The following is a 137,354-nucleotide window of genomic DNA, read 5'->3' as shown; positions in this document are numbered from 1 at the left end:
CTCTCTCTCTCTCTCTCTCTCTCACACACACACACACACACACACACAATCTGCTGAAACCATTTAGTGTTGCTTGTGTATACATAGTTTCAGGGTTGACCATTTCATATTGGTTAAGTTAATTAAGGGGTTCATCCCTGGGAAAGACTAATTCTCCCTCTCTCAGCCGTCATTAGTGGCCAGCAGTTCTTTGTCTAGAGGTGGGACTCCTGGTGGTTGTCCCCCCTTCCACATTAGCAGGTACTAGTGTTGTCATTGTTCAGATCTTGTTTAGGCAGCCATATTGCTGAGGTACCATGGGTGGTTTCCCTGTCTTTTCTAGGAGACACATTCTCACACTGGACTTCCTGTTCCTCTGGTTCTTTCCGCCCCTTTTCGGAGACGTTTCCTGAACCTTAGGTGCAGGAAGTGTATTGTCGGTGTATCCATTGGGGCTGGGCACATCAGCCTTGGTTGATCTTTGCGTTGTGACCAATTGTGGTTTTCTGGAGCATAAAATTTCTTTAAGAAAAAAATATCAAGAGATTGCCAGTCATGGTGGTGTACACCTCTATAACACCAGCACCCAGGAAGCAGAGGCAGGAGGATCTCTGTGAGTTCAAGGCCAGCCTGGTTTACAGAGTGAGTTCTAAGCTAGTCAGAGATACATAATGAGACCTGTCTCAAAAATGGAAAGTTGAACTGTGCCCAAAATAGTAGATCTGGGTGTGGCTTAGTGGAAGGCGCCTGCTGACCTGCATGGGCCATCCTGGGTTCAGTCCTCACAAAGGAAACAACACAATGAGAATAAGGCACTCCTTATGCACCCTCAGGCAGCTGGAGTGATCGGTCAATCCGTGGCTTCCCATTCAGCACAGTGCTAATGCTGCCTTTTGCCTAGTGTTGACCAAACTCATGTAACCATAATACCTTTTCCAGAGACCTCCAAAAACACCGCCTTTGATCATGTAGCAAGGGGCTATGCTCAGCCCAATGATGCAGACAGGAACCACCCTAGGCTCCCTGCCTCCAGGAACTCCCAGCCTGAGACAGCAGCAGGAGAGGAGGAAGCATCCAGACAGGCCACTGCTAAGGAGGAACTGGGTGTGTGCTGGCATGGAGGGAGAACACTGGCATGCCCGTGGGCCCTAGGCAGCGGAAGATACAACCACGAGCCACATGAAGTAAACCACCTACCTGACCCAAGAGAGGAAGAGAGCAGGCAGGGAGGAGACAGGTGAGAGAGTAGCATGGGTGGGGGGAGGGTGTTAGTCATCAGGCATGGGGGTGGGTGTGCCACCTGGAGTTCCCGGAAACTGCAAGTCTGTGAGCCATAGTCGGGATGACTAGAGGTAGGGCTGGGTTTTCATCAGCTCTTGGAACTCGCGTCTCGGACCCGTTTGCTGAGGTGTCTGTGGTCAAGGCTTTTCTCCACTCTCACTCTGTGGGTTTGGAAGAGTGCACCGAGCTGGCCTGGATGGACTGAGATCTGTGGGGTGGGTGTGTCAGGCCCGCCCAGGAGCAGGTCCTACCGGCACAGCTCAGCCGGCGCAGAGTGTCAGAGTGTCAGCCGAAGCAGTCTTGGGGCAGCGGCAGAGGAAGAGCGGCAGAACAGAGGTATGGGGGTACGACAAGCGGGGACTCACCAGAAGTGGGGGACATTGGTGAGGATGGAGAATACGGATGGGCCGTAGGCTTTGAGGAACCCTTTTGGATAAGGCAAGAGGACAAAAGGAGCTGCCCTCCCCCCTTCCGGGGGACAGATCTTTCCACAGGGGGCCTGAAGAGGCAGCCAACATGCCTGGCACACCCTAAGGCCTGAAGCCCCACTGTGAACCACCTTAGGGTCCTCCCCTAAATCGTTAGGCTCCTGCTTTCATGCTGACCCTGAGCTCCCTGAGGAGAGCTCTCTGAGATCTGCTCCCCTCACACCCACTCATCCTGCAGGACCGAGTCCTAACCTGGAAGACACTGAGCTGAACGGATTGAAGTTTGCTAAAGATCTGGCCGGGAAAGACAGCCCTCCCCGGTCAACAGGGTGTGTTTTATTAGGTTATTTGATGCTGGGATAGAATGACTATAAGCTAAGCACTTGTCCTACCACTGAGTGCCCCCAGTCCCCCGCTTTTGAGATGTAGCCCAGGCTGGCCTCAAAATCTAAACGTAGCTGAGGAGGTCCTTGAACTCCTGATTCCTCTCCCTCTGGAGTCTGGGATTCCAGGCACGGACCACCACAGCAGGTTTCAGCAAGTGCTGGGGTTGAACCCAGAGCATGCTAGGTAAATACCCCACCAACTGAGGAGCTGCATCCCCGCTCTCCTGACTGACCCTTTTGGGGAATGAAGTCTCATGCTTTCTTTTTGTCTGTGTGTTTGTTTTTTCAAGACAGTGTTTCTCTGTGTAACAGTCCTAGCTGTCCTGCAACTAGTTCTCGTAGACCAGGCTGGCTTTGAACTCACAGAGATCCACCTGCCTCTGCCTCCCACATGCTGGAATTAAAGGCGTGCGCCACCACTGCCCAGCCCGAAGTCTCACGCTTTCTAGGATGGTCTTCAACTCCTAACCTCAGATGATCCATCCCTACCCTATCAGCTTTCCGGATAGTTTCAACTACATGAGTGTGCCACGATGCTCAGATCTACTTCATCTATTTTTTTGTTGTGCCCGAGGTTAAGCCCGGGACCTTGTGAATGCCAGTAACCTTTCTGCCACCGAGCTACCCCCAGCCCTCCCAGGTCTGTCTTAATGGGTCGTGAGGAAGCGCTGCCCCTACCTGACATGCTGAAATGGAAGGGTGCTGGGCCGTCTGGTCTCTCTGTCCCCACGGCTTTGACAGACTATGGCTCATGAGTAGCACAAAGCGGGAGGAAATGTGCTCTTGTGGAGAACCTGTGGAAGGCTGTCTGGGACCTTTGCCATCCTCGTGCAGGCCACTGCCTGCCTACTGCCTACGGTTTTAAGGGGCTCAGTGACAAGAAAGGGACTCAAAGACTCCCAGAACTCTTTGTTTATGATAAGCTGAAGTCACAGCCCTGGGGGAAATGGAGGCAAGGAATGTGACCGTGGTCCTCACCTCTCAAACAACCAGAGACACCAGAGGCCAGCTCGGTCTGTGCCATTGGCTCTCCCCACCCCCTCCCCCAGTACGTGCCCAATAATAATAATAATAATAATAATAATAATAATAATAAAACCAAGGAGGAGACAGCAGAAGAGGGGAGAGCTGATGAGGATATTGGCATAGCTAGGAGGCAAAGTGCTTGTCTAGTGTGCACTAGGCCCTGGGTTCATCCCCAGCATCAGAAACAAAGGGCGTGGGCCTCTGAGGCCAGTGGTGTGATGGAGGTTCAGGGTAAGGTCATCCAGCCTAAAAGGCTCCGGGAGCTTACTCAGAAGAGGCAGGACCTGTCAGGCCTGAAGCGAGGATAAGACGTACACAGGGCAGAGATCAGCACGGTGCCAGTCTACGGCAGTGACTTTGGGGGGTTGGAACTTTCTTTCCTGTTTTTCCAGCTTTGGGAGGTAGGGTGGAGGGACAGGTAGGTAAGCTGTCATCTACACATCGGGGAAACCAATTACTGGACTCTGGGTCACCTGTGACTTCTGGCTTTCCCAGAAAAGCCTTGTGAAGGCTGATCATAGTCCCAGCATTCTGGTGCCTGAGGCTGAAGAATTGTAGTGAATTCCAAGTCAACCAGAGATATGTTGTGAGATCCTATCTCAAGGAGAAAGGAAGAAAGGAGGGAGAAGAGGGAAAAGGGAAACCCCACTGAAAGGGACTAGACAGGTATGGGAAGGGAAATTGCGGCCTGGCGCCTTTAATTCCAGCGCTCAGGAAGCAAAGGCAGGCAGATCTCTGTGAGTTCGAGGCCAGCCTGGTCTACAAGAGCTAGTTCCCGGACAGGCTCTGAAAGCTATAGAGAAACCCTGTCTCGAAAAACCAAAAAAAAAAAAAAAAAAAAAAAAAAAAAAAAAAAAAAAAAAAAGAAGGGAAATTGCTGCCCCAAAAGGGAGACTGAAGCTGAGGACCATGTTAGAAGGGCAGGGAGAGAAAGACTAGGGGAGAGAGGACAAGCAGGGCTGTCTTGAGCAGGGAGAAGACAGGACCCCAGTGACGGGGCAGGATTCCTGGGCCTGCAACCAACGAATGGCTACTGGGCCACTGGAGGCCTCTTCTCTCTTTCTGGTGACCCCAGACTCTATCTTCTTCTAGGCTGGGTGACCTCACTCTGAACTCTCCAAACCATTGCCCTTGCCCTCAGTCTTAGGTGAAGCTGACCGGCAGCTTTAAACTGTGCACAGGAAGGCCAGAACACACCTTTTGCTTTAGTTTTGTTTTGACAGCAAGTCTTACCGTGTAATTCTGCTGCCCTGAACTCACTACACAGAAAAGTATGCACACCCCGGCAGACAGGGTTTTCTTGCTTGATCTGAACCTGGTTATGCAGACCAGGCCTGGGACCTGTGGTGACCTTCCTGCTTTCTGCCGCCCAAGTGCTGGCATCACAGGTATAAACCAGCACACCTGAGACCCGCGGAGAACTAACAAGTCTAAGATAGGATTCTCGGCAAACCCAGGGGCCCTGTGGGGAGCTTAGTGACTGCACATGATGTCACCCTTGCACCCAGGCCTGTCAGGGGTGAGGTGCACCTGCTTGAACAGAAGCAGAGGAAGTGTCAAAGGGGCAATTTAGACACTTAGGGAGAGGAGTGCTATTTCCTGTGTTTGGGCTGGGAAATGACCTGAGGTTGCCCCAGAGGTAATTGTCGGCACAAAGACCTGAATTTTGGCCCCCTGGAGAAGGCAGAAAGATGTGAATTGGTGACAGGAGTCACCGAGCAAGCTGTCTGTGGTACATGGGAGAGAGGCAAGGTGGGGGAGCAGAGTGCCGGTGGTGGGCAGACTCTTCCTGTCACGGCTGAGCTTGCCGGCTGCAGCGACCTTCCGCATCGCATTGTTGGCTACTGGCTGGGGAGGATGGCCCCCTCAGGCAGAGCAGGGGGGCCGCGTGGAGGGCTGATCATGAGCTAGCCTCCTGCCCACTTTACTCTTGGCTTTTACTTCCTGCCTGTGACAGAAAAAAGCCCTGCCCCTCGCCCTTATCTCAGCTAAGAGCAGCACCCAGCCCAGCTCAGAGGGCAATGGAACAGGTTCCAGAGGTCCTGAGGAGGTAAGGAACAAGGGCCCCAGAAAGACGGGGACACCTCAAGCCACTGGCCTGCCCTGATTTGAGCTGAGTGAGGGTGGAAGGCATGGTGCCCCTGGTTCCTCTATGTTGACTGTGGTTTCTCTGGTGCTCCATGCCTGTAGGCAGAGATATTTTTTTGCATATATCCATATGAGCATGTGCTTATGAAGAAAACTGGCTCTCTGTGCTCGTTAAAGATTTTCCCTAAGGCAGGGGCCAGGACTCCTCTTTCTTCTCTGGCCCACGTGGCTCTGCAAGTGTAACAGCCTGTACACAGACACTGATTTGGATGCTAATGTATGCATGCCTCTGTGTGTCTGTGTATGAAAATGTGTGTCATGGTGTGCCTATGTGACATCAGTGAGTGTCCGTGTCACCAAGCTGTGCAGGCCTCCATGGCCCCCTTCTAGCTGGAGAAATGAAACATCACTCTTCTTTTTGGAGGTAATTGCTACTTAGGGTTTTCTTCCATCTCCGCCTCCCCCTAGCCTGGCCTCTTCTTCAAGGCAGAATTGGGGAGAGGGTCTTGCTACTTCTCCCCCACACCTACACCCCTCTTTCCACACTCCTCTTTGGCAGTTTTCCCCATCTTTGCCATCCGGCCTGGCACTGGGCCCATACAGCTCCTGAGCCAGGAGCCTGGGCAGAGCTCAGGGAAGGAGGGGAGCAGGGTAAGGGGCCAGGCAGGGGCTTTAGCAGCTTGGCCTTTCTGTCTGTTGGAAGGGAGCTTTTTCACAGAGTCTCCACCATAAAGAAACCCAAGAACTTCTCTTTGGAATAGGGTAATGAGACCATGGCCGTTTCCTTTTTTTAAAGGATCCCTTTAAGTAGCAGTTCAAAGATTCTTTCACATTTTGATCTACTTAAGCTTTATAACTTGTTTTAACAGACAGACTTGAAATTCCCAGAAAAGAATGTATTCCTGCACTCAGTATCTAGAATGTTCTTCCTAATTGTAGGAGTCCTTGATTTTACAAGTAAAATGGTAAGATTTTGGTTACAAAATGATAGTTCTTGCTGTTTTGCTTACAAACTGTTACTGAATTTTTGAAATGTTTTCATTTTTGTTAATTTTGTAGTGGTTTATTTTATTTTGAGTGCGTTGTTGTTTTGCCCACATGTATGTCTGTATGAGGGTGTCAGATCACCCAGAACTGGAGTTATAGACAATTTTAGCTGCCATGTGGGTGCTGAGAATTGAACCTTGATCCCCTGAAAGAGCAGCCAATGCTCTTAACCACTAAGCCATCTCTCCAGCCCCACGAATTTTTGAAATGATATATATGCTGGTGTCTGTCTATATGTGGGTACGTGCAGGGGCCTGAGGGGACCAGAGGTGTTAGAGTCCCTGGAGCTGGAGTTCCAGGTTGAGTCACCCGACAATGAGAGCTTGGAAGTGAACCCTGGTCCCCCACAAGAGCAGTCCATCTCCCCAGGTCCCTTAACGAAACTGTAATGTAAGTGTTTTCCGTAAGGCCGGTGCAGAGAGCTGGTGTCCTGTGAGTCAGTAAAGAGTGGAGGCAGAAGCGTGGTAAACAATTTGGTGGTTATAGAAGCACCAAGAATAAGCTAATTGTGGGATGGAAGCCATTTTCCTTCCAGGTGGCCAAAGAGATTCACTCAGGGAACCTAGGTGCAGCGCTGAAGTGTGTGTTTAAGAATGTGATCCTCACCCTAGGGCTTTGGCATCTAGTTGAGGAGGGGGGATAAATACACAAATCAGCAGGTGGGTTAAAAGCACTTAAAAGCAGCCAGCTAAAAGGCTTTTCTCTTTCGGAGACCAGGTGTCCCTTTTGGCTCAGGCTGGCCCTCGCTCCTGGGCTCCTCCTGTCTCAGCCTCCTGAGTAGCTGGGACTTCAGGAATGCACCACTGCTCCTTGCTTAAGTGCTTCAGTACTCGGGGGAAGATTGTAAAGAGGCATATCTGTGTGTGAAAGAGATGGGTGTGTGCAGCCAGTGTGCTGAGAGGATTCAAAAGGAAGTGGGTATTAAAACGAATACCAATCGGACAAATGAGGAAATGATATGTTACCCATGGGCATAGATTTCATACGGGCAATTATAAAAGACCAGGTAGTCTATGCAGCACCCATCCACAAACCCTCCTTCATTCTTGTTGGGAGCTGCAATGTACGGTTTTGGACTTTGGAGCTGGGCGGTCCAAGATTTGGGTCCTGCCTTTATTCCTCGGAGACCAGCTTTTGTTTTCTTTCCTATAACAATGAAGACAAACACCTACCTCAAAGAACTGTGGGGAGGACTAGAGACAACATGCTTAGCCTGGCTGCTGGAGTGGCTGATTTCTTCCCACTCCACCTGTACTGGTGTAGATGCTGAGCTGGCAAAGATGTCAGCCTCCTTCTGAAGCCCCTCCCGCTCAGAGCCTAAGGAGAGGGACTAAGAACTAGCTGTCACCGTGCATGTAGGGACAGCTGAGATGTCTGTGGACCCCGGGTAGCACAAAGGAAGGGACTTGACCACAGCTGCCCTGCAGAGGAAGACAGAGCCACGAAAGAGGTCACACGGCCTCGTGTAAAATGACCAGGTTTATTGGATAGCAAAGGAGAGGAAGAACATTTTAGGCTGAAGAAATGCCAGCTGCCAAGGCAGAGGCCTGCAAACACAATGTATGTGCAGGATTTGCTGGCTCGCCGTAAGTGGGGCAGAGCGACACGGTCCTTTGCTGTTCAGCGTGCTCACATCTGACTTGGTGCTAGTATCAGTATCTGTGGGGTACTAGTTTCTCAGACCCCGTCGGCTGCCAACGTTTTTGGAAGCATAAATCCTTTTTGTCCTATATACCTCAAAGTACCTGTCTCTAAGCTCAGGTCAGGTACTACATGCCTGTAACCCCAGCACCTGGGAGATGAAAACTGGAGGAGAAGGAGTTCAAAGCCACCCTCAGCTACTTAGTCTTAGCACAGTCTAGGTCACCTGAGACCCTGTGTCCTCCCCTTCTTCCCCCAAACCACCTATCTCTAGGTTGCTTATAACCCATGTAATACAATATAAATAGATTTTTATTGTTGTTTTTGTTCCACTTTCTCTTTGAGTATGTGTGTGTGTGTGTGCACTGAACCCTTCTGCGTTTGTGTTTTGAAAAAGGGAAAAGGGTTTCCCTATATAATCCCATATATTATATGTTATATAAGCCTTGTCTCATTTCCTTATCTCGGCCCAGGCTATTGTCCTGCCTCAGCCTCTGGAATTACAGGCCTGTGCCCCACACCCTACTTAAAAAAAAAAAAAAAAAAAAAAAGTTTAAAGAATATTTTTATTTTGTATGAATGGATGTTTGGGCTGCATGTATGTCTGTGTACCACATGTGTACAGTGCCCATGGAAGCCAGAGAAAGTGTTTGATATCTTGAAACTGGAGTTACATTCGTGAGCTGCATGTGGGTGCTGGGAATTAAACCCAGGTCCTCTTGAATAGCACCAAATTCTTTTTTTTTTTTTTTTTTTTTTTTTTTGGTTTTTCGAGACAGGGTTTTTCTGTGACTTTTGGTGCCTGTCCCGGAACTAGCTCTTGTAGACCAGCCTGGCCTCGAACTCCCAGAGATCCACCTGCCTCTGCCTCCCGAGTGCTGGGATTAAAGGCGTGAGCCACCATCGCCCAGCTCTTTTTTTTTTTTTAAAGATCTTTGTTGTTTTGTTTTCGACAGGGTCTCTCTATGTAGTTCTGGCTGTCGTGAAACTTACTGTGTAGATGGGACTGGCCTTGAACTCACTGCTGTAGGGTCTTCCTCTAGAGCCCAGGGTGACCTTGAATTTGGGATCTTCCTGCTCTTTGAGAGCTCTGAGTACCACCATCCCAGACCAGGGCTTCCACGCTGCACTTTTTGAGGGACTAATGACATGGGAAAAGTCGTATAAATATTCAAGACAGAAGCTGTTTTTGAGATGAGGTCCTGCTGTGTTTCCACGGCTGTTTTTAACCTCCTGTGTTCAAGCGGCAATCCTGCCTCAGCATCCCTAGCAGCTAGATGCGATCTGTTTGGCTGGTTTGAGACCAAGTTTCACTTGGTAACCTAGGCTGAACTCTTGGCAGTCTTCCTAAACACGGGGATTACGAGTGTGAGAAAGATGGCCTTGAACTCCCGTTCCTCCTGGCTCGGTCTTCCGTGCACTAGATTGCAGGTGTGTACCACCACATGTGGGTGTACTTAGAGTTTATAAGGCCCTGGGTTCCACCCCTTACCATCACACGCTACAGTATGGCTGCATGCATGGAAGGATAGATGGAAGAATGAGCAGATCTTGGAAACAGGATGCTACGTGAAATAAACCAGACACTGGGCAAACACTGTATCACTCTACTCCCCTGAGGTATCTAGAACAGACAATTCAGGGACATAAAGTAGGAAAGAGGATACCAGAGACCGGGGAAGGGGTGAGGCAGGGAGTATTGCTTTATGAGTATAGCACTGTTGGACATAATAAAAAAGATTCATTTCTGGAAATGATTTGTGGTAAGACATATATTAACGGCATGATGTTATACCCTCTTTAAAATGATGTTAAGGGGTAGCGAACTGCTCAGCAAGTACTCAGGGTACTTGCTGCTCTTCCAGAGGTCCCAACTTTTGCTCCCAGCACAACTGCCTGTAACTTCAGCCCCAGGAGATCCTGGATTCTGGCCTCCTCGGTCACTGCACTCATATGCAGGCCCCCCCCACCACACACAAATACACATAATTAAAACAGTAATAACAAGGACTTGGAGAGCCAGGTGGTGCATGCCTTTAATCCTAGTACGTGGGAGGCAGAGGGGCAGGAGGATCTCTGTGAGTTCGAGGTCAACTTGGTCTACATAGTGAGTTCCAGACCAGATGGGGTTAAAGAGAGATTCTGTCCCAGGACAGCCAGAGCTACACAGAGAAATCCTGTATAAAACCAAACCAAACCCCAGAGAGATAGCTCAGAGGTTGAAAGCACTTGTCGCTTTTGTAGAGGACTGTGGTTTAGTTACCACCACCCACATGGCTGCTCACAGCCTCTGCCACTCCAGGTCTAGAAGAAATTCTAGCCTCCAAAGGCACCAGGCACGCACATGATTCACATCCATGCATTCAAGCAGAGTGCTCATAATCATAAATTTTTTAAAAAAATAACTATTTTTAAATGAAATAAATGATGTTAGAGTCGGGCGCAGTGGGAGACGCCTGCGTTCCCAGCTGAGGCAGAACACTTCAACCCTGGAACTCAGGCCAGACGGGAGGGCAGCATAGTCAGACTGTGACTCCAGGAAGAGAGTCAAATAAAGCGTAAAAAGTGAAACTGGAGCTAAGTATGGTGGCACACATCTGTAACCCTAGCACTTGGAAGTTTGGGGCAAGAAGCTCAAGAGTTCAAGGCCAGCCTCAACTTCACATCAAGTTTAATGCCAGCTTAGGCTACATGAGACCCCGTCTCAAAAAAAAAAAAAAAAAAAAAAAAAAAAGGTAAAGATCAAGTTATATTTATTCTAACACACACACCTGTGTATGAGGCAGGGATGGGGAGGTGGTTCCTGTGGCCTCTTGCTTATGAGGGAGGTGGGGCCCTAAGGCCCTATCTTGTCCATTATCTACCTCTCGGCTCTCCGTGGTGCACCAATTGGTTCTCTGGTAGGGAGTGTACCATGGCTTAGTAAGGAGGGCTCACAGTTCTTGGGGCTGCAGTTCTGGACCTGTGGGTTGTGTCTCCTTTGGGGGTAACATATTGTATCCTGCATATGAGATATTTACATTCATAGCAGTAGCAAAATTACAGTTATCAAGTAGCAACGAAATAATGTTATGGCTGGGGGTCACCACAAATGAGGAACTGTATTAAAGGGTTGCAGCATTAGGAAGGCTAAGAACCACTGCCTTGGAGCCTTCCCCCACCTTTCTGACGGGAACGCTAAAGTGCTCTTAATGTGCCTCTGACAAGGGGTGCTGGCAACTGCCTTGCAGTACACGGGTACATTCTTATTCTCATTTTGTAGATGAAGAAATGCAACGCTAGGTCAGTCAAACTGAATCCAGCTGGTCTCTCTGACCAAAGCCAGCCCACAAGGGACAGGTGAATACGATGGACAGGACTGGGATTGTGCTGGACTTTCTGAACTTTATCCCTAGATAGCAGGGCACCAACCCAGCCCCCAGCCCAGAGGAAGTGCGCAGCAGCCCTTCTCCCACTGGTCAGACCTATTCGTGCTGTTTGTTGGTAGTCTTCCTCTAATGGACCGTGAAGTAGGTGGGTGGGACAAGGCCTTTGTTTTGTTGTTCGCTGCTGGAGTTTGCTGGAACCTTCTAAGGATTCCGTAAGCATTTAAGGGCAGGAGGGAAGGCAGGTCCTAAGAACAGCGATGGAAGCATTTTCGTCTTACTTAATGTCCAAACAACATCTTGAAGTAGAAGGCACTCAGACTCCTTCACAATGCACCCAGATAAGGAAAGTGAAATTCAGAGAGAATGACGTCTCTGGGGTCACAAAGCAAGGCAAGTGACAAAGCCAGCACTCCAAGCATAGCCTGTCTGGGATCGGCGACTGCAGGATCTGGGCAGGACACTGACACACAGGGGCGCTATAAAGTCATTCTGGCAGAAGGGTGGAGAAGGTGGAGCGAAGAGCCCTGAGGCTGAGAAAGGACCCCGGGGGCCAGTTGTGTTAGCTAAGCTTTTAGAGGATGGTTCTATTTCTACTAACTTTATTTTTGCCTTGCCTTCCTATTCCAGGTCTCCACAGCTGAAGTTGTGGCACCAAAGGCTTCCAGCCTTGGCCAATCATCTGCCCCTGAGGTCATAGCCTCCACTCCCATGTCTTGCCTCTGCTTGCTTTGGGACAGACTCTACATAGCCACCAGGCTACCACCCTGGAGGTGAAAGCCATGCTCGTACCTTAGCATTCCCCATGATGCCTCAGCCTAGTTTCTCTTCCCACTTGGACACGATGTTTGCCAATTCTTCAGTCAATGCCTCTTCTACCAACAGCCCTGTGCCCCAGTGCCGTGACTATCGGGGCACACATCGTCTGCATATGGTGGTCTACAGCCTAGTGTTGGCGACTGGTCTCCCTCTCAACGCTCTGGCTCTATGGGTCTTCCTGCGTGTGCTGCGCATAAACTCGGTGGTGAGCGTGTACATGTGTAACCTGGCAGCCAGCGACCTGCTCTTCACCCTGTCACTGCCCCTGCGCCTCTCCTACTATGCACGGCACCACTGGCCCTTCCCGGACTTCCTGTGCCAGACGTCGGGCGCCATCTTCCAGATGAACATGTACGGCAGCTGTATCTTTCTGATGCTCATCAACGTGGACCGTTATGCGGCCATCGTGCACCCGCTGCGACTGCGCCACCTGCGGCGACCCCACGTGGCGCGGCGGGTCTGCCTAGGCGTCTGGGCGCTCATCCTGCTGTGCGCCGTGCCCGCCGCCCGCGTGCACAGTCCGTCCACCTGCAGGTACGAGAACAGCACCGTGAGCCTGTGCTTCGAGAGTTTCAGCGATCAGCTGTGGAAGGGCGGGCTGCTGCCGCTTCTGCTGCTGGCTGAGACCCTGGGTTTTCTGCTGCCCTTAGCGGCTGTCGTCTATTCGTCTGGCCGGGTCTTCTGGACGCTGGCGAGGCCCGACGCCACTCAAAGCCATCGGCGTCAGAAGACGGTGCGCCTCCTGCTGATCAACCTCATCATCTTCCTGCTGTGCTTCGTACCCTACAACGCCACGCTGGCTGTGTATGGGTTGTTGCGAGCCAACCTGGTGGAATCCAGCCTTGAGGCCCGCGATCAGGTGCGCGGTGTGCTGATGGTAATGGTGCTGCTGGCCGGCGCCAACTGCGTACTGGATCCGCTGGTGTACTACTTCAGTGCCGAGGGTTTCCGAAACACACTTCGCAGCCTGGGCACCGCGCTCCAGACGAGGCCTCTGGCTACCAATGGGGCTCGAGGCGTGCTCACTGAACCACCCTCAGAAACCACCCAAAACACCGGGCAGGACGCCACCAGTCAGGGGTTACTCCAGCCTGGAAATCTGGAAACACACATCACCCAGAGCCCCCAGGATTCAGCCCTCTGAAAGGACACAGCGTCACAGTGTACTCTTGGGCGTCCTTTAGGGTGTACATTTCAGGGAGGTGGGCTGGAGACTTGGACTTTGAAGCAACTGCAGTCCTAGTGTGCAGAAGGAGATAAGTGTGTAAGCAAAAGCAGGAAAGCCAGAGTGTTGCTGGTGACAGCGTTAGCTCTGGTTTTTCTTCAGAGGAAGTCTGCTCCAGTAAGTAGGAAGCCATGTGGTGAATATGCCCATGGCTAAGACCTGATACATGGAAGAGAAGCTGGATCTCCTGGATTTAGGTCATCAGTCTGAGAACCGAAGATTCCCTGACCTTGGTGAATCAACTACACAGAAATTCATCTGTCACCTTCAAATACAAAACTCAGGGTTGGTGGTGGAACCTAGAACCCACTGCCTGCACATGCTGGGCCACCTCATTCCCACTGAACCCCATCCCAGCCCCCCCTGCTGACTTCTGTGCTGATGTGAGGGCCATGGACGCCACGCCACCTGCCCTCATGTTCACTTGGCTTCCCTGTGCAGGTGGTTTATCTGATACGCACTGACCTCTTTTGTGACTTGTAACAGTTTAGACTTGACACCCAGTATGAGGTGGGGGGGGCAGAGCAGAGCTACGGGTTGAATCCCTCTCAAATCCTGACTCTTCGTCCTTTTCTCGGCACATTTTCTCCTTTTGCCACTCTCTGGGCCTTTTCCATTCTGTGCCTTTAGTATTCAGCCTCATTCCCCTCTCTCTCCCCCTCCCCATAGACTGTGCTGCTGACCTTGAACTTGGTAGTAGTAGAGGCTGGCCTTGAATTTTTTTTTTCTTTCGAGACAGGGGTTCTCTCTGTTGCCCTGGCTATCCTGGAACTCAATCTGTAGACCGGGTTGGCCTTGAACTCACAGACATCTGCTTGCCTCTGTCACTGAAGTGCTGGATTTAAGTGTGTGCCACTAAAACCGGCTTTGGCCTTATTTTTTTTTTTTTGGTCTTTTTTATTCGTTTGTTTTTGTTTTTGAGACAGGGTATCTTTGTGTAGCACTGGCTGTCCTGGAACTCACTCTGCAGATCAGGCTGGCCTCAAACTCACAGAGATCTGCCTGCCTCTGCATCCTTGAATTAATGGCATGCATCACCACTGCCAGACTTGGCCTTAAACTCTTGATCCTCCTGCTTCAGCGCTCAGGGCTGGTATTATACGTATGTACACCATGCTCAGCTGCAGTCAATATTTTATGGAATTTTTATTTGAGGAAGGCTCTCTCTACACAATCCCCACTCTTTTTCACCCCCTCCTCACTTATTCTCTCCATACCCTGTCCTCCTCTCTTTCCCTCCCTCCCCCTCTTCCTTGCCCCTTCATCTTCCCTCCTTCTCTTCTTTTCTCCCCTCCCTCTGCTCTCCTCTCCTCTCCTCAAGTCTCTCCTTCTCTCATTCCTCTCTCCCTCCCTGAGTCTTAACATTTTTGAAATCAAGCATCAGTCCTCAAACTGTTGGGTCTCCAATCCCTTTATGCAAAAATTGAGAGACCTGAGAGCTTTTGTTTTTTCTTTTTTCTTATGTTTTTGAAACATGTTAAATGTATTAAACAATACAGAGGCACATACTCCATTTAGCTAAGAGCAGTGATGTCATCACATTTCATAAACCTTCTGGAAGCTTCAGTATATACTGGGGTGAGAACCAGCATGAGAAGGACAGCGGACGTGTTAGTGTTACGAACATAGTTTTGACCTCAAGGACTTCCTCAGAAAGCTCTGGATCACACTTTGACATCACTTGCTCTGAAGTATTAGAGTTTACGCCTAACTTCCTCTAGGTTGTTTTTTTTGACTCTGGGATGAGGGCATTGATCAGCTCATTGCTAATTGTGGTTCTTAAGAAGGTGGGGAGTGGGGGTTGGAGGTCGGGTGTACAGCCAGACACACAAATGCAGGGCCAGGGTGGAGCATTTCTGAGGAAGGAAAAGAAATAGTGTTGGCAGGAGAGAAGACTGTACAAGGAAGTAAGGAGGACAGGAACACAGGAAGAGCTTCTCAGCAAGCAGAGCCTGCCTTCATGGTTTTCTTCCCTCTTTACCCAAGTAGCAGTTGGGTTACTGGGAAGGTTGCAGAGTTGGTTCTGCGACAGTTTTAGAGCCTGACATTGAGAACTGTGGTCATGTATGTGTCTTTTACGCACCGGGGCCCTGTGTCTCCCACTACAGAGAGATTTCCCAAGTGCTTCTGTTTCAGTTACCATTTGGGCCTTTTGTGTCTTTACAAGGACTTCGGTTGGTGATTCACAGGGGTAAGATGACCTCTGGTGGCCAAACCAGGGAACTAACCTCGCTTCCTCAATGATAGGCTAGTATCAATCCAGATGGATGGGAGTCCCACCAGGCCCTTACCACCAGCTGCTCTACAGAGGCCTGCTGTTAACATCTGTCCCTCGCTCCTCTGGATTCAAGGTCTGTGCTCTTCCTGAGAGGATAATATAAGCAGTATCAGCCCTGCTCGGCTGAATCTCGGAAACTGCTACCCAAACAGAGTTAAACAGAATCATCAAAAGTCTTGGGGGTAAGGGTGTGGAGTCTGTGGATGTAAGCTCAATTGGTAGGGTGCTTGCCTCTTGCCTTGCATGCACGAAATTCCAGGTTTGAAACTCAGCACCACATAAACCTAGCCTGCTGTTGTATGTTTGTAATTCCAGTACCCAAGGAGTGGGGTCCTGGTGGCACATCTCTTTAATCCCAGCACTGGGGCAGCAGAGATGGGCACCTCTCTGTGAGTTTCGGGCCAGCCTCATCTACATAAAGAGAGTTCCAGGCAGTCAGGGCTACATAAAGACCCTGTCTGAAAGAGAGGAAGAAAGAATGAAAAAAGAACGAAGAACGAAGTGGAGACAGGATGCTCAGGAGCTCTAGGTTGTTTTCAGCTCTGGGATACATAAGACTGTCTCAAAACAAACAAACAAAAAACCCCACAAAGTTTCCAGCTGCGCTGTGGGGGCCTATGCCTCTGGGTCTGAGTCTGGTGTGCATGCCTATAACCCCAGCTCTGTGGATACTTAGGCTGGAGAAGCATGCATTTGAGGTCAGCACCTGTAAGTCGCTAGGTGTGATCTCTAGCACTATAAAGCTAAATCAAGAACAAATACATTGACAATATGAGTACTTTCATATTCAGGTATTGAGCAGACTCTAGAGTAATTAAAACAGCATGCATCACCCCATGGACCATGTAACTTATTCCAGTGTTTGTATGCATTCCCTCTCTTCCTCTATCTCCCAGGTAGAATGTAAGCTCCCTGGCCGGGGAGCAAGGATTGGGTTGGTTGGTTCATTGATGTATTCATTGGCATCTAGAACAGTGCCTGGTACAGAGGAAGCACTCAATAAAGACTCACTGAATGACCAGTCGGACCTTGTGACGTCCTTGGCCATCTACAGATGAGCAGTAACTCTAATGGAAGACGGGAGGTAAAGGAAAGCAGGGAAGGTACTGGTGGTTAACTGGGGGCTGGGGGTGGGGGGCTGAAAGGTGACATACTTTTTTTGTTTGTTTGTTTTGTTTTTTGTTTTTTGAGACCGGCTTCTCTCGATAGCTTTGAAGCCTGTCCTAGTACTCACTCTGTAGCCCGAGCTGGCCCCTAACTCACAGAGATCTGCTTGCATCGGCCTTCTGAGTGCTGGGATTAAAGGTGTGCACCACCACTGCCCGCCTGGCGAGAACTGTAGGGAAATCAGGCAGGGAGACTGAAAAAGAGAGCAAGCTGTGGGAAGGGCTGCAGTACGGGGAAGTGTGATCAGGTCCCTGGAAGAAGTAAACGGAAGCAGGTTGTCTCTAGCCTGGAACCTATGGTGTCAGATCCAGAACTGTCCCTACACATTTCACCACCGTGAGAACAGAGGCAAGACTAGATAAAAGAGGTATTGTAGCCGGTGGTGGTGCTGCACACCTTTAATCTCAGCACTCAGGATGCAGAGGCAGGGGGATCTCTGCCAGTTTGAGGCCAGCCTGGTCTACAGAGAGTTCCGGGACAAGACAGGGTAACACATAGAAACCCTGTCTTAAAATAAAAAGGTATTGTAGGCAGAGGGAATGAATGACACCGGATAAGTAACAGGCTGTGGAGACTGAAGAAAGCCCAGGTGGCTGCCGTCAGTGTCCCCGATCCCCACCCCACTCCTATCAGCAGGCATGCTCTGGGCCTGCCCCATTTAACATCAAACGGCATTCCAGGGAGAAAGAAGAGAAAAACTTCCCAGAAAATAAGAACAATCGTCAGGTATGTTGGTACAGGCTTGTAATCTTAGCTACTCAGGAGGTTGAGGCAGGGGGATCTTTTGTTCAAGGCCAGCCTGGGCAAGTGAGTGAGACCCTGTCTCAAAATAAACAGAGGGCTAAAGATATTTTGTTTCCAAGCATGTGTAGTGTAAAGACTTGAGTTCAACCTCCAGTATGGAAAAAAGAACGAATTAAAGGGTAGAAACAAAGTATCCCTGCTCCCTCCCCACAAAATAAACTGTTATTCTGATGACAGAAGTGACGACAGACACCCGAGGCTCCAAACTACTCTGGAACCTGTGGTAGAAGAATTTAGAATTCAAGGCCAGCCTGGACAAAAAAGAAAAGATCCAAATTGGGCATTGGGGTGCAGGCCTTTAATCCCAGCATTCAAGAGGCAGAAGCAGGCAATCTCTGAGTTTGAGGCCAGTCTGGTCTACAGAGTGAGTTCCAGGACAGCTAGGCTGCACAGAAAAACCTTGTGTTGAAAAACAAACAAGAAAAAAGGAAGGAAAGAAGGAAGGAAGGAAGAAAGAAAGAAAAGACCCTGTCTCTCAATAAATATATAAGCAAATAAATATTCTGTACACCAGGATTTCAATATAATGTTTATATATAATGCCTCTAATATTTCTTTTTCTTTTTTTTTTTGGTTTTTCGAGACAGGGTTTCTCTGTAGCTTTGGTGCCTGTCCTGGAACTAGCTCTTGTAGACCAGGCTGGCCTCGAACTCCCAGAGATCCGCCTGCCTCTGCCTCCCGAGTGCTGGGATTAAAGGCATGCACCACCACTGCCCAGCTTAATATTTCTTTTTCTTTTCTTTTCTCCTTCCTTCCTTCCTTCCTTCCTTCCTTCCTTCCTTCCTTCCTTCCTTCCTTCCTTTTTTTGAGACAAGATCTCAGATCTCTCTACTTAGCCCTGGCTATCCTGGTACTCACTATGTGTCCAGGCTGGCCTCTGGCTCACAGAGATTCACCTGCCTCTGCCTCTGGAGTGCTGGGATTACAGCTGAGTGCCACTGCACACCTGCCTTGCTTTTTTGAGACAGGCTCTCGCCTGTCCCAGAATGCCTTTGAGCTCTCAATATTCCTGTCTCAGTTTCTGAAGTGTTAAGATCATGTATGCGCTCCACTGTGCTTTTATTTTGTCAAGAAAGGGTTTCTCTTTGCAGTTGTCCTGGAACTCACTCTGTAGACCAGGATGACCTTGAATTCACAAAGCTCCTTGCCTTGTCTCCACCACTGCCCCACCCTGTGTTTCTAGGGTGCCTCATCTTATTTAGTTAGTATAATGGCCTCTGAGTTATGAATATGATTGGCCCGTTTCACAGAGGAAATGGAGAACCTGAGGTCTGAAGGTCACACAACCAGGAAGTCGCTCAGTTTCCCAAACTCTCACTCTACTTCCAAACTTAGGAAAATTGCCACCCCCTCCCTCAATCACGCAACCAGTGACATTCCCAGCTGCTTTCCCTCCAGCCACCTAATTCCTTCCTGGCCCATAATACTTATCTCTATTATATCTTGTTGTGTAGCAGTTTTCTCTGAGACTGAAACCTTCCACCTTGTGGGGAAACTCCTTAAGCAGGAAAGTCAACAGCACAAAAGAGTTTCAGGAAGTCCCTAAAACTGATCAGATTCACAAGGCCCCTCACAGTCACAGTAAGCAATAAAAGCTGAGAGGGACTAAGGGGAGCCAAGTTCTAAAGACCCTCAGACCAGGCTAGCTGCCTGAAAGAAACAGAAATCAGCTGAAGAGGCTTAGACCAACTGAGTCACTTGAAGGGATACTCTCCAAGCTGCTGAGCCACCTGCAGGCTGTGCAGTGGGCTCCAGGTCCCCAGCTTTGTGAGCTGTCACCCACGCTGGGGTGGGCTTTGGTGATGCAGCTCTCTTTGAGTCACATCTGCTGCTCTAAGTAACCTCTCACCCCTATTCCTATAAGTAACCCCAATAAAACTCAGAGGTTCACCAAGTTGGACTTTGGTGGCATCCACACTTTGTTCTGTCCTGGGCTCCTTATCTGGGGTGAGTAGATGTGTGTGTTGCATCTCCCTGGGAAGTTCTGTCGTGCTTCATCTTCGGTCTCCTTACCTCCTCTTTCCTCCCTCCTCTCACGAACCACCTAGCTGTCCCACCTGCATTGCTCTTCCCAGATCTTTCTCCCCACCCTGGACCATTTCCCAGCTCCCCTGATGCCTCCCTTTACGCTTGCCTTGGACCCGTGCACTACACACTGTGTGGCTGAGTGAGGGCTGAGACCTGGACCCAACACATCCCCGCCGCAGTAGCTGGTCTTCGTCAGTGGTGCACAGAATGGCCTAGACTTCCTACAGTTGACCGTGATGCTCTCCCCAAGGCTGAGATACACTCATTTCTATGACAGTCAGTACTCTTACATCCCCCAGCAGGAGGGGATAATTCCTCGGTTCTTAAGTTCCTCTAGGTCCGTCTCCTCTAGCGGATGGCCGGGAGAGTTGGGATGCAGGTAGCAGTCTTGAGAAACAGTTCAGGAGACTCAGGATGGAGGTGAGCATCCCAAACGATGGAAGAGCTGCTTCCGTTTTGGCCCCTCACTGTCTCCCAGAAAAGGCCTGCAAGGGTTGCGAACTGGAGTTCCATGAGGACTGGGAGAGGAGAGAGAGGTAAACCTCACATGGGCCTTCCTTCTCTTTCAGCAGGCCCTGGAGACAGACCAGAAGCTAAGACAGTTGTTCCACGCTGCTTTCCAGAACTCTTCAAGAACTGGAAAGAAAAGTTTCTCCTGCTGGGTTTCGAGAAAACCAAAGGCTTCCAGGACTTTGGAATCAAACAAACCTGGCTAGCAATGTCAGCTGTCACTTCTTAGCAATGTGACATTGACCAGTTAACCTCTGTGAGCCTCTGTTTCCAGCCCTGTGAAATGGGGCTCATAGTATCTACTTATTGGGTGTTTGAGGACCAATGCAATTTGAGAGGCTCCTTCAAGCATCAGGTTCTTCGGTAGGGTTTTGGGGTTGCTGGCGGGACTCTTCTGAAAGCCAGCAAGGAGACCAGGTGCATCGTCCAGATGAGCCCTGCTACTGAACAGAACTAGAGGCAGGGGAACGAGCGATAGGCAGGCTGGGCACGTTTCCATGGTGCTGGGTCAAGCAGGCAGCCTTGGGGCAGCGACTGGCCCATTGCCCTCTGGGGGCACTCTCTCCCCATGAGGCTGATGTCCAATCCTATGGACTAATATGGAGGTGGAGAAGTGCATGAAAGGCAGAGAAGGGAGAGGAGAAAGAAGAGTCAACGGTGGAGAAAGGGCTGGGGAGAAGGCTGGAGGGGAAGTAAGGGCCAAGCAGGCACAGGGTGGGGCTGGGAGAGGGGCCCGTGGCCCTGAGGGCAGCGCCAGCCCTGGAGGGAAAGCTCCGACCCAGGGAGGGAGGAGGGACAGGGAGGGAGACCAGCAGCGCTGACACAGCCTCGATGTGTGGAACGGACTGGGGTTTGGCCCACAGGTCAGGCGTCTGGCAGTATTATGGGATGGAGAGGCCTTAGGAGACAGGGAGAGTATTATGGGCTGGAACAGCCTTAGGAGACTGGGGAATATTATGGGCTGGTGAGGCCCGGCTCCAACTGGAGGCGGGAGGAAGGGGTGCGGGGCGGGAAGGGGGGGTGGTGGTGGAAGGGAGTATTATGGGCTGGAGGCCTCCTGCGACCAGAGGCAAGAGTATTATGGGCTGGCAAGGCCTTCGGTGGCCAGAGGGGGGAGCAGCGGGGGATGGCACCGGCTGCATGTGACTGAGGGGGGGCCAAGTTGGGGGGTGATGAGTGGGGGTGGGGGAGCTTATTATGGGATAGCTCTTTGTACCTACTGCGGGGACTGCTTCTCCAGAAGATATTATGGGATGTCGTGTGTGGGAGGGGGAGGGGGGCTGGGGGATTATTATGGGATGGTGGTGCAGAATTGGGAGGGCCTGAGGAGCTCTTCTCCAACCCCCCCCCCCCCGCCAGTTCACCCCTTACTCTCTCACCGATGGTTCTAAGGTCAGCCTCCCTCCAAGAGCCCAATGGGAACACCTGAAATTCATCTCTCTACACACTTCACCCACACACACCAACAGCCACTCCCCCCCTCCATACTGGGCACCTCAGCCCATCCTAGGCATCTCCCCTGTCTAGCAGCCACCTCCGGACTGTGGAGGGGAAAATGTAACTCCTGGATAATGGGGAGAAAGCCTCATAGCAAGGTTATGGTGGCCAGTGGTTCCCACCTGCATGTCACCTTTGACCCCCAAATTCTCATGCCACTCTCCTTCCTTTCCTCCCTCGGGTCCACGAAGTGGGGGCCCTTGGGTCTCCCCTCCCCCGCCCCTCCATTTCCTCTCCACCTCCCTCCACAGCCGTAACCAGTAAAACAGGCGGCCGGCTATTATGGGATGGCTGCTCCCAGCAGCTCTGCAGGGAGGGGGCGGTCACCGCGGAATGTCTCTTGTGGGTGGCTATTATGGGATGGCCGCCTCTCTTCGGGGAGGGGTGGGGGCTAGGGAGGGGAAGTATTATGGGATGGACCTAGCACAGCTGGGTGGGGCTGTCCTGGGTAGGTAAAGCTCTGGGGAGGGCAGGGAGGGGGGGGAGGAAAGGAAGGAAGAGGGAGGGAAGAAGCTGGGGAGGGTGGGGTGAGCCCTGGAGCCAGACCTGAGGCCTGGCAGGAGTAACTGGATAGAGAGGTTTCTTTGGTGACTGCTGTTGGAAGAGGCCCCAGGGGCAGGCTCCATCGAGCCAAAGCCTAGGACACCTGGGTCCTCTTCACATCTTGGGGGTTGCGGAGTACAGGGTATGCAGGGTAGAGCTGGAAGAGCTCCCTGCTACGTGGCTCAAGCACTCCCTTCCACCTGTGCCGCCTATAGCCTGGGGACTATGTCTTCTACAGGAGGTTGAACACAGAAATGTGAACGTCGAAAACGTAGAGGCTGGGTGGGCTCCTGAAGGACAAATGTCCCTCCACAAGCCCCGTACGGGCTGCATCCTGTCTAGCTGTCTAGTCTTCCCAAATTCTCATTCTGCCAGGGCAGAACACTAGCCCCTGGGATCTCTGGGCAGAGGTGTGAGGAGAGGACTGTGTGCTAAACGCTCCAGGATACCCTCCTCAGGGTGTTATTCCGGGTTCTTGTATACCATAGGGTGGAAACAATTCTAGATAACTGGCTGGAGAGGCTGCCCCATTGGGTGCATTCATTAGGAGATTATACCATCCTTAGTCTCTGTGGGCCAATCATGTTAGTGGCTTATTTATAATTGATCAAGGAGGTGAGGATGGGGCAGAGCAGGGAGGGGAGGCACAGAAGCAGGAGGACCACAGCAGCAGCACAAAAACATACCCTACACCTCTCTGGCATTCAAAAGACAGGGAATGGAGGTGGAGATTTGGTTCAGCAGTTAAACTACTCTTGCTGGTGACCCGGGTTCGGTTCCCAGCACCCCCAAGGTGGCTCAACTGCCCATAACTCCAGTTCCAGGGGCTATGACACTCTCTTCTGTTCTCTTCACACACTGGGCATGCACATGGTGCACATATGTACATACATGCGCACAAACACTCATGCACATAAAATAAAAATCTAAAAAGAAAGATTCAACTAAAAGATAGGGAGGGGTTTGCATCTTCTTGTGATGGTGTCAGGGAGAGGTGGGGAGTGAGAGAAGCAAAAGGGTAAGTGGGTAGAATCTGCAGGGGCAGCATGGGTGTAGCTGATGAACGATACCAATAGTTAAATCATAGGCAAGAGTCTGTGACTACCTACTTGTAAACCCTCCCTGGTTTATATTCCCCCATATATGGTGATGTGGCGTACATAGGAGAGGTAGGATCTGAGGATTGGAGATATTTATCACACAGCTGAATTTGTGGCCCAGAGACATGGTAGATGGAAGGAAACCAGGGTTAAAAGAGGGCCTAACAGGTATCCAGCAGCGCTGTGTAGGAAGGAACAGCTTTCCTGAAGGGAGGGATACATACGTTACAGTGTCTTAAAAGAGCCATATCCTACCAGTGTTAGCGCACACCTTTAATCCTAGCACTCAGGAGTGCAGAGGCAGCGGATTTCTTGAGCTCTAAGTTCGAAGCCAGCCTGGTCTACAGAGCCAGTTCCAGGGCAGCTAGAGCTACACAGATAAACCCTGCCTCAAAAAACAAAAATAAAACCCAAAAACCAGGGACTGGAGAGATGGTTCAGAGGTTAAGAGCACTGACTGCTCTTCCAAAGGTCCTGAGTTCAATTCCCAGTGATCACATGGTGGCTCACAACCATCTATAATGAGATCTTGTTCCCTCTTCTGGCATATACATGCAGGCAGAACACTGCATGCATAATAAGTAAGTAAGTAAATAAATAAATAAATAAATGGAAGCCTGTGGAGGGAACGGCCAGTGCACCACGGTAAACACAGCCAGAGGGTGGTCCAGAGAGTTCAGGTAAGTTTTGGAAAAAGAAAACATGAACTTCAAAGATGATGTTGGGAGCTTTTGGCAAAAACTTAAGGAGGTTTGCTTGCTTGTTTTTTTTTTTAATATTTATTTATTTATCATGTATACAATATTCTGTCTGTATGCCTGAAGGCCAGAAGAGGGCGCCAGACCTCTTTTACAGATGGTTGTGAGCCACCATGTGGTTGCTGGGAATTGAACTCAGGACCTTTGGAAGAGCAAGCAATGCTCTTAACCACTGAGCCATCTCTCCAGCCCTGCTTGCTTGTTTTGAGACAAGATCTCACCATGTCTCTCTCTGGCTGGCTCAGAATTTACTGTGTAGACCAGGCTGGCCTCAAACTCGGGGATCCACCTGTGTCTTGAGTGCTGGGGTTTCTACCATCATGCCCTGTCAGACTCTAGTCTTGAGGTGAGAAAATACTTAAATGTGGAATGCTCATGGTTGTGCTCACAGGATCTGATGGAAAGAAGGTAGCACTGGTAGTCTGGGAGCAAGGAGATGCATTTGTCAGAGCAGAGCCTTCCCCGCTCACTTCTCCAGCACTCACTAATCCAGTCCTTTGAATTTCACAGTGTTATCTGTTGGGGCCCCTTTTCTAGGGAGTGAGATGAGCCACACAAGGAGAGATAGCATGAGGGCCTGCCAGCTCACTTCGGATCAGGAAAGCCTCTTCCTGTGCGAAGTTCCGGTTCCTTTTCAACCTGTCCAGCTTCCACAGATCTTTGGTCTTCCTGAAACAGGCAGATCAGAGCCCAGGAAGACAGCTTCGCTCCAGCTATAGGGAAAGAGGCAGCTAGGCAGCGGAGCTGGGATTTTGGTTTTTCTCTGACAGCCATAGTTTCTGGAACCCAGAAAGAGGGAAAAGTGGTTGTCCTGGAACTCAGAGACTAACTAGCTTCTGCTTTCCAAGTGCTGGTCTTAGAAACACCCTCTACCACGCCATGTCTGTCTGTCTGTCTCTCTGTGTATGTGTGTATGTATGTATTTAATTCTGTGTGTGAAGTGGAGGATCGGGTCCGAACAAAATGAGGATGGAAGCAATTGGTGGTATTATGAGGCTTCAGGATATACAATTGGGGAGTGACTGAAAAAAACGTAGGATACTGAACATCAACAGAATTTAGTATTCAAGAATCAAGGTAGGGGCTGGAGAAGTGGTTCAGGGGTTAAGAGCACTGGCTGCTCTTTCAGAGGTCTTGGGTTCCATTCCAAGCATCCACATGGTGCTTTACAACCACCTGTAACTCCAGTTCCAAAGGATCTGGTGCCCTTCTGTGGCCTCCATGGGTGCAAGGCACTAACATATGTGCAGGTAAAAATACCTGCACATAGGGGCATGTGTGCAGGTAAAAATACTCCCACACATATAAAAAAAAAGCTTTGTGTAGTGGTCCATGCCTATAATCCCTATAATCCTAGGATTTGGGAAACAGAGCAGGAGGGTGGTGTGATTCGAGACTATAAAGAGAGAACCTATCTCAAAAGAAAAATAAAAGGCAGTTGGGTATGGGTCAAACACCTTTCGTCCTAGCACTCAGGAGCAGAGGCAGGCAGATCTCTGAGTTCAAAACCAACCTGGTCTACAGAATGAGTTCCAGGACAGCTTGGGCTACACAGAGAAACCCTGTCTTGGAAAACAAACAAACCGGTTTAATGGGTTTGAAAGATGGCTCAGAGGTTAAGAGCACATGATATTCTTGCAGAGGACCCAGGTTCAATTCCCAGCACCCACCTCAGGCAACTTATTACTGTCTGTGACTCCAGCTCTAGGGCATCTGATAATACCCTTCAACCTCTGCCTCACACACACACACACAACTAATAACTAAAAACAAAAACAAAGGAACTCCAAGCAAACAAGTAGACGAATGAGGGTAGCACGTGTGCCACACAGTGATGTGCTTCAGGAAACATATGATAACATTATGGCATTACAGCATTGGGAGCATGGATGAATGCCACTTACCAATCAAAACCCTTTAGCAAGTGGGACCAGCCTGGCCTCTCCTCTTTCCTCTTGCGCTATGAATCAAACTGGGGGCCTTGCACGTCCTAGGCAAGCCTTTTCCCAGCGAGTGACAGCCCCAGCTCTAGCTGATATCTTTGCTGCTGTTTTGAGACAGTTGCCAATTTAGCTCAGAATGGCTGCAGACTCAGGATCTTCTTGCCTCTGCCTCAAGAGTGCACGGTTCGAAGGCATTCATCATCAGGCTCGGCAGATTGTTTTGACAAACCTTCTCTTGTAAATCCTCTAGATTAGTGGTTCTCAACCTGTGGGTAGCAACCCCTTTGGGGAGTCTGAATGACCCTTTCGCAGGGGTTGCCTAAGACCATCGGAAAACACAGATATTTACAGTATGACTCATAACTGTAGTAAAATTACAGTTATGAAGTAGCAACGAAATTAATTTTATGGTTGGGGGTCACCACAGCATGAGGAACTGTATTAAAGTGGAAGGTTGGGAACCACTGCCCTGGAGGGGCCATCTCCCTAGACCTATATGGGGATGTGATCTCTCTCCTGAGGGCAGTTAGGATTTGTTCAATTCTCTATGACAGGACATTGGGAAATGCAGATCAGCAGTAATTCTTTGGCCAAATATTTTTATATTGTATCATGGTCTCTTTGGTAGTTTAATGCTTCTTTTTTTATTTAATTTTATTTTATGTGCCTTGGTGTGAGGGTGTTGGGTACCCTGGAACTGGAATTACAGACAGTTGTGAGCTGCCGTGTGGGTGCTGGGAATTGAATCTGAGATCTCTGGAAGAGCAGCCAGTGCTCTTAACCCCTGAGCTATCTCTCCAACCCCTAATGCTTCTTTTAAAATTATTTATTTATTGGTGCCTTGTTAGTGCAGTTGGTTAAAGCATGGGTGTTGATAATAATTTTTTTTGATACTTGTTTTTACTGAAGCCCAGGCTGGCCTTGAGCTCATATGTAGGAGAGTGTGGCCTTTAACTCTTAATCATCTTGCCTTCTGCATGCTGGGATTACAGGCATGTGACACCATCCCCAGCTGTTTATGTTTCTTGCAGGAAGGCACCTGTGTCTTTGTCTTTCTCAGTCATACCAGCTCTGTGCCTTGCTAGGTACTCTGTCCAAGGTATGTTTGAATGGATGACCATGAGGGATGGGAGTTGAGAGAGAGCAAGGTACTATGGAGCATCCTCAGTTCATGTGGGTATGATGGCATATCCACCCATAGAGGCTGCCTGGGCTTGAGAGATGCCGTGGAGACTGCTGGAATGTTGAGAAATAGTTTTTGGATGGGGGTTTATAATTAGTATGAGATGTTCTGGGTCAGTTAAAGTTCATGCAAGTTTTTCATCTAGTCAGCATATTCTTTATTTGATTTTACACAAAATTTCAGAGCTGGAGGTAAGCATCTAGAATATACCTGGATTTTGATTGGCTTGGATGGGGCTCTAGATTGGCTCTGTGTTCCTGAGAGTCTGGAAATGGTGAGCTAGGGAGCCCCAGGTCCTGATGGTTGGGAGACTTCTGGCCAGAATACTCCTTTTGCCCAGAAAGGGAATAAGGTGTGTACTAATAGGGGCGGGGACAGGGCAGTTAGAAGTTTGCCACACCCTCTCTGCTCTTGGGTGTTGGAAGAGACTGACAACTTCTAGAGATGAGGAAGGTTGTGAATATTATGGGATGTCTGGCCAGAAGACCTGCGTGAGATGGTGGAGTACAGCAGAAGTATTATGGGATGTGGCACTGGGTTGTGTTGGGAGTATTATGGTATCATGGGCTTCTTGCAATTATGGGATGTCTGAGTAGATGGAGTAAATGATGGGATGGTTCCCCACTGTTGGGGGGAGGAGATTTAGATGTCCATTTTGTGGGGGTGACTGACAGTAGAGCTGCTGGTCATTAGTGAGTATCTCTTTGATAGGGAGGAGTATGATTTATGGGCCATGGAGCAAGGAAGAGACCAGCAAGGCTGGGGTATGAGCATCTAGAATCTAGACCCTGGTGTGCAGACTGAGGGCAGCTCTAGGGGGTTGGCTATTATGGCATATCAGTATAGAAAGTGGGAGCCATTATTACGGGATGTGTGTGGGAGGAGGCCGAGTGTCCGTTGTTGTAGTGTGGGGTGGGTGAGTTTCTGACAATCATGGGATATCAAACTGGGGGTGGATGAAGGGTGGTTATTATGGGATGTTAGTGGGGGATGGGGTTGAGTATTATGGGATATGAGGCTGAAGTACTGGGAGGGGTGCTTATTATGGGATGGCCAAGGGGAGGGAGGGGTAACGAGTTATTATGGGATGTTAGCAGTAGGGCCAAGAGTGAAGAAGTTGGCAAAGAGTGGTTATTATGGGATATCTGAGGTGGGGAGCAGGTTTAGTTTGTAAAAGGTCTGCAATATATGTCAGTAGCCCCCGGGCATATATATGCATGGAGTGTTGGGGGCGGGGTGTGTGTATGTGGGGTGTCCGTGTGTATTATGGGATGGCCAGGAGGTGGGCGGTTGCCCGGGTGACGCGCGCGCGCGCTCGACGGGGGCGTGGCCAATGGTTGCCTGAGCGACGAGGGGGCGGGGGTTGCCCGGGAGACCTAGGGAGGAGGGTGGCGGTAGTGGAGGGGGGGGTTGGAGTTGGTTGAGGTTATTATGGGCTGTCCGGGGGGGGCGGGGCCTGTGCGGTGGGATTTCCCGGCCGGTGTTTCGGGCCCTTTAAGAGGCGACGCCGGAGCCGGAGCCATTTTCCCCCCTTCGGCCGCGGCGAGGAGGAGCCGGAGCGGGAGTGACACCGGCGAGACCCAGCGCGACCTGAGGCGGCTCTAGGGTGAGGAGAGCGCGAGGCTCTGGGAGAGACGTCTCTCACAGCCCGACATCATCCTGGGGGTCGTTCCTTCACCTGTCCCTTCCTCAGGCGTCCCGGGGCCCGTGGGCCGTCCTCCGGCCAGGGAGCCGACCCTGTTCCTCCTCTCCTGAGGCGTCCGGGTTGCCCTCAGGCGTCGCCCTGCCCTGAGGGAGTCGTGCTCCCCGCGCCCCTCTCCCGGGCTCGGCCTCCCACAATGCCGGGCGCCCGCCCCTCGCCCTTTCCTCACTAGCCCCCCGGGACACGTGGCCCGGCCCCCTTCTCGGTGGGAGCTCGCTTTCCGCCGGCGTCCCGACTCCTGGGGACCCCGGAGCGCCCGAGCCTCCACGCCCCCTGGTCCCCGCTGTTCCGGAAGAGAACCTGAGTTGTCCCAGAGGACAGCCTTTGGAGAGCTGCCCTGTCTGGGGACTGGCCCCTCCCCGGACTCAGAGAGGCGCCCCCCCACTCCCAAGTGACCTTGTGTCCCCGAGCGCCGGCCGCCTCCCCTGACCCCCGCTGCGCCTCGCCGCTCGGACCCCCTCCCCAGTCACTCCTGGCTTAGTCTTGCCCAGCTTGTCCCCCTCCCCGCCTTGCACCAGCCTGACCTCGGGGGCATCGCTCCCTCTTCTTGGGGGCTTCTGCTGGGGAGCTTGCTCACAGGCTGTCCCCGAGGAGTGTGGAACTAAGTTAAGCCTGAGTGGTTCGGGTGCTCGGCTAGGGTGGCAGGGCCAGGGGGGCGGAAAGAGCGGGTGGGGGAGGGGGACTGCGCGTCACTCACTGTTCTCCCCCCTCCCCCGCACAGTGACTCGGGCCAGTGTAGAGGGCCCCAGGCCGCAGGCAGGAGCAGCTGGGCCAATTCCCTGGCCGGGGAGCGGAAGGGGATGGCGTCGGGCCTGGGCTCCCCGTCCCCCTGCTCAGCGGGCAGTGAGGAGGAGGATATGGATGCACTTCTGAACAACAGCCTGCCCCCACCCCATCCAGGTAACATCTTCCCAGAGGGCCCAGGGCAGGAAGGAGGTGTTTGATCTTTCTAGAGATTTCAGTGAGGCTGAGTGCGTTGCTTGTCTCTTGTGTGCAGAGCCGAGGGTGGAGGGCATCCGAAGGGAGTGGTTCTCTTCTGCGGAGCTCTTGTGTGTGTGTTGGGGGGGGGTGCGTTGGGGGGGGTCGAAGCCATGTGCCTCTTGGGCACCGCGGACCCAGATGTAAGCTGGCTGTGTTCAAGGCTGTCTGGAATACTCCGCAGTTCCCAGTTGAGGGAGCTCTCTGGGTTAGCAGGCAGTACCTGGTGCAGGTTCTTAGGAATGCAGGTGGCTGGGACTCTTGGAGACTCTGCTGGTGACATGGGGTGCGTTAAGATTTCTGCCAGGCGCCTGTGATCCCGCGGTTGTTCTCGAGAAAAGAAAGTGGGGAGTGTTGGTTGTTCTCTGTCCGAGTATTTTTAGCTTGTAATCAGTTACCGGTTTTCTGCGCTGTTTCAAGAGTGTGAAGTTTGAATCTCGCTCCTTATCGGATCTAGAGAACTTTGAGCTAGGCAGATTATTGGAATTTTTTAAGTGGGGAAAGGATGGGGAGGGTTAAGGGAGAATGCAGTAGACTAGTGAGGAGAGGCAGAGAGAAGGGACTCCTTTTCCCTGGTGTGGACATAAGCCTGGCTTCTTCCCCAGAGGCTTCGGCCACTCTGAGGTAGTTTGGGGTCTGGCTTTGTGGTGTGAGGTGTTTGTGTGGGTGTGTTAGGGTTTGCACTATCAGTGTTTTGGGGTGGCTCCCTGGACTGGCCAAACCCGTATAGTTATAACTAGCCTGCCTGAGTGCCTGTCCTCAAGTGGTGGTTGATGTCATGCTTTTAAGTGGATGTCTTCCACTTGTCTCCTTATTCAGAGCCCCTTAGTTAAGATACCTATTGTTTTATTTGACTCTCTGTTCACTTAAAAAATTAAAATTTAAATTAAAAAAAAAAAGCAAGCCTCTCCCCACTAGTACCATTTCTTTATACACACAGCTGCATCATTCTCGAGTCTGGTGGTCCTGGTTTGTTGTTGTTGTTGTTTCTGACTTTCTCAGTGTGACAGTCCTGACATCTGCTCTGTGGACCAGGCTGGTCTCGAACTCTCAGATCCACCTGCCCCTGTCTCCCGAGTGCTGGGGTTAAAGACATTCACCGCCACAGTCTGGCCTGTTTTTTTGTTTTTTGTTTTTTTTTTTTTTTTGGTTTTTCGAGACAGGGTTTCTCTGTGGTTTTGGAGCCTGTCCTGGAACTAGCTCTGTAGACCAGGCTGGTCTCGAACTCACAGATCCACCTGCCTCTGCCTCCCAAGTGCTGGGATTAAAGGCGTGCGCCACCACCGCCCGGCTGTTTTTGTTTTTTTTATGACATGGTTTCCACTTGTGCCTTTTCCTTAGATCCAACTGGAATTTGAGGTTTCTAGAAGAAATGCTTTTCAAATTTGCCTTTTCCTTTATTTTTCTTTCAAGACAGGGTCTCACTATGTGTAGCTCTGGCTGTCCTGGAATTCACTTTGTAGGTTGGGCTGGCCTCGAACTCAAAGAGATCAACCTCTCTCTGCCTCATGAGTACTGAGATTAAAGGTGTTTGCCATCACTGCCCAGCAAATTTGACATTTTCTAACTTGGAATTCTTCACTTCAGTCTGAGACCATTTAAGAGAGCTGTTTTTTTTTTTTTTTTTTTAATATTTCGAGACAGGGTTTCTCTGTAGCTTTGGAGCCTGTCCTGGAACTAGCTCTTGTAGACCAGTCTGTCCTCGAACTCACAGAGATCGCCTGTCTCTGCCTCCTGAGTGCTGGGATTAAAGGCCTGCGCCACCACTCTCAGCAAGAGCTGATGGTCTTCATATCTTTGGCCACTGGGATAAGGGACTTAGATTTGCATCACATCGCTGAGGCATAATAAGGCTGCAGATTTCTGCGTCTTTCTGGGATGGTGGTGGGAAGGAGGAGGCCTATTCTTTGTGAGGGCGGGATGAGTAGTGCTATCCCACCAGTGTTGGTCCCCAAATTAGTCTTCTGTTATCCCACTGGTCTAGGGCCTCCCTCCCAAGTCTAGTGTGAGCACTGCAGGCTCTCAGTGTGAACTCTGCCCCAATATGTAGCATGACCCAGTTTTTCCACTTGACACACCCAATCTGCCCCTTTCCCAAATCTCCCTCAATCTCACACAGCGTGTTGCTTATCATTTCGGCGTGTGATTTGCCTGAGGAGTTTGAGGGTTGTGTATGGATGGAAAGGTATCTGCTCAGCTTCCATGAATTTGTCCTTGTCTCCCTTTTCTATAGACAAAGGTAAAGAAGGGAAATGTGGCTGATAGAGGGTAGTGTAAGGGTTATGGGGGAGAAGCCTCTAAGACAATGATTTGGGAGTGAGAGGGACCTTCTAAGCGGACTTGACCCTGGAATGAGTGCAGACCGGAGGCTTGTGGTGCTTGGTGCAGCCTCAGGATGTGCCTTACTCCAGAAGGGCAGAGCCAGGATCATTTTAGGGCTACTTCTGGGGCTCATGAGCTAAGAGTATGTGTGGGATTAAAGGGAACATTTTTTTTTTTTTTTTTTTTGCCGCTGTTCTCTTGGTCCTACTACTTTTTTGGGGTTTGAACATGATTTCCATATATTGGATAGGATTTTTGTTGGGGATCTGAACTTTGAGACTGGTTGTAGACTTCACTCCTCAAGCTAAAGCTTTTAGGTACCTTCAAGGGAAGAAAGTCATATAGCTTGATAGCCTCCACTGAGTCCTTGTTATTTCTTAGTTGTAACGTCTTAAAAAAAATTATGATTGAGTACAGTCCTTCCAATAGTATCCCTCTTCATTGGTTTGCTTGCCTGGAGCTTTAGGGTGAACACTTACAAACTGTGCCGTGCTTGAGTAGGTATTAGAGATCATTGGCTTTGGACCTAGGGCCAGGTAATAATTTGAGAAGTTTTCTTTGAGGGTACTCTTTGCTCTGTGTACTTCTGTCGGCTCCACCCCCTCCCTGCCACTTCCTGTCTGTCCTATGTTGGCACTAGGTGCCCTGGGCTGGCTTCTGCGGTCAGGAGCCATTTTCCTTCTCTTCAGTGGGTAAGGCACTCCCTTCTCTCTCCTCTCTTTCCTACTCCCCCCTTCTTGGGCGGGGGTGGCTTGGGAAGAGAGCGAAAAGAGGGAGGAGGGAACTGGTAGCTGATGTACATGTCTGGTACAAAGAATGCTACCTCCTGGCCGTCTCCCTCTGTGCCCCTTTCTACCTATCCTTGCCCAGGAGCCCCTGTGTTACCCAGGCTTTGTGTGTGCTTCTAGCCAGGGAAGGAGGTGGAGCCAGATGGGAGGGGGGTTGGGAAGGGGAGATGGTGACAGCTGGGCTGATTCCGGGGGCCCCTAGGGAGAAGAGTAGCCTGACCCAGGAGAAAGCTGGGAAGAAACAGTAGGACTAGAGATAGAGAAAGGAAACTGGGAGTGGGTATGAAGTTGAACTGGAAACTGAATCTGGACTGGGGAGATTCTGGTGGTTCTGAGCAGTGATAATCTCAAAGGGGTTTGGTAAGGGTGTGATTTCTCAGACCCTGAACCTGGTATTTGATCTGGGGTGAGGTGGTGAGAACTGAGTTTATGTTCAGTGCCTCTGGTTAGTCTTCCCTTGCCTCTGTTGTATGGGCCGTTTGGCCACTTTGTGGGAGACCTGGATCCAGTTCTGTAGGCAGTTCTGTGGTGAGGAGCGGAGATAGGGGCCTGGACAGCTGCCGAGGTGGGCCTGCTCTAGCCCTGGCAGGTTTGTTTCAGGGCTAGCCAGCTCTCTCTGTCTCTGTGCTGGTTGTCAGCTCCCTTCTGTGTAGTGTAGTAGTTCTCTTTAGGAGAGTCTGGGATGAGAAACGGGCAGAGACAGTCTAACCCTCTGAATTAGATCCTTAACCTTCTGCCGTTGCTCTTTTCCCCGCCTGCCCCACTTTGCCAAATGCATGTAGAAAATGAAGAAGACCCAGAAGAAGACTTGTCAGAAGCGGAGACTCCAAAGCTTAAGAAGAAGAAAAAGCCTAAGAAACCTCGAGACCCTAAAATCCCTAAGAGCAAGCGCCAAAAGAAGGAGGTAAGTGGGTGACTGAGTGTTCTGGGGAGTGAGAGGAAGGAAGAAGGAGGCCCGTTGTGGGCCTGAGGGTGTTTCTCCTTCTGGAGCTGTGGGTCAGGTTCTGGGATGAGCTGCAGGACTATCCTGAGGTCAGCATGTGTGTAGCATGTGTGTCTGTCTCCCTCTCCCCCTTCCTTGCTCCAGCGTTTACTCTTATGCCAGCAGCTGGGGGACAGCTCTGGGGAAGGGCCAGAGTTTGTGGAGGAGGAGGAGGAGGTGGCTCTGCGATCAGACAGTGAGGGCAGCGACTACACTCCTGGCAAGAAGAAGAAGAAGAAGCTCGGACCTAAGAAAGAAAAGAAGAGCAAGTCCAAGCGGAAGGAGGAGGAAGAAGAAGAGGATGATGACGATGACTCAAAGGTGCCAAGACTGCTGTCCTGTCCTCTTTCCTACTAGTGCCTGTCCCTTGTTCCCAGATCCTGCCCTCAGAACACAGTCTCCCCATGTGGTTGTGATTATTTCATCCTAGCCCTCTTTTGCCCTGCTCTTGCAAGCCGTAGTTTCACCTCACATTCTCTTAACAAGTGTGGACAGCAGTAGGAGGCAGGTCCTTGACTGTGTTCTCTCTGCAGGAACCGAAATCATCTGCCCAGCTTTTGGAAGACTGGGGCATGGAAGACATTGACCATGTTTTCTCAGAGGAAGATTACCGTACCCTCACCAACTACAAGGCCTTCAGCCAGTTTGTCCGGTAAGTCAGGAGGATCTTAGGGAATGGAAAGGGAGAAGATTCCTTTTAGAATTTCTTTTTGTTTCCTTTTCTCTTTTATTTTTATACATGGCCATCTTTCTTACTCTTGTCCATCTTATTCTTGTTCATTTCTTTACCAGACCCCTAATTGCTGCTAAAAATCCCAAGATTGCTGTCTCTAAGATGATGATGGTCTTGGGTGCAAAGTGGAGGGAGTTCAGTACCAACAACCCCTTCAAAGGCAGCTCTGGAGCTTCAGTGGCTGCTGCAGCTGCAGCAGCTGTGGCTGTGGTGGAAAGCATGGTGACGGCTACTGAAGTTGCACCTCCCCCTCCGCCTGTGGAGGTGCCTATTCGCAAGGCCAAGACCAAGGAGGGCAAAGGTGAAATGGAATTTAATGAAGAGTCCAGGGTGGGCTTGGGAAACAAAAGACAGCATAGGAATGCTGTATTGCCCCTAAGGTAGGCAGGCGGCAAGAGGCAGGAGTAAGCCTCAGATTTAGAAGATAAGGTAGAGTAGAGCAAGCTTAGGTAAAGACTTTTTTCTCTCATCACTTGCCTTACGATGCACATTTGGCTGTATCTTGACTGTAGGTCCTAATGCTCGGAGGAAGCCCAAAGGCAGCCCTCGAGTGCCTGATGCCAAGAAGCCTAAACCCAAGAAGGTAGCTCCTCTGAAAATCAAGTTGGGAGGTTTCGGCTCCAAGCGTAAGAGATCCTCGGTGAGCACCTGATCCATCCCACTGGGGAAGGAGGGAGTTGTGTGGTGGAAAGGATGTTGCTTTCTGTCTGGTACGTAAGAATAGGGGGTTTACTGCCTTAGACAGGTGTGACTAGGCTCCTTCTGTACAGTTCTTTTTTTTTTTTTTTTTTCCTAGACAGGATTTCTCTGTGGTTTTGGAGCCTGTCCTGGAACTAGCTCTTGTAGACCAGGCTGGTCTCGAATTCACAGAGATCCGCCTGCCTCTGCCTCCCAAGTGCTGGGATTAAAGGCGTGCGCCACCACCGCCCGGCCTTCTGTTCTTGCTGGGGTTCTTTCCATTCTTTCCTGGGCTTGGACTTTTAACTTTATTCTTTTCTCATTTTTTTCAGAGTGAGGATGATGATTTAGATGTGGAATCTGACTTCGATGATGCCAGCATCAATAGCTACTCTGTTTCGGATGGTTCTACCAGCCGCAGCAGTCGGAGCCGCAAGAAACTCCGGACCACTAAAAAGAAAAAGAAAGGTGTGTTTCTTTTCTGTACTTATGTGAGATGGGACAAGGTGGGAATGAATGGCCATGGAAGAATCTCCCTTAGGAGATCAGGGTTGGGGGGAGGTGGTTTTGTTCTAATAATTGGGCTTTCCCTCTTCCTTGCCCAGGCGAGGAGGAGGTGACTGCTGTGGATGGTTATGAGACAGACCACCAGGACTATTGCGAGGTGTGCCAGCAAGGCGGTGAGATCATCCTGTGTGATACCTGCCCCCGAGCCTACCATATGGTGTGCCTGGACCCAGACATGGAGAAGGCCCCCGAGGGCAAGTGGAGCTGCCCACATTGTGTGAGTACCTGGCTGCTGTGGCCCCTGGGTACCCATAAGGAAAAGGGTGGGGTGATAAGCTTCTTTGAGCCTAAGTAGAAATAGAAATGGCAGTGTCCTTGGCTTTGGGAAACATCTAAAGGAACAATGGAGTAGGTTCTGGCTTGGGGAGGGGGTGGGGGTGGTAATAATCTGATCTCTGGTTTTTTATTGCAGGAGAAGGAGGGCATCCAGTGGGAAGCTAAGGAGGACAATTCTGAGGGTGAGGAGATTCTTGAGGAAGTTGGAGGAGACCCAGAAGAGGAAGATGACCACCATATGGAGTTCTGTCGAGTCTGCAAAGATGGCGGGGAGCTGCTGTGCTGTGACACCTGCCCTTCTTCCTACCATATCCACTGCCTGAACCCCCCACTGCCAGAGATCCCAAATGGCGAATGGCTCTGTCCCCGTTGCACTGTAAGTGACTTCAGTGAAGGTGGGATGTGGGAGCAGTATCATATATCTCACAAGGGTTTGTTCTCTATAGGCATTGTGAGGCTGAGGTTGGGGAGAGGTTATTGGAGACCTGCTACACATTTTCTAGCTGAGGCAGGAATTTCTTTTCTCAGTTAGTCTTGGGACCCCATTTCCTGTGAAATTAACTGAAGAAAGAGATAGTGTCTTGGTTGATAGTTACAGTAATCATTCCTGTTTTCTTTTTTTCTTTTTTTGTTTTGTTTTTGTGGTGTTTTGAAGTGATGTCTTATATAGTCCAAGCTGGCCTTGAACTCATTATGTGTAGCTCAAGCTGGCCTTGGATTCGTGGTGTCTCTGAGTGCTGGGATGATAGGTATGAACCCTACATGGGATCCTGTCTTTAAAAACTTTAATTTTGGGAGCTGGAGAGAATGATAAAGAGCACTGATACTCTTGCAGGACCCTGTTTTGTTTATTGTTGTTTTGAGAAGGGGTTTTTATATGTCTTGCCTGTCCTGGAACTTAACTCTGGAGACTTGGCTGGCCTTGAACTCAGATCTGCCTGCCACTGCCTCTTGCCTGCCTGCTGCACTGAAGTTTCTTCCCCTTCCCCTCAGTCCTTTGTTCCTCTTTAATAGGATTGTGTCTACTGTTGTGTCCTCTGTACATACAGGATTTTATGTACCTCTAAGTTTAGGATTCAAAGATTAGAGAAAACTTGTTTTTCTAAGACTGACTTAATTTGCCTATATGATTGCCATTTTTACCCATTTTCCTGTAAATGACATAACTTTATTCTTTATAGCTAAAAGAATGGCATTGTATAAATGATGCTACATTTTCTTCATTCTTCTGTTGATGAGAACCTAGTTTGGCCCCATAACTTGGCTCTGGTACACAAGTGCTGCATTAAACTTTTATTTTTGAGACAAGGACCTCATTATGTATCCCAAGCTGGCCTTGAACTCATACTGTCCTACCTCATTTTCCTGAGTATCAGGAGTAAAGCTCAGATTACTATGCCCAGCTTCATTTCAGTCCTAATGTCTTACCTCAGTTCTTGATGACATAGACTGTTCGAGAGCCCATTTACTGCATTTAGGTTGCTTAAGATGGAGAATTGCTCGACTCTAGTTCTGTGACTTTTCTCTGCCCAGCTATTCTGGGTTATTGTTTAAAGTATGGTTTCTTGGCCTTTTTTTGGTTGGTTGGTTGGTTTTGGATTTTTTGGTTTTTTTGTTTGTTTGTTTTTGTTTTTGTTTTTTTGAGACAGAGTTTCTCTTTGTAACAGCCCTGGCTATTCTGGAACTCATTCTGTAGACCAGGCTGGCCTCGAATTTAAAAATTGGCCTGCCTCTTCCCCTCAAGTGCTAGGGTTAAAGCCATAAGCTGCCACCACCAGGCCCTTGGCTTTTTATTATTTATTTGTTTGTTTATTTATTTTTAAGGCTTTGTGATATCCAGAAAGAGAGAGAAAATTCTAGAGTTTTTTACCTAGGGAGGGTCATGGGTTTAGAGTTTATTTGAAATGAGGTCTTAATGACTTATTGACAAGATTAAAGTTGTGGGATTGACTGCTAATTTGTTTTTAATTATTTAGAAAGTTTTTTTGGTTAGGGTCCCACTTTATAGCCCTGGCTGACCTGAAGCCCACTGTAAAACAGATAAACTGATCTTCAATGAACAGAGATCTACCTACCTCTGCCTTCCCAGTGCTGGTATAAAGGACTTAGGTCACCAGACTCCCTATAGTTTTTAATTTTTATTTTCTGGGTGTAATAGTACAATCCTTTAATTCTAGCAGAGACAGTCAGAACTCTGAGTTTAAGGTCAGTCTGGTCTATATATTGAATTTGAGGCCAGCTAGGGCTCTACAGTTAAGAATTATCTGAAAAGAAAAAAAACTGTGTGTGTGTGTATGCCATGTGACAGAAGAGGGCGTCAGATCCCCTGGAACTGAAGTTACAAGTGATTGTTAGCCACACGTGAATGCTGGGAATCAAATCTGGTTCCTCTGGAAGACCAGTAAGTTTAATCTCTCCAAATGCTGGCCATTTGAACTCATGTTCTCATGCTTGTGCAGCAAGTGCTCTTACCCATCCACCCATAAACATTAATGTTTATTAATTCTTGGGGAATTTCATACATCTCTCTGTGGTTTTTAAGTGAGATAAAGTGGTCTCTTTTTCAGTGTCCAGCTCTTAAGGGCAAAGTGCAGAAGATCCTAATTTGGAAGTGGGGCCAGCCACCATCTCCCACTCCGGTGCCTCGGCCTCCAGATGCTGATCCTAATACTCCCTCTCCCAAACCTTTGGAGGGGCGGCCAGAAAGGCAGTTCTTTGTGAAATGGCAAGGCATGTCTTACTGGCACTGTTCCTGGGTATCAGAACTGCAGGTAAGCCTGGGACAGGCCGTCTGTGTGGGGTGACACTGCAGAAGTAGTGAGAAAACAGCTTTAATAGGAGACTAGATAGAGCTGCAGGATGGTTTCCTTTGTCTTTCTGCTCCCAGCTGGAGCTGCACTGTCAGGTGATGTTCCGAAACTATCAGCGGAAGAATGATATGGATGAGCCACCTTCTGGGGACTTTGGTGGAGATGAAGAAAAGAGCCGAAAGCGAAAGAACAAGGACCCTAAGTTTGCAGAGATGGAAGAGCGCTTCTATCGCTATGGAATAAAACCGGAATGGATGATGATCCACCGAATCCTCAACCACAGGTACTACTTTGGCTCCACGGAGGTAGTGTGCCCATGGAGGAGTGGCTCTTACTAAAGGGCCCTGACTTAAGCTCAGGAGACATTCTATAATTCATTCCTGGAATTTGGCCTATAGGGAGAGTATAAATTAGCGATTAGTGGTACAAAGACAGATATCATTGAGGCTCCGAGGACCTATAGATTCTGCACATTTAGAATGATTTTGCCAGTGTTTTAAGAGCTGACTGAAGAGGTGAGGAAAGTTGCTTTCTGGCTCTGAGGAGTTTTTCTTTATTGACCTTGTAGTGTGGACAAGAAGGGTCATGTTCACTACTTAATCAAGTGGCGAGACTTACCCTATGACCAGGCATCTTGGGAGAGTGAGGATGTGGAGATACAGGACTATGACCTGTTCAAGCAGAGCTACTGGAATCACAGGTAGGTGATTGGAGAGAAGAGTAGAGCTGCTCTCCTGCAAGGACCCCTAGGCAGCTGTGGTATGTTCTTATTCCCAGGGAGTTAATGAGGGGTGAGGAAGGACGGCCGGGAAAGAAGCTCAAGAAGGTAAAGCTTCGGAAATTGGAGAGGCCTCCGGAGACTCCAACTGTTGATGTGAGTTGGGGTGGAAGAGGAAGGGCATCATTTGTTGGGTGGCAGAAGTCTTGCCAGCTATAGTCTCGTGGTCTGCAGATGGCTCTAGCTCTGGTGTTCTAGAGGCTTCATATCCTGCCTCTGCACAGCTCTATAAACCAGAATACGCTGGGATTTCTTTCTTCACCATCAGAAAAAAAAACCCACAAAAGGGATATTGTGTGTGAGGGCAAATATTATCTAGGGAGTGATCTTATACTCAAGGGTTTATTTATTTGAGGCAGGTGGATCTCTGAGTTCGAGACCAGCCTGGTCTACAGAGCTAGTTCCAGGACAGGCTCCAAAGCCACAGAGAAACCCTGTCTCGAAAAACCAAAAAAAAAAGGGGGGGGGGGTTTATTTATTTGAGAAAGGCAGGGTCTCTTATAGCTGAGGCTGGCCTTGGATCTTCCTGTTTCCACCTTCCAAGTTCTTTGATTGCAGATGTGTACAGCCATCACACCTACTTATCTGGCAGATCTAATGGAATTAGTGTATGGGTAGTGAGTTTTTGATACTAGTATTTTTTAATAATTTATTCTTAATAGCATTGGTGTTTGGCCTGCATGTAAGTCTGTGTGAGGGTGTCAGATCTTGGAGTTACAGTTGTGAGCTGCCATGTGGGTGCTGGGAGTTGAACCAGGGTCCTGGAGGAGCAACCAGTGCTCTTAACTGCTGACCCATATCTCCAGCCCTGGTTTTCATATTGAACTCAGGGTTTCTCTGTAGCTTTGGAGCCTGTCCTGGAACTAGCACTTGTAGACCAGGCTGGCCTTGAACTCACAGAGATCCACCTACCTCTGCCTTCTGAGTGCTGGGATTTAAAAGCATGCGCCACCACCATTTGGCTTGAACCCAATTCTTATGTCTCAGCCTCCGAAGTACTAGAATAGAGGCAGGTGCTACCATTCCTGGCTTCATTAAGGGTTTTTGTTGCTGTTGTTGTTTTTCTTTTAGCTCTTGGGGAAAAAATATCTAGGGATTCCAGGTAAAGGAGGAAGTAGCTGCTGTCTTATGGGAAAAGGGGAATTCTTTACCAGCTCTTGTCTTCTCTCTCGTCCTGCAGCCGACAGTGAAGTATGAGCGACAGCCGGAGTACCTGGATGCCACAGGTGGAACCCTGCACCCCTACCAAATGGAAGGCTTAAACTGGCTCCGCTTCTCATGGGCTCAGGGCACTGATACCATCTTGGCTGATGAGATGGGCCTTGGGAAGACTGTGCAGACAGCAGTCTTTCTCTACTCCCTCTACAAGGAGGTGAGGACTGCAGAGATGTTAGTTTTTAGTGCGGGGATTTTGTGGCTGTATTCTTTTCTTGTACTTTGAGGAGAGAGAGGAAAGGAAGAAGAGAGTTTGACTTTGAGCACTGCTCAGGGATAAGAAGATATAGGTCTGCAATGGAAAATTTTTTCCTTAACATTTTTTAAAAAAAATTTATTTGCGTGGGTGTTGTACCTTTAGTATATCTGTGCTGGAGAGATGGTTCATCTGTTAAGAGCACTGCCTGCTCTTCCAAAGGTCCTGAGTTCAATTCCCAGCAACATCATGATGGCTTACAACCATCTGTAATAAGATCTGGTGCCCTCTTGAGGAAGAGACCTGGTCAGTCGTCCTCATCAACTTAGACCATGAAACCCAATATGGACAAGTTCAGCATTGCCAGGGCATGAATTTTATTTCACTCATTCATGTCTGTACACCTGTGTGCAGTGCCTGTGGAGGCCAGAAGAGGATTGTCAGATCTCTTAAAGCTGGAGTTACAGACTGTGAGCCATCACAGTCTGAACAGGGGTCCTTTGCAAGAGCAGCCAGTATTCTTTTTTTTTTTTTTTAATTTTTTAGATTTATTTATTATGTCTACAACATTCTGTCTCCATGTATGCCCACACGCCAGAGGAGAGAGCCAGATCTCATTACAGATGGTTGTGAGCCACCATGTGGTTGCTGGGAATTGAACTCAGGACCTCTGGAAGAGCAGCTAGTGCTCTTAACCACTGAGCCATCTCTCCAGCCCCAGCAGCCAGTATTCTTAACCAGTGAACCATCTCTCTAGATCCTACAGTGGAAATATTATGGGAATGGAGCCATGGTAGACTTAGTATGTCTGCTGTCCTGGGGAATGGGGAATGCATGCGTTTTGAGGTAAACAGAATTGTGGTTGGACTTAGTGGTAGGGAAAGTCTTGGTGGAAGAGTGTGACTTTGTCAAGGTGAGCCATTGCTTTTTGGAAAAGAGGATCAGATTTCTTTTGTAATGAGAATGATGGGTGGGGGCAGTGGTGCAGGTGTCTGGCCTCAGTTTCACTGAGGGTCAGGGAGAGATGTGAGTCTGGGGTTTAGGATGATGGTTCTCTTAGTTCTGATTCTGCCTGCTTTCTTCCTCCTAGGGTCATTCCAAAGGCCCCTTCTTAGTTAGTGCTCCTCTTTCTACCATCATCAACTGGGAGCGAGAGTTTGAGATGTGGGCTCCTGATATGTACGTGGTAACCTATGTGGGTGACAAGGACAGCCGTGCTATCATCAGGGAGAATGAATTTTCCTTTGAAGACAATGCCATTCGTGGTGGCAAGAAGGCCTCCCGAATGAAGGTATTTTAGTGGGGGAGGAAGAGGGTACTGTGTGAGAGGGATTCGGTGCTTTGGGCTTAGTTTGCTGCCTCACCTGATCTCTGGGTAAGGCAAAAAAGGATAGCTCTGGGACCAGGGAAAGTTCATCTGTCTCTGGATGTGCTGATACTGGAGGAGTGGACAGTAATGAATAACCAACTCATCTTTTGCAGAAAGAAGCATCTGTGAAATTTCATGTTTTACTGACCTCCTATGAATTGATCACCATTGATATGGCCATCTTAGGTTCTATTGATTGGGCCTGCCTCATTGTGGATGAAGCCCATCGTCTGAAGAATAATCAATCTAAGGTAAGTAGGGAGGGAGGTGATAGTCTCCAGATTTAGTCTTTGGGAGCATCATCTCTTTGAACAAAACCTAAGTAAAGAAGAAAGAAAAAATGGTCTTTGTTTCCTTCCTTACCTGTGGTAGCACTTCTGTGGCCAGGCCTTTAAGAATGTGGCTGGCCATGGGCTGAGAGACTCATTTCACCGAACAGTAAGACAGCTTGGGATTTTGTCGAGGTATATTGGTACCCTGATTTCTTGATTTCACCTCTCTTCACCAGTTCTTCCGAGTTTTGAATGGTTACTCACTACAGCACAAGCTGTTGCTAACTGGGACTCCATTACAAAACAATCTGGAGGAATTGTTTCATCTGCTCAACTTTCTCACCCCTGAGAGATTCCAGTAAGTGTGTTTATCATAGTCAGTCCATGATTCTGCTTTAATTCTTCTTGGTGCCCATCTCCTATTATTTTCTTTTTTTTTCTCCTATTATTTTCATTTCTTCGTTTCTCTCTCACCGATAACTATTTTTTTTCTGAAGCAATTTGGAAGGCTTCTTGGAGGAGTTTGCTGACATTGCTAAAGAGGACCAGATTAAAAAACTACATGACATGCTGGGGCCTCACATGTTGCGTCGGCTCAAAGCTGACGTATTCAAGAATATGCCATCCAAGACAGAACTGATTGTGCGCGTGGAGCTGAGCCCTATGCAGAAGTGAGTGTGAAGTGTGGAAGCCCAAATTCAGTCTTGTAATCCAGTTAGACGCTGCCATTTTGCCAAGGGTTTCTCCCATGTAGCCTCTAGACATCTTGTGACAGGAGCAAGCAGGGCCTGAAGAAACCTGATTCCTGGGAGCTGGCATTTGTAGTTCTTAGTTATACCTTCCTGTGTCTAACATGACGATGGTGTGGCTAGTGCTAGTTAGCTTAGCCCTGTAGGGAGGAGTGCCGAAAGATAAGCTCAGGCTGTTGGGTTGCATCAGTCATTAAAAGCCTTGAGTCCAACCTGTCCTTGCATCTTGTTCATATAGAAAGTACTACAAGTATATTCTCACGCGGAATTTTGAAGCACTTAATGCTCGAGGCGGTGGCAACCAGGTTTCCTTACTGAATGTGGTAATGGATCTTAAGAAGTGCTGCAACCACCCTTACCTCTTCCCTGTGGCGGCAATGGTAAGATGAACCACCTCTTTGTTTTCCCTCAATTGCTAACTCCTCCTTGTGAGCTTTCTTTCAATATACTTTCCTTTGCTTCTGTCACCAGGAAGCCCCTAAGATGCCTAATGGCATGTATGATGGTAGTGCCCTAATCAGAGCGTCTGGGAAATTGTTGCTGCTACAGAAGATGCTTAAGAACCTTAAGGAGGGAGGGCATCGTGTACTCATCTTTTCCCAGGTATGTGGGCCCAACTAGAACTGCAGAGACAGTGGTGGGACAGCCCTAGTGACTGAGAAGAGGGATTATCACCTACCAGCTCTATAATTAATTCAGCTGTTCCTTTTACAGATGACCAAGATGTTGGACTTGTTAGAGGATTTTTTAGAACATGAAGGTTATAAATATGAACGCATTGATGGTGGGATCACTGGGAATATGCGTCAGGAGGCTATTGATCGCTTCAATGGTGAGAGAGGAATGGCTTATTTCCAGGCAATCATTTTCTTTTCTTTTTCTTTGCCTCCCTTCTTCCTTCCTTCCTAACTTCCTTTCTTTTTTATTTTTTGGCTTTTTTAAAAAATATTTATTTATTATGTATACAATATTCTGTCTGTGTGTATGCCTGCAGGCCAGAAGAAGGCCCCAGACCCCATTACAGATGGTTGTGAGCCACCATGTGGTTGCTGGGAATTGAACTCAGGACCTTTGGAAGAGCAGGCAATGCTCTTAACCTCTGAGGCATCTCTCCAGCCCCCTTTTTTTGACTTTTTGAGACAGGGTTTCTCTGTAGCTTTGGAGCCTGTCCTGAAACTAGCTCTTGTAGACCAGGCTGGCCTTGACCTCACAGAGATCTGCCTGCCTCTGCCTCCCAAGTGCTGGGAATAAAGGCATGTGCCACCATATATGTCTGCTGGGTGGTGGTGGCACATGCCTTTAATTCCAGCACCTGGAAGGCAGATCTCTTGAGTACCAGGCCAGGTGGTTTACATAGTGAGTTTCAGAACAACTAGATTATGTCGAGAAATCCTTTCTCTCAGAACCTCCCAAAAAAGCAAAGAGATTACTTTTTGTGTGTGAGTGTTTTGCCTGCATGTAAGTATGTACACCATGTGTGTGCCTAGGTACTGGAGTTACAGACAGTTGTGAGCAACCATCTAGGTGCTGGGAATTGAACCCAAGTCCTCTCTCTGTAAGAGCAACAGAGTCTTACTATGTGTCCTTTGCTGGTCTGAAACTCTGTAGACCAGGCTGGACTCAAATGCAGAGATGAACTTGCCTTTAACTAAGTGCTAGGATTAAAGGCATGTACCCCATCCAGTCTCAATCATTTTTCTTTTATCTCTGGAGTGATCACATTATTTTCTGTAATTTGTACATGCATGCATGTGCGCTTACAACTGCGTCTGCACACTTGTGTACCATGGCACAGATGTGGGAGTACAGGAAAACTTACAGGAATTGGTTCTCTCCTTCTACCATATGAGTCCTTGGAATTGAACACAGATATCAAAACATCTTTGCCTGCTGAGCCATCTCACTGGCCCCCCACTGTTTTGTTTTAAAAAGATTTTATTTTGTGTGTGGGTGTTTTATCTGCATGTATGTCTCTGTACCACAGATATGTAGTACCTATAGAGGCCAGAAGAAGGCATTGGATCCCCTTGAACTGAAGTTATAGCTGTTTGTGAACTGCCATGTGGATGCTGGGAATGAACCCAGATCCTCTGGAAGAACAGCCAGTTCTCTTAACTGTGGAGCCAGCTTATTCTTGTGCACCTGATTTCTCAGTAGTTCTTTTGGGTCTTGGTCAATTGATATGGAGGAGGAAAGCTTTTGAAGAAAGAATTGGATTAGCTCTAAGAGATTTTTCTTTTTTTTTTTTTTTTTTTGTTTTTGTTTTTTTGTTTTTTGTTTTTTGAGACAGGGTTTCTCTGGTTTTGGAGCCTGTCCTGGAACTAGCTCTTGTAGACCAGGCTGGTCTTGAACTCACATAGATCTGCCTGCCTCTGCCTCCCGAGTGCTGGGATTAAAGGCGTGCGCCACCACGCCCGGCTTAAGAGATTTTTCTTACCTTCCCCTTGGAGTCTTTTCTCTGATATTAATTATATCCCAAGACTGAAAGAAGGGATAGATTAGTTTTATTTTTCAATTTATTTTTATTTATGTATATGTTTATGTGCCTACTTGTCTGTATGTGTAGCGTGTATGTACAGGTGCCTGGAGTTATGAGCTGAATGTGTAGCGTGTATGTACAGGTGCCTGGAGTTAAGAACTGAACCTAGGTCCTCTGTGAGAGCAGAGAGTGCTCTTTATCTCTAGCCCCAAGGGTCAGATTTGTTGAAGCTCAAATATGTGGTAGACTTGTCTGTCTCAGTAGATGCAACTACCCCTTCCCCAAACTTTAATTTTTATTTTTTATTTTTTGAGATAGGGTCTTTGGCTGTCCTGGTTATTTAAAATATTTTAGACTTAAAAGTTGTAAAACAATACAGAATTAACCTGCTGTTCTTAATAATAACAACTTCCAGTGCTTGGTGGCATATGCATGTAATCTTAACACTTGATAAAGAGCATTGGCTGTTCTTCCAGAAGACCTGGGTTTGATTTCTCAGCACCCATGTGGCAGCTCACAACTCTAACTCCAGTTCTGGGCATTCAGCATCCTTTTGTGGTTTCTCCAGGCAGTGCACATATGCTGTATACAGACATACAAAGGGAAAACATGCATATAAAAAAATAGCTGGGCAATGGGGTGCACCCTTTAATCCTAGTACTCAGGAGGCAGAGACAGGCAGATCTGGACAGGCAGTTCGAGGCCAGCCTGGTCTACGAGCGCTAGTTCTAGGACAGGCTGCAAAGCCACAGAGAAACCTTGCCTCAAAAACCAAAAGTAAACAAACAAGTACATAAATAAATAAATAATGGTAAAAATATTTAAAAATATTTCAAGGATATCTGGGCTACATGTAGTACATAAGCCCTGTCTAGAAGTGGGGGAAAAGGGCCAGTGAGATGGCTAACAGGCGAAGGTACTTGCTACCAAGCATGTCTCTCTGATTTCTATCCTGGTACCCACATGGTAGAAAGAACCAACTTCTGCAAGATGTCCTCTGACTATACATATGTGCACATGCATGTATATATACAAAATAAGTGTAATTTAAAAATACTTTTATAAAAGGCCGGTGAGATGATTCAGTAGGTAAAGGTGCCAAGCTTGTTTACCTGAGTTTCTTTATCTAGGAGTCACATAGTGGAAGGGGAAGACTAGCTTTGTCCTCTGACCTCCGTGTAGGTGCTGAAGAGCACACTCACATATACTGGCACACAAATGCACACAAAAAAAGAGGTGGGAGGGGTTGTCTGGGGATACAACTCAATTGTTAGAGTGTTTGCCTAACCTTCATGAGGCCCTGGATTCCATTCCCAGCACTACTTAAAGTATAGTGACACTTAACTGTAATCTCAGCATTGGGAAGCAGAGGCAGGTGGAGACAGGAAGTTCAGTTATCCTCAGCTGTCTAGAGAGTTCAAGACCAGTCTGATCTACATGAGACTCTGTCTCAAAAAACAAATGAAAAAACCCCAAAAACTCAACAAAACAAAAGTCAAAGAATTTATGTGACCATGGTAGGAAATTAACATTGAGTCATACTGTCAAAGAACTGTAGATCCTGAGTGTCACCATTTTTCTCTTAATGTTCTTTTTCTGTTTGAGGATCCAGTCCCAGGTGCACACTGAGATCCAAGGGTAGATCCTACTCTTTTTTTTTTTTTTTTTTTTGGAGATTTATTTATTTATTATATATACAGTATTCTGCCTGCATGTATGCCTACAGACCAGAGAGGGCACCAGATCTCATTATAGATGGTTGTGAGCCACCATGTGGTTACTGGGAATTGAACTCAGGACCTCTGGAAGAGCAGCCAGTGCTCTTAACCTCTGAGCCATCTCTCCAGCCCCTAGATCCTACTCTTTACACCATGGTTAGATAGGAAACTTCTTAACTGACATTTCATCTCCCACCCCTTTCTTTATGTGCTTGGATTTCTGGTCAGTTATTTCTTTTTTGCTCCCTTCTCTGTCTCCTTCTCTGCCTCTTCTCACTCCTCTTCCAGTAAATCTCCTGTGTGAGCCCTGTTGTATGGTGTTACTCCTTTCCAGCTGATTTTAAATAAATTACAGCAGATACTTTTTATGCTAATGTCATTTTGATGCTGATTTCAGTATCCTTCAGGGTACCTTGTTTATGACAATCGTTTGGTGTTTTTTACAGGCTGTTTCTTACTTTCCTTCTCTGCTTATTTGTTGTAATTCAGGAGAGAACTCATAGTGTTTTCTGTTTCTTAGCACCGGGTGCTCAACAGTTCTGCTTCTTGCTTTCCACTCGAGCTGGAGGCCTTGGGATCAATCTGGCCACTGCTGACACAGTTATCATATATGATTCTGACTGGAACCCCCATAATGACATTCAGGTGAGCAGAGAAACTCTAGGAGGTCCCAGCAGCCCCTACCTACCCTCCAGGAAATGTTCTGTTATTTGAAATTTAATACTTGACTTTGATGAGAAGTGGTATCTGGAGGGAGAGGTGCAAAAAGAAATGTTGTGTGAAGACTAGCTTCAGCTTCTGACTAGTTTTGTCTCTGATTTCTGTGAAAGACGGTAGGACATAAGATTGCTGGTTTTGTTTGATCAAATCCAGGCCTTTAGTAGAGCCCACCGTATTGGGCAAAATAAGAAGGTGATGATCTACCGCTTTGTGACTCGTGCTTCAGTGGAGGAGCGCATCACGCAGGTGGCAAAGAAGAAGATGATGCTGACACATTTAGTGGTGCGGCCTGGGCTAGGCTCCAAGACTGGCTCAATGTCCAAACAGGAGCTTGATGACATCCTCAAATTTGGCACTGAGGAACTATTCAAGGATGAAGCCACAGACGGAGGTGAGCTGATCAGAATTTTAAATTTTAAGTGGAACTTGGCTTCCTAGAGGGTAGAGAAGTACTTTTGATAGCAAGGGTCCCATGGGAACTGTAGTAGCATTTCATTTGTATTATAATAACTAAAGTTTGCCTGAGGATCAGAAAAGTAAAACAGCTACACTGGCCAGTCTTACAGGCAGCAATGACATACACCTTTAATCCCAGTAACCACACTAGTTGCCATAGAAACCAGGCAGTAGTGGTGCATGCCCTTAATTCCAGAACTAGAGAGGATTGCAAAATGGGAGGAGACAGTTCTCAGTCTCAGTCTCATTCTGAGAACCATGAAGGCAGGATTGCCATTTCAGACTGAAGTAGAGGTAAGAGCCAGTGTCTGACTTTTACTTTTCTGGTCTTCAGGTTGAACCCCAATTTTTGTCTCTGGTTTTTTTATTAATCATGCCACAGGGAACTGGTTTTTCTTTTCTCTCTCTCTTTTCCTTCCTTTCTTTCTTTCTTGCTTGCTTGCTTGTTTGCTTCTTTCCTTCCTTTTTTCTTTTGGTTTTTCAAAATAGGGTTTCTTTGTGTAGCTTTGCGGCGTGTCCTGGAACTCACTTTGTAGACCAGGCTGGCTTTGAATTCACAGAGATCTGCTTGCCTCTGCCTCCCGAATGTTGGGGTTAAAGGCGTACACCACCACAGCCTGGCTGGGAGCTGTTTTTCTTCTGCAGCAGCTGAACTGACTTTAGGGTTGTGGCCCCCTGGTTCTTCATAGGAGGAGACAACAAAGAGGGAGAAGATAGCAGTGTTATCCATTATGATGATAAGGCCATTGAACGACTACTGGATCGCAACCAGGATGAGACTGAAGACACAGAATTGCAGGGCATGAATGAATATTTGAGTTCATTTAAAGTGGCCCAGTATGTGGTACGGGAAGAAGAAATGGGGGTGAGTATGAGTCCAAGGCAATGCTGTTCTTGGTTATTGGTCTAAAAATTGGAATTGAGATCAAGATGGTACTTGAAACAACAGAAAAGAATGTAACATGCTCGGTTTCCATGATCATCTTTGCCTTGACTGTCAGGAGTTCCACAGTTGGATTTCACATAGCCATTATGTACTCTCCTAGAGTCTTACTTTTATGTAACTTACTAATTCTCCACATAAATCTTCGTATGCTACCTTGGAAAAAGCAGATGAGATACATACTTTATTAGGTAGCTGTTTTCTCAAAGTAAGAATTCTTTCGTTTTTCTTTTTTCCTCCTTGGTCTTACACTAAGAAGTAAAAACTCCCAAAAGAGAATGTGTAGAGTTTTTGTAATATATTTCATCCTTTAAGTAATTTTAAAATGCTGATTTCTTTGCTGGTTCTCTTTAAACCACTTGGCTCAGGGTTAAGTTGGCATGGATTTTTGATGTCTTTACCATGCTTTCTCATCAGAATAACGCTCTTGCTGCATTCTGGTAGTATAGCGGTTTTCCCCTTTGTTTTTAAACAAAGTCTTGCTGTTTGTTCCTCATCCATACACCTCCCAGTTGCTACAATTACAGGCTTGGGTGTTATTTTAGCTGAAACCTAGACTGACTTTGAACTCTATAGCTTAAACTGATTTTGAATTCCTGATCCTCCTGCATCTACCTCCCAGGAGCTGGCATTATAGGCCTGTGCTGGCTACCATATCATGTCTGATTATCTGGCAGAATTTTTATTATTAATAATATTTTGTGTATGTGTTGTTTATTTTATCTTAGAGGCAGGGTCTTGGGTATCCTGACTGGCCTGAACTTCCTGTGTACTGAAAATAACCTGCCTCCATGCATGGGCCACCAGGCCTTGTGTGTGTGGTGATGGAGAGTGAACCCAAAGCTTCTTGCATACTAGGCTAGCCTTCTGTCCATCTGACTCATAGCCCTACCCCTGTCTATCTTGATTAGCAGGATTGTTGTGGGTTTTTTTTTTTTAGTGATTTTTATAGAACTAAGATCAGTTCTGCCTGATGTTAGTTTTGGGTTGTTCACCCCCCCAACCCCTGAGACAGGCTTTCTCTGTAACAAACAGCCCTGGCTATTCTTGGAGCCTTTCCTGGAACTCTGTAGACCAGGCTGGCCTCAAACTTACAGAGATCCACCTGCCTCTGCCTTCCAAGTGCTGGGATTAAAGGTGTGTGCCACTACTTCCCAGTTTTACTATGGCTATTTTTTTTCCGAGACAGGATCTCCCTGTGTAGCCCAGCCTGGTCTTGAACTCATGGCCTTTTTACCTTAGCCTCCCAAATGTAAGATTACACATGTTAACCACAATATCTGTCTTTCTCTGGTTTTTAAGACAGGGTCCCATATATCTCAGGCTATCCTGGAACTCATTATGTAGTCAAGGATGACCTTGAGCTTCAGATCCTCCTGCCTCTACCTTCTAAGTGCTGGGATGATGGACCTGTGCCAGGTGTGCAACTGCTGTGTCCTGTTCACGTGGTGCTGGGGTTGACTATGACCTCTGCCCTCATGAGAAAGCACTGCGCACTGTGCTTTCTTTCCAGCTTGTTCTCGGGATATTGCTTCTAGTCATGGTTTATGTGTAACCGGTGGGGAAATTTTATTTTTTGGGGGGGGGGGTTTCGAGACAGGGTTTCTCTGTGGTTTTGGAGCCTGTCCTGGAACTAGCTCTTGTAGACCAGGCTGGTCTCGAACTCCCAGAGATCTGCCTGCCTCTGCCTCCCAAGTGCTGGGATTAAAGGCGTGCGCGCCACCACCACCCGGCCTGGCGGGGAAATTTTATATAAATCAGCAGTAAATTCAACCAAAAACTGCTTTTCGATAGGAAATCTTACTCCTTTCAGTAGCAGAGTGAAATTGCCTAGCAGAGCACATGTTAGGGGGTGACCTATGCAAGTATATGCAAGGATACTTATATAAATATATGCAAGTATATGTGTTCTGTTCATTTTTTTCTTTTTTTGTTTTTGTTTTTTTGTTGTTTTGGAGACAGGGTCCCATTATGTAGCTCTGGCCTGGAATTCACAGAGTGCCTGCCTTTGCCTCCAAGTGTTGGGGTTAAAGGCATCAACTATCACACCTGGATATTTCTTTTTAGACTGTTTTGGTGGGGTTGTTGAAGATGGAACCTGGGGCTAAGCAGTTAATCTGCTACTGAGTTATATACCATACTAAAAGAATTTTTGTTTTCTTTTAGTATGTTTAAAAGATTTATTTATTCATTATGTATTCAGTGTTCTGTCTTTATATATGCCTGCAGGCCAGAAGAGGGTGCCAGATCTCATTACAGATGATTGTGAGCCACTATGTGGTTGCTGGGAATTGAACTCAGGACCTTTTGAAGAACAGCCGGTGCTCTTAACTGCTGAGCCATTTCTCCAGTCCCTTCTTTTAAATTTTTTATTATGTATATTCATTATACATAGTACTATGTACTTTAAAAATATTTCTGGGGACAGGGTTGTTTGTTTTTGTTGAGACAGGGTTTCACTGTAGCCCTAGCTGTCCTAGAACTCATACTGGCTGTAGACCAGGCTGGCCTCAAACTCATAAAGATCTGCCTGTCTCTGCCTCCCTAATGCTGGAATTAAAGGTGTACACTACCACTGTTCTCCTGGGGCAGGGTCTTGTGTAGCCCAAGATAGAATTTAGGCAGCCAGGGATGATGTTGAACTTCTGACCCCTTTGCCTCTGCCTCCCAAATGCTGGAATTATAGGCATCTGTCATCAAACCTGGTTGTATATGGTGCTGAGAATTGAGTCTAAGAATTGGTGCATACAAGGCAAGCAGTTTACCAACCAAGCCATATCCCTAGCCCCTCTATAAATTGTTGCCCAAACTGGCCTTGAACTTTTGGTTCTCTTGCCTCAGCTTCTGTATTGGCTAAGACTTGTACCATTAGGCATAAAATTTTATTTTAACAGCCAGGCCTCATTATATAGCCCACTCTGACCTGGAATTCAATTCCGGGCTGGCCGCAGGCTCAATTCTTCTGCCTCAGATTCCTGAGTGCTGAGATTATAGGTGTGTGGTGATCAATTTAATACATAAATATTATTGCTGGGCTGTGGTGGCACATGCCATTAACCCCTTGCATTCAAAAGGCAGAAACAAACATCTCTTCAGTTCAAGGCCATTCTGGTCTAGTAGGGAATTGGCATCTCAGCACTACAAACTTAGAGTGTATCTCAAAAGTCAGATTGGAAGGGAAGAGGAGTTTAAGAAAGCTTATTTTGTCTTCCACATTTCAGCAGCTTTAGTGGATAGTAGGTACTGTTGCTTATGGGCAATGGGTCTATCCTAGCAGGGTGGCTGCACTGAGGAAACTGCTCGAGGGCAGGGAAAAGCAGAAAGGTGGGCGGTGGTGGCACACACCTTTAATCCCAGCACTCAGGAGGCGGAGGTAGGTGGGTCCTGTGAGTTTGAGGACAGCCTGGTCTACAAGAGCTAGTTCCAGGACAGTCAGGACTGTTTCGCAGAGAAACCCTGTCTCGAAAAACCAAAAAGAAGAAAAAGGGGGGATCCAAAAGAGAAAAGGCTGCTGTCTTAATGTCTCATTCAAGTACATGCTTTCAGTGATTTGACTTCTTCCCATTAGGTCTCTATTCCATGGGGATTCCACCACTTTTCAGTCACACCATGGACTGCTTATCCAAGCCATTGAGCAACGTGGCTCAAATTTTAAAAGAAAAAAATATCTCTTCCACCCTGTCCTATCTAGTTCTCTTCTGGGACAATTGTTTTCACTTTGGCTGCGCGTGTGTGCATGCGTGCATGTTGTATACATATATATATACACACATGTACATATGGGTGTGTGTTGTGTTTTTTATGCATACATATATGTACATAAGGGTATGTGTGTGTGCATACATATGTACATATGTGTGTGTGTGTGTGTCTATCTGTCTTACCCAGGGTGACCATGAACTTCATCTTTCTAAATTACAGGTGTGAACTGCCATACTTGGGGGGAAAGGGTGTCTGTCTTTCTGTTGTGGAATTATATAAGAAATAGTGGAGGGAGTGCTTAGAGAGATGGTTCAGCAGTTAAGAGCACAGATTGTTCTTTGGAATTTGATTCCTTATACACACATCAGCTTGCAAACATCTGTAGCTCTAGTTCCAGAGGCTCTGATGCTGTCTTCTAGTCTCCTTGGGTTCCAGGTGTGATTGTGGCATACAGACTTACATGCAGGCAAAGGATATACATAAAATTAAAATTCTGAAAATAAAAATTTTAAAGGCAGTTATGATTTTGGGGTATTTCAGTTTTATATTCTTAGATTTTGTTTTCTTTCATTAGGGATGACCATCCTATTCTTTTTTTTTTTTTCAAGATTTATTTATTTATTATATGTACAGCATTCCTTCCATGTGTGCCCGCATTTCCAGAAGGGGGCACCAGGTCTCATTATAGATGGCTGTGAGCCACCATGTGGTTGCTGGGAATTGAATTCAGGACCTCTGGAAGAACAGTCAGTGCTCTTAACCACTGAGCAATCTTTCCAGCCCCAGACCATCCTATTCTATAATTTAGTTGCATAGGGATTTAGGTTATTTCTTTGTACATTTATATGAGAGAAAGAGAGAGAGAGTTTGTGTGTGTGTGTGTGTGTGTGTGTGTGTGTGTGTGTGTGTGTGTAGGACAGAGACAAGTTGCAAGAGTTGGTTCTCTCCTTCCATATGCGTCCCAGGCTCAACTCTGACATTTAGGTTATTTGTACTTAGGCTATGAATAATGGTTTTACTCTGTCTTGAGGGACTTGGATTTTGCTTTTTTCTTTGAGACATGGTCTCATATATTCCAAGCTGGCTTTGAATTCACTATGTAGTTGAAGTTGATCTTGAACTCTGATTTCTCGAAGGCTAGTATTAGAGGCACATGCTGCTCTGCATGACTTGTGCATTACTGGGGTCACACCTAGGGCCTTGTGTTTGCTAAGCAAGTATCCTCAGCCCAGGATTTGTATTTAATCAGTATTTCTGAAGTGTCTAAGAAGGGGGAAAGAATCTGTAACTTGGGTAATAAGATGTAGAGAGCCAAGCTGGGCAGTTGTGGCACAAGCCTTTAATCCCCAGCACTCAGGAGGTAGAGGTACATAGATGACTATGAGTGCAAGGCCAGCCAGGACTACACAGAGAAACCCTGCTCAAAGAACAAAACAAAAAAAACAAAAACAATCTGGCGAGCTTTTGAAGGTACTTAAGCGTGTTTCTGTATATATGCATGTGAGGAAGTGTGTGCATGACTTTGGTTTTTTTTTTGTTTTGTTTTTTTTTAAATTTCTCAAACAGTTGATACTTTTTTATGTGGTTAATTAAGACCAGATTGTTTTCTGGTCTGTTTGTGCCTTGAAGATCTCTTGCAGTGTTTGGAAGCCTCCATCCTGCCAGCTAAGGTGTAACCTTCCTCTCTTTGTTCTCCTGCTTTTGGATGTTGCCAGTAGGAAGGGATAGAAGCTGCACAGTGTCTTTTGTCTCCTCAGAATAGTTTTCCTTCTCACATTTTTCTTTAATCAGGCTAACTGCTAATCTACATATAACCTTTGAGGAGCTCTCTCCTGTCTGTTAAATTTCTTCCAAGTTTTTAGGTCCAAGCAGGCACACCGAGGGTTTACAAATCCAGCCATGCAAAGGAGCTATCAGAATGGGAACTGTGAGGACCAGGGGTAGCTGGTGGTGCTGACTTCAGCACCCCTGAGTCCTGGCCCTCCCTGTGCCCCAGGAGGAAGAGGAGGTAGAACGGGAAATCATAAAACAGGAAGAAAGTGTGGATCCTGACTACTGGGAGAAGTTGCTGCGGCACCATTATGAGCAGCAGCAAGAAGATCTAGCCCGAAATCTGGGCAAAGGAAAAAGAATCCGTAAACAGGTCAACTACAATGATGGCTCACAGGAGGACCGAGGTGTGTGTGGCCGGCCCCGCCCCCCACCCACGGGCCGTTCTACTAGAGCAGTGGGCCCCGCTCATCTGCCCTCTCTCCCTCCAGATTGGCAGGACGACCAGTCCGACAACCAGTCCGATTACTCAGTGGCCTCAGAGGAAGGTGATGAAGACTTTGATGAACGATCAGAAGGTGAGAGTGGTGCCATCTTGCCAGTTCTGTAGCTGTTGCAGTGTTACTGTCGTCAGTGTCACTCATCCATCGTTTCTGCTTACAGCTCCCCGTAGGCCCAGTCGCAAGGGCCTGCGGAATGATAAAGATAAACCATTACCTCCTCTGCTGGCTCGTGTTGGTGGAAATATTGAAGTAAGTACCGTAGATCCTTTAGTGAGATGAAAGGGGGCGAGAGAATGTCATTCAGTGGGTCTTTGGTGGGAAGAGACTTGCTTTCTCTTATAGTGGTTCTTTTTCCTTAGGTACTTGGTTTTAATGCTCGTCAGCGAAAAGCATTTCTTAATGCAATTATGCGATATGGCATGCCACCTCAGGATGCTTTTACCACTCAGTGGCTTGTGAGAGATCTTCGAGGCAAGTCAGAGAAAGAATTTAAGTAAGTTGAGGGCTGGCATACCAGGTGGAGCCAGAGCCTAGCCCATGTTATGCAAGGAAAGGGGTGTTGCTAGGTGAAGCTGTTATTCATCAGAGTTGTGTTCCTGGCTTCCCTAAAAGAGACTTTGGGTTATAATGTGGATCTGGAGATCAGCATTCCAGGGCATTCCAGGGTCTTACCTTGAGATGGAGCCATGTTTATGGCCCCCCAGTGTCTGACGGGCTCTCTGTTTGACTTCCTACAGGGCTTACGTGTCACTCTTCATGCGGCATTTATGTGAGCCTGGGGCAGATGGGGCGGAAACCTTTGCCGATGGCGTCCCCCGTGAAGGCCTGTCTCGGCAGCACGTCCTTACTAGAATTGGCGTCATGTCCTTGATTCGCAAGAAGGTGAGTGCCAAGCCTGTTACCGTTTTTAAGGATTTCTAGAGAAATCAGGGGCCAATAGGAAAGCAATCTGCAACTGGAAGGAATCTTTAACTTGCCATCCTTTGCTATAGGTGCAGGAGTTTGAACATGTGAATGGGCGCTGGAGCATGCCTGAACTGGCTGAAGTAGAGGAAAACAAGAAAATGTCGCAGCCAGGGTCACCCTCTCCAAAGACTCCTACACCTTCCACACCAGGGGACACACAACCCAATACTCCTGCACCTGCGCCACCTGCTGGTAAGTCGGCCTGTTATGTCATTTCTATTCTTTTTTAAAAACTTTGTCCTGTGCCTTTTTCTGCTCCCCTGTGCTCAGTCTTAACGGGGTAGTCTGGCCGGACACACAGCATTCCCCTCTCAGTTTAGGAGGGCGTCCTAAGAGTAGGGCTGGCTCTTAAAGGCACGAGAGGACAATTTAGAAAGAGACAAACAGCCTGACCTCTGATTCTGAGAACTCCCTAATTGACTGTCTTCTATTGGTCTGCAGAGGACGGGATAAAAATAGAGGAAAATAGCCTTAAGGAAGAAGAGAACGCAGAAGGAGAAAAGGAGGCGAAGTCTACAGCCCCTGAGGTGACTGTGGAGGTGAGAGACGGGGTGACTGAATGCTCTGCTAACGTCAGATGGCTCTTGAGATTCAGGCCCATTTGCTTCACCTTCCGTCTTCTGTTTCTTTGAAGTGTGCACAGCCTGCTGCCCCTGCCCTTGCCGCTGCCCCTGCCTCCGCCTCCGAGGATGATAAGGCTCCTGCTGAGCCTCTTGAGGGAGAGGAGAAAGTGGAGAAGGCAGAGGTGAAGGAGAGAACAGAGGAGCCTATGGAAACGGAGCCCAAAGGTATACATATTTATATATATGTTTACAAGCACTCCAGGTTGCTGTGTAGTTCTAGACTTTTCTAAGTTTTTGGAGTATCAGGGAGAAGTGATAGACCTGGGACCCTTGACCCTTGCTTCTAAATTATCCCCAGCCTCTGACATCTTTGAAACTCTACTTATAGCAGTATAGATGTGTAACACTGTCCAAGTTTTATGGGGGCCAGAGTGGAGTTGTCTTTCTTTAGGGTGTTCTCAGTGCCTTCTTCTTTAGGCTCTGCGGAGGCGGAGAAGGTGGAGGAAAAGTCTGCAATAGACCTGACCCCTATCGTGGTGGAAGACAAAGGTCAGTGTGTAGAGAAGCTGATTTTTTTTCTTACGATTTATTTTTTTATTATGTTTATAGTGTTTATTTATTATGTATACAGTTCTGCCTGCATATATGGCTGCAGGCCAGAAGAGGGCACCAGATCTCACTATAGGTGGTTTGGAGCCACCATGTGTTTGCTGGGAATTGAACTCAGGACCTCTGGAAGAGCAGCCAGTGCTTTTAACCTTTGAGCCATTTTAACCTCTGAGAAGCTGATTATTACTTGGACTAAATTTGTACTAAAACCAGAAACAAAATCCTATAACCCACCCTCACCTCATTACCTATTACTATAGACATTTTATTCTAAGATAAACGACTTGTTAGAGAACTGGCTGGTGACACTTCTTCTGGGTCTGGGAAACCTGAATGTGGAGGTAGAAGTAGACAGATACAGCATACAAGGGCTGTAGTCCTGACATTTGCCTTTGTGGTATCCTGTAGAAGAGAAGAAAGAGGAAGAAGAGAAAAAGGAGGTAATGCTTCAGAATGGAGAAACCCCCAAGGATCTCAGTGATGAGAAGCAGAAGAAAAATGTCAAACAGCGCTTCATGTTCAACATTGCAGATGGGGGTTTTACTGGTATGGGAACGGGGACCTGAGGTGAAGTCGGGCTTCTTGCCAGAACTCAGTGTGTGGTGGGGCCATGCTATGAACCCCTCTTGGTTCTGTGTTGGGGAGCTAGAACTGGATGGATGGGGGAGGACAGGACAAGAATAACTGTTTGTTTGCTTGTTTGCTTTTGTCTTTGGGTTTTTTGGAACAGGGTCTCACTATGTAGCCCTGGCTGCCCTGGGACTTAGTATATGGACGATAGTGCGCTCCACCTTTCTGGCACACCTCAGTGGTTTTAATTCTCACGGGTGTTTGCCTTCTTCTCCACTCTCTAACCTTCCTCTCAATTCCTTCTCAGAGTTGCACTCGCTTTGGCAGAATGAGGAGCGTGCAGCCACAGTCACTAAGAAGACCTATGAAATCTGGCACCGCCGACATGACTACTGGCTTCTAGCTGGCATTATAAAGTATCCTTGCCTGAGTCAAGACTGTGTCTAGGTGCAGGGATCTTTTTTTTTTTTTTTTTTTTTTTTTTTTTTTTTGAGGCAGGGTTTCTCTGTAGCTTTGGTGCCTGTCCCGGAACTAGCTCTTGTAGACCAGGCTGGCCTCGAACTCAGAGATCCGCCTGCCTCTGCCTCCCAAGTGCTGGGATTAAAGGCGTGTGCCACCACCGCCCGGCTTAGGTGCAGGGATCTTAAAGCTTTAGCTTGAGGCTCTTATTTCCTTTGTTTTTCCTGAGCACTTTTCCACTAGCCATGGCTATGCCCGATGGCAGGATATCCAGAATGACCCACGGTATGCCATCCTCAATGAGCCTTTCAAGGGTGAAATGAACCGTGGCAATTTTCTAGAGATCAAGAATAAATTTCTAGCTCGAAGATTCAAGGTGAGCAGGATGGGACAAATGAGACTGAAGGTTCTGTAAGGTCCATTCATTCAACCACTTGTGCCAACCCCGCCCCAGGATACTTATTTTTATGTTATGTGTATGCATATTTTGTATGCACATGTTTGTGTACTGTTTCTGTGCCTGATGTCTACAGAGGTCAGAAGAGGGCATCAAATCCCCTGGGATTGATAGAAGGTAGTGACCACCCTGTGCTTGCTGGTAACTGCACTGGGTTTTCTGCAGGAGCAGCCAGTGCTTTTAACCTGGCCGTCTTCCCAGCCCTATAGTTTGTCTTTTTTTTTTTTTTTAATATATATATATATTTATTTATTTATTATGTATACAATATTCTGTGTGTATGCCTGCAGGCCAGAAGAGGGCACTAGACCTCCTTACAGATGGTTGTGAGCCACCATGTGGTTGCTGGGAATTGAACTCAGGACCTTTGGAAGAGCAGTCAGTGCTCTTAACCTCTGAGCCATCTCTCCAGCCCTATAGTTTGTCTTTTTGTAGTCATAACTTGACATAGGAATCAAGATATATAGACTTGGAGGCTGAGTAAGACATGCAGGTCTCTGTGAGTTTGATACCAACCTAGTCAACATAGCGAGCTTTATCCAGGCCAACCAATGTTACACAGACCCTGCCTCAAACAAAAAACAACAAAGGAGACATATACAGAATTGAAGTTATTGATCTGTACAAGAGTTGTAGCTGTACCTAATGAGTGACACAGACTAGTTCAGTGGGTTTGATGCCGAATTCTATAGGTTCAGGGGTTCAGCAAAGTTAGGAAGGGATTGAATTGGATCCCTGAGGAAGTAGGGCTGTGGGTAGACTGGGATCTCTTTTTTTCTGTATGGACAAACGGAAAGCTGAGTGCAAAGAGAAGATACAGGGTGAACCCTGTTTTCAATATTCCACTAAGACAGCCTCATTCAAGTATTTAGCAGCTATTTATTGGTATATCTTGTATGTAGATATCAAATAGGATACCATGGAAATAAGATGCAGTTCTCCTAAGCTGAGTGTATTTGAGGGAAAAGAAAAGGTATATTAGGCCTGAAGAGGTAGCTCAGGGCTTAAGAGGTCCTGAGTTCATTTCCCAGCAACCACAGGGTGGCTCACAACCATCTATAATGAGATCTAGTGCCCTCTTCTGGCATGCAGGAATTCCTGTATGCAGAATACTGTATATGTGATAAATTAATCTTGAAAGAAAAAAATTATACTAATAATTGTATGCCTTTAGGTGTTATATACTATGCTAAGCAATGAGTTACACAGAGACATAAGAAGAGATAAGCAATGTGTTTGTTTTTCCAGGATTTAGTTTCACATAGATGACATTGTGTGTTAGGGGGAAGAGGCTACTTAATGCCCTAAGGAAGTTCTACAGGGCAGTTGGGGAGGTAGCTGATGAATGACTATAAAGGTTTTGATATATATAATAGAGATTATTGGGTAGGAGCCGAGAGACTTATAGAGAAAGATTTGCGTTGAGTAGTGGTGGGAGATAGGTTAGAAAGAGGTTAGGAATTAGAGGCCAGTAGGCATCATACCAGAAGGCCAGTGGGTCTTTGTACCAGAAACAGGAGTATGGATTTTATTCCTCTAGTTCATAGGCAACCACTGAAGGTCTTTGGATAGGACCAAGGGAAATGAAAACATTGACAAGATTGTAATTATATAGTTATGGGATATTAAGAACTTGACCTGTGATGCTGACTGTGGACATGTGACGGTTAAAGGGAAGAAAACAACATTAAAGGGTTTCTGGCCAGGTGGTGGTGGCGCACGCCTTTAATCCCAGCACTTGGGAGGCAGAGGCAGGTGAATCTCTGTGAGTTCGAGACCAGCCTGGTCTACAAGAGCTAGTTCCAGGACAGGCTCCAAAGCTACAGAGAAACCCTGTCTCAAAAAACCAAAAAAAAAAGGTTTCTGGATTTTGTGATTTACGTGGGGTTAGCAAAACTTTTCTGTTAAAGTGCCAGAGAGGGCTGGGTAGTGGTGGCACACACCTTTAGTCCCAGCACTCAGGAGGCAGAGGCAGGTGTATCCCTGTGAGTTTGAGGCCAGTCTGATCTACAAAGCAAGTTTCAAGACACAGAGAAACCCTGTCTTGGAAAACTAAAAAAATAGAGGGAGAGAGGAAAGGGCAGAGAGAGTGAGTAGTGCTTAGTGGGCCTAATGGCTTCTGTTGTGAACCCACAGCTTTGGCATTGAAAGCAGTGGGAATAGGGACACATAGTTCCAATTCTACTTGTGGATGCAAAGATGGGAATTACAGGTAATTTTCAAAAGGAAGCATGTATTTTTATTTTTTAATTTCCCCACAGTCATTTATCTGTAACAAAACTTAATTCTTAACTCTTGGGCTATACCAAAGCTTGCCATGAGCACTGGTGAGTGCTGAGTCTGGTGTACATAGTAAGACCCAAAAGTAGCTGACTGACCTTGAGTCAGTGAGAGAGGTGCTCCTGTGAGAGCAGAGAGAAGATGTTCAGTTTGAGGAAAGCTGCTTAGCATTTCTCACAATTGACACCCCTTCAGCTACCTTCCTTACCACTGCCCACATCCTCAGTGTGACACATTGAGGGACATCAGTCACCTGCATAGCAGTGCTGCCCGCTACTGTGGACATCACTTGAGTTTGAAAAGAGTGGCAGTAGTTAGGGTGTTGACACATGCCTGCCACCTAGCACTCAGGAATTTGAGGCAGGAGTTGAAGTACAGGGCAAACTAAGACAACTTAAAAAGACCTACAGCGATGCATGCTTGTTGTCTCAGTATTTGGATGGTGGAGGTAAGAGAATCAGGAGTTTAGTGTTATCCTTAGCTAAGTTTGGCCACAGTTGGATCTATCTTAAACAACCCTTCCTAAAAGGCAAGGCTAAACATTTGGAATGCTTATAACCTGGGGTGGGGGAGTGAGTTGGTGTGGTATATAGACTAGAATTAGATGTCTATTTGAGCATAAATTCGTACATCTTGACTAACACAAGTCATATGTAAACAGGCCCATTCTTATAACATCCTTTATCCCTAGTGGGTCTGTGTAAGAACCAACAGAAACAGCATGTTGGGAGCTCCTGCCTGTAATTCTAGTGCTTAGGAGGCTAAAGCGGGAGGAACCCTGCCTTCAAAACAAAATAAAACAATAAAAACCAACCTGCTTGACAGCAACAACAGCAAAACAGTATATAAGGCTGGGTATGGATGTAGCTTAGTTACACAACATCTTACTGGGCCATGAGCTTGATCTTCAGTACTAGGGAAAGAACTTTCAAACAATGGATACGTTTGTAATTTAAGAACTAACATTCACTAGGTGATGGTGGCGCATGCCTGTAATCCCAGCACTCAGGAGGCAGAGGTAGACGGATCTCTATGAGTTTGAGGCCAGCCTGGTCTATAAGAGCTAGTTCCAGGACAGGCCACAAAGCTACAGAGAAACACTATCTCAACAAAATAAAAAAATTTCTTAGGCAAAAGCAGGTGTAATCTGTGAGTTCCAAGCTAGCCAATGTAAGGTTGTCATCTGCTACATCGTGAATTTATGGCCAGTCTTGGGTTTATGAAACTTTGTTGTTTGTTTCTGAGATCCAGATAACCTGATTGGTACAGTTCCTATCTGCATAGGATAGATTACTGTGCCACAAAACTATTTTTTCCGCCGGGCGGTGGTGGCGCACGCCTTTAATCCCAGCACTCGGGAGGCAGAGGCAGGTGGATCTCTGTGAGTTCGAGGCCAGCCTGGTCTACAAGAGCTAGTTCCAGGACAGGAACCAAAAAGCTACGGAGAAACCCTGTCTCGAAAAATCCAAAAAAAAACAAACAAACAAACAAACAAACAAACAAACAAAAAAAAAACTATTTTTTCCTTAATCCCAGCACCTGGGAGAATGGATCGTGGCCAGTTTGAGGCCAGCCTGTGAGTTCTAGGCTGGTGAGTTCTAGGGCTACCCAGAGCTACAGAACGAGGCCCTGCCTCAAAAAACAAAGCTATTTTTGGAAGGTGTAGTAGTGGTGGTGCTGGTTTTTGCCTGCAGGCCCATCTGCTCCCAGGTATTTGAGAGGCAATTTAAGATTTACTTACTTGTAATGTATTTGGGTGCCTCCAAGTGTCCCAGCATCTAGCACAGGCATCTGATGCTCTCTCACACTGCCCTCTTACTTTGAGACAGTATCTACCTGAACTTGGGGCCAGCAAGTTCCAGTGATCTTCCCTGTTCCCCCTGTCTAAGAGCTCAGGCCACATGCTTATTACCCTAGGGCTGAGATCTGAACTCTAGCTCTTGTGATTGTCTAGCAAGCCCTCTTCAGTGCTGTGCCATTTCTCCAGCCCCAGGGTTACAATTTCAAGACCAGTCTAGGCAACACAGCAGTATTCTGTTTCATTGACCTCTTGTCCCCTCAGACCAGAAATGGTGCACATTCCTGTAACCCTAGCACTCAGGGAGTAGAGGTAAGAGGATAAGGAGTGCAGTCATCCTAGGCTATCTAGTGAGTTTAAGGCTACCCTAGTCTACCTGAAACCCTGTCAGAGAACAAACTTTTTTTTTTTTAGGCAGGGTTTCTCTTTGTAGTCTTGTCTGCCTTCTAACTAGCTCTGCTGCAGACTAGGCTAGCCTTGAACTCACAGAGATCCATCTGCCCGTTTCCCAATTGCTGGGATTAAAGGTGTGTGCCGCCACCACCACCCATTGTCAAAGAACAACAAATTCAAAGTGAAACTAGTCATCCTATGGTTTTGTTGTTTTTTTGTTTTTGTTTTTTTGATTTTCGAGATAGGGTTTCTCTGTAGCTTTTGGTGTATCCTATGGTTTTGAAGAGCAAAGGAAGTGCCTGGTATATAACTTAAATGTGCATGGTCATGAATATATGACTTAATTGGTGTAAAAGATGTATACATAGAAAGATTTTGGAAGAAAATTCTCAAAAAGTTAACATTTTCTCTAGCAGGGGGATTACCTATGGTTTTATTTTTTTCTTTTTTGGCTTTTGATTGTTCATGACAGGGTTTCTCTGTCTAATAGCCCTGGTTGTCCTGGAACTCACTCTGTAGACAAGGCTGGCCTTGAACTCACAGAGATCCACGTGCCTCTGCCTCTTGAAAGCATGCACCACTACCACCCAACTTTATTTTTCTAAGTTGAGTTTTTATTACTTCTCTATGAGGTTCTAAAGAATAAGGAATTGTAAAAGTGTGGCCCTCTAATGGAAAGGAGATGGTGTGCCGTGATCCAACGTGGGGAAGGGGTAGTGCTGAGGAGCCGCAAGTTCACCTGAGAGACCCGTCAGTGAGAAAGTGGCAATTAGTCCATCCCCTCTTTCTTTTCCCTCCCGTGCAGCTCTTGGAGCAAGCCTTGGTGATCGAGGAGCAGCTTCGAAGAGCAGCTTACCTGAACATGTCAGAAGACCCCTCTCACCCATCTATGGCCCTTAACACTCGTTTTGCTGAGGTGGAGTGTTTGGCAGAAAGTCACCAGCACCTCTCCAAGGAGTCGATGGCAGGAAATAAGCCAGCCAATGCAGTCTTACACAAAGGTCGCCAGTGGCTCCCCTGCCTCCTGCTCCTTCAGCCTCCCTCTCCACTCTTCCGTCCCCAACATCCATAACTTCTTACTGAGGATCTTTTTTTTTTTTTTTTTTAAGGCAATCAAGGATAACAGTTTGCTCTTTGAACTCTTAGTATATTCAGGTTCTTGAGAATAATAGTGTCACCTGGGATATTTTAGAGGTGACTTCAGTTGATTTTTAGATCCCTTCAAATTCTAGACCCCTTTCAGTATTGTGTTTCTGATTACAGTAAAACATTATGAGGGGTGGAGGGTAAAATGATGAACGGATGGGTGTCACAAAGGCGGTAGGAGACATCCAGAAAGTAGAAAAGCATGCGTGTAAAAGAGGAGATCATAGGCGTTAGCTGTTTGATCCCTGATGCTGAGAAGAAAAGCTGTAAAAAATAAAGCCCTGTGTTGGCATTCACCAGTCATCCAGCACAGAGAGGCGCAGGCAAGAGGATAAGGAAATCATGGTCAGGCTTGGCCACAGTGAGTTTGAGGCAAACCTTTAAAAAAAAAAAATGGAGACAATAGAAAGGATGCACTAAACAGTTTGGTGGCTTTAAGATCAGAATCAGCCAACTGTGGTGGCTTATGCTTAGAGCCCCAGGTACTTAGGAGACAAGACAGGAATCTCACCTGAGCTCAAGTTCCAGGCCTAGCCTGGGCAACAAACGCCAACTGGAACTAGAATATGAGGAGTAGGGATCTGGGCCAGGCCGATTAAGTGAGTGTCAAAGAGGCAGTAGCATATCCTGGTATATGCTGGGGAGCAGCCAGTCCTTAGAACTGTGCCCTTGACGACCACAGCTCACGACCTCCCCTCCCTTTTTTTTCCCCTCTGCAGTCCTGAAACAGCTGGAAGAATTGTTGAGTGACATGAAAGCCGATGTGACTCGACTCCCAGCTACCATTGCCCGAATCCCCCCAGTTGCTGTGAGGTTACAGATGTCAGAGCGGAACATTCTCAGCCGTCTGGCAAACAGGGCACCAGAACCTCCCCCACAGCAGGTAGGACCAATTTCTTAGTCGCAGCTCTTGTCACAAAGCTGTTGGGATTTGTACTTTGCTTGTGTCCTTGGCTTTCCTACCTCGGCTCTCTGTTCTGACTCTTGGCTGTTTATCCTTCTAGGTAGCCCAACAGCAGTGAAGACCCAGCGATGATCCCACTTCCACCACTGAGCAGTGACCTTCCTCACTTTCTCTTGTCCCGGCTGCCCCCTGGGGGGCCGGAGAGATCCTCGCCTTCCTTCTGCCCATCTTCTGAGTTGTAAAGGAACAGCCCTGTGCACTAGGGGCAGGGAGGGAGTGAGGGGCGATGGTGCCCTTCCTGCTGGAGAGACAAGCAGCAATAGCGCGGCGCCATGTGCAAGGAGCTGCAGGCTGGCTGCCTTCTGGACCCTGGCTTCTCCCCACCGTGCGCCTGTTACAAACTGTTGTGGGTTCTGCCAGGCTTGAAGAAAATGATCTGAATTTCTTTCTCTTTTTGGTTTTATTATTTTGTTGGTTTACTTTGTGTTTTCTCCTTTGGGGGGTATTCAGAGTGGGCCGGGCCCCTGGGCGAGACACAGCTACCTCTGTTGGCATCTTTTTAATACCAGGAACCCAGCGGCTCCAGCCACTGAGCGGCTAAAATAAAGTTGGAAAAAAAAAAAGAAAAAAGAAAAAAAAGGAAAAGAACCAAAAGCATAAAAAAACCACAACAAATTTCTTGATGAGAATTGAAAATAAAAGTTTCCTTGTATTTTAGTGATCTGGTTTAGTGTGGGTGAGTGGGCCCAGGTGCTGCGATTGTAAAGAACAAGAGGCTGCGCACCGTCCCTTTTGTAGCCTCTAACCTGGAGCAAATGCAGTTCCTGCAGAGTCCTCCATGCAATAGTTACCTGCCTGGTAGTTGTGAAATAAGGCCAGTATGACCACCTAAGTGCTAGGGAAGCATTCTATATGGGAATGTATAATACATACATATGCACGCACATTTGTGTTTGTTTTTTGAGGCAGGGTTTCTCTGTAGCTTTTGGGCCTATCCTGGAACTCACTCTGTAGCTTCGATCTCAGAGATCCACCTGCCTCTCCCTCGCGAGTGCCAAGTGGATGTGAGCCACCACCTCCTGCCTTTTTTTTTTTTTTGGACAGGCTGGCATTGAACTAAGAACTGCCTGTCTGCCTCTTGAGTGAGCATTAAGGAGGTGTGTTTGAGGCTGCCCTCAAATTCTGCTTCCAGAGAGCTGGGTTAACGTTAAAGGAGTCCACCACCACACCCAGCTTATTGTTCATAACTTTTCTTTATTACAATTGTGGGGAGGACTACTGTACACGTGGAGGTCAAAGGGCAATTTGCAGAAGTTGGTTCCCGACGTCCACAATAATGTGTGTCCAGTAATGAACTCTGGTTGTCAGGCTTAACCGCCTGGAAAGTTCTTTATCTAGTGCTGCTTTGGAGGAGGGCCGAGTATGTGTTTCTGGCTAAATGAAGAGGGGAAGATTAGCTTACTTAAGGAAAGCGGTTCTAATCAAAACCTGGGAGCAGGAGTGCGGAGACGTGGGACCTCGCGATCTTGAGATCTAAGACAATCCGCAGGATGCCAGGACAAGGGTCGTGCTGCGGTTCTAGATAGAACCTTGGCGGTCTCGGGCGTCCTAAACTGGAACCCTCGGAGGGGAGCCGACGTCGGCGGGAGGGCGGAGTGAATAGGAGCCGGCTGCCGCACGTTTCCCTCCCTGAACCGCCGGGGCCGGTGACGCCTGTGTTCCTAAACTGTGTCCGTTCCGGCGCCCCTGCCGGAAAAGGCGGGGCGCTGTCCGGAGGACCTTTGCGCGTGCGCAGTACACTTTGTCGGCTCGCTGTCTGGGACCTCTTCGCCGAGTGCACGTGGAGAGGGCCTTTGCTGGAGCCGCTTAGTCTCCGGGAGCCAGGTTAGCCAGGCGGAGGCTTCAGGTGCGTGTGCGGTATCCCGGAAAAGGGTTTCGACCTGGGCCCGCCGAGAGGGGCACGGTGCCAGGGTTTGGTGGGAGTGCCTTGAGGGGCCCCATCAGGGGTCGCGAGCATGGCTCTGGGCCGGGCGGGTCTCCTTCCCGGGTAATATCGCCGAGCCTGTGGCCTGCGTTCCCCTTTCAGTATCCACAACGCCGCCCCCCCCCGTTTTTCTTTGCTTTAGCACCATGGGGCGTAAGTTGGACCCTACGAAGAAGGAGAAGCGTGGACCTGGCCGAAAAGCCCGGAAACAGAAGGGTGCAGAGACCGAACTGGTTAGGTTCCTGCCTGCAGGTGAGGGTCGTAGCTCCCTGACCCCGCCTGGCCCCTGGTCCATTTTGTATCATAACTTCGACCCGTTTGCGCGTCCGCCTTCACCTGCTGCATAGATGTGAGTTGTTAGGACAGAAGTCATCCGTGTTGGAAGGTAGAGTAGATGCCACTGGGGCACGGGTACCCGGGTGTGCGAGGAGAGGTGCCGTTCTCCGTTTCCAGAAAAGGGGCTCTCATGAAGAATTTAGAAAGGTTTTGCCAAGCCTGGTTTTAGCAAACAGGAGTTGGAAAGGGACAGGCCAGTCATGAATTGTCTGGAAGAAGGGATGAAAAGCAGGGGTCAGAGTGCTGTGTAGTGAAACACTGCTTGGGAGAAAAGACTGCGTAGGGAGCTGGTGTCCGGTTTTGAATGGAAGGTGCATTTTATTGAAGCATTGGCCAGTCACAGCCCCATGAAAGAGATCCTCAACTCTATGGACACATGGTATCGCTTGTTAGATCTTAGAGTTCTGGGAGAGAGGCTTCGTTAGGAAATGGATGCTGAGGAGTTGGGTGTCTTACAATGGAAAGCGCTGCAATTTCTTGTAGAGCTGTAGTTGATAACTGAGTTGAGAATAAAGGAAAGGGCAGAGAAAAGGTTTTGAGGTTCTGCTATCATCAGAATGTCCCTTTTGGTTTGATTTGGTTGCTGAACAATCAGGTAGATGACCGCTTCATCACCTCTATGCCTTTTGCCCCCTCCCCCCTTTGGTGGAGGCTATGGAATGGAACCCGGGGCTTTTTCCATTCTTGGCCCAAGCTGTCCCATCAGCCCAGCCTCCATATCTCCCCTTAACTCCTAGGAAAGTGTTACAGAGTGTTGCACACTGACTATACTTTGTAGCCCTGTGTCTTTCTTTCCTGTTGCTGGGTGAACCCCGGGGCCTGTACCTGCCAAGCGCACACTCTACCACTGAGCCACATCACTAATTCTCGCTGTAACACTTTAGTTAGTGTAGCAGCCTCTTCCTAGTTACATTTGTGCTTCCTTTTTGTGTGTTTCCCTTAAACTCCTAATCTGCTCCTTTTTAACAGCTGGTGATGAGAATTTCAAGAGGCTGTCTAGTCGTGCTCGGAAAAGGTGAGTGTTGGATGCCCAGGCTTAGCAGAAATTGGAGCTGCTTGGTACATGGATGAAGAGGGCCAGTTGTGCGTTGCCATGTTTCCTTGTTAAGGTGGGAGGTAGCAGAACCTAGAGGCGTGTTCCCATGTCTTCACTTTCTGTATCTGCAGGGCAGCCAAGAGGCGGTCCAGGTCTGTTGAAGTCTCTAAGCCAAATAAGTCTCCTAGAATTGAAACATTACCTGGAGCGCTGTCAAAAGGTTAGTGAAAATAGGACCAGTTGCTGTGTGATAATATAAAATCTATTTTTGTTTGTTTGAGACAGAATCTCCTTTTGTAGCCTTGACTGTCCTTGGGCTCATTCTGTAGACCAGGCTGGCCTCGAACTCAAAAAGATCCTCTGCCTCTGCCTCCCTAGTACTGGAATTAAAGGTGTGTCTTGCCATGCCTGGTTAAGATTGTTTTTTATCTTATTTTTTTTAAAAAAAAAAACTGTCTCAATTTATCTTATGTGCATGAGTGTTTTGCCTGAATGTGTAAGTGTGTATCGCATGTATCCTGATGCGCGTGGTGGGCAGAAGAAGGCATCAGATCCCCCAGAACCTAGGATTACACTAGTTGTGGACCACCATGTGAGTGCTGGGAACCAAACCTGGGTCCTCCGGGAGCAACAGCTGCTCTTGACCGCTGAGCCTTCTCTCCAGCCCTATTTCTGTTTCTGTTATTTGTTAATTATGTTGGGGTGGGAGGGAGGGTGTGGGTGTGTGCACATGATGCTGATTCTACTGGAGATGGAGGTGCAGGTCGTGGTGAATTGTCACGTGTGGGTTCTGGGAACTGAATTCAGGTCCGGGGCAAGGTTAGTTTGTGTTCTCCAGCCCCAAAGGTCATTCTCAGGGCTATAAAGGACAGGCTCCAGAGGTGTGGGACAGGGAGTGTGGCAGCCATCTGCTCAGGATGTGTCAAATCCTTAACTGTTCTCAGGAACAGTTCAGGCTCGAGGTAAGAAGCGCCCAGCACCAGCTCATAACAGTGATGGGGATGAGGAGGAAGAATCTGAGGAGGAGGCTGTGGCAAACCAGGGGGACCTCTGGGGCTCTGAGGACAGTGATGCCGACATGGTGGATGACTATGGAGCGGACTCTGGCTCGGAGGATGAAGAGGGAAAGGTGAGGATCACTTCTGTGTGTTCTCAGATCTTTTTGTTTGTTTGAGATAGGGTCTTACTATGTAGTACAGGCAGGCCCCTTAACTCAGAGATCTGCCTGCCTCTGTCTCCCATGTGCTGAGATTAAAGGTGTGTGCCACTACCGCCCAGCTTGAATGCTTTTTTTTTTTAAGGTTTATTTATTTTATGTATGTATATTCTTGTCTACATGTACATCTGCACACCAGAAAGAGGGCATTGCATCTCATGACCGTTATGAGATGGTTGTGAGCCACCATGTGGGTGCTGGGAATTGAACTCAGGACCTCTGGAAGAGCAGCCCGTTCTCTTAACCGTTGAGCCATCTGTCCAGCCCCATTGAATGCTCATTTTTAATGAAGCAGTTGTTGCAGGGCTGAAATAATAAGAGCACTCACCTGACATGTGAGGCCTTGATAGTTGAACCCAACACGGAGAAAAAGTTTCCCATCCAGATGGGACAGGCCAGTCGCCCAGGGGTTCAAGAGCGATTTCTTTTTATCTAGTTTATTGGTAGGGAGGTGATACATAATGAGGGTAAAGGTTTATTTTCTGTGGAACCAGCGATTATATGACTAGGATGTGTTTATTCAGAAGCTTCAGTTTTCTAAACTTGTATAGTATACAGCACTGCCCTCGGCAGAGAGCATCATAAATGCCACACACAGGAAACGTCCGGCATGTAAATGGGTCATAGCTCACACACATGATGAATTAACATTGGGTGTCATGTCTGTTATTTCCTAGAGACAGGGTCTCACTGTGTAGACTTGGCCTGCCTCACACGTTAAGATTAAAAGCCTTTCTGGCCTCTATCTATAACTTGATAGATGACTCAGTGGCTAAGAGTCCGTGCAGAGGACCTAGGTGTGGTTCCTAGCACTGATCACAGCTGCTTCAACTCTTCAGTCCGGAGATCCAAGGCCCTCTGCTGGTCTCTGTACATCTGCACTCAAGTGCACGTGCTCTCACGTAGATGCTCATGTGCATGCGTAGTTTAAAGTAAAATAAAATCTTAGCTAGGCAGGGTGGTACACGCCTTTAATCCCAGCACTGTAGAGGGAGAGGCAGGGGATCTCTTGAGTTCAAGGCCAACTTAATCTACTACAGAGCTTGTTCCAGAATAGCTAGGCTGCACTACACAGAAATCCTGCCTCAAGAAACAAAAAATGAAATGTGATTTGAATTATGTGCAAAGTAATAAAGTAAGATGTAGAATAATTCAAGAAGAAACTGTGGCCGGGCGGTGGTGGCGCACGCCTTTAATCCCAGCACTTGGGAGGCAGAGGCAGGCGGATCTCTGTGAGTTCGAGACCAGCCTGGTCTACAGAGCTAGTTCCAGGACAGGCTCCAAAGCCACAGAGAAACCCTGTCTCGAAAAACCAAAAAAAAAAAAAAAAAAAAAAAAGAAGAAGAAACTGTGAGAGCAAGGCCCAAGGACATGGGTTTTCTCTATGCACGAGGTTTTTCCTTTTGCTGTGTGTCTCAGGCTGTCCAGACTCTCCGTGCTCTGGCCTCTGCTTGCTGGGTGGGTATAAGTGTACATGACCTTTTCTGTCTTCAGCTCCCCCCCAGCCCCGATAGCCAATCAAAAGAAATAAGGAGTCAAGCATAGTGATCTCCACACTTAGGAGACTGAAGCAGGAGAATTGCTGTGAATTTGAGGCCAGCCTGGAACTGGAGCGAACTCAGTGACCCTGCACTTGTTGCTCTTACAGATGACCCGGGTTTGACTCCACTCCCACATGGCTGCTCAAAGCTATCTCTAACTACAGCTCTCTCTGTTCCAGTGTCTCCATGGGCACTACTTGCATGTAATGTACACAGATCAACAGGGAAAACATTCAAAATTTAAAAAGTAAAGGACCTGGAGTTAAGTGCCCTGACTGTTTTTGCAGAGGACCTGGATTTGGTTCCCAGCATCCTAATGGTGACTCACAATTGTCTGTCATTCCATATTAAGGGAATTAACTCTCCTGATCTCCAAGGGCTTCTTACTGCATGGACATTCAGGGAAAACACACGTAATACCCATAATACCCAACCCATAATACCCATACTCTTTTTTTTTTTTTTTTTTTTTTTTGAGGCAGGGTTCCTCTGCATAGCTTTGGAGCCTATCATGGAACTCGCTTTGAAGACCAGGCTTGCCTCAAACTCAGAGATACACCTGCCTCTGCCTCTCGAGTGCCACCACTGCCCGGCCCCATGCATTGTTTAAAAGAATCAATAAAATAAAACACTTAAAAGTAAAAAACCAGCTGACAGCTTAATGGTGGTGGTGCATGCCTTTAATCTCAGAACTTAGGAGGCAGAAGCAGATGGATCTCTGTGAGTTCGAGACCAGCCTGGTCTACAAGAGCTAGTTCCAGGACAGGCTCCAAAGCTACAGAGAAACCCTGTCTCGAAAAACCAAAAAAATAAAACTTTAAGAGCCAGGTGGTAGCAGTGCACGCTTTTAATCCCAACACTCAGGAGACAGAAGCAGTAGACGCAGGCGGATCTCTGTGACCAGGCTAGACTTGGTCTACAAAGCGAGTTCCAGGACAACCAGAACTGTTTCACCGAGAAACCTTGTTTGGAAAACTGGAGAGGAAATACACATAACATAGATTCTGTGTCAGAGCTTACTTGTGTCCTTAGCTTCTCTGTTTGCTTCTGAGAGAGTGTTAGATATGGGAAGGACGAGTGGGGCAGGATGACAAGGGAGCCTTTGCCTTAGCCCTTCTCTCCTTGCAGTTGCTGCCCATCGAAAGAGCCGCTCTGAAGCAGAAGTCGCGGGAGGCTGCCGCTGGGTGAGTTTGGCAGCAGCTGGGTGGGGGAGATTTGAAGAAGGAGGGTATCTGTTTTGGCTTGAACCTCTGTTCCCGGCTTGTTTCTAGGGGTCAGTGGAGTGAAGAGGAAACAGATGAAGAGGAAGATGATGTTCTGCCTGAGTCCGGTCCCCCAAAGGCTGGCAAAGCAGAGGGGGATTTGCAGATCAATGTGGAGGATGAGGAAGCCTTTGTGCTGCCCCCTGCTGGGGAAGTGGAGCAGGATATCCTTGGAGTGTAGAGTGAGGGTTGGAGGAAGGCACCAGAAGAGGGTTTCTTAGGCCTACCACTTGAGGCAACATTTCCTTAATGGGCCCACATGCCCAGGCTCCAGACCTGCAAGGAGTTCACAAGCGGATCCAGGATATAGTGGAGGTGCTTCGGAATTTTGGGGCTCAGCGGGAAGAAGGACGGTCTCGTTCTGAGTATCTGAATCAGCTTCAGAAGGATCTGGCCACTTACTATTCATATGGAGACTTCCTGCTGGGCAAACTCATGGAGATCTTCCCTCTGTCTGAGGTACCTGCCTGCCAATCTCCTCCTTCTGCCTTTCTCACCTTTGTAGGGTGTGAAGGCATCTAGGACCCCGCCCCCAACTCTACCCATGGCTCTCTTGACCCAGTCCCTAAACACTGTCTCCATTGCAGTTGATAGAGTTCTTAGAAGCTAATGAGGTGCCCCGGCCAGTCACCCTTCGGACCAACACCTTGAAAACTCGTCGCAGAGACCTTGCTCAGGTGAGGAGTCAGTGTCGTTTAATTCAGGACTGGACCAGCTTTTCCTCACCTGGCCACAGCAGGTGGGCTAGGAGAACCTGCTCTCTGTCTCGTGGTCTAAGGGCCTAGGCCACTGTAGAGCAGGGCCTTGTCTTTGCCACCTCTGCTCCCTGTGACTGGGCTGAGACATCTGCATCAGGATGAACTGCTGCCTTCTAAGGGATGGAGGAGGCCACGAGAAGCCCCCAGTAAAACACAGCCATACAGTTTTAGTCTTCCAGAGTCAGTGTTATCTTGTATACTGTTTATTCGTTTTGAATATTTATCTTATTTATGAACATGCACCACATGTGAATTAAGGAATGTTGGTGTGAGCCACATGTGGATGCTGGGATTGAATCCTGGTCCTCTTTAACAGCATAGTTGCTGAGCCATCTCTCCAGTGATGCATACTGTAGTTGTTATTTAACAGAAGACGGTAGTCTGCTTATTTGGAATGGACTTGACTGAGTTAGAAACCTGGGGTTAAGCCGGGCGGTGGTGGCGCACGCCTTTAATCCCAGCACTCGGGAGGCAGAGACAGGCGGATCTCTGTGAGTTCGAGACCAGCCTGGTCTACAAGAGCTAGTTCCAGGACAGGCTCCAAAAAACCACAGAGAAACCCTGTCTCAAAAAAGCAAAAGCAAAAAAAAAAAAAAAAAAAAAAGTGGGGCAGAGGGGCTGGGGATGTGGCTTGTGCTAGAGCCCTCTGCTTTAGCAGTCACAAGTCCTAGCCACAGTCCCCGTAAGCGGAAGTTTCTGTCCTGCCTGCAGCTCTCAAATAAACTCGGAGGCTTAATATTACTAATTAACTCTTACATTTAAATTAACCCATAGTTCTTACCTTTGCTTTGTCACATGGCTTAATACCTTTTCTTTCTTTTTTTTTTTTTTTCTTTTTTGGATTTTCGAGACAGGGTTTCTCCGTAGCTTTTTTTTTTTTTTTTTTTTTGCTTTTTTCGAGACAGGGTTTCTCTGTGGTTTTTTGGAGCCTGTCCTGGAACTAGCTCTTGTAGACCAGGCTGGTCTCGAACTCACAGAGATCCGCCTGCCTCTGCCTCCCAAGTGCTGGGATTAAAGGCGTGCGCCACCACCGCCCGGCTTCCATAGCTTTTTTTGGTTCCTGTCCTGGAACTAGCTCTTGTAGACCAGGCTGCCCTCGAACTCACAGAGATCCACCTGCCTCTGTCTCCCGAGTGCTGGGATTAAAGACGTGCGCCACCACCGCCCGGCTTGGTACCTTTTCTCAGTAACAGCATGTCCATCTTGCTTCTCCCTCCTCCTGCTTCAGCCTCCTCAGACTCCGCCGTTCTTCCCAGCATTCTCAATGGCTTTCCTGCCTGACTTTATCCTGTTCAGCTCTTGGCTGGTCAGCTGCTTTATTAAATCAATCACAGCAACAAATTTTCACAGTGTACAGAAGAATTACTCCACAGCAATCCCCAACTGGGCTGTGTGGCTAGATCTGGTAGTTTACACCTGTAATGCCAGCACTTGCAAGGCTGAGGCAGGATAGCTCAGGCTACATCGCAATACCCTGTCTCAACAAAGGGACTTGAAGGCCGAGGACTAGAATGACTAGCGGTTGTCCCTTTCTCTGTCCAGTCTTCATAAGGCACTGGATGGTCTGAGGAGAGTCGCTGGTTGTTGAGTGGGCGTGCTTGGCGTTGCAGTGACATGGACCTGCATGGACAGGTTCTCATGCCTGACTGTTTTTGGGTAGAATATATGGTTTTGACATCTTCGTCCTTTTTTTCAGGCTCTAATCAATCGTGGAGTTAATCTGGATCCCTTGGGAAAGTGGTCAAAGTCTGGACTTGTGGTCTATGACTCTTCGGTGCCTATTGGTAAGTGTCCCCGCCAGTAGCCCTTGCGCTGCATCCCTGTGCCAGCACATTCCACAGAGGTCCTCTTTCACAGGCGCTACTCCCGAGTATCTGGCCGGGCACTATATGCTGCAGGGAGCCTCAAGCATGTTACCTGTCATGGCCCTGGCACCTCAGGAGCATGAGCGGATCTTAGACATGTGTTGTGCTCCTGGAGGGAAGACCAGCTACATAGGTATGGAAAGGGCAGGCTGGGTGGGTGTCATCTGACTGCGCTTTAGAAAGAATATAGGGTTCATGGCATTTTCTGGGATTTAGGCTCCGGATTCAGCTCTGTTTTTTAACTCTTTAGCTGACCTTGGCTGACTTGGATAGTAATTTTGGTTACATCGTCTCTTGCCATGGTTGGCTTTAAAAGGTGAACATAATGCCTGTGGAAGCCCTTGGCACTCTGAGCTGGGTGTGGTACTGTGAGTCTGCAATCCTGTACTCCAAGAACACTAGAAGATCAAGGCAGGCCGTGGCTATAGAAGAACCTTACTCAGAAAAGGAAAGAAATAAAAGTAATTTTGTATGTAGGACCAGAAAGCTGGTCAGCAAAAGTGGAAGCCCTGTTGGTGGGTGTGGTCCCCACTGGACAGGCTGGATAAGCAGAGGGAAGTTGGCCTTGCGGGGGTGAGACTTGGCGTGCAGGCTCTGTGCTAGATGGTAGGTAGCAAGTGTGAGGCAGGGGAGCTGCTGCTGAGCCCTAGTGTTCCCCTCTTCTTGCCCACAGCTCAGCTGATGAAGAACACTGGAGTGATCCTTGCCAATGATGTCAGTGCTGAGCGACTCAAGAGTGTCGTAGGCAACCTGCATCGCTTGGGAGTCACCAACACCATTATCAGCCACTACGACGGACGCCAGTTCCCCAAGGTGGGCCTCTTGTCTTCCTGAGGCTTCCTGAGGGCTGTGTTTTAGCGCTGTCCTCGGGAAGTTGGTAGTGCCCTTTGCAGCAAGCATTGGGTTGACCTTTCCTTTCCCCAGGTGGTGGGGGGCTTTGACCGAGTACTGCTGGATGCTCCCTGCAGTGGCACAGGAGTCATCTCCAAGGACCCTGCAGTGAAGACGAACAAGGTGAGGGGCCTGGGCTGGTCTTATGGGCTGGGGTGTTGAAGTCAGAACACCCGTAGGCAGCAGGTCCCTCCCTCAGGCTGTTATATGGAGTCTCCACTCCTGTTCTCTTGGGCAGGATGAGAAGGATGTCCTACGCTGTGCCCACCTTCAGAAGGAACTGCTGCTCAGTGCTATTGACTCAGTCAATGCGGCCTCCAAGACCGGGGGCTACCTGGTCTACTGTACCTGTTCCATTACGGTGAGATCTCTGCAGGGGCAGATTGGCCAAGACTGGGTAGGAAGGAAGGCTGTTTGCCTCTGAGAGCGAGCATCTTGGATCCGGATCCGACTCCGCTCCTTCTGCTTTGTCTCCCCCTCGTCCAGGTGGAGGAGAATGAGTGGGTGGTAGACTACGCCTTGAAAAAGAGGAATGTGCGACTGGTGCCCACTGGCCTGGACTTTGGCCAGGAAGGCTTTACCCGCTTTCGAGAAAGGCGCTTTCACCCGACTCTGCGTTCCACCCGACGCTTCTACCCTCACACTCACAACATGGATGGTTTTTTTATTGCCAAGTTCAAGAAGTTTTCCAATTCTGTTCCCCAGCCCCATGCAGGTAATTAATTCGCTCTGCTTTTCCCATCATCTCCTTTGCTCTTCCTGTCTTTCCTTAGTGTGTGTGTGTGGTGTGCATGGTGTAATGCCTGTGTGGTGTGCACAGTTGATGCCTGTGTGGTGTGCACGGTGTGATGCCTGTGTGGTGTGCACGGTGTGATGCCTGTGTGGTGTGCACAGTTGATGCCTGTGTGGAGGAGGTGTGCTTCGAGCATGTGGGGAAGCTGGAGCTCACTTCAGTCATTGGCCTCTGTTCTCCACCTTACTTACTTATGATTTATTTATTTTGTGTGTGGATATATGTGTGGGCATGTGCATGCAACAGAACACCTGTGGAGGTCAGAATAATTTCTGGGAGTTCTCTGTTTTCCACTGTGTGGCTCCTGACCCAACGTAGGCTTGCCAGCAGGTAAAACCACCTGCTGGGCCCACCCCTACTTTTAAAAAGACTATTTTAAAAAATATTTTTTCATTCGTATAATGTGTTTTAGATCAAGTCTTTAATTCCTTCCTTACCACCTTCTCTCCGCTATATATGGATGGGTATGAGACCATCTCCTGGAGCCAGACTCCATACCCAGCAGCCATCAGTTGCCAGGAGCTCCTAAGAATAGCACTTCATAACCCCTGCCATACACACACACCTCACTTTACTCTTTCCTTCCTTCCTTCTTTCTTTTCTTTAAGTTAAACTGTCTGCAACAAGAACCCCTGGGATCCACCTGCCTCTGCTTCCCAAGTGCTGGGATTAAAGGTGTGCACTGCCACCACCACCCAACAACCTCCCTGTTTCTCTAATTTTTACCTCAGGAAACACAGCAGCCACTACCCCTACGGAGCCTGAGCTGAAGGATCAAGTCCCCCCCACGTCTGAGAACAGTAGTCAGCCAGCCAAGAGAGCTGGTGGGGCGCCAAAGGCCAAGCAGCAGCTGGGGAGACAGCAGCGTTCCAGAAAGCCCTTCCACAAGATGAATGGCACCTCCAAAGGGCCAAGCTCAAAATCCACTGTCCCTTCTGTCCCAAAAGCCCAAGTGTCTGCCAGGCCCCAGGAGAGTGACCAGCCTGGTGGAAAAGCTGGAGTGAAGAGGAAAGTAAAGCGAAGAGGACCTAAACCAAAGTCCTCCAAGGAAGCTGCTCTCTCAGAGCACAAAGCCCCTCCCAGCGGTGTGGACTCACCTGCTGTGCCGCCACCCTCTGAGAATTCCATGGCCCCAAGGCTTAAGGACTGCAGTCAATCCCTTGGGATAACCAAAAGGATTGAAAAAGGAAAGCAACAGTTACCAGGACAGCCTGCCAAGAGAGCTGCTTCCCTAAAAGAGGATGGTGCCCCCAAGGGACCCTCAGTCCCCACTGGGTCCCCCCACAGTTCCACCAGGCCCCCACCAGCAAAAAGGAGGAAATCTGTGACAAAGGGCAGCAGCCAGCCACTGTTGTCTTAAATGGACTTGCAAACCAGACTCTGACATCCTTCTGTAGTGATGGCCTCCCCACTGTGCATACATATGAAATTTAATATACATATTTTCACCACTAGTCACTGTTGTGTTTTTTAAGGTGCTGGGTATTGGCAGCTTGTGGGCCTGGGAGTCTCTTGAGAGAGAAACAGCTGGGCATTTCTTGAATCATAGGTCTATATAGACCAATGATAGGCTGCTTGTATTTCTTGGTCTCCCAGAGGAAAAGCCAAAGAATCATATCCAGGGTACTGGGGAGAAGACAGCAGGAATATAGGGAAGACGATCTTCCGCTGCTGGTGCCTACTAGGTACCAGAGCTGAAATCTTAGGCTGTGGCCAGCTCCCTAGGGAAGTGCTAGTCAGGCTTCCTTCTAGTGTTGACTCCACGCCCGCCCAGACTCAGACCCGGAAAGGTCCAGGGCTAAACCTCTAGTGAGGGCCTTTCATTGGCTTCCTCTGGTCCCGCCCTCATAACCTCTGCCCTCCTACCGGTCTGTGTGATTGGCTGATTGTATCCCGCAGTCGTCTCATTGGCTCTTATCCTCTCCCTCTGCTGCACTGGTCTCCATCTCCCAGCAGTAGGCGCAGCCATGAATCCGTTATTCGGTCCTAATCTCTTCCTCCTACAGCAGGAGCAGCAGGGCTTGCCCGGGCCGCTGGGGGACCCCCTGGGAAGTGACCACTTTGCCGGGGGAGGGGACCTGCCCCCGCCTGCGCTTGCCTCTGCGGGTCCCGCTGCCTATTCGCCTCCCGGGCCTGGTCCGGCGCCCCCTGCAGCCATGGCTCTCCGCAACGACCTGGGCTCCAACATCAATGTACTCAAGACCCTGAACCTCCGATTTCGCTGCTTCCTAGCCAAGGTACACGAGCTAGAGCGCCGGAACCGGCTGCTGGAGAAGCAGCTGCAGCAGGCTCTGGAGGAGGGTAAGCAGGGCAGGCGGGGCCTGGCCCGCCGCGACCAGGCGGTACAGACCGGCTTCATCAGCCCGATTCGGCCCCTGGGGCTGCCCCTGAGCTCCCGGCCCGCCGCTGTGTGCCCCCCGTCAGCGCGGGTGCTGGGCTCCCCCGCCCGCTCGCCAGCCGGACCCCTCGCATCCTCTGCGGCCTGCCACTCATCATCCTCCACCTCCACCTCTACCTCCACCTCCTTCTCCTCGTCGACCCGTTTCATGCCCGGCACTATCTGGTCCTTCTCACACGCCCGCCGGCTTGGACCGGGACTGGAACCCACGCTGGTACAAGGGCCTGGCCTGTCGTGGGTACACCCTGACGGGGTGGGCGTTCAGATCGACACCATCACCCCTGAGATACGCGCACTGTACAACGTGCTGGCCAAAGTGAAGCGGGAGCGGGACGAGTACAAGCGGAGGTAGGGATCTGAAAAGTAGGGACAGGGTTCACAACATGCCACATATAGACACGAAGGGGCAGGGAGTTGGGGGGGGGTCCCAGACCCGGGAACTGGGGGCCCAACAGTCATGGCAACAAGAGTGAAGTTCCTGCTGTGAGAGCGAGGAGCTTGGAAGGAATTGGATGCAGGGGCTGCAGTCCACAGACAGTTCCCATCAGACTCCTGACTAGAAGCATTCTAGAAGGACCTTGGGATCTGCTACTTTTCTTCCTTCTGGCACGTCTCCCTGTCTCATGCAGGCTGCAGTGTTTGCATGACTCTGCTAACTGTGGGGTGTTGTGTTGTCTGAAAGGGAGACGGAGCCGAGAGCTTCGCCTCTATGGGTCTTGTTGTCTGGCCAGCCAAAGACCTTGGGACAGTTTCAGAATATAAACTCCACACTTGAGGCGAGGGAAGTAGTTTTAATTTTGGAGGTAGATTAAGTGAAACCGGAAGGTGGTAGTGAAGAAGGGATCATCTGCCCAGGACTTTTCCCATAAGGCAAACCCAGGTCTCACCTTGGTTCCGTATGAGAGATTCAGGGGCTCCAGAGCCCAAAGACATTGATTGCTTGGACCAAACAGACAGGAAAAGAGAGAAGAAGGGGCACAGACTGTCCTAGGACAAGAAGGGATGGCTGTCGTCATAGGGCTGGTAGAGAAGTCCTCGCAGAAGAATCGGGAATAGAGAGCCAGCAGAGGGATGGAATAAGAAAAAGTTGGGAACATGGGCACACCCTACAGTAATAAGGGTGTCTCAGGGCCAGCCCAGTGTATTCAGAGGGTAAAGGTTTGGCTTTCGGAGAGGAACCCCGCCCCCAACAGGTTAGCAGAAGAGTTAGGAGGAAGGGATGTCACATTGGAATGTTGACTGTATACCAGGAAGATTCACTGGGTGGCTGGTAACCAGGCCATAGGACGGGATCACAGGCAGAGCGAGTGCTTGGAAGACTGACCAGGCTGTGACTGAGGAGGAAGGAGATGGCAGCTAGAGAGACCTAGGCTTATCCAGTTTCTTATCTAATATGACCCTTTTGGGGTCAATGTGGCAGGGATTGTTCTTGGTCAGCTGTGTGTGGGGACCATCTGGAGACCCTGAGAACACAGTGCTGGGTCTGGAATGACCTTCAGGCCTTGGTAACCTGTGAGCATCCACCCAGTTACATGCAGCAGCAGGCTCTCTGAAGTTCAGCCCTCACGCTGGTGTCCATGACTTTGGCCCGTCTTTGGGCTTTTAGTTGCCCCAGCATCTAAGTACCACCCAGAACTAGGCTGTGCCTGCCTCTGCCCCCGTAGGGCTTAACCCAGAATGGAACACTGGCATTTCTAGGGTTCTGCCATAATCCTAGGAACAGCTGCTCTTCCCCAGGAAAGCTTTTAAAACAGAGGGTGTTTGTCCTTGGTGCAGCTGTTCAGGGCAGCAGAGTTATCCCTTGGGGACTGATTGTCTCATCGCCCTGCAGCACATTGCTTAGACATGCAGGGCCCCGTGGCTACACTTGCTAGGTATGCAACAGCCTTCTGTCCTGAGCCCCTGCCTTCCTTTCGGTCTCATTATAGCAACACTGGGCTCTGCATCTTCAGCCTGGACAGCTTGGGGAGCTCGAGTTCTAGACAGGGCAGGTGGGAAGCCTCACCCCAAGTCCTGTTTTTAGCTCCTCTGCCTGTGTGTCCTTTTCCTGGGGTTCAGTTTTTCCAAGACAAGAGACCCTCACTTTTTCTCTTTAACGCAGAGATAGGGTTTATTTGCAAGTGAGGCCTCTGGTAAATGCATGATGTACAGAAATTGCCCAAATTCTACCCAAGTTATAGGAATCTTGCAAAAAAAAGAAAGAAAGAAAAAGGCAAGAGTTGGATTAACGTCTGACTGCACGCATTTGTGTGTCTGGGTGGAGAGCAAGGAGAACCCTCCTGAGTGCCCAGATGAGTCGTTTTCAGATCTTTCCTGTATGGTCCACCTCATTAATCAGCATCCTGCCTAATGTTCACATGTCTTACTTGGATTTATTGAGTTCATTATTAAATAGGATTTCTGGTGCTCCCTGATGCGTCTTGGCCAGGGTTTTAACTTCTTGTCAGTCCGGTGGGCTTCCTCCAGAGACGCACAGACTCTGGGCACACGGGAGGCCCCTTCCCATACCTGCATGTTATAGATGAAGAAACTGAGGCCCAGTAAAGATGAAGGTCTCATCTAAGAAAGTGTATGGCATAAGGCTTTCAGTCTGTCATCGCCAGGACGAAAGCAGAAGCAGATGGGGGCTGGCGGGGAAGGGGATGGAGGCTGAGGGAGGCCAAGAGCTGAGCTGCATGGTCAGCGGCAGGGTGGTGGCTGGGCTGGCCGCCTCTTCCCCCAGCCAGCTGGGAGGGGCAGCTGCTGCGGAGTTATTATTAGGGACACTGCAGTGCGGCTGTGGCTGTGAGAGCAGAGACATGGAACCTGAGAGGGTGAGGGGCAGGGAGAGGAGTGAAGGGCCACAGACTGCAGAGGCTCTCCTCCGCTGCTTCCTTCCCTCTCCTCTTATGCTGAGCCTTCTCCTTCAGCTCCCTTGCCCTCCCTTCTGAGGCCAGAAGGATTCTATGCGGGAAAACAGCCGGAAGTGATGAGCTCACACACTGAGGCTTAGCCCGGCCACTGACTCAGCCAACTTCGGGTTCTAAATCTACAGAGCCAAACCCCGCCCCACCTTCCATCTCTATGACAGGATGGAACGTGCACTTAGCCCTGGGTAATGCCCCACGTAATGCCCCCAGACTCTGCCCCATGGCAAGTGTGTCTTCCAAGCTCCTGTTGATCTCTGGTTTGAACCCAGGCTTGAGAGATGCTATGCTGTTTATGGGGGCCTTCGTACCCTCTGGTTCCCTGTCCCTTTGGTGTGACTACTTAGCTACCCCTGGCTTCTGATGGCCACTTCTTTCACCACACTGCTGGGGGGACATCACACCAGCCCTGTGACCTTCTTGTAACTCACTTCAAGGGGCTGGGTGGGGAAAGACTTTGTCCCCCACAAGACTGCTGAGCAGCTCTTGATCCCGCCTGTGTCCTGCAGATGCTTCACAGGTTTAAGTGGTACCCAGGAGGCAGGGCAGCAGGCTAGCAAGCTCTGTTCTGTGCGGGCAGGAGCGGGAGACCGGATCTGTGCCACTTAAGGTGGGAGACTGGGCTGAGGCGGGGGACGTGGTAGACTGGTGTGGGTAGGAGGAGGGGGGGATGAGTCCAGCCAGGCAGCTGGTGGAACTGGGCCCACGTGGGGATGGGTACTGCAGAGAGCCAAAGTGGTGGCAGTTGTTCTTAAATATAGTTCCTGGTACATGGTCTGGAGGTTCTGGCCAGACAGTTGGTGAGCTTGGCCCTTGCCAGGAAGTATGGAGCCACCCAGCAGCTGCAGCTGCCACTGGCTGGCGGCCCATGTATTCTCGTCTCCACGAATTCCCATCCAGGGAGCTAGACCTGGGGTCTGATCTGGGCCTAAGCGGGGGGGGGGGGGGGGACAGGAGCTGGAGTGGCAGGAGGGACTCCAGGTCTGTCCTCTCCCCCTTCCCATGTCTGTTAGGTGGGAAGAGGAGTACACAGTGCGGATCCAGCTGCAGGAGCGAGTAAACGAGCTCCAGGAGGTGAGGGCGGCCACCCCGCAGCCCCTGCTTCCCACTGAGCCTGAGCCCTGCCCCTCCCATACTCTCCCACATTGACATCGTGCCCCCCTTTCCTCCTGGCTGTAGGAGGCCCAAGAGGCTGATGCCTGCCAAGAGGAGCTGGCCATGAAGGTGGAGCAGCTGAAAGCCGAGCTGGTGGTCTTCAAGGGCCTCATGAGTAACGTGAGTGCAGACTTGCCTCTCGGCTCTCAGGGACCCTCCGGTGGTCCGCCGCCCCTGCCCGTGGGTGGTCGGTGTCCCGTGTGCCACCTTCTCCCCTTACTTTCCCACCCTTTCAGGGTTCTGCTCTTTGCCACTGTCTTCTTCCAGTAGACAAAGAAGCTGTTGTCGCGTCACAGCAGGGTGGGTGGCCTTGCCGTTACAAGAGGTTGTTAAGGAGTTAATGAGGGCACAACTCTGTGCTCCTGGTGGCTCAGACCTGTAACCCTAGCACTTGAGAGGTGGAGACAGAACGGTCAGAAGGATGAGGGGTTCAAGGCCAGCATCAAAACAGAACAAAAGAATGTGCACAACTCTGGAGCCAGCTGCCTAGGCTCCCTTCCAAGTTCTGCCACTTGCTAGTTCTGTGGCCCTGAGCCGCCGCCTCCTCCTCCCCTGTACCTCCTCTCTGGCCTCATCTGAGGAATGGAAAGCAGAAGGAAAGACTGTTCAGGTTGCCTTGATGAGGATAATGCCCTGGCTGGTGCTCATATGAGTGTCATCTGCCAGTACTTTCTCCACTCTGTTTTGTTTTGTTTTGTTTGAGACAGGGTTTCTCTATATAATAGCCCTGGCTGTCCTGGAACTCGCTCTATAGACCAGGTTGGCCTCGAACTCACAGAGATCTGCTTGCCTCTATACTGGGATTAAAGGTGTGCACACCACCTGGCTGTCACTCTTACCCCAGTGGTGTCTTTCATCTGTGGGAGCTTACGTTTCCGTAGGAGAGAAAACCGTGGTTGGTTCAAGGGAGGCCCCACTCATCCCAGCCTCAGCCTAGCCCTTCCATGTCTGTACTGCCCTGGGGGTTAGTATCATGAGCTGCCCTGTGGATATGCACGGTGTAGGATGGGTCCCCAGGGAAAGAGACGCTGGTCCAGCAGGTCAGGGACTTTGTGGAGGAGGGGACAGTGGTGTGCTACAAAGGACAAAGATCCTGCTGAGGTCTTATCTTTCCCGGCTGAGGGTGCTGAGCATCTCCTCACACTTCCTTCCCTGTGTTCCTGGTACAGAACCTGACAGAGCTGGACACCAAGATCCAGGAAAAGGCCATGAAGGTCGACATGGACATCTGTCGCCGCATCGACATCACGGCCAAGCTGTGTGACTTGGCTCAACAGCGCAACTGTGAGGATATGATCCAGATGTTCCAGGTGAGAGGCCTGAGGCCACGGCTCCTAGGGGCTGGGCAGGCGGAAAGGCCTCTGTCATAGCTGGCCTGAATCTCAGGCCCTGCTACCCTTCACTGCTGGGACACATCTTGGCCCCTGGGGCCCTTGGTGGGACTAGGTTGGGGGGCAAGGGACAACCTCAGGAGAGAGGTTTCGGAAGCCATCTCTAACGCCATCTCCCCCTCCCCCCTCCTCTGTCTGCTTCTCTCCTCTCTGTTCCTCTCATCTTTTCTCTTGCTTTCTCCATAGAAGAAGCTGGTTAGTGTGAACTCACGCAAGCTTATTGTCCTGGTCCCGTCTCTAAGCCGCCCCACCCTGAGTTTTGAACCACTAGACTCTTCAGCCAGATGTCTTCTTTCTGCTTTCCCTGCTCCTCCTGTTTTTAGTCTCCTCCTCATTGGTTTTTCTTCCCTTTCCTTCACCCACTGGCCTTTCGGATCTGGATGTGATTCAAGTTCTCCGTAGTAAACCTAAGCATCTTCCTCGAAACCCAGACTGTTTTCCCTGGAGTCCTTTCATGAGAAAGACTGCAAAACTAAGCAAAACCCAATTCCTCTGTAGCCATTAAACCCCTCTTCTCTTTTTCTAAAGATTTATTGTATGTGTATGGGTCTTTTCCCTCCATGTCTGTGCACCAGGGGAGTGCCTAGTGCCCCAGGATGCCAGAAGAGGGTAGTGGAACTGGAGTTATGGAGGGCTCTGAGCCGCCATGTGGCTGCTGGGAATTGAACCTGGGTCCTCTGGAAGAGCATCCAGTGCTCGTAACTGCCGAGCCACCTCTCCAGCCCCCATTAAACACAGTGTAGTCACCACAAGCCATTTCTCTCCTTAGCTTACTGCTCTGTTCTGTTTCTCCTTCCTTCTTTGTCCGCAGCCCTGCCCTGTCTGTGTGTGTCTGTCCATGTCTCGGTGACTGTCCTGTTTCTGTTCCTGTCGTGTAACTGTGTGTCTTCTCTGTCTGCCCTTCCCTCCCTGCTGGCCCTGCTCCACCCTGCGGCCTCCCTGCCCACCCTCTCCTCATGCACCCGGCCTCGCCTCTGTAGTCTCTACACTTGTCTCCCATCAAGGTCCCGTCCATGGGGGGGCGGAAGCGGGAGCGCAAGGCCGCTGTGGAGGAGGACACCTCCCTGTCGGAGAGTGATGGGCCCCCCCGCCAGCCCGAGGGGGACGAGGAGGAGAGCACAGCCCTCAGCATCAACGAGGAGATGCAGCGCATGCTCAGCCAGCTGTGAGTCCCGCAGGGCCATCCCAGCTGTGAGTCCCGCAGGGCCATCCCAGCTGTGAGTCCCGCAGGGCCATCCCAGCTGCCCACACCAGAAGCTGCCCTCATCACATATACCCCAGGCCCCTCCCAGGCCCCTGAAGCCAGCTGGCAGGTCCATCCCAGCTGCCCTCACCAAATGTCCCCAGTCCCCCGAGGCCGGAGCTCCCCTAGTGCCCTGTGCCCGCCCACTTAGAGGCCCCAGTGCCCTTGACACCCAGGTTCCCTGTCTCTAGGAGGGAGTATGATTTTGAGGACGACTGTGACAGCCTGACCTGGGAGGAGACTGAGGAGACCTTGCTGCTTTGGGAGGATTTCTCAGGCTATGCCATGGCAGCCTCAGAGGCCCAGGGAGAGGTAACCTCCTCCCCTTCTGGCGTTAGGCCCCTCAGGCTCTGCCTCTGTGTCCTGCCACATTGTCTCCCTCCCGCCTCACGCTATGTCCCCAGTGTGGCTTTCCTCTTCCCTTGGCTCCTCCCCACTCTCCTCTGCATCCTTCTCTGTCTTCTTTTCCTCTAACCAGACTTTCTCTCTTCCTTCCTTGGCCCATGGAATGCCCCGCTCCTGTCTCTCCCTGGCTGGCTGCCCCTCGCTTCTCTTTCTCCAGCAGCAGCAGGAGGACAGTCTGGAGAAGGTGATTAAGGATACTGAATCCCTTTTCAAAACCCGGGAGAAGGAATATCAAGAGACCATTGACCAGATAGAGGTAAGGGGGGCTCCATTCCTGGGGCTACAAGCCAGGCTGTAGGGATTGGGTAAGGGTGTCGGCAGTGGGGGCTCCGTTCCCGGGACTCACAAGCCAGGCTGTAGGTGTGCTGCTGGCCTCCTCCCTGCTAGATCCCAAGACCAGGACCCACCGACTGCTGACAGGTGGCATGCAAACCCCCAGTTGTGGTAGCTCTGCTGGACCCTTGAGACCTCAGGCTCTAGAGGCAGATAGATGTGGGTTCAAGTCTTGGCTCCATCACCACTTGGAACAGATCTTTTGTCTTCCTTCCTTCTTTTCTGATCACTTTACACTTATGTATGTATGTGTTTGCCAGTGGGTATGTGTGGAGGTCAGAGGACAGACATCTTGAGGAAGTGAGTTCTCTCCTTCTACCGTGTGGGTCTCAGGGATCAAGTTTAGGTTGTCAGACTTGGTAGCTTATGCCTTTACCTGCTGAACCATCACTCACCAGCCCCTTATTCTTTCTTAATTTTGGGACGGGCTGTGATAGGGTTTCTCTGTTGTTCTGGCTGTCCTTGAACTCCCTCTGCAGACCAGGCTGACCTCAAACTCAGTGATCCACCTGCCTCTGCCTCCTGGGTCTGGGATTAAAGGTGTGCACCCCCCACTCCTGGCTCCCTTGTTCTTTTTGAGTACCTGTTTCATTATGTATTTATTTATAAGTTCTTGTCTTGTAATCTAGGTTGGTCTCGAACTCCTGGTCCTTCTGCCCCCAATCCCCATTTGCTAGGATTATGGGTGTGAGCTACAACATTTCAGCTTTGCAATGTGTGTGTGTGTGTGTGTGTGTGTGTGTGTGGGCATGCAGATGTGCACACACATGTGTGTGGAGACCAGAAGACAAACCTAATGTTGTTCTTCAGGTGTGGTTAGCTTTTTTTGTTTAAGATTTATTTATTATGTATACAGTGTTCTGCCTGTATGGCTGCAGGCCAGAAGAGGGCCCCAGATCTCATTTTAGATGGTTCTGAGCTACCATGTGGTTGCCTGGAACTGAACTAGGACCCCTGAAAGAGCAGCCAGTGCTCTTAGCCTCTGAGTTGTCTCTCCAGCCCAGGTGTGGTTAACTTTAAAAGACAAAAAAAATTGAGATGGTCTCTTGCTGGTCTGGAACTTCCCGAGTAGGCTATGCAGGCTGGCTAGGGAGCTCTAGACTCTAGACTCCATCTGTCTGTGCCTCCTGCAGGATTATAGTGTGCACTGCACTGTCTAGCTTTTCTCATATAGGCTTTGGATCCACCCAGGTCTCAGGTTCATCAGGTAAGCGCTTTGCTGGGTGAGGTGTACTAGCTAGCCAGCTCTCATTCCTCTTTAGTTCTTTGATACAGGCTTTCACACACATGCGTGCACACACTTGCTCTCTCTCTCCTCTTTTCTGTGTGTCTTTTTTTATTACTGTGTGTGTGTGTGTGTGCGCGTGTGCGTGTGCCCCTGGAGGTCAGAAGAAGGCATCAGCTCCCGTGAGCCTGACATGAGTGCTGGAAAACAAATTTAGGTCCTCTGCAAGAGCAGGGAGTGCTCTTCACTACTGAGCCACCTCTCTAGGTTCCCATACAGGGTCTTTCTGTGCTGCCAAGCTGGCGTCAAACTGGAGGCAATTCTCCTGCCTCAGCCTGCTGAGTGCAGGAGTTACAGACGCTTGCTGCCATGCTGAGCTTGGGCCTGCCTCTTGATTTGTCAGATGGAGACGGATGTCTCTCTCTGCAGGCTAGGTTATTAGGATGATCAGATAGAGTGAGACACGTGGCGCTTAGGGCAGGGTCTGGCAGCCTGGTGTGTCACACTGCACGGTTTACTGGGAACACCCTAAGTCCTGTACCGCTCAGAGGAGCTCCTGCTCAGCCTTGAGCTCCTGGGGGAATCTCCCTTTCGGTCTTGAGCCTTGGGGAGTCCTTTATAAATGGTGATAGAGTAGGGGTTCAGCTGTCCTGCTGAGGCAGGTTTGTAGAGAGGAGGTCGCTGTCAGAGGAGCCTTGGGTGGGGCTGTGTGACGACTGTGGCTCGGAGACTTGCGCGTTCAGCCTCCGTGGAGGTCCTCTGGGGCATTCCCACGCCTATAGGGTGCATTCTGAGAATGAACTTTGGAAGTTACTTTCCTGCATTCTCATGTCCCAGCACATGTCAAATGGTCATACTATCCTAAGCAAACCCAGGGAAATTCTGAGTTTCAGAGGCCCAGCCAGTATTCTGCCCCCAGCTGAGGTTTGTGTGGGGACAGGTGACTTTCTCCCATCTCCTGTATACTCCTCCTACTGCCTGCCTCCTCCTTCCCCTTCCCTGCCCTCCCTCCCTGGCTTATGCCAACCTTTTCGGGATTCCAGGCCTTCAGCCAGGTACGGCTCTGAGCACAGTGACTGGGGCTGTCCTTGGGCCACAGATGCCTAGTTGTCAACACGACCTGGTGAGACAAACAAGAGCCTCCTGGGCTGGGACTCTAACTGTGCGAAGCCCTGAGTTTAATCCCAGCACCACATGGAACCGGATGTGGTAGTGCGAGCCTGTACTCCGAGCACTTGGGAGGCAGGGGCGGGACCAGAGGTCCACGGGCATCATCCTTGGCTACATAACAAGTCTGAGACCAGCCTGGGCTACATAATCCTTGTCTTAGAAAAAAAAAATTCTGAAGGAGAAACATGGATCTGGAGCTGTTTCTAAGCTGTGGGACTTCTGTCCTCTCCTGGAAGAAAGGTGAAGAAAGCTCACTTGGTGGCTTCGTGGCAGGGCTGCTCCTGGGGTATCTGTAGTAGCTTTATCTTTGTGACCCTTGATCCCTGTTACTGAGGAAGAGCAGCCCGCTTACTGGATGGTAAATTCATGATAGGTTGGAGTTTTCTCCCATGGCCCTGGCTCCTCCCATCTCTCCCATCTACCTCCACTGCTCTGATCTCCCACGCTGAGTCTGGAATGGGGGTGTGGGGGTGACCTGTTGAAGATGTCCTCTATAATGTGCATCTTCCCCTTCAGTGTTTAAATTAGGGTGAAGTGTGAACTCACAGAGGCCGTTGTTGGTAGTGCTGCCTGGGCATTGAGAGGTCATTTGTGCTTCACTTCCGTTGCCTAGAAGAATGGGTTCTAGCCTTATCCCCTGCAGTCTAACTGGGGAAGGGGTGGGGAGAGAGAGAGAACATGCGCACATGCACGCGTGTGTACACGGCGGCAGCTGACCTCTGACCTGGAGTATCGTATTTTTCTCACTGGTACACAGACTCCTGTGGGAACAAGCACACTTTTCAAGCCAGCTGTCCACTAGATGACCCAGAATGCCAGTGTCCTGGCTGCCCCTTTGTCTGCTCCTGTGCCTCATTTCCTTCCTTCTGCCCATTCCCACCCTCTGGCCCGTTTGCTTTTGTTGCTGGTGGCTTCCCCACTCCTTATTCGCATGCCTCACGGCGTTCCTCTGCCTTCCTTTGGCTCCCAGGCAGCCAAGCAAATCACCCCACGGCATTCAGGCCTGCCCTTCTGGCCCCTGGCCTTTGCACACACTACAAAGAGAGGCAGCAGATTTGTCTCTGGCCTAGATTCTTTTCTGCCTCAGCCCACTTTTCCTCTGCCTCCAAAATTGGCTGCTGAGGCAGCTCTGGGAGAGAGATTTTTCTTGGTGCAGGTATCCCATTTCTTCTGCCTGAAACTTCTGAAATCAAGATAGATCTTGTAATCACTCAGTGTGGATCTCTCTCCTGTTGGGGGGGAGTGGGTTATGAGTGAGAAACGAAATGGACTGAATGCTCTAAACACAAGCCAGCCTTGCTCCACTGCAGTGACTTTGGGCCACTCCACAGTGAATTAGCGCTAACGGAGGCAGCTTCTCTCCAGAGGTGCCTCTCCTGACTCTTGTTTTTTGAGACAGCCTCTCCTGTGGTTCAAGCTGGCCTCAAACTTGCTATAGACCAGGCTGATCCTCAACTTCTGATCCTCCTGCCTCCACCTCCCTAGCTGGGATTGCAGACACATGTCACCAGGTCCAGTTGAATGTGCTGGGGACCAAACCTTTGGTTTTGTTGCGTGCAAGGCAAGCACACTGCCAACTGAGCTACTCTGCAAGCCTCTCCACACCTATAAATGCTTTTTTTTTTTATTTTTTTTGTTGAAAAAAAATTTTTTAAGCCGGGCGATGGTGGCGCACGCCTTTAATCCCAGCACTCGGGAGGCAGAGGCAGGCGGATCTCTGTGAGTTCGAGACCAGCCTGGTCTACAAGAGCTAGTTCCAGGACAGGCTCCAAAGCCACAGAGAAACCCTGTCTCAAAAAACCAAAAAAAAAAAAAATAATAATAATAATTTTTCCGCCTCCTCCCCGCCTCCCATTTCCCTCCCCCTCCTCCCGCCCCTCTCCCCCTCCCCCCACTCCTCTTCTCTTCCCTCTCCAGTCCCGGGAGCAGTCAGGGTTCCCTGCCCTGTGGAAAGTCCAAGGTCCTCCCCCCTCCATCCAGGTCTAAGAAGGTGAACATCCAAACTGTCTAGGCTCCCACAAAGCCAGAACATGAAGTAGGATCAAAACCCCGTGCCATTGTCCTTGGCCTCTCGTCAGCTCTCATTGTCCGCCATGTTCAGAGAGTCTGGTTTTATCCCATGCTTTTTCAGTCACAGTCCAGCTGGCGTTGGTGAGCTACCAATAGATCGGCCCCACTGTCTCAGTGGGTGGGTGCACCCCTCGTGGTCCTGACTTTGTTGTTCATGTTCTCCCTCCTTCTGCTCCTCATTAGGACCTTGGGAGCTCAGTCCGGTGCTCCAGTGTGGGTCTCTGTCTCTATCTCCATCCATCGCTAGATGAAGGTTCTGTGGTGATATGCAAGATATTCATCAGTATGGCTATAGGATAGGTTCATTTCAGGTTCCCTATCCTCAGGTGCCCAAGGAACTAACTGGGGACATTGCCCTGGGCATCTGGTAGCCACTCCAAGTTCAAGTCTCTTGCCAACCCTTAGGTGGCTCCCTTAACTAAGATATGAGTTTCCCTGCTCCCCTATCCAACCTTCCTATATCCCCAATCATCCCATTTCCCCAAGTTCCCCTCATCCTCTCCTTCACACTTTTCTCTCTCCATCTCCCCTTACCCCCATCCCACCCCACCCCCAAGATTCCATTTTTTTGCCCGGCAATCTTGTCTATTACCCATAGCCAGGAGGATAACTATATGTTTTTCCTTGGGTTTGCCCTCTTGTTTAGCTTCTTTAGGACCACAACTTATAGACTCAGTGGCCCCCTATCCATGGCTAGAAACCAATTATGAGTGAGTACATCCCATGATCTTCTTTTTGGGTCTGGGTTACCTCACTCAGGATAGTATTTTCTATTTCCATCCATTTGCATGCAAAATTCGAGAAGTCATTGTTTTTTACCGCAGAGTAGTACTCTAATGTGTATATATTCCACACTTTCTTCATCCATTCTTCCATTGAAGGACACCTAGGATGCTTCCAGGTTCTGGCTATTACAAATAATGCTGCTATGAACATAGTTGAACAAATGCTTTTGTCATATGATAGGGCATCTCTTGGGTATATTCCCAAGAGTGGTATTGCTGGGTCCAGGGGTAGGTTGATCCCAATTTTTCTGAGAAACCGCCACACTGATTTCCAAAGTGATTGCACAAGTTTGCAGTCCCACCAGCAATGGATGAGGGTACCCCTTTCTCCACAACCTCTCCAGCAAAGGCTATCCTTGGTGTTTTTGGTAAAAATTAAATTTATTATTATTATATGTCCTTGGTCGCATGCCATGGTGCATGTGTGGAGGTCAGAGAGCAATATGGACTTCGTTCTGTCCTTCTACCCTACGGGTTCCTGGTGTCAAATTCAGATTGTCAGGCCTGCGCAGCAGGTGCCTTATCCGCTGAGCCATCTGGCTAGTCCTGTCCCGTGTCCCTGCCACCCCCAGTATTTTCTTTCTTTGGTTTTAGTTAGTTTGTTAGTTTGTTTGTTTTGGTTTTTCAAGACAGGGTTTCTCTGTGTAACAGCTAAGGCTGTCCTGAAACTAGCTCTGTAGACCAGGCTGACCTCAAACTCGCAGAGATCTGCCTGCCTCTGCCTCCCGAGTGCTGAGCTTAAAGGTGTGCGCCACCACCATGCTCAGCTTCTTTCCCCTTTTTGAGACCAGGTTTTACTATTTAGGTCTTAGGTTTACATGAAATTGCCCTTGAAATCAAGATCCTCCTACCTTGGCTGCCGAGTGTGGAGTTATGGATGTGCTCACTGTGCTATGTTCTTATTGCTTAAAAAGAACTAAGGCAACTGACTCTGGGAGTGGGAGAGAGAGTAGAGATCCCCGGGAAAGGGGTGAGCGTGGAGCACTGTCCCGCGTGCCTGTGCCAGAGTGAGGGTCTGGAGTTAGATTGCCCCCCAGGTGGGAAGAAGGCAGTTGTGGTATACTTGATGCTTTCTGCCACCTGTGTGACTGCCCCATCCGGGGGCCCAGCTGGTGCTCTGGGCTCGCTAACCTCCTCATCCCGCCCTGCCCTACTTGACTGCAGCTGGAGCTGGCCACAGCCAAAAACGACATGAACCGTCACCTGCACGAGTATATGGAGATGTGCAGCATGAAGCGGGGCCTGGACGTGCAGATGGAGACCTGCCGCCGGCTCATCACACAGTCAGGGGACCGGTAAGGAGCTGCCCCATGGGGCCCACCCACCCAGGAAAGACCTGTGGGCAGTGACCCGGTCACCTGTAGGCGTAAGCGTGGCCTGGATTGATAGCTTCCTCTCCCTGCTCTGGTGGTCAGATGAAGCCTACCAGTGCCCCAATTCTGAGTGTCTGAGAGCCAAAACCTGGCCAGGAAGGAAGAGATACAGAGGCAGGTTTTTATGCAAAGCCAAAATCGTGATTTGTGTACTTGACCTTATGTATGAGTAAATTTGGGTTTGGGGGATATAGCTCAGTTGTAGAGTAACTTATGTAGCCTGTCTGAGGCCTTGTGCATGCACATACACACACACACACACACACAGAGAAAGAGAGAGAGAGAACTTAAAAAAATATGGAAGCTGGAGAGGGGGTCACTGGTTAAGAGCACTTGGGTTCAATTCCCAACATCCACATGACACAGCTGTCAGTAACTCCAGTTCCAGGCGGGACTTCTGCCACCTTCACACAGACATTTATGTAGGCCAACACCAGTGAACACAAAAATAAATTCTATAAAAAATAAATCTCCCCCCATCAATTATCACATGTACTCACTCATAGGTGGTTTAAACATAAAGCAAAGAAAAACCAGCCTACAAACCACAATCCCAGAGAACTTAGACAACAATGAGGACTAAGAACACTAAGAGAGACTTCTTACATAGATCTAATCTACATGGGAAGTAGAAAAAGACAAGATCTCCAGAGTAAATTGGGAGGGTAGGGATCTTGGGGGAGGGTTGAAGGGGAGAGGCAGGGAGGGGAGCAGAGAAAAATGTAGAGCTCAATAAAAAGAAAAGAAAAGAAAAACAAATCTGTAACTCAGACATGGTGGCCCATGTCTGCAGTCCCAGTCTTGGAAAGTTGAGGCAGAAAGATTGTCACAAGGCTGACCTGGACCACAGTAGCAAAACCTAGTCTCAAACAAAAGGAAACAAAAAGCAACAGTAACAATAAGGCCTATCCTATGGAACCACAGTCAGTCAGGTGTGGTAGTGCATAGGTGTCCCAGGCAGGTGGATTGCCACAAGTACTAGGCCAGTCTCTCCTCTATATAGAGTTCCAGGCCAGCAAGGGATGGATGGATACTGAGACCCCGTCTCAGAGAAATCAAAAACCCCAGCCCTCTCCCCTGAATTCCGCTAAGCCGGGCACAGTGTGTGTGCTTACTGGGCTTCGTGGCCTTTGCTTGTCACCCCAGCTACTTTGGAGGCAAAAGGATTGCTTGCACCCAGGAGTTTGGGTTCAGCCTTGGCAAAAGTGAAATATCTGTCCCCCTGCCCCCATTACAGCTGGGCAAGAGGCTGGGCGCTAGTGTCAGTACGTGTGGGTGTGGGCTCCACCCTGAGACTTTTCTGGTCTCCGAGCCTCTCAGAGCCTCTCAGAGGGGAGCTGTTCCCCATCAAGGTGAATAGGGATGAGTGTCCCGTGTCCCCCCCCCCCTTCCCTGCCTGGCATGCAAGCCTCCTTAGGCTTCCTGCTTGCTCCAAGGTGACATCTGGTGTTTTTTCTGCCTGCCCCAAGGTGACATCTGCTGTTTTTTCTGCCTGCCCCAAGGTGACATCTGCTGTTTTTTTCTAGAAAGTCTCCTGCTTTCACTGCGGTCCCGGTTAGCGACCCGCCGCCACCGCCAAGCGAAACTGAGGACTCCGATCGCGATGTCTCATCTGATAGCTCCATGAGATAGGGGCCAGTGCCTGGCTCCCCAGAGCTCACTGAGGCAGGGGTGGGGGTGTGCAGAGGACTGTCTTGTGCCGCTGCATTAAGCCTGGCCCTGAGCTGTCTCCTCCCCAGGGTTCCCGGGGTATCTGGAGCTAGGCTTGACCCCACCCTTCCTGGACAGCTCTCCTCAGTGGGGACACTCCTGCCTTCTTCACTTGTGGCTGTTTGCTACTTGTCCATCTTTGAAATGCTGCCAGACCACTTGTGATCCTCCCTTCCCCATTTTGTAAGGAATGCGATTCTGGGACCTGCCTGTTCTCCTGGGGCATCTTGGACTTTGGTACTGGTGCTAACTGGCCCAGGCACTTTTGTGAAACAGGTTCATCTGGGAGTTGCTGAGGGTTCGTGCATCCTTGTACATCTGGAGGAGGCTCTACTTTACTCGTAGGGCCTCAGAGGGAGGCAGGGCACCGGGCCTTGGGAAGTGAACTCGTGCCTGAGCTGAGAGGGGGTCCCAGAGGCAGACTCTGCTCAGAGGCGAAGGTGAAGCCCGGCCTGGCCTGCACGCAGGTGTGGTTGGATACTACACCTTCTCTCCAGGGACCAGCTGAGGGAGGGTCTTACAAAACCAACAGGTTAAGATGTTCTTGACCTTGGAAAGCAGGGGACAGTCAGGATGTCTCGAGAGAGGCCATGGAATCTTTAACCAATGAAGGATATTTATTGAGCTTCGTGTTGCTGTTTTAAGCACTTTGATTTTTTGAGACAAGGTTTCTGCTAACAGCACAGGATGCCCTTGAACTCAGATTCTCCCGCCTCCACCACTCCAGCGCTGGGATTGTTGGGATTAAAAGTATGGGCCCCCACTGTCCCACCAGAGGCCTGATGTTGAGATCTTCATTAAAGGTAACGAGGTGCTGGAAACAGGCCACTCACTGCCTCAGAACCAAAGCACCCTCAAGTGTCCACTAGGGGGCGTCATGAGACTCCTGGCGCATATCCAGCTCAGCTGTGTCAGGCTCCGCTGACTGATACATTCTTACTGTATTGGGCACCCTTCCAATTTCACCTCATGTCTGGAGAGCTAGGCACAACTGACCTTTGCTGATAAAAGGCACACACAGCCCTGAAACTCAGGCCAACCCTAGTCTTTAAAGACCCCACCCTATGGTCCCATTGTCAGGTCCCACCCCTGATTGTGCCAGACACCTCAGGAAGGGCCACCTGGGCTGGCATGTGGCTAGCCGATAGCTCTGGACCCTGCAGCACCCTATGTGACAAGTGACAGCTATGTGCACAAATAAGATGAAACTTTCTCAACATTGCCTCCCTCCCCTGACCGACCCTGTATTTAGAACAAAGGAAGAGGGGTGCAATGAACTTTATTGATGGTATTCAAGAGAGTAGGGCTCCCTAAGCCCCTCCTGCTATTCTGGGGGTCTGGGATGGAAACTGTGAGGGAGATGCTCAGTGTCAAGGGTTGAGTTAGGACAGGGACTGCTCAGCAGCCGAGGGCCTCTCTTGCTGTGTCCTTGCTGGGATGGGTGGTCCAGGGTGGGCTTCTTACTCCTTGGAGGCCATGTAGGCCATGAGGTCCACCACTCTGTTGCTGTAGCCAAATTCATTGTCGTACCTGGAGCACATTGGGAGGACAATCAATTAAGAGTTACTCTCTGGGCTGGCTACCAGGGGTGCCACTGCTTTGCCCGTTTCTGATCCCCACATACCAGGAAATGAGCTTTACAAAGTTGTCATTGAGAGCAATGCCAGCCCCAGCATCGAAGGTGGAAGAGTGGGAGTCACTGTTAAAGTCACAGGAGACAACCTGGTCCTCAGTGTAGCCCAGGATGCCCTTTAGTGGGCCCTCGGATGCCTGCTTCACCACCTTCTTGATGTCGTCATACTTGGCCTGTTGAGGGCAAAAATCAAGGTGACTACAAGCCCCAAGCTCACTGCTATAGTCAGCGACAACCCCCGGCCCACCAGACATACAGCTTTCTCCAGGCGGCATGTCAGATCGACGACGGACACGTTGGGGGTAGGAACACGGAAGGCCATGCCCGTGAGCTTCCCGTTCAGCTCTGGGATGACTTTGCCCACAGCCTTGGCAGCGCCAGTGGACGCAGGGATGATGTTCTGGGCAGCGCCACGGCCGTCTCGCCACAGCTTCCCAGAGGGGCCATCCACAGTCTTCTGGGTGGCCGTGATGGCATGGACTGTGGTCTGGAAAACATGGAGTAAGTGAGGTCCTGCAGGGCACCCACAGAAGGCTCCACCGCCAGCCGAGTGAGACAAATGAAGTACGTACCATGAGTCCTTCCACGATGCCAAAGTTGTCATGGATGACCTTGGCCAAGGGGGCTAAGCAGTTGGTGGTGCAGGAAGCGTTGCTGACAATCTTGAGGGAATTGTCATACTTGTCATGGTTCACACCCATCACAAACATGGGGGCATCGGCAGAAGGGGCGGAGATGATGACCCTTTTGGCCCCACCCTTCAAGTGGGCCTATGTAAGAGAAAGTTTGTTTCAGACCTGGTTCTTCCTAATTTTTAGGCACCAAATCGCAGGGTACCCCTCATCTCCAGCTTAGCAGGCACCTACCCCAGCCTTCTCCATGGTGGTGAAGACACCGGTCGACTCCACAACATACTCGGCGCCAGCATCCCCCCATTTGATGTTGGCGGGATCTCGTTCCTGGAAGATGGTGATGGCCTTCCCGTTGATGACAAGCTTCCCATTCTCAGCCTTAACTGTGCCTTTGAACTTGCCATGGGTGGAGTCATACTGGAACATGTAGACCTGGGGAAACAAGCGTGGGCATCAGGGACTGGTTCAGCAGACGGTTCCCCCCTCCCCCGTTACCTGCAGGAGCAGCACCCACCATGTAGTTGAGGTCGATGAAAGGGTCATTGATGGCAACAACCTCCACTTTGCCAGAAGTGAAGGCAGCCCTGGTAACCAGGCGTCCAATACGGCCAAATCTGAGGCAAGAAAACAAGGGGAGTGTCAGAGGTCTCCAGCCAGTGCTGGGTCAACGAATACTCACAGAAACCGCGGCCCACTGTGCGGCTCTAAGAACAAAGGCACAGCTCTTTCTATGGAGGTTCAGCACAGTATTGGAATGTAAGAAGCAGGAAATTCAAGTTTTGTTTAGGATTTCCTTTAATAAAGCTGGTAGAATAGTCAGATGTAGAACCCAAATATAGGGCACGTGCATCCTTAGAAGCCCCACGAGGCCTAATTTTATCTTCCATGAGCAGCTGAGGGCCGGTTGGGCTTTTACAGCCATAAAGTGGAGCTTTCTTTCCTGTCCAAGAGGTGAAATCAGGCTCAAAGCCTTGTCCAACACCCTCTCCTCCTTATACCCCAGTCTGGGCACAAGCCTGGCACATGGCATTCATCACCCCCACTATCCAGCAGGCTCTGGAAAGTTTGTTCCAGCCTGGCCTGGCTTCAGGCTACACCCCTAGACAGGAAGGACTTGTGCACTCAGCATCACCAAGCTCAAAGGGCAAGGTTAAAGGTCAGAATAAACAGCACAGGGTCAGCCCACCTGCTTCCTCCAAGTCCCTCCTCCTAAAGGGAAAGATACGGAGAAAACCACTGGGCTTTCCAACCACTAATCCCAACACCTGTCTTTGCTAGCTAAAAATCAGAAGCAGGAGCAACAGATGTGTGTAGGGGCCAACAGGGTGGAAGAGCCCAGACCCCAGACACAGAAAGGTCAGCCGGCTAAATTTAACCTCCGATTAGGGTGGAGTGGGGAGATCTGGTTTCTGGAGGATGGAATGGGGAGAAGGGCAGGATCCCCAGGCTCAGAGAGACACTCAATCCGCTTAGTGACCTTTACAGTCTGGCCTATAGTTTGGGAAGTCGAGGTTATGGGGGAGAAGGGGCTGCTAGCTCCGGAGCCTTTTCCTGGTGGAAATTTTCTCTTCGGAACCACCATGATTCAGCCACCGCCTCCCCCCCCTCCGCACTACGCCATCGCTACCACACCTTTGGAGCTGGGAGGACAAGCGGACTTCTAAGTCTGCTTAGATTCTCAGAGAACAATCTAGAAAATGCATCCTATGCCCGAGGAGAATCAGGCTGCTTGGAGGCTAATAAGATGAGACGGCTTGGGATGCAGAGCTCTCCTGAGAGCACGGAAGCCTTGTATCACCTGTCTTACAGGATAGAGGTGACTCCACCCGGCGAGAGGGAGTGGGAAGGTTAGTCATAAGCCAGAAAGGAGGAAGGCCCGAGGATGGTTTCCTAACGGTGGTTCATTCATTTCCTTCCCGTTTGCAACATGGCGGCGGCCAGTTACCCTAAGGGAAGCCAAGCCCTTGGGAGATGATGCGCCAAGAAGGGCGCACCTCACATCCCCGTGCCACCGAACGGGAGGAAGGGGGTGATGGGGGGAGGGGCTCCCCTCAGACACGTGACTACTCAGGGCGCGAAAGTAAAGAAAGAAGCCCCAGCCAGGGGATTAGGGGATGGATCCTGAGCGGGCGTGCGCGGGGGTGGGGTGGTCCTCCTAGTGAGGACTCCCGGCCGCTCATCCCCCGCAAGGGCGGAGCCGGAGCCTTCGTCTGGTCAGATCGCTGACCTTGAGGTCTCCTTGGGTGCTAAGGCCACCTTTCCACCATCCCATACTACTGGAAAGTCCCCAGGTCAGGTAGACCTGCGTACGCAACGGAGTGGGGTCCGGAGCCCCACCCTAGCCCAGCCCCGAACTCACCCGTTCACTCCGACCTTCACCATCGTGTCTCTGGAATGAGGCTGCGGAAGAAAGTGAGATCAGCGTGGCCTGGTGCACCCGGCGACCCCCCACCCCCACCCGCCACCATTCCCGCCGCTCGCCCCATCACGTCTTCCTCCAGCCCCTGCAATGCGGAGCTCCGGCTCGGACAGCGGAGCTCGCACCAGCGCTCCCAGACCCGGACAGCGCGCACCCCTTTCCCAGTTTCCGATCGTCCCAGGCCTTTTGTGGCCCACTCCGCGTTTTTCACCTGGCACTGCACGAAAAGAAGCGGCTGTCTCTAGAACAGGGAGGAGCAGAGAGCACCGGGGAGGGCTGCAGTCAGTATTTATAGAAACCGGAGCAGGGGGGGAGGGGGAGCTGATGACGCGTGCCCCGCCTCCCGCCCCGCTCAACCAGTCCCAGCACTAGGGCGCTGAGGCCTGAGGTACGTGCACCCGTAAAGCCGCGAGTAGCTGGGCCTCTCTCGTTTCCTCCCAACCCCCTCTCTTTGGACCCGCCTCGTTTTTGAAATGTGCACGCACCAAACGTGTGGGCTCGGGGCTGAGAGGGGGGAGGGGAACTGAGATTGCCTCGCTGGGGAGGTGACCCGGTGATGGGTCCCAGGATAAGACCGAGGGAATATAGCCTATGGACTTAAGGACCTGGAGTGTGCACCCAGGACATCCAGGACCCAGAGACCTGAAAGTTGTCGCTGGAAAAAAGTGGGAGGAACTTGGGAGCTGCAGGAACGGGGGAAATGGAGCAGAAGTGTGGGTCTGCCCACAGCTGCACCATCGACCCTCTCCCCTTTTTGAAAAGGCTGCGGAAAAGTTGAGGATCTTCTCGTTGTTTTTCGGTAGTGACACAGACTAAAGCTGAAGAAAAGGCCCGGGAGGGGCCACTTTGCCTCCTGCGGGGGCCCTTCGCATTTGCGGTCCCACCCCCACTCCACCTCCCCTCCACCTCCTGGCTTCCATTTCTTGGGCCAGAGGCCAGGCTTGTGTACTGAACTGTGAGAGCAAGGGACGAGGCCTGAAGGGGCGGTCCCCTACGCCATAGGTCGGGATGCCCTGCAGCCTGGAGACTTGATCATTGAGACTCACAAATACGCCTCTGTGTTCCCCAATTAAGGTCTAGGTTGGGGCCCCGGGATGAGGACAGTACCCTGGTTGTGGGTTGGGTTGGAGGAGGTTAAGAGGCCTTCCATAGTGTCCTTCCTCGGAACCTGCCGCCCAGGCTAGGAGACACTGCCCCTTTCACCCACTGCAGCCCCAGGGTGGAGTGCTGGACGTGAGGGCGGAAGTCCCTCCCCGTCCTGGGACGTGCCTGCTAGCCCTGCAGCCAGGGACTCTCTCTCCTTCCTTGGCTGCCCTCGTGGACGCCGGGTGAGGTCAGAGAGGGGGGAAAGTAGAAGCGGAGGTATTATGCCCTGAGCCAGAACAGGCAGGCAGGTCCCCAGCCCGGGATTCCTCACTCGTCTGAAGGGTAGGAAGGGTGGAAAGGGTGGGTTCTGAGCGCTTGGAAGGGCTTGGGAGCACATCAACAGGTGCAGGGCAGGGGGATCCTGGGGCCTCTTTACTAGGCCAGTGCAACTTGAGACCAGCCCCCTGCTCTTCTAGCTGAAGAGCCTAATTGCTAAGTTTAGCTGGCCTGGTGATAACCTTTGCTTAAAAGGCAGGGAGCATGCTGACTGCACCCCAAATAACAGTCCTGGCTCCTTGCCCTTCTGGGATTGCCCTACCTCCTTGGGGTCCCAGAGCCAAGGCTGTGGGACTGACAGCTGTGTGGGTCATGCCCAGGCTTTCCATGAGCAGGGAGCAGGCCGAGAGAAGGGGGGGGTTGGGGGGGCGGTAGAGAGTGGGAGTGTGGTCATAGCACTGTGCCTGGAGCAGAGGCATCTTCAGCCCCGTCCTTTTTCTGCCTTTCTTCCAACAGAGGCTCTACAAGCGGCTTTGACCCTATTCCCCCAGGTCTCAGGAACCCCTCCACAGTCCTGCCCTAACCTAAAGCATGTTTCCGAGGAGCCATCTCCCCTTTTCCTCGTGCCTATCATCTGCCAGTACTGTTCCCCCACCACACACATAAGGTAGGGACCGATTCAGAGGCAATGTGCTGTTGTCATGGCAGCAGAAACATCAGTGTGCTTCCTGTTCCAAGTGACTCAGCAGATGAAGGAGTTGGGGAGGGTGGGCAGCAGGATTTGCAGCTGAGGGAGGGGCAGGACCTCCTGCAGACCCGTAGTAGTGAGAAGGAAGGACTGACAGGGGAGGTAGACCTTGCCACCCACAGAGCTGGGGGGAGGGGACACAGCTCATGATCTCTCCTGGGTTGGAGCACATGGAGGAAACAAGGTCTAGAGCATTTTCAAGTTGGCACTGCTGGAACGCTGTTTTGGGGTCTCCTGTGCATGAAGGATGTTAGTCAACACCCTCCTCCCAAGGCTTTTGTTGAAAGAGTGCTTATAGCAGCTCCATGTCCCTCAAGTCCGTGACAGAAATTGGTCTCTGGGTATTGTCAAAAGTTGTCTTGGGTACTGAGAGGTGCTTATACGAACCTAGACCATGGAATTCTCTACAGTGGAATCTCTCACTAGTTGTGCAAGATGAAGCAATGCGGATCATGAAGATCCATCCAGAGACAGCCTCAGGGTACCTGGGCTTCCTTATCTTCTCTCTGGACTGATAACCCTCAATCTGCTGCCTGAACCTGGGCGAAGGTGAAAGATGAAACAGAGACCAGCAGAGGACAAAATACTTAAGAGTATATAAAAATATTTATTCTTAAAAAACATGACGATTGGTTAAGTATCTCTTGGGAAGTGAAAGCAGCCATCAGATGGGCTCTCAGAGAAAGACACTGAATGCAAAGACGATTTACATGTTAAAAACAAAGAGGCAACAAACATTTTTACAGGGAGGAACTGAATTCAAAGGCATCCAACAAGATACCCTGCACGGCAGGGATGGGAATAGGTGAAGGCAACTCCTAGGACCTCTGTCTCCGGGCAGATGCTCTGCGGATGGGGGTGGTTCTCTTGGGTGTCTCTTCTTCTGTCATCTCTGCTGAAAGTTCTATTCAGAGAATCATGGGAACAAAAACTGAGTCACCAAGATGGCGCAAAACAATCTTAAAACATAACCAGAGCAAAGCCGGGCGGTGGTGGCGCACGCCTTTAATCCCAGCACTTGGGAGGCAGAGGCAGGCGGATCTCTGTGAGTTCGAGACCAGCCTGGTCTACAAGAGCTAGTTCCAGGACAGGCTCCAAAACCACAGAGAAACCCTGTCTTGAAAAACCAAAAAAAAAAAAAAAAAAACAAAAAAAAAACAAAAAAACATAACCAGAGCTGCAAAGCACACCGCAGAAGTCAGCTAGGCTGCACAGCGGGGTGGCACTACCAGGAGGAATAACTCTACACCCAGGCAAGCTCCACTGAGACCCCAAGGCTGTCAGGAGGCCAGTCATACCATCCTCACTGGCCTCATCACTTGAAAAGGTAACTCTGGCTTTCTTCTTGGACTTCCGTTGCTGAGTGTTTGGTCGAGGACGGTTGGTGCGTCGAGGCTTAGGCGTGACGAAGTCATTGTCGGAATCTACAGAAGCCAGAGGCTGTTGCCTTGAGACTAGAGGTGGAAGGGAGACAGGATTTCAAAAAACAAAAACAAACCACAAAGGATATAAGATGGTGGAGACTGCTTGTGGGAAGCCCCATGTGGGCTTGCCTCTCATACCGGCAGAGGGTTTCTTGGCAGACAGGGCTCTCTGGCTGCCTCCCTGGCCAGCTTCAAGCTCCTCTACTCCATCCATGCCTCTGGTGTGACAGGCCCGAAGCTTCTGCTCAAATTCATCTATTGTAGACTAGAGGAAAATTAAGTTAAAAACAGGGCTGGAGATATTATCTCCCTGTTTAAAAACAGCCGTGAAAGAAACAGACTTGAAATGTTTATTCTAAGTGACCTATATCTATCATGCATCTCTAGCTGTTTCTATAGTATATGGTGAGAGCACAGCTAAGTGGCACCACCACAGGAGTGAGGTGTCTAGTATGACCCTGTAGTGACAAGTCATTGTATTCAGGGAAGCCAGTGTCAGTGTAAACTGTGGCCCTTGGGTACTCATCTGTCAATCATATCCACTCATGCAGGTCAATGGAGACTGTAAGATCACAGCACCCAAGGACAAGGAGCTGATGGGTAGAGGACGTACGTGGATTGGAACAGAAGCAAACAGGAACTCTACTTACTCAGTTTTTCTTTAAACATGAAACCGCTCTAAAAAAGAAGTCTAGTGCCAAGCATGTCGAGGCACGCCTTTAATCCCAACACTCGAGAGGCAGAGGCAGGGGAATCTCTGTGAATGTGAGGCCAGCCTGGTCTACATATCAAATTCTAAGTCAGCTAGACCTACACAGAAAGACAATGTCTCAAGTGGAAATTGGCTTTTCTTGGGGGCTGGAGAGATGGCACTTGCCGCTCCTGCAGAACACCTGGGTTCAGTTCCCAGCACCAACATGGCAGCTCACAACTTTTCTTAACTCAAGTTCCAGGGATCTGGGACCTTCACACAGATGCGCGCGCGCGCACACACACACACACACACGCACACACAGGCAAAACACCAATACACATAAAATAAAAAAAAATCTTAAAAAAAAAAAATGACCTTTTAAAAAGGGACAGGAGCGGGAGAAAGGACCAGGAATTGGACAGAGAGATCTGGCCTCAAGTCACCTTGGTTAAATGGTTGTAGTGAAGCTAGCGAGGCAGGAAGCACACAGGAGAGTAGACTGTGTTTACAGCACTGGAATCCAGTAGGGCCAGTGATCCTATGCCACTCACCTTGCCCTCAGGCTTGGCCCACCGACGCAGTCTACCCACAACTGACAAAAAAGCAGTGAAGACAGAGTCATCTAACAGCTTATCCCCAAAGCAGTCAAAGTTGTCCAGCATCTTGTGTAGGCCTCGCTCTGTGAGGGGCAGCTGGGACACACAGTAGGCCAGATCCCGGTACTGCCGCTCAGTTCTGCACAAGGAATGGACACCGTGAGGTCTGCATGTCCTCCCGCGCCAGTCTCCCTTGGTCCCTCTGAAGAGCCCTCTAGGCACAGAGACCTCCCGAAACAGCAGCATACCGGGCTGTGCGGAACCGCTGACACAGCTTCTCCACCAGGCTCTCGGTCTGTTTGTCCTTGGTGATGTAGGAAAGGAGCTGCCTGAGAGGGGGTGGGAGGGAGTGTGTGACTAGCCAGCAAAGTTCTCAACCACTACACAGAATCCACCCCACCCCCACCTTTTCTGTCCTTGCTTTAGAAGAATGCTCGTGGCCATGGCCTCCCACCATTCCTCTTGTCCCCTTCCATTTACTGAGAATGCAGATAAGAACAGCTGCTATCTGGTGACTCCTGCTATGTGTCTACAATCAAGGAGTCAGACCCATTTGAGAGCCCCGAGAATTGTGAAGCAAGTGCTAAACTCTCATAGAGGGAAACAGGCAAATGGGTCAAGCTGTTTTGGAGAAGGTACAGCTAAAATGGACACTTGGGGCTGAAAACAGTGGCAAGACATGCTTGTCTAGCGTATGCAAGGCCCTGGGTTCATTCTTGTTCACTCTTAGCCTATCATAGCCAGCCAGCCAACCAGCCAACCAGCCAGAGCTGGGATAAAAAGCATGTCTGGTTCCTAACCAAGTCTGTGTGCTGCACACCCCCCCCCCCCCATACCACACTACATCCCTGTAAGTTTATGTAGAAAGCCATACTTCATGATGGTGTGGAAGGGCTCCTCCTCCACCCCACCCTCTGGGTCTGAAAGGCGACTGATGATATCAGGGAGGAGATTATAGATTGCGTTGCCCTGTAGAGGAGACCAAAGAGATGAGATGGGGGCGGAAAGTGCGACCCATCCACTTCCTCTGCAGAAAGCTCCAAGCTGCTTCTGTCACCTTGTGGGAGAGCTCGTTGAAGAAATTCTTGGCCAAAGCAGCGATGTGAGGCACAGGGTCGATGAGCAGCACCGCCATCTCGCTCACCTGCCCCTTCACTTTCACCATGTCCTTCAGGATCAGGTGCGTCATCACCAGCCCCGCTGTCCTCCGCACTTGCTGAGCTGGGTCTCGGAGACTAGGAATAAAAGCTCTAGTCAGAGATCAAGAACTCGTTTATACCTTAAGGCCGACATGAAGGCCCGATGGAAGGATCTATTGTTCTACAGTGCGCCATTCCGGAAGCAGCTCAAAGCCTATTCTGATTTGAAGACTGGAGTCAGGGACAATGGAAGGCTTGTGGGCAGATCTCAGAAGGCTCCTTCAGCTCCCAGTGTCCACTTAGAGCTCGTTCGTACAAGGTGAACAGCCAGCAGATACTGAACTCTGCCGAGTCAGGGGAAGAGCTGTGGCTCGCTGCAGTAATGGACTGCAGAGTGAGCTCTCGAGGTGTCTGAGGGATCCCTTACCGGGCGTACAGATGAGGAGTCCAGGGATCCACCAGGTTGGGGAAGCGGATAGCCAGATCCCCAGTGGCAACCATGAGATTAGAGCGGACAGTGGGGAGTGAAGACTTTTCAAGCATGGTGAACAGAAGACGAAGCTGGGAGTCACAGAACGGAGCACTGAGGGTAAAGAGAAAATCTTCAGGGAAGCAGGAGAGCTGTGTCATCTCATCTTCCTACAGCTGAGACCAACGGGGCTACCTGATCATGCAGAACTTGCCAAGGGCCAGCGAAGCAGCCGCACAGAGGTCTGGGTTGCTGTAGAGGCCAGGGTTGTTGCAGACTTTAAGCAGCAGCGGAACAAAGGCAGCTAGCACCTGACTGCCTGTTGGAAGAAGAGCTCCGGGTTGGGGCAGAGGTAACAAGTGGGGAGAAAGGCACACGGCAGTGCTTCTTACCGTCCAGCAGCTCCCTCTCACAGATGCCGCGGATTAGCTCTGCCTCTGTGTCATCAGCAGTGGCCCCGACCAGCCCCATCTCCTCCTCCATGGTCGTTTCAGAGCTTGTACTCTGGAGGGAAAGAAGCCAGGGTGATCACTTTTCTTTCTTGAGACAGGCTCTTATGTAGCCCAGGCTGTCTTGAAACTTTCTATGTAGACCAGGCTGGCCATGAATTCACAGGGATCTGCCTGCCTCAGTCTTCTAAGCAGGGATAAAGGCATATGTCACTTCACCCTGCTTTGAGAAAAAGAAACAAACTTTTGGTTTTGAGTGTTTTACCCTGCATGTATATAAGCACAGCATATGTGTGCATTGCACATGGAGGCCAGAAGAGGGCATCAGATTCCCCTGGAGCTAGAGTTACTGTGTACAATCTGAGATCTGCTCAGGTTCTCTTCAAGTGCAGTAAGTGCTCTTAACCTTTGATCCATTTCTCTACTCACAAGATAGCATTTTTTGATTCTAGCATAACACTTCATTTGCATGAAGAGATCTAAAGATGAAGTTTATAAAATCATCCACAGAAGTGCCAAGTATGTCCATAAAGAGAAAGAATTCCTGAGTGGAGAAAGAATAACCAGGTCCCTACACCTCTTCCTCTGAAAACATAAATTGACTCTAAATGGTAAATTTGGCTCAAGGTCACTTTACTCCACCTGCAAGACTCTCTTCTTTGTCTACAAGCAAATAAGCCTTTAGCAGAGAGGACAAAGGATCTCACCAGGTGACAGGCTAGTAACACAGGCTGATAAAAAGAGGGGGTGTTGTGTGTGTTAAAACAAACAGCACTTCAGATGGAGCCTGTATCCTAGACCAAGGTAAACAAGTCAGTCTGTGTGTACTAACACCCCCCCCACTGGATGAGCATGGGGAGACCATGCCATCTCTGTCGATGTTAATCTTCCCCAGGGAAGCAGCAACAAAGAGGCAGGGTCTTCACTTACTAATAAAGCAGAGATTTCTCTAGGAAATGTCCTGAGCTGAGGTTATGAAAATCTGGGAAACGCTTGGGGCACGAGCCCACCTCCTAGCCACTCATTCACCTTCTCCTTGGGGTCCTTGGTCTTGTGCTCCTGTTCTTCCTGGAGAACTCGCCGCCGACCCAGCTCTCCACTCACTGCGTGTTCCAAGTGTACCAGCTGCTGTAGGGCCACGTCCCCAGCCAGTGAGAGCAGGTTCATCAGCAGGAATGTGGGGAGCATGGGGACACTGTCCTCTGATGTACAGGAAGGGAAAGAGCAAAGGCAGTCAAGTTCCATCAACTCCCACTCCTTCCTCATGTGCTACTCAAAGTAGGAACAGGAGGTGGGGTGGACACATGGGTAAATAAGAGCGTGGGCTGAGGCTCTTTACCCTTTAGGGAAACAACAGAAGCCGGTTGCCCACTCTGTTCCCGAGCACTCAAACCTCTGCCCACTTACTGGGGTCCTCCTCAGTGGTGTTCTTCTCAAGCTTCTCCAAGGCTTGCTTTGCACAGCCTTGTAACATCTGGGCACAGATCACTTCAGGGCTCTCTGCCAGTTGGTAGGTCAGAGTCACGGCCACCTCTTTGAATGGGATCCAGAGGGGATCTGGATGTGCAAACCCTACAAAGAAAGGAAAAACTGATCACCCCGGCGAAGGCCACAGCACAGCTACCTCAGACCCCTTCCCTACAGAGAAAGGAGAAACTGATCACCCCGCGAAGGCCACAGCATAGCTACCTCAGGCCCTTTTGAATAACTTACCCTTTGTGACCATCTCTCCAAGTCGCTCAAACAACCTGTGTTCCCGAGGCAGCCGGAAGGGAGGCTGACGTTCACCCAGGGAAGGCTGAAAAGAAAACAAAATGCCAGGGTGGGGAAGACAGACAGGAGGCTCTCCACTTTCCTCAGCTGAGCCATGGCCATGCCAGATCACCTACCTTCCTCCTGTCCGAGATGTTGGCAATGGCAAGGCACACCTGCTGGGCCAGCCTGTAGTCCTGTGGGAACTTCTCCTCCAGCCCTACCTTCACCAGCGTGTCTAAATTGCTTCCGACAATTTCTGGTTTTCCTCTAGAGAAAGGAAAACGGAGTTAAAGGCAGTCCTGGGCAGGATTCCAGGGAGACGAGGGCAGTGCGGGAAAGCCCCAGAATCTACCCTGGGGTTCCTAGAGCCCTGGAGCACTACAGAAAGGCACTGACTCAGGGAGGTCCCTGGACCGCTTGTGTTAGTGACTGTTTCTACTACACAGGCGGTGCTCTCTCCACCCAGGCAGCCGACCAGGAAAGCTCAATGGGCTGTGACTGGACGGAAGGCCTCTCAGACCCTTCTTTCCTTCCCCACCGTCTGAGCCTCACCGTGCCATCATGCCAAGAAGCATGACAGAGGAACAGCGCTCCAGCGGAGAGCAAGGGACCTTCTCTGTGGTTCGCTCCCACAGCAGCTGGGTCACTGCTGGCTTTATCTCACCCTTCTGCACAAACTCACACAGCTGAGGAGGAAAGACAAAGAACTCAGCTTCAGAATAACAGCTCCCAGTTGGTCTACTTATCTGGATGGAACTAACGCTGGCAAACAGAAGAGGAGGGAGTGTGGGGAGGTACTTCTCACTCGTCTCTATTTTCCTATTTCATGTCTTTCTTCAAGGCTACACTTCCTAAAGTAACACATTCAAATGGGTCTTCTGAGTTCTGTGTAGACCACCGTTCTGACTACACTCTGGATATTTCTGGTAATTTTTCTTACTGTGAGAACAAGGTCAACCCGTCTCTGAGAGGGTCACTGTCCTTTTTCCTCTAATTTACACGTGCATCCATTTTAGCCACTCATCCTGTCCTCTCATCCCTGCCCACCTACAGGAGCTGCAGGCAGCACTTTTGCCCTGCCCACAGCTCTCAGGTGGCTTGTGTGACAGGCAGGGTGTCTCCTCAGCATCTGTTTCTAGGTCTTCTCTGCCTACTGTAGAAGTTTTGAGCATTGAGCAGCCTGGGAAATATCATGGCAGCTGCCTCCCCCAGGTTCTTTTTCCACAGAAAGGAACAAAAGTAGCAACCAGGAGGGGAGGCCTGGCAGGGGCACCACTCGCTACAGTCAGATTCAACTCATTAAAAAGCAGGGGTCCCTTTGACTTGAAGGCACCAGCCTATGTTCCCAACTTGACTATCTTGTGCAGGTAATGACTCCGAGACAGAACACAGACCTCTTCATTCTCAGGCTGGGAGAGTGGACTTTCCGTGATTTTTGCCAGAAACTCTCTCCTCTTCTCTATCTCTCAATCTCACTGAAGTTCCATGATCCCTGCTGACTAGCACCAACCACCTTGATGGGGCAGTCCCTGACCTCTACCGTAAGCAGCTCTGTGGTCTGCTACAGCATGGAGGCTGCATATGTTTTCTGGCGCATATACAGTGTAACTGCTGCAGCCAGGCAAGTTGCCGAGCCTCTCTCTCAAGCCTCCCTCACAGACCCCATTCTACTCCAGAATCACCCAGTGGTGTTAACAACAGCGCCCAACACATAGTAAACAGCATGTGTTATTACTGCTATTACAGTTGTTATCTATGCCACCAATTCTACAAGTGAATTTTGTTTTGTTTTTCAAGACAGGGTTTCTCTGTGTAACAGCCCTGGCTCTCCTGGAACTAGTTCTTGTAGATTAGGCTGGCCTCAAACTCACAGAGCTCCACCTGTCTCTGCCTCGTGAGTGCTGGGATTAAGGGTAGGTGAATATTTACTTGCTACATTTTCTAAACATGTTTTGGTTTTTTACTCTAAGTAAACTACTGGCATCTTTAAATTTGGGCGTGCGAGCTGAGCACTGTCGCACACAGAATCTCAACACCAAGGAAGCGGAGGCAGGACTGGGAGTCGAAGGCCAGCCTGGACTACACAGTGAGACGACTGCCCAACACAGCAGCGAGCAAACAAGCAAATGAAAATAAAGTCGAGAATGGGAAACAACTAATCTTAAATCTCTCTGTGGGGCTGACTAGATCTCTGCACACAGGAAACAGCCACTACTTGTACCCTGCTGAATGAGTAGAGGACAGAGCAGACTTACAATTTCCTCAAGACACTGGATGGTCCCGACAGAGGCATCCACTAACAGCAGAGAGAGGTTCTGTATCAAGGCCTGGGCCGTGGCTCTGTGGGAAGAGCAGAGATCAGTGGTCACTATGACCGGGAAGCTGTTAGGTTAAACGATTGCTTGGAGTAGGCCTCAGCAGAAATCCACCTTAAGCCTGGTATGGACCCATCCATGAGTTCAGACTCCCCCAGACGAATATCTTTCAGGATACTAGGATAATCCTCTGAGAAGCTGACCTCAGAAAAGTTAACAAAGACAAGGAACCCCAATATACCTGGCTGAGTCCCCTTTTGGATTGAGGTAGAGTTGGCGGTAGGCATTAAGTACAGCGTCCCGGACACCAGGCTCCTTAGACCAGATGAGAGGCAGCATGCGGCGAACCCCAAACAGGGCCTGAGGTACCCCAAATTGGAATACCATCACAAAGAATTCAATCACCTCCTGCACCACTGAGAACAAATACAAATGTCACCCATCTACTTGATAACTTGACAAATATCACAACACCCATAGATGTGACCTCTGCTAACACAGTAACATGGATGTGAGGTCACTGTCATTGTCCCAGAGAATGATTGCTACGATGCTTTCTCATGACACTGGCCAAACTAGGTAAACTGCAAAATGCTACCAGTGGTAAACACCCTGACTTTCAATGGTACAGGCACCAGGGGATGACTGAGAGCTCCGTGGTTAAAAGCATTCGCTGTTTGTTCAAATTCCCAGTGTCCACGTGGTGGCTCAACAAATCCTAACTCCAGTTCCAGAGGATCTGACTCCCTCTTATGCTTCCTGCAGGCACTAAACATGCACGTGATACACACGCATGAGGGCAAAATACTCATACACGTGAACAATAAAATCTTAAAAATATAGCAATGAGAAAGGCATCAATAACTACGCGCAGGCAGAACTGTTTCTCAGCCCCACGACCAGTTCTTTCTGACGAGCCCTGGCTTGCCTGTGCTTGTGTTTCTCAGCCCCACGACCAGTTCTTTCTGACGAGCCCTGGCTTACCTGTGCTTGTGTTCTCATACATCATCTTGCTGATGATGCCGATGGCCTCTGTAACCTTCTGGGAGAAGCTGTAGGCATCCCGCAGATACTGCACCAACATCTCCTGCTTCACCAGCTCATCGTCCCTCTGGGGTCCTTCAGGCTCGGACGCACTGGGAGTGTCTTTACTGTTAGTCAGCACAGGGACATTGTCCCCAGGAGACTCCTGTGTGGGAGCTGCAGAGCCTAGAGGTACAGGAAGTTTTACTCAGCAGGTCAGTGGCTACCAACATCCCTGGATATTTCTTTCAACAATTTGAAGGTATAAAATTAGAACCTATTCTAAGACACTTTGGTTCGTTTCTTAGTAGATCCCGTAGACCCCTATGACTGAGCTGCTCCCCTTCCGGATCAGCAGTGTCAACCCCTCCCTGAGCCTCCTTCAGTCTTCCTTCAGGCTGTGCTTGCTGACTGAAAGGATTACCTTTGAAGATAACTCCCAGGAGATTCAGGAAGCTGTTCTCCTCCAGGTCTGTGTGACTGAAAGGTTGGGACTCCTGGAAGTGACTGGTGGCTTCTCTAGTGAGAATAATAGCTTGCCTGAAAGAATACCAGTCTGTCACCAATTCAGTACCCAGAAGAATGTCACTGAAGCCCTTGTAACGGATCCCACCTTGTTATTCCATCCAGCCCCTACAAGCGGTACCGTAAAGAAAAAGGATATATCTCATGCTTCAAGAGCTGAGCAGTACCTACTAGGATATCAGGCCCCAAACTCCAGGCCTTTACTGTAGTCTTCAAAGAAGTTGGATCTTTTTTTTTAAAGTTTTTAAAATCATAAACCCAGGGCTAGTCAGAGAGCTTGGCAAGCAAGGGTACCTACCACAGAGCTTAATGACTTAGAATTGATTCCCCAAAGTTGTCCTTTATCTTTACATGTGCTGTACCCCATGAACATTCCCATAAATAAATACATAACTAAATATATATTTATGTATAAAATTTATGTATAAAAGCCTACTTCAAACACCTGTGTAAAAACCTACTGTGTTTGCAGTCAACAGAGTTTCGATAATTTGTTACTTTTATGACATAACCACACAATGAGATTCTTTTCTTGAAACAGAGTTTTACAATGTACTCAGAACGACCATGAACTCACTATGTATCCCAATCCTCCTGCCTTAGACTCCCTAAATCCTGGGGTTCAAACAAGTGCTTCTGCCCCATAGTAACATCTGTGTAGTCAGGGTATGGCTGGGAGGCGCAGTTTAGCAGTAGAGCATGTGCTGAGCAAACCAAAGCTCCCGGGTGCCAAGTCTCGCAGGAAAAACAAAAAAGCAATAGGTGGCACCACACTTGGTTTATATAGGGCTAGGGATCGAGCACACACCTCAGGTGCAGCGGAGCTACATCTCCATCCCCTTTCATCTTTTGGATGAAGTTTCATTACACAGCTATGGCTGTGAGGAAGATTTGCTGTTTTGTTTAGACCTTGCTAGCTTTGAATTTGTAGCAATCTCCTGCTTCTGCCTTCTGAGTGCCAGGGTTATAAGCAAGCACCACCATACCAGGTTCACTTAGTTGTCTGTGAGGTGCTAGGGACCAAATGCATAGACCAAGTAAATGTTTTTTACCACTGGGCTAGACCTCCAGGCCTGAGAATAACTTTCTGTTTTGTTTTGCTTATTGAGCCCTGAGGATTGAACCTAGGGCCTTGTGCACACTTGTGTTCCACCACTGCCATACTCCCATTCTTTAAACTCTCATTAAGTTGGCCTCAGTAATCGTTACTGACTTAGCATCCCAAGTAGTTTGGCTTACAGGCCTGTGCCATAGACTGGGCTCTGGAGTAGTTTTAAAAACATTTTTTTTTTTTTGGTTTTTCGAGACAGGGTTTCTCTGTGGCTTTGGAGCCTGTCCTGGAACTAGCTCTTGTAGACCAGGCTGGCCTCGAACTCACAGAGATCCGCCTGCCTCTGCCTCCCGAGTGCTGGGATTAAAGGCGTGCGCCACCACCGCCCGGCTAAAAACATTTTAAAAAGTAGAAAAGCAGCCTCAAAAGTCTCTCAAAGGTTAACTCTTGGGCTGGAGAGATGGCTCAGAGGTTAAGAGCACTGTCTGCTCTTCTAGATGTCCTGAGTTCAATTCCCAGCAACCACATGGTGGCTCACAACCATCTGTAATGAGATCTGGTGCCCTCTTCTGGCAAGTGTATGTATAATAAATAAATTTAAAAAAAAAAAAAAAAAAAAAAAGGTTAACTCTAAATCCTCACAGACCTGTTGTGAAATCATCTTTCTGTACACTGTGAAGATGTGCCATTCTGGTTTATTAAAAAGCTGAACAACAATAGCTAGGAAGGATTTTCAGGGCAGAGAGGATGCTGGGAAGAAGGCATAGTTGCCAGCCGGATGCAGAGCAAGCAGGATGGGGAATATGGAGATGAGCTAATAAAGCCATGAGGCAGAAAGTAAATTAACAGATGGGTTAATTTAAGTTAGAAGAGCTAATTAGAAACTAGCCTAAGCTATCGGCTGAACTTTTCATCATTAATAGTAAGTCTCTGTCTTTTTTTTGGTAAGCTGGCAGCCCAAAGAAAGATTCACCCGCACAGACCTGCAGAGAACATCCTAATCTTGTACATACTTGTAACTAGCCTTGGCGAGCAGCTGACGGATGCGTCCTTTCACCTCTTCCACAGTCTCTGTTCCAGCGATTTGTTGATCTTCCTTTTCCTGGGGAAGCTTTAGAAGCTGCTGCAGGGTGGACTTCAATTCTGGCAACATGGCTTCCCATTCCTCCTCTGGGTCTAGTGCTGCAGCTGAAAGGGAGTCTTGTTTAGTCTCTCTCACACTTTGTGACCAACCTTGGGGAAAAGCAGGTCAGACTCCTGGGGCAGCTGAATACTCACAAGCAGCCGCGGGTCGCCTCTGGGCTCTCATGTCTTGCAACTTCTGGATCTCCTTCTGCAGTGGTCCAGCAAGGTCAGCATCACTGAGCTGTCAGGTAGAATGCGTGTCAGGTAGCTGAGTGACATAATGCCATCTCTGCCTCCATTTCATTCCTCTTTTGCATGCACCATGTTGACTTACCTTGCAGGAAAAGGGATTATTAGCTAGAAAACTAGCCAGCAGCTGGATGGCATTCTTACATACTAGCACCGACTTGTCTGCCAGACGTCCCACGGCTAAGGCCACCACTGCCTGGAAACGGTTCAGGGGGAGCACCTAGATGAGCAGAAGGAGAATCAGCATAAATTCAGTACCACCCTATGGGTCACTTCCAGTGGAGGGTAGCTATATATGTGGCTCAACACAAGATCCTAACCCTACTTAAAATATTGTGATATTTTGCAGTGATTTCTCTTATTGTAATGGGTATGAACTTGGTAGATGGTAGTGTCAAGTTGCAATGTCCAAAGGTTGGACACACTTGTGAGTTTAACCTACGCCTCACTGTAAAGCAGCTTCTCTGAGATTATAAACTATGTGAGCAGTACCACACCGCAGCCCTTAAGAGGAGCAGGAACCTTGGTCCTTAGAAAGGGAAGACTTTCATTTCATTTCATTTATTTATTTTGTATGTATGAGTGCTCGCCTATATACCTGAATGTCAGAAAGAGGGCATCAGATCCTATTATAGGTGGTTGTGAGCCACAATGTGGTTGCTGGGAATTGAACTCAGGACCTCTAGAACAGCACCTAGTGCTCTTAACCGCTGAGCCATCTCTTCAGCCCCCATGGCAGACTTTATTACCGGTAGTGAAAATCTCAAGTCTAGACTCTTCTTTGGGGGCAGATACCAGATTATGTGTCTATTTAAAAACAAGACAAAAACAAACAAACAAACAAACAAACAAACAAAAGCCACCTTTTTCAGGGGTTAGAGAGATGACTCTGAGGTTTAGAACACTGGCTGCTCAACTAGAGGACCTGGGTTCAATTCCCAGCACCCACATGGCAGCTCACAACTGTCTGTAACTCCAAACCCATGGAATAAGAGGCCTTCCAGCCTCCACAGGTACTGTACATATGTAGTACAAGCTAGCAACACACTCATGCACATATAATAAAAATAAAGGAAAACATCTTTCCTTGCTTTTTAAAATTGCGACAAGGTCTCATATAGCTCAGTTGTCTTCAAACTTTCCATGTGGCTGAGGATGACCTCAAACTACTGACCCTCCTACTTCTACTTCCCCAAGTCTGGTATCATGGGCAATGCCACAGTGCTCAGCTACATTCTCTCTTTACTTTGCCAAGCATACAGAGAAATATTCAGAGTTTTAGCATAGAGAAGGTTGTTTACCTTCTGTTGGACAATTCGGGTAAAGAGCTGCAAAACACGGCTTCGCACAAAGGAGTTGACGTCGTGGACATGAGCTTGCAAGATGTCCAGGAACTGATCTCTGGTTTCTCGGGCTGTTTCTTCTAGTTGGTCACCTTTTAGAACCTGCAGGACCATCTCGGCCATGGCTGCCAGCACGGCATTGCGCATCACGTAGTTCTGAGAGAGACATCAATTGGAACGGCTCTCATTTCTTTCCCGCACTCTTCTGCCCTTGGTCAAGGTGAAGTTGCTTGTTCTAAGCAGTGACTTTCCTGGCCAATTGCCTAGGTGTTAATAATCCCCAGGGTAACAGGAAGATACAAAATCCCAAGGGGATTTGTTGGCTCAGAGAATGTCAGAAAGTAAATAAGAGTCAAAATCAAAGGGTTGTGATTCCTAGTCTGAAATGCTTGGGACACAATATTTTTTTGTCTATCTATGTATACACAGTATCTTAGGGATTGAAACTAAATCTAAATGTGAAAGACATCTATGTTTCGCCAGGAGGTGGTGGCGCACGCCTTTAATCCCAGCACTCGGGAGGCAGAGGCAGGCGGATCTCTGTGAGTTCGAGGCCAGCCTGGTCTAGTTCCAGCTAGTTCCAGGACAGGAACCAAAAGCTACGGAGAAACCCTGTCTCGAAAATCCCCCCCCCCCCAAAAAAAAGACATCTAAGTTTCAAATATATCACACTCAGAGCCTAAGAGCCTAAGGGTAATCTTAGATACCACCAAACCTGAAGACCTGAGTTCAATCCCCAGGACCAGTGAAAGGAGAGAACCAACCTCCACATATGTACATACTATACACATACACAAAGTAAATGAATATATAACTGTTTTTCTTCCGAGACAGGGTCTCACTATGAAGCACTGTCTGGCTTAGGAGTATGAAGAGCAGACTAGCCTCAATTCACAGAGGTCCACCTGTCTCTGCCTCCTGGACGCTGGGATTAAAGACATGTGACATGCCTGGGAAATAATATTATTAAAAAGAAAATCAGATCTGTCTATCAAGGCACATTTGAGAAACTTGAGAAACATTTCTTCTATCTTTTTTTTTTTTTTTTTTGAGACAGGGTTTCTCTGTAGCATTGAGCCTGTCCTGGAACTAGCTCTTGTAGACCAGGCTGGCCTCAAAACTCACAGAGATCCACCTGCCTCTGCCTCCCAAGTGCTGGGATTAAAGGTGTGTGCTCCCACCGCCTGGCAAGAAACATTTCTTATTATCCTTTATCTATAAGGCCATAAAATGTTGCAGGATATTTGATCACACCGACTTTCTGATTGGTTTAATAAAGAGCTGAAGGGCCAATAGCTAGGCAGGACTTCTGGGCAGAGAGAAACTGGGAGAAGGAAGCTAAGCATGTGAAAAAATCACCAGTGAGACGTGGAGGAAGCAGGATGGGTGGGGCAGTATAAAGGAGAGGTAACAAGTCATGTGGCAGACCACAGACTTAAAAATATGGGTTAATTAGCCTTGGAGCCAAGAAGTCTGTTATACAACCTGGTAGAAAACAGGGCAGGGGATTCCCTCTGCCTAGGCCAAGAGCCAGAGACTAGTCTCATAAAAGAAGTTAAAGAAAACTAGATCAATGAATAGACTGTCTTTGACATTTCTCTAGTCTGGGAAGAGGCCAAGCAAGCATCCAGGAAAGAGAACTTAGAGGAGTAGAACAGGTTGGTTGAGAAAGCTCATTGTTTGTAGAAAGCAGTGCTAGCCAGATGGGAACAAGAGGCTCGAGCCCAAGGACTGGATGGGACTGCGAACCAAAGCTGAGTTCTTCTCACTAGACCGGTATAGAATGGTCATCTCTACCAGAACTGCATAAAACCAAGCACTTGGGAGGCAGAGGAAGGTGAATCTGCTCTACAGAGTGAGTTCCAAGACGGGCTCCATAGCTACTGAGAAACCCTGTCTTGTGGGGGAGTTACTCTACACAAATTGTCACAGTGATAAATCTAGACAACCTGTCTTCTTTGTGTGAAAATGTATTTTGGGGACAGTCTTACTTTGTAGTCTAGGCCCTCTGGGTCTCAGACTCCAGGGTACACTTCATTTTAAAAGCTACTTTCTTTCTCAAGAAACAACCTTGAGGTCAGGCGGTGGTGGTGCACACCTTTAATCCCACCACTCAGGAGACAGAGACAAGCAGATCTCTGTGAGGTCGAGGCCAGCCTGGTCTGCAGCAAGTTTCAGGACAGGTTCCAAAGCTACAAAGAGAAACCCTGTCTAGAAAAACAAAAACAAAGAAACAACCTTGATCTGAACCTTGGCTAGGCATGGTGACACCTATAATTCTGGAACCTGGGAGCCAGTCCAGGCTACATGACAAGCCTTTTCTTTCTTATTTTGTTGTGTATATCTGTTGCATATGTGTGTGTTTATATGGGAGCATGCATGCACCATGGAACATTTGCAGAACTCAAAGTATTACCTTGGATGTCAGTCTCTGCCCTTTTTTCTCTGTACAAACTTACATGCAGGCAAAACACATAAAAATCATAAACTTTTTTTTTTTTAGTTGGAGAGACAGCTATGGGTGCTTGGGAATTGAACTCTTATATTTTTGGCTTTAATGGCTAAGCCATCTCTCCAGCCCATACATTTTTTTAAGGAAACAAATTTTTCAACTTTTAGAGCATGTGCTTATTTATTAGCATGTATAAGTCCTTGCGTTGTTACCCAGAACCACGTTAAAGTGAAGGGAGAGAGAGACAGACTTCAGAAATGGGCTTAAAGCCTAGACAAATCTGGACTGCCCACCTCTTCATCCAGATGATCTAGCAAAATGCACATGCTGGACATAAGGACAGCAGGGATTCGCTCTGCTAGCTCAGTGAGGAAGGCTGCAAAGCTCTTTGTCCCTGCTGTGTCTCGACTCAGCTCCTGTGGACACTTCTGCCCAATCTCTCTATAGAGGGAAGAAAACACAGATATGGCAAGAAAGTTAATTATTGAGTTCCCAATAAGGGAAGCCAAGACAGGCAGCTAACATGAAGGAACCCAACATCACACGGAGAAAAGGCCTCTATCTTTCCTTTACCCCACCCACACCTCCAAGAAAACAGAAGCTTGGAGGGTCAGGAGTCACCTTACAATCTCGCCCACGATGCTCTTCACTCCATAGTCTGTTGCCCACAGACTCACAGCCGCCACTAGCACTGATGGCAGGTGCTCAAAGTGCTGCAGCATCTGGGTGATCTTCACAGTCGCACCTGGGAAGCACCAACATGTGGCATTCAGGGAGAAAGGGCAATGCAGGGAGCAAGCACCAGGCGAAAGGCAACTTACTGAACATATGATTATAACGGACCAAGGCCACCCCAAGCAGGTGTGCTATGGCTTCCCTAGTGGGGCGGTTCTTCTGGTGACTAATGGTGGGATTTTCCAAAAGGCGGTAGCAACAGCCAGTAACCAAACTAAAAAGAAAAGAGATGGACAGAAAGCAATCAGCTCTGAAGTCACCAACAGCTCCCCTTATTCATTCTGTCCCTACTATGTCCGAATTGAGGTTTCTTTTTTTTTTTTTTTTGGTTTTTCGAGACAGGGTTTCTCTGTGGTTTTTGGAGCCTGTCCTGGAACTAGCTCGGTAGACCAGGCTGGTCTCGAACTCACAGAGATCCGCCTGCCTCTGCCTCCCAAGTGCTGGGATTAAAGGCGTGCGCCACCACCGCCCGGCCCCGAATCGAGGTTTCTAGAGCTCTGCTCTTTCCGTCTAAGCACCTTCCACATCAAGGCGCTTTGGAGAAAGCAATCCTGGAAGAAATTCTTACCCTTTGTTCATCAAATTTCAGCTAGTTACCATGCCAATAAGAAACCTGAATATATGATGAAGATGGTAGGGCAAGGTTACTGAAGACTTCTCATTGTTAAAAATGGCCAGTTGAGTCTTATTGAAGAGACTTTTCATTTACATCTGCTGTGACTGATCATTTACTTTGGTTTTACTCTGTGTGTGTGTGTGTCTCCCTGTATGTGCATGTGGAGACCAGAGGTCAACCTTGGGTTTCATTTCTCAGGAGCTGTTTGCCTTAGTTTTTGAGACAGGGCCTCTCACCTAGGACTCACTGAATAGGCTAGGCTGGCAGTCTTCAATCCCGGAAATCTGTTTGTCTCCACATCCCCAACACTGTGCCATGTTTGGCTTTTGACAGGAGTGTTGCTTATCAGTGTTGATGAACCTAAGTCCTCATGATTGCATGGTAAGTACTTTACTGAGCCACCTCCCCAGCCATTATTTATTTGGAGACAGGTCTCAGGATGACCAGGAAGTCTGTGTCAACCAAGATACTCTTGAACTCAGACACCTGACTCTACTTCCTAAGTGCTGGGATTACAGATGTGTGCCACCATGCCTGGCTACTTATATTTTGAGATAAGGTCTTGCTATGTACTCTTTTTGCTATGTACTCTTGGCTGCTCACAGTATAGCGTAACTCGCCTTGAATTCCTGGCAAACCCGCTTCAGCCTCTTAAGTTCTGGTATATAGGCATGTACCACAATGCCTGGTCACTTTCTCCTTAAAACACACACTTCATTTGGCTTCTGGACTCTGGACCCCTATCTCAGATTCCCTGGCTGCTTCTCAGCTCACTCTGCTGGCCATGGTGTACCTTAGTATATAGTCCTTGGATCTATGCTCTCTTGTAGTTCCTGATTTAGTGACCTCATTCGATTTCAAGGGTTTAAACATCATCATATCCCCAAAGGTGTCTCTTTAGTCCACACGCGCCTTCCTTTCAACAGTTGAATCTAATACTACTCAGATGTCTAACAAGCACTTCAAAGTGCATGTCCAAAGCAGGACTTCTGATCTTCCCTGCCAAATATCCCAACTTCCTTATACCTCCATTATTAGCAACTCCTTTTCGCCAAACGCTTGGCCACATCCCTAGAACAGTCATCCTTGACTGCATCCTTCTCTCAAATTCCATACCCATATCACCATACATGCTATACATTTTCCTTATTTTAAACACTGCCAGTCAAGAGTGATAGCTCATGGCTGTAATTCCAGCATTTGAGCAGTTTGAGGCAAGACTGAGTTCCAGGCTAGCCTGGACTGTAATAGTAAGTTCAAGACCACTTGAGCTACATAGCAAGACTAACCTAAAAAACAACTCCCCCCTAAAAGCACAAACAACAAGAATAACCACCACCCCAAAATTGCCTTCTATTCTAAAATAGAAAGTGTCTATAATAATGCCACCATCCACCTAGGGGATTCTTAGTAAATACATTTCCACAAATATAGGTATTAACAATGAGAAATTCATTGTGGTGGCACATAGCTTTAATCCCAGCACTTGGGAGGTAAAGGCAGTGAACCTCTGTGAGTTCAAACCCAGTTTGGTCTACATAGAAACTTCCAGGCCAGATGGGCTGCACAATGAGACGGTGTCTCACAAAAATAAGAAAACGAAACAAAGCAAAAAAACAAAACAAAAAAGCCAGAACCTCATTCCTCAGAGTTTAAGATCATCTCCAGCCATCTTAACCACCCACCTGACAAATTCTTCTTCAATTACTGAGTGGTTCCATAGGTGACGAATGTCCAGCTGGAGTAGCTGTGTTAAGAGCTGAAGAACTGGTTGCCTCTCTTCCTCCCAATCAAAGCCAAGGGCTGCCTTGGCCCGGGCCTTCTTACCCTAAAGTGATCATACAGACATTCAGGGATGGGGTCGGGGGGAGTGTGGATCAGAGTAAAGATCATCTGGTCTTTACTATCCAGGATCAAGGCAAGGTTAGGCAAGGCCATAGAGGATTACAGGTGCTGGGATGCACAGGAACTACTCTCCAGGGAAGGGGATCCAGTACTTGAGGACTCTCTCCTAAACCCCAAGCAAGAACACAAAGCATCCTAGAATCCCGGGCTTCTCCCTCATCGATATAAAATGGCCCAGGCATTCTCACTTACCCTCCCACCCACATCCAGGTTGATGAGGCTCGTCTGGCTGGTCATATTCTCAAAGGACTCCAAGAGGCGGATCAGGGCATAGCAGTTCATCTTGAGGGTGTTTAGATGGGCAGTTCTATCTGATACACTCAAAGTGGCATCATCCAGGATGGATGGAAGTTCCTGGGAGTGGCAGGATACCACTGTGAGGGGCAGAATCTGGGAGTTGGTTTCGTTGACTTTCTTCAGGTACCCCAACTTCTAAACACATGTAGCCATCAGATTACCAAAGATCTGTGTATCATCTCTCAGTGGCCATGACACAGCTAAGTCCTTTGGGACCCCTGACCCCTGTATCGAGATAGAGCCTGTTCCTACTTTCATTCCAATGACAAGTCCTCGCAGGCAATGGAGAATTACCCCTACTTGGGGAGGTGGTTCAAAAGCAGGAAAATTTCTGTTGGTCCGCCCTTACAGCGATCGCACATCACTCTGTATCGACCACCAAGATTACAGACCTGGCTAAGCCAGAGGTCCCCGGACTTAGCCAAACCAACTGAATCACAACAGCCTTGATATCATCACATGGCTCAGAGAACGGAGGAAATGCTATACACAACAAGCACCTTCCAGCCCCCTACCCCCAGACCCACAGACACCTTTTATCAGGAATTCCAGGGTATCTTCCTTGAGGCCAGGATCTATACTTCGAAAGTGACTATGAGGGAAAGAAAGTGTGGGAGTGAGACAGGAGCCTGCAGAGCCCATTCTCCTAGATCAGATCTAAGGATCCAACACGTGAAAATATCCCACAATTGTCAAACAAACATGGCGGAAGCTGGATCGATGCTCACTATGGATGTCAGTACCCAGAACCAATAATCCAATAATCGGTGAACCTAGAATTTGGAATTTCAAAACTAACATGCAAAAATGAGAGAAATAGCCACCAGGTGTTTAAAAGCACCAGCTGCGTATTTCACTTACTGTAAAATGCTGTAGATTGTATCAAAGTGCTCCAGCATAGCGAGAGGTCCCTGAGCCCGGAAAGCAGACTGAAATGCTAGAAAATGAAGGATGCTGTTTAATTTAGAGGAAAGACAGATTTTTTTTTTTTTTGGTAAATTCTATTTCTATGTAGAAGGCATTTAGTGGACATGTTTCCTGAATCTTCAACCTTTGCCTTTCATAATTTTGTTGTTATTTGGGTTTTCTTTTCTTTTCTTTTTTTTTTTTCAGACAGGGGGTTCTCTGTATCTCCCTAGCTGTCCTGGGGCCTCCTTGCTCTGTAGACCAGGCCGGACTCCTACAGTGCTGGAATTAAAGGTGTGCACCACCACACCCGGCTCATTCCATGTTCATACACAAACATCACGGACTTCAGTCACATGCACCACATTTCTGTCATGAAAAGCAGCAATGTTTCATGGGCACGCTTCTTCCTGTGTCACCCCAACTCTGTACATGTGCTGCTAGAGTGAACATTTATTTTTCTCACCACAAGATGCTCCAGGTTTACCTTCTACTTTCCGTGGCCTGGTGCTGGAATCAACAATTCTTGGTGGTACGAAAGAACAGTTTATAAAAACCCAAGCTCTCGGTACTACATAGATTAACTGTTGGTCCTGGCCGATATTACCAGTCATTAGAGAGGCTGAGGCAGGAGGATTAAAAATTCAAAAGCCACGGGGAGGGAAATGGGAAACGGGGAGCAGTTGGAAATTTTAAGTAAAAAAGAATTAAAAAAAAAAAAATTCAAAAGCCTCACTCAGCTACAAAGTGAATTCAAGGCTAGCCTGGGCTACTAACAAAACCATGTGAAAATATAAATAAAAAGGAGGTGTAGCCATGTAGCTCAGAGAAGCACTTATCTGGTATATGCAAGGCCTTGGTTCAATCCCCAGTCCTGAAAAAGGAGAAACCAACCCAGCAGACGAGAAGGAGGCAAGGAAGACCAGAAGTTCAAAATCATCCTTAGCTACATGTTCAGTTTTAGACTGCTCAAATTGAGACCTTGTCTCAAAAAACTTAGAACCTTACATCTAGGAGCTGCCATCTCCAGTAGGAGGTCACTTGTTCAAGCTCAGGGTGGCAGAGGAGACAAGCCCAGGTCTAGCTCCAGCAGCTTCGGTCTACATGTAATTCCCTAAAGCAACCCAGTGTGAACCAATTCCAAGAAGTACAGTGGCACTGTGGGGTCTGACTGATAATATACAAGCTGTTTTTAGTTGTTCATAGATGTCAGGAGGAACTACACTGTGCATTCAATCACAGGCGCCACACTGTCAGTGAACAGCCACATATACGGTATCCTCCTCTATTGCAATGGAGCTGAAAACTTCCTACTGCCTAGTGACATTTTAGCCACTGTTACGTTTGCATCTGTAAGGTTTGCAGTGCAAACACACTCACTCTACACTCCAAATCCCGTAAAGCATGGCACAGACGGTTATGAACAGTAGATAATTCTTTTTTTTTTTTTTTTTTTGGTTTTTCGAGACAGGGTTTCTCTGTGGCTTTGGAGCCTGTCCTGGAACTAGCTCTGTAGACCAGGCTGGTCTCGAACTCACAGAGATCCGCCTGCCTCTGCCTGAGTGCTGGGATTAAAGGTGTGCGCCGCCACCGCCCGGCCCAGTAACAGTCTTTTATTGTCAAGAATTATCTACTGCCAGGCGATGGTGGCGCACGCCTTTAATCCCAGCACTAGGGAGGCAGAGGCAGGCGGACCTCTGTGAGTTCGAGGCCAGCCTGGTCTACAAAGGGAGTTCCAGGACAGGCTCCAAAGCTACACAGAAACCCTGCCTTAAAAAACAAACAAAAAAAAAAAAAAGAAAAAAAGAAAAAAAAAGACTGTTACTGGCTATGTAAGTGCTGTAGTTGTTATTTAGGGTATAGTCCTCCTGATAACTTCCTCTAACAGCAGCCTCATATACCCATCTCTTATTTTTTCTTGTGGTTTTGACTTCTGTTTTGGAGACAAGGTCTTACTCTGCTGTAGTCTGCTCTTGAACTTTCAGCAGTCCCCCTGCTCTTTCCATCCCAATTGCTGGGATTACAGGTGTGCACTACCACATTTGGTTTCATTTGGCGGTGAGGATGAAACCTAGGACTTTGTGTATACTAGATAAGTAATTTGGAGTACATGACACCATTTTTATTTTATTTTGGTTTTTTGAGACAGGGTTTCTTTGTGTAGCTTTGGAGCCTGTCCTGGAACTCATTCTGTAGACCAGGCTGGCTTTGAACTCACAGAGATCCACCGCCTCTGCCTCCTGAGTGGACTATGCCATTTCAAAAACTTGTACATGTATACTCTATGATGAGGTTTCATAATAATGAATCATCTAGCAACAGGCTTCTCAAAACATGTCTCCCACAGTCCACTTGTTAAGTGACAGATGACTGTTTTGTGTGTTGTTGCAGCTATGTTTCTCCTTTATTACACTTCTTGGAAACACGATCTAGATTTAAGAGTACTCCCTAAGAAAAGGCAAGTCAAATACTGTCCACAACTGCGGTATGTTTTATTTTTTAATTTATTCATGTATGGTATGCAGGTTGGTGTTTTGCCTGCATACATATCTGTGCACTACATGCACAAGTTACAATCAATTGTGAACTGCCATGTGGGTACTGGGAATCAAATCTGGGTCTTCTAGAAGAAGAGTTGGTGCTTTTAACCTCTAAGCCATCTCTCCAGTCCCTAGCCTACAATTCTTAATTTTACCATGGTAAAGGGTAAAAATACAGCCAAGTGGTGGTGGTCCATGCCTTAGTTCAAGGCCAATCTGGTCTACAAAGTTGAGTTCCAGGACAGCAAGGACCATTACACAGAGAAGCCAAAATCGAAAAATCAAAAAACAACAAAACAAGACAGAAAAACAAAACATTCCCACCCCACCCCCCCCAAAAAAATCTAGAGTTAGATTAAGCAACACTGTTTCTCGAATAATCCAGGGAGGACAGCCATTTGCGTCATGAATCCTGTGCAGACAAATAAGTGAAATAAAATTAGGGACTAGTAGGGAAGATATTCCCTGCCCCGATGGAATGTCACAGAGCTACAGAACAGAGATGCCAATTACACATGTGATGTTTGTCTATTGAAGCTCACTGGTAGCCATGGTGTCTTACCTCTAAGTTGCGATGGAAGCTGCTTGACGGGCAACACCTCCTGAACAACATACTGATTCACGCCTCTACTCTTCAGCAACTCCTCTGGGGCTAAGGGCAGATGGAATTCAAAGTTTTGGGGAGACATCCTTCTGTCGGTTCACAGGCCTACAAGACAAACAACAAAAACTTCAATCTAAACCAGAAGTTCTCTACCCGTGGGTCTTGACCCCCTTCACAGGGGTCTCCTAAAACCATCAAAACACCGTTATAATTTATAACAGTAGCAAAATCAGTTATGAAGTAGCAACAAAATAATTTTATGATTGAAGATTACCACAACATGAAGAACTGTGTTTAAAGAGCATTTAATACAGCATTAGGAAGGTTGAGAACCACGGGTTTAAATATAAGAGTGTTGTGGTTTTTATTATGTAGTAAGAGCATTTCTTTCTTTCTTTTTTTGGGGGGAGGGTGGTGGTACTGGGAATTAAACCTAGCATTTTTGGTATGGTAGGCAGGTACTTTACTTCTGAGTTATAACCCCTGCCTCAGAAATTATCTGGTTCAATTATGTCCCCCACTTTCAACAATATGTTTTTCAGTCTTACAACAAGCTACTAACATCTTGTGAGGTATAATATCAGAGCCAAGTAAAGTAGTACACGGTTGTATTTATATTCCCAGTATCCCAGCATCAGGGAGGCAGAAGGATGCAGTTCAAGGCCAGCCTCTTCTACATGATCTGGGCTATATAAGACCTCCAGTCCCCAATATAAAAGTAACTCTAGACGAGAATCTAATTCTTGTTATTACTCTGCCACTAGGTAGATCACTGAGTCCTCATGGTTTCATCTCTAAAATGATATTATTCTGGGGCTCGGGGGCTGGAGAGATGGCTCAGTGGTTAAGGGCACCAGCTGCTCTTCCAGAGGTCCTGAGTTCAATTCCCAGCAACCATATGGTGGCTCACAACCATCTGTAATGAGATCTGGGGCTCAAATGAATTAAGGGTTAAAAAATTCGGAAAGAGCCGGGTGTGGTGGTACAGGCTTATAAATTCAACCCTAGGAAGGCTGAGGCAGGAGAACTGCTGAGTTTGAGGCCAGGCGGGGCTGCAGTGAGTACTAGGCTGCCAAGACCTAGCTCAACAAAACAAAACAAAAAATTTAAATATTAATGAACTAGTAAGTGACAATCAGTTGTACAAACAGCCTTACTAATTCCATTTTAAATTAAAACGATCCTTACAGCATCGGGGTTCCTGGATGCAGGATGAGAGAACATTAGCGTTTACTTGCGCATCCTGTAGTCTCCAATCTTGGCCGCTCGGGGTGCATAACGAAACGACTAAATTGACAGATTGAGTAGCAAGGTTGTGCGATCTGCCCACATCTTAAGTTCCGTTTCTGATCTATCACTCACTGCTACTTTGGATTTCAAGGGCATCCCTACCAGACGTGGCTGCCGACCGCACACAGGCAAAGGCTGCGTCCTGTCCCGGACCTGATTTTCTCAGCCCTTCACTTCCCGCTTCCTACCCCTACCATACCTCACCTGGACACTTGGACACCGCTCACCTGCCGCTTCTTCGACTGGGATCGACCCCGCTGAAAAGGAAGGAAGAAAACACAAGCGGACCATCCGCGCCAAACAGCTAGATGGTTTTCAAGCTTGCGGAGAAACCAGCCAATCCTCGGCAGGCTGGGACGGAAATCCGCCTCGGAGTCAAGAGTCGCGCTCGCAGAGCCCGCGAATCGGAGTTCAAACTTTAACGGCTGCCAGGAGGCGGAGCGTGACGCGGCTGGAGAGGCCGACCTATCACAGCGCCGGGAGGCCGGGAGAGGCTGACCAATCACAGAACCGGAGGCGGGGCCAGAGGGCGGAGGCGTGGCCCCAGGGTCTGCGCTTTCTCCGGTCCCTCCACGGTGCGCTGTCCCCGGAATGGCGACCCGGATATCCCTCCGGGAGGCCCCGGACCTCAAATCCCTGCCCTCTAAACTGCTAGAGTATACTGTCTCAGCAAAACCGTGTGGCGAGGTGCAAGGGGACCTTGTCGCAGCGCCGGGCTCCCATCCTCCACCTCCCTCACAGTGGAGGACGCCCAGGGAAACACGAGAGGGTTTATTTGCACGGACACGGACTTCCGGGTTGGAGATGTCCTACCCTGCGACAAGAAACGTGCCGCAGCCCTAAAAACGTCCCCTGGCTAAACCGGAAGTGTCTGAGTTGGGCGCGCAGGCTAGGCCGGAACTTGGAGGGCAGAGCTTGTGGCTAGGGCGGTGCGAGCTGAGGGGCGTCCGCTCCCAAAGCTAGCTGGGTAAGGCCCAAGATGGCGTCTCTTGCTGTTAGTCCCGTGTGAGCCCCGGCTGAGACTGTCCTTTGCTTGGTCTTTGAAATCTACACCTGGTCCCCATTTTTCTGGCTGGTGCGGGGCCCTGTCGAGGTAGACGGGCGCTAGAGTAATGGCAGGGAGTCTCCCTTGGGTGGCAAGTAGGAGCCTGTGGGGCTGGATGCCCTTGGCGTGCAGAAGCTTCTCTCTGGGTAAGTGGCTATGGTACAGATAAGACAGACGCCCCGCGAACTGCTTGTTGATAGTCGGTGCCGAGTCTTCTCCCTTCCATTCCTAGGTGTACCGCTGTTGACCCGTGTGAGGCTTACGCTGCCGCCCCCGAGAGTGGTTGATCGCTGGAACGAGAAGAGGGCTCTGTTTGGTGTCTACGACAACATCGGGATCCTGGGTAGGACTTGGTTGCTAATTTCAGAAGGACTGGTAGGCTGTATTGACTACTTTGTTTTTATTTGCTTGGAGAATAGTAGTGTGCTCGGGGCGGGCTTGGTGGCAAAGCTGGGGACTAAGGCAGACAAGACCAGTCTAAGTTACAGAGAATAGTGTGGTGATGAGACGGACTAACACACTTGTGCGTTGTTCTGAGTGCCCAGAGCTGGATGGTAGTGTCAGTATCTGAATCCCAAGCATTCTGTGCGCGCTTGCCTGTTTTTACTGTACGTGTGCCATGTGTTATTCAAGCACGGCCGGCAGGTACAGGGTGTTAGGCTCCCTAGAACTGGCCTTGCACACAATTGTGAACCTCTAGATGTGTGTGCTGGGCTCTTTGCAGGAACAAGTGTTCTTACCGCAGAGCCATCTCTTGAGCCCCGAAGACTGTTCTGAGTAGCATTACGGGCGTGCCTGGTCTGTAAGCTCTGCTCAGGGAATTGCAGCCGTGGGGTAGAGGCTTAGCTGGCCTAGGCTGCCTTCCCTTCTCTGCAAGCTGACGTTCTCGCATTACAGGGAACTTCGAAAAGCACCCGAAGGAACTGATCAAGGGCCCGGTATGGCTTCGAGGCTGGAGAGGAAATGAATTGCAGCGCTGTATCCGAAAGAAGAAAATGGTTGGAAGCAGAATGTTCGCCGAGGACCTGCACAACCTGAACAAACGGATCCGCTATCTCTACAAACACTTTAACCGGCATGGGAAGTACCGCTAGAACAGAGAACTGGGGACTCGAGAAGAGACGCGCTTGTCATCCTGGAGAAGGGGAACAGGACCTATCCCTGCGAGGAAGCGCAGTGTGCTCTCTGATAAAATGGGCCGTCTTTGGGATGGGATATGCTCACTCCTGCAGATTCAAGTTTCTCATCCCCGAGTCGTAGGCTCTTCTGTTAAGGCCCTTACTTATCTACAACCCAGTCATTCTTTCCCTCTTAGAAGTACGACAATTAGAATCATTTATTGTTGGCTCTTTCTGACCTTGGCCCTTCGTGTTTGGGGTTTTATATATAAAATCTTAGAGACAAAACCCAGGAACGTTGTCATTCTAGGGAAATGCTGTGCCGCTGAGCTCCCCGGCCCCTTGGAAGTGCAATGATGCTGTTGTCTCTAGAGAGTGACACCAGAATGAAGTGGGAAAGTGAAATTACACTTGTACTGCTCTCGTCAAAATAAAAGAGAGTAACTTCTCTGAGCAGAGAAGTATTTCAGAGGATGATCTTGAACCACATCCAGTTTTGTTTGTTTTTTCAAGATAGATCTTCTCTGTGTAGCCCTGACTGTCCTGAACTTGCTCTATACACCAGGCTGGCCTCAAACTCACAGAGATCTGCCTGCTTCTACCTCCTGAGGGCTGGGATTAAAGGTGTGTGCCAGCAGCGCCTGGTAAACCACATCCAGTTTTATGGAGTGTTAAAGATCACACTAGGATTTCCTGTGCGCTGGGCAAGCACTCCACCAACTGAGTACCTCTTCCTTACTAAAAAAAAAAAAAAAAATGTGTGTAGTGGGGGGAACGGAACGGACAGGGTTTCCCTAATTCTGACCTGGAACTCACTATATAGACCAGGCTGGCCTCTGACTCAGAGTTGCTCCTGCCTCTGTCTTCTGAGTGCTGAGATAGATGTCTGTGCCTCCACACCTGGCTTTCTCACTTTTTTAATAATAGTAAGGGCCATGTTAGAGCACACGGGATGTGAAGCTGAAGTCATCAGAAGCCTCATTAATTGGCAGAGATGAAATGAATTTTGGACTTACATATGTGGCTTTATTTTGTTTTCTGGATGTAAGGTCTCATGTTGCTTAGGTTGGCCTAGAACTTATGATGTAGCTGAGGCTGTGCTTGAGTTCCCAATCCCAATCCTGTCACCACCTCCCAATGCAGGGATTACAGGTGTGTGCTACCCTGCATGTTTTGTTGTTATTGTTGTTTTCTTTTAAGATATTTTAATATGGATGTAAGCACCAGTGTTATGAGAGAGATGCTCAGGTGAAAGTAAAACTCTTAAAAAGCATGAATGGACTTCTTCAAGACATGTGTGATAGTGTTGGGATCTTGAATATACCAAGTACTTGTTCCACAGTGAACTATACCTTCTGCCTGGATTTTGTTTTTGTTAGTATATATTAATTGCAAAAAAAATTATGTTTTTCTTTCACTTATTTTTGTTTTTTGGAGGCAAGGTCTGTATATAATCCCAACTGTCCTGAAACTCACTATGTAGTCCAGGCTAGCCTTGAACTCACAGAGATCCACCTGCCTCAGCCTCCTTAGCTCTGAGATTTAAGGCTTGTGGTACCATGCTTGGGCTCATTATGACATTTTTCATACTTTTTTTTTTAAATAAAAAACAATTCAGTGAGAAGTCTGGAAATTGCAAAAGGTAATCCAGCTGGGCAGTGGTGGCGCATGCCTTTAATCCCAGCACTCACAAGGCAGTGGCAAGCGTATCTCTGTGAGTTTGAGGCCAGCCTGGGCTACAGAGCTAATTCCAGGCCAGGCTCCAAAGCTACAGAGAAACCCTGTCTCAAAAAACAAAACAACAACAAAAAAACCCAAAAAGATAATTCCCTTTGGTTTTTGTTTTGTTTCTGGGGACAGAATCTGGGGGCTGGAGAGATGGCTCAGCAGTTAAGAGCCTACTTTCAGCTGGGTGGTGGTGGTGGCACATGCCTTTAATCTCAGCACTTGGGAGGCAGAGGCAGGTGGATTTCTGTGAGTTCGGGGCCAGCCTGGTCTACAAGAGCTAGTGCCAGGACAGGCTCCAAAGCCACAGAGCCACAGAAAAACCCTGTCTCGAAAAACCACAAAAAAAAAAAAAAAAAAAAAAAAAAAAAAAAGCCATCTTCCAGAGAACCCACAGCTGTCTGGCTCCAGTTCCTGTGCTTCCCATGGAGTCAGGCATGTACACGGTGCTCAGACATACACGCAAGCAAAACTTGAGTTCATAAAAGTAATTTTTGTTTGTTTTTGGAGATAGGGTTTATCTGTGTAGCCCTGGCTATCCTGTCCTGGAACTACCTTGGTAGACCAGGCTGGTCTGGAACTCAAAGAGATCTGCTTGCCTCTGCCTCCAGTGTGCTGGGATTAAAGGAATAACAACCACCACCACCGGTTTTAGGGTGATTATTTTATTTTATTGAAATTATTAAGTCTTGTGTCAATTCAATGATCTTTATTACACAGCAGTCCATTCTGAAATGTGGTTGAAAGCATTAGTTCATTTTTTCTGGGTTCAGCTAGTTAATTCTGTTTTGTTGTCATGAGGCCATATCTTCAGCAGGGAGCTTCCCAAAGGCATCTTCACTCACACTTACTGAGTCAGTTGGTATCCTTTTTGAGAACCAAATTGGGGCCACTGCAAGAACAGCAAGTGCTCTTAAGTCTGAGCCATCTCTCCAGCCCCAGCTGAGGTTCTTTTTGCACAAGGTTTTATTATTCAGTCTCCTTTGGGCTTGTTTACTTAAAGACTTGATCCCAAAGGGCAAAACGGAAGTGACAAGGCTTGATAACATGAGACTAACAAGTCATGGTGTCAACAACCATGGTAGCAAAATAGAAACCTTTGATCCCTGTACAGAGGCAGGCAGATCTGTCAGTTTGAGGCCAGCCTGGTCTACATAGCAAGTTCTGGTCCAGGCAGGGATGCACAATGAAAACCTCCCCCCCCCCCCCCGCACACACTTTTTTTTTTTAAAGGTAGAAAAGGAAGAAGAAAATGTTTTAGTAGAATTTATGCTTCTTAGAGAAGAGGAAATTAACAATTCAACTCCACAAGACTGTATAAAATTCTTCATGCTCTAAGATACAAAAGGTCTCATTTTCAAACACAGAGCTGTATTGTTTTTGGTACAGAACAGTAGGCAACATTTTCCTTCAGTAAACACTGAGGCATTGTGTGTAAGAATGTTGGAGGCATATAAACCACAACAGCAGAGCTATCTTCTGCCTCCACATAGACTTCATCCTTCTGGTGTAGAGTGTTTGTAAACAGGCACACAGTTGCATAAGGTAATAGAGTTACAGATTCAACACAATGCCCATTAAAATCCCAGCAAAATTCTTCAAAGACCTCGAAAGAACGGTACTCAACTTCATATGGAAAAGCAAAAAACCCAGGATAGCCAAAACAATCCTGTACAATAAAAGAACTTCTGGAGGCATCACAATCCCTGACTTCAAACTCTACTACAGAAGAACAGTACTGAAAACAGCCTGGTACTGGCATAAAAACAGACAGGAAGACCAATGGAACCGAATCGAAGACCCGGATATCAATCCACACATCTTCAAACACCTGATATTTGACAAAGAAGCAAAAAATGTCAAATGGAAAAAAGAAAGCATATTTAACAAGTGGTGCTGGTGCCGGGCGGTGGTGGCGCACGCCTTTAATCCCAGCACTTAGGAGGCAGAGGCAGGTGAATCTCTGTGAGTTCGAGACCAGCTTGGTCTACAAGAGCTAGTTCCAGGACAGGCTCCAAAGCCACAGAGAAACCCTGTCTCGAAAAACCAAAAAAAACAAAACAAATAAAACAAAAACAAGTGGTGCTGGTATAACTGGATATCAACATGTAGAAGAATGAAAATAGACCCATATCTATCACTATGAACAAAACTCAAGTCCAATTAGATGAAAGACCTCTACATAAAGCCAGCCACACTGAACCTCATAGAAGAGAATGTGGGTAGTACACTTGAATGCATTGGCACAGGGAATCACTTCCTAAATATAAGCCCAGCAGCACAGACACTGAGAGGAACAATTAATAAATGGGATCTCCTGAAACTGAAAAGCTTTAAAGCAAAGGACACAGTCAACAAGACAAAATGACAGCCTACAGAATGGGAAAAGATCTTCACTAACCCCACATCAGGCAGAGGTCTGATCTCCAAAATATACAAAGAACTCAAGAAATTGGACACCAAAAGAACACATAATCCAATAAAAAAAAATGAAGTACAAACCTAAACAGAGAACTCTCAACAAAGGAATCTAAAATGGCTGAAAGATACTTAAGGAAATGTTCAACATCCTTAGTCATCAGAGAAGTGCAAATCAAAACAACTCTTAGATTCCATCTTATACCTGTAAGAATGGCCAACATCAAAAACACTGATGACAACTTATGCTGGAGAGGTTGTGGGGAAAAGAGAACACTTCTGCATTGCTGGTGGGAATGCAAGCTGGTACAGCCCCTTTGAATGTCAGTGTGGCAACTCAGAAAATTAGGAAACAACCTAATATTTAATTTTGTAAAGATTAATTTGTTTCACCTTGCCTGCTTAAGGTACCTGATTAGTCTAATAAGAAGCTGAACAGGGGTGGTGGTGGTGGTGCACACCTTTAAACCCAGAATTCGGGAGGCAGAGGCAGGCTAATCTCTGAGTCCAAGGTCAGTCTGGTCTACAGAGTGAGTTTCAGGGACAATCTCCAAAAACCACAGAGGCTGTCTCAAATTAAAAAAAAAAAAAAAAAAAAAGGAAGAAAAGAAAAGAAAAAAGGAAAAAAAGCTCAGCAGCTAGTAGCTAGGCAGGAGAGGATAGGTGGGGCTGATGGACAGAGTAAGCAGGAGAGATCTAGGCTCAAGCGAGAAGAAGAGAACAAGCGAGAAAGACAGGGAGCCACCAACCATCATAGCAGAACAGTAGGATATACAGGAAGAAAGAGAAAGAAGAAGGAAGGGAAGAAAGGTTAAAAGCCCTAAGGCAAAACATAGTTAAAGAGAAACTGGTTAAATTATAAGAGCTAGCAAGAAATGAGCCTAAGCTAGGCTAAGCATTCATAACTAATACTAAGTCTGTGTCATGTTTGGGAGCTGGTTGGTGGCCCAAAAGACAGCCTGCTAAGGAGTAGAGGGTAACTGGCTTTTCAAGCAAACGATGTAGAAAAATGGCCCAGAAGAGAGAAATAGCATGGAGTCACTGCATACCTAGCAAAGCTATGAGACGGAGTGGTGTTTGTTAGCGGAGGGAGCTACCTTGTATACCTAAAGACAGACCAAGAGCTCGAGGTAAGAGTCGGGTAGGTCCTGAAGAAAATTAAAGGACTTTTTAACATTTTAGTAATATGGTGTGGCGTCTTTGGAAAATCCACATTTGCACCAAAGGTTAAATACTGAGATACACGTGATTTAGTAATGCCACTCCTAGGTGTCATCCAAGAGAATTAAAAACCACGTGTAGGGGCTGGAGAGATGGCTCAGAGGTTAAGAGCACTGGCTGCTCTTCCAGAGGTCCTGAGTTCAATTCCCAGCAACCACATGGTGGCTCACAAGCATCTGTAATGAGATCTGGTGTCCTCTTCTGGCCTGCAGGCATACATGGAGGCAGAATGTTGTATACATACTAAATAAATAAATCTTTAAAAACAAAACAAAACAAAAAAACCCCACCACGTCTGGCCGGGGCGTACGCCTTTAATCCCCGCACTCGGGAGGCAGAGGCAGGCAGATCTCCGTGAGTTCGAGGCCAGCTTAGCCTACAAGAGCTAGTTCCAGGACAGGCACCAAAAACCCTGTCTCGAAAATTAAAAAAAAAAAAAAGTATCAGTAGATTCCAGCACTGCCACTAAGCTGACAGAAAAAAAAAGGCCCCCAAATAAATAAATGTAATCCTTTAAAAAAGACAAATGTTCATCAGTTGATAAACAAGTAACCAAGATGTTATACAACTACATAATGCATTATTCATTTACTATAGTAGTATATTATTTGTGTTTTAATAAATAAAGCTTGCCAGCCGGGCGCTGGTGACACATGCTATTAATCCCAGCACTCGGGAAGAAGAGACAGGCAGATCTCTGTGAGTTTGAGGCCAGCCTGCTCTACAAGACCTAGTTCTGGAACAGGCTCCAAAGCTACAGAGAAACACTGTCTTAATAATAATAATAATAATAATAATAATAATAATATAAAGCTTGCCTGAAGGGTAGTGCAAAGCCACCACACTAGTCAGCCATAGAGACCGGGCAGTAGTAGTGCACACCTTTAATCCAGTACTAGAGAGGAACATAATAAAATGGGATAAGACAGGTCCCAAACTCAGTCTCATTCTGAGGATTTGTGGAGGCAGGGTCGCCATTTCAGTTTGAGGTAGAGGTAGGAGCCAGTGGCTGGCCGCTTTGCTTTTCTGCTCTTCAGGTTGAACCCCAATATCTGTCTCTGGGTTTTTATTATTTGTGCTACAGTTTACCAAAAGCATGAAGTACCCATTCATGCTGCATGGGTGGAAATTGGAAACAGGTGAAAAAAGCCAATCATAAAGTGCCCAGTTCTGTAAGACTGTCCCATTGAAATGTGCAGAATAGATGTATCTACAGAAGCAGAATGCGGATTCGTTGCTGCTGCCGTGTGTGAGAAGGGGTGGGTGTTAGGAATATTTCCTAACCGTGCCTCTCCACCAAGGCAAAATAATCCCAATCAGACCAAATTAAAAAGATATTCAGGTTTAATTAGACACCTGTGCTCTCGGGTGGCCCGAGAAACGGAAAGCCGCCAACTTGAGCACTGGAGAGGAAGAGGGAAAACCACATGTTTAGACCGGGCGATAGTGGCACACGCTTTTAATTCCAGCACTCGGGAGGCAGAGGCAGGCGGATCTCTGTGAGTTCGTGGCCAGCCTGGTCTACAAGACAGGCTCCAAAGCTACAGAGAAACCTGTCTTGAAAAAACAAAAACCAACCAACCAACCAACCAACCAACCAAACAAACAAACAAACAAAAAACCAAAAAAATCCACCACCACCAAAAAATCCACGGGTGTTTATTTTCTGGGGAGCAGTTTAAATAGCCTGTGGGAATGTTCTTGACCTTTCCTGGGGAGGGGTCAAGGTTCAACAGAC

The 137,354-nt window shown here is 48.7% G+C and overlaps 7 protein-coding genes, 1 long non-coding RNA gene and 2 other non-coding genes across 24 annotated transcripts; 7 read left to right on the top strand and 3 right to left on the bottom strand.

Annotated features, from left to right (window-relative positions):
* The first annotated feature begins 12,049 nt into the window (after positions 1 to 12,049).
* Positions 12,050 to 13,204, top strand: Lpar5 (lysophosphatidic acid receptor 5). Its single transcript, XM_057790192.1, has one exon. The coding sequence runs from the start codon at positions 12,050 to 12,052 to the stop codon at positions 13,202 to 13,204; it is 1,155 nt and encodes a 384-aa protein (XP_057646175.1).
* A 15,352-nt stretch (positions 13,205 to 28,556) lies between these two features.
* Chd4 (chromodomain helicase DNA binding protein 4) lies at positions 28,557 to 66,690 on the top strand. Of its 10 annotated transcripts, none has more exons than XM_057762936.1 (40): positions 28,557 to 28,702; positions 29,520 to 29,698; positions 33,669 to 33,790; positions 33,995 to 34,189; positions 34,402 to 34,520; positions 34,661 to 34,902; positions 35,114 to 35,241; positions 35,612 to 35,747; positions 35,924 to 36,063; positions 36,259 to 36,498; positions 38,690 to 38,893; positions 39,010 to 39,215; positions 39,501 to 39,632; positions 39,710 to 39,806; positions 40,891 to 41,082; positions 42,212 to 42,412; positions 42,604 to 42,741; positions 42,999 to 43,120; positions 43,260 to 43,433; positions 43,750 to 43,891; positions 43,983 to 44,114; positions 44,226 to 44,343; positions 48,229 to 48,353; positions 48,582 to 48,819; positions 49,574 to 49,749; positions 55,526 to 55,706; positions 55,791 to 55,877; positions 55,963 to 56,051; positions 56,162 to 56,295; positions 56,540 to 56,684; positions 56,795 to 56,960; positions 57,210 to 57,307; positions 57,403 to 57,556; positions 57,809 to 57,880; positions 58,349 to 58,486; positions 58,818 to 58,926; positions 59,213 to 59,345; positions 64,703 to 64,898; positions 65,763 to 65,926; positions 66,048 to 66,690. In XM_057762936.1, exons 2-40 carry the CDS (start codon positions 29,599 to 29,601, stop codon positions 66,063 to 66,065), a joined length of 5,703 nt encoding a protein of 1,900 aa, XP_057618919.1. In that variant the 5' UTR covers positions 28,557 to 28,702; positions 29,520 to 29,598; the 3' UTR covers positions 66,066 to 66,690. The 10 variants fall into 10 exon arrangements, with proteins under 10 accessions (XP_057618919.1, XP_057618909.1, XP_057618883.1 ...); XM_057762926.1 differs by having other exon boundaries at positions 64,703 to 64,901; XM_057762900.1 differs by having other exon boundaries at positions 35,885 to 36,063.
* On the top strand, positions 57,004 to 57,137 carry LOC130889839 (small Cajal body-specific RNA 11). The gene has a single exon (XR_009058650.1). It is a non-coding gene; the product is annotated as a small Cajal body-specific RNA 11 (non-coding RNA).
* Positions 66,691 to 67,626: 936 nt separating the features above from the next.
* Positions 67,627 to 79,072, top strand: Nop2 (NOP2 nucleolar protein). The gene is made up of 16 exons (XM_057770325.1): positions 67,627 to 67,853; positions 68,074 to 68,183; positions 69,237 to 69,282; positions 69,435 to 69,523; positions 70,248 to 70,432; positions 73,189 to 73,244; positions 73,332 to 73,488; positions 73,584 to 73,781; positions 73,910 to 73,999; positions 75,777 to 75,864; positions 75,938 to 76,078; positions 76,619 to 76,758; positions 76,870 to 76,959; positions 77,075 to 77,197; positions 77,323 to 77,551; positions 78,361 to 79,072. The coding sequence occupies exons 2-16, from the start codon at positions 68,078 to 68,080 to the stop codon at positions 78,987 to 78,989; spliced, it is 2,367 nt and encodes a 788-aa protein (XP_057626308.1). The 5' UTR covers positions 67,627 to 67,853; positions 68,074 to 68,077; the 3' UTR covers positions 78,990 to 79,072.
* A 504-nt stretch (positions 79,073 to 79,576) lies between these two features.
* On the top strand, positions 79,577 to 96,925 carry Iffo1 (intermediate filament family orphan 1). 5 transcript variants are annotated; one of them, XM_057773947.1, is made up of 10 exons: positions 79,577 to 80,375; positions 83,947 to 84,007; positions 84,113 to 84,208; positions 85,258 to 85,398; positions 85,666 to 85,674; positions 86,460 to 86,644; positions 86,914 to 87,034; positions 87,288 to 87,383; positions 93,875 to 94,005; positions 95,610 to 96,925. In XM_057773947.1, exons 1-10 carry the CDS (start codon positions 79,597 to 79,599, stop codon positions 95,713 to 95,715), a joined length of 1,725 nt encoding a protein of 574 aa, XP_057629930.1. In that variant the 5' UTR covers positions 79,577 to 79,596; the 3' UTR covers positions 95,716 to 96,925. The 5 variants fall into 5 exon arrangements, with proteins under 5 accessions (XP_057629930.1, XP_057629916.1, XP_057629910.1 ...); XM_057773933.1 differs by lacking the exon at positions 85,666 to 85,674 and having other exon boundaries at positions 86,484 to 86,644; XM_057773927.1 differs by lacking the exon at positions 85,666 to 85,674 and having other exon boundaries at positions 86,484 to 86,644; positions 87,285 to 87,383.
* Positions 96,926 to 97,073: 148 nt separating this feature from the next.
* On the bottom strand, positions 97,074 to 100,767 carry Gapdh (glyceraldehyde-3-phosphate dehydrogenase). The gene is made up of 8 exons (XM_057773955.1): positions 100,689 to 100,767; positions 100,418 to 100,458; positions 98,573 to 98,672; positions 98,293 to 98,490; positions 97,999 to 98,196; positions 97,683 to 97,913; positions 97,418 to 97,599; positions 97,074 to 97,323 (listed from the first exon to the last, which is right to left on the bottom strand). Exons 2-8 carry the CDS (start codon positions 100,438 to 100,440, stop codon positions 97,254 to 97,256), a joined length of 1,002 nt encoding a protein of 333 aa, XP_057629938.1. The 5' UTR covers positions 100,441 to 100,458; positions 100,689 to 100,767; the 3' UTR covers positions 97,074 to 97,253.
* Positions 100,768 to 101,819: 1,052 nt separating this feature from the next.
* Positions 101,820 to 111,248, top strand: LOC130883157 (uncharacterized). Its single transcript, XR_009057881.1, has 3 exons — positions 101,820 to 101,905; positions 102,356 to 102,506; positions 111,084 to 111,248. It is a non-coding gene; the product is annotated as an uncharacterized LOC130883157 (long non-coding RNA).
* On the bottom strand, positions 103,181 to 128,450 carry Ncapd2 (non-SMC condensin I complex subunit D2). Of its 2 annotated transcripts, none has more exons than XM_057783402.1 (32): positions 128,294 to 128,450; positions 126,758 to 126,904; positions 123,611 to 123,686; positions 123,283 to 123,341; positions 122,645 to 122,826; positions 122,233 to 122,375; positions 120,018 to 120,145; positions 119,818 to 119,941; positions 119,490 to 119,637; positions 116,703 to 116,900; positions 115,487 to 115,621; positions 115,306 to 115,393; positions 115,041 to 115,215; positions 112,876 to 112,991; positions 112,413 to 112,637; positions 111,670 to 111,844; positions 111,369 to 111,453; positions 109,666 to 109,799; positions 109,248 to 109,380; positions 109,072 to 109,156; positions 108,766 to 108,930; positions 108,388 to 108,560; positions 107,302 to 107,413; positions 107,105 to 107,228; positions 106,868 to 107,023; positions 106,359 to 106,536; positions 106,176 to 106,270; positions 105,550 to 105,630; positions 105,257 to 105,440; positions 104,150 to 104,276; positions 103,886 to 104,041; positions 103,181 to 103,491 (listed from the first exon to the last, which is right to left on the bottom strand). In XM_057783402.1, exons 2-32 carry the CDS (start codon positions 126,882 to 126,884, stop codon positions 103,406 to 103,408), a joined length of 4,173 nt encoding a protein of 1,390 aa, XP_057639385.1. In that variant the 5' UTR covers positions 126,885 to 126,904; positions 128,294 to 128,450; the 3' UTR covers positions 103,181 to 103,405. The 2 variants fall into 2 exon arrangements, with proteins under 2 accessions (XP_057639385.1, XP_057639394.1); XM_057783411.1 differs by having other exon boundaries at positions 128,317 to 128,450.
* Positions 122,897 to 123,213, bottom strand: LOC130889901 (small nucleolar RNA U85). Its single transcript, XR_009058659.1, has one exon. It is a non-coding gene; the product is annotated as a small nucleolar RNA U85 (small nucleolar RNA).
* A 216-nt stretch (positions 128,451 to 128,666) lies between the features above and the next one.
* Mrpl51 (mitochondrial ribosomal protein L51) lies at positions 128,667 to 131,831 on the top strand. Its single transcript, XM_057784094.1, has 3 exons — positions 128,667 to 129,280; positions 129,367 to 129,477; positions 130,032 to 131,831. The coding sequence occupies exons 1-3, from the start codon at positions 129,202 to 129,204 to the stop codon at positions 130,226 to 130,228; spliced, it is 387 nt and encodes a 128-aa protein (XP_057640077.1). The 5' UTR covers positions 128,667 to 129,201; the 3' UTR covers positions 130,229 to 131,831.
* The last annotated feature ends 5,523 nt before the right edge of the window (positions 131,832 to 137,354 follow it).

This window comes from Chionomys nivalis, chromosome 1 (genome assembly GCF_950005125.1).
Source record: "Chionomys nivalis chromosome 1, mChiNiv1.1, whole genome shotgun sequence".
Classification (NCBI taxonomy): domain Eukaryota; kingdom Metazoa; phylum Chordata; class Mammalia; order Rodentia; family Cricetidae; genus Chionomys; species Chionomys nivalis.
This window is presented reverse-complemented; position numbering and strand designations above follow the sequence as displayed.

Coding starts and splice junctions, on each gene's coding strand:
- Chd4 (XM_057762859.1), top strand. CDS start 29,599: ATGGCGTCGGGCCTGGGCTCCCCGTCCCCCTGCTCAGCGGGCAGTGAG. Junction 43,121..43,259: donor CTCACCCCTGAGAGATTCCA/GTAAGTGTGTTT, acceptor TTTTTTCTGAAG/CAATTTGGAAGGCTTCTTGG. Junction 56,052..56,161: donor GTGTTGGTGGAAATATTGAA/GTAAGTACCGTA, acceptor CTTTTTCCTTAG/GTACTTGGTTTTAATGCTCG.
- Ncapd2 (XM_057783402.1), bottom strand. CDS start 126,884: ATGTCTCCCCAAAACTTTGAATTCCATCTGCCCTTAGCCCCAGAGGAG. Junction 108,561..108,765: donor CACCACTGAGGAGGACCCCA/GTAAGTGGGCAG, acceptor CCTGTACATCAG/AGGACAGTGTCCCCATGCTC. Junction 104,277..105,256: donor GGGCCAAGCCTGAGGGCAAG/GTGAGTGGCATA, acceptor ATTTTCCTCTAG/TCTACAATAGATGAATTTGA.
- Iffo1 (XM_057773947.1), top strand. CDS start 79,597: ATGAATCCGTTATTCGGTCCTAATCTCTTCCTCCTACAGCAGGAGCAG. Junction 86,645..86,913: donor CAGCGCATGCTCAGCCAGCT/GTGAGTCCCGCA, acceptor CCCTGTCTCTAG/GAGGGAGTATGATTTTGAGG. Junction 87,384..93,874: donor AGACCATTGACCAGATAGAG/GTAAGGGGGGCT, acceptor ACTTGACTGCAG/CTGGAGCTGGCCACAGCCAA.
- Gapdh (XM_057773955.1), bottom strand. CDS start 100,440: ATGGTGAAGGTCGGAGTGAACGG. Junction 98,491..98,572: donor TCATCGACCTCAACTACATG/GTGGGTGCTGCT, acceptor TTGTTTCCCCAG/GTCTACATGTTCCAGTATGA. Junction 98,197..98,292: donor CCACCATGGAGAAGGCTGGG/GTAGGTGCCTGC, acceptor TCTCTTACATAG/GCCCACTTGAAGGGTGGGGC.
- Mrpl51 (XM_057784094.1), top strand. CDS start 129,202: ATGGCAGGGAGTCTCCCTTGGGTGGCAAGTAGGAGCCTGTGGGGCTGG. Junction 129,281..129,366: donor GTGCAGAAGCTTCTCTCTGG/GTAAGTGGCTAT, acceptor TTCCATTCCTAG/GTGTACCGCTGTTGACCCGT. Junction 129,478..130,031: donor CGACAACATCGGGATCCTGG/GTAGGACTTGGT, acceptor CTCGCATTACAG/GGAACTTCGAAAAGCACCCG.
- Lpar5 (XM_057790192.1), top strand. CDS start 12,050: ATGCCTCAGCCTAGTTTCTCTTCCCACTTGGACACGATGTTTGCCAAT.
- Nop2 (XM_057770325.1), top strand. CDS start 68,078: ATGGGGCGTAAGTTGGACCCTACGAAGAAGGAGAAGCGTGGACCTGGC. Junction 77,198..77,322: donor ACTGTACCTGTTCCATTACG/GTGAGATCTCTG, acceptor CCCCTCGTCCAG/GTGGAGGAGAATGAGTGGGT. Junction 77,552..78,360: donor TGTTCCCCAGCCCCATGCAG/GTAATTAATTCG, acceptor TTTTTACCTCAG/GAAACACAGCAGCCACTACC.